Source organism: Cricetulus griseus, chromosome 2, assembly GCF_003668045.3.
Source record: "Cricetulus griseus strain 17A/GY chromosome 2, alternate assembly CriGri-PICRH-1.0, whole genome shotgun sequence".
NCBI classification, from domain to species: Eukaryota; Metazoa; Chordata; class Mammalia; order Rodentia; family Cricetidae; genus Cricetulus; species Cricetulus griseus.
Window position 1 is genome coordinate 221,685,183 of NC_048595.1, and position 144,179 is coordinate 221,829,361.

The 144,179-nt window shown below is 41.7% G+C and overlaps 1 protein-coding gene across 3 annotated transcripts; it reads left to right on the forward strand.

Annotated features, from left to right (window-relative positions):
* Nucleotides 1-435: 435 nt before the first annotated feature.
* Ss18 (SS18 subunit of BAF chromatin remodeling complex) lies at nucleotides 436-62,860 on the forward strand. 3 transcript variants are annotated; one of them, XM_027404360.2, is made up of 11 exons: nucleotides 436-593; nucleotides 3,936-4,012; nucleotides 13,526-13,610; nucleotides 34,406-34,559; nucleotides 38,523-38,744; nucleotides 48,348-48,515; nucleotides 49,150-49,254; nucleotides 52,104-52,196; nucleotides 52,908-53,030; nucleotides 55,975-56,108; nucleotides 61,174-62,860. In XM_027404360.2, exons 1-11 carry the CDS (start codon nucleotides 525-527, stop codon nucleotides 61,198-61,200), a joined length of 1,257 nt encoding a protein of 418 aa, XP_027260161.1. In that variant the 5' UTR covers nucleotides 436-524; the 3' UTR covers nucleotides 61,201-62,860. The 3 variants fall into 3 exon arrangements, with proteins under 3 accessions (XP_027260161.1, XP_027260162.1, XP_027260164.1); XM_027404361.2 differs by lacking the exon at nucleotides 52,104-52,196; XM_027404363.2 differs by lacking the exons at nucleotides 49,150-49,254; nucleotides 52,104-52,196.
* The last annotated feature ends 81,319 nt before the right edge of the window (nucleotides 62,861-144,179 follow it).

Below are 144,179 nucleotides of genomic sequence, written 5' to 3' on the forward strand. Positions count from 1 at the left end.
CGGTGCTGAGCCGGCAGACGCTTCTGGGTCCCAGTTGTCCCTTTTCCCTCTCGGCGGCAGCCCGGGAGACCCAGGACGGCCGCTCTTCCCCAGAGGGTCGCGGGCGCAGTTGGGGACAGTTTGGCGGGCGGGCCCCGCGTTTCCTGTGACAGCGCGGCCGGGCGGCTCCCTCCCGCCGCGGCGGGACCATTTCCTGAGCGTCCGGGCGGAGGCGGTCGGCGCGGCGCTACCATCAGAGCGCGGATGCGGGGGTGCAGCCCGACAGCGTGCGAGGACAGACAGCCGAGCGGGGGGCGACCGGGCGCGGGGCTCCAGCCGTCCTGGCAGCGAGTAACTTTCCAGACGCCTGGCTGGGAGCGGCAGCTCCGCGCACAGCCCGACGGTGTCGGCGATGGTCGCGGGCCCGGAGCGTCCTCCCCCACCGCGCGCGGTGAGGTGGACCTGCCCGGGAGGCGGGCGCCGAGCCCCCAGCTCCGTGGCCCCCGGAGCGCTCCGGACTAGCCGATCGCGGGCTCGGTGGCAACATGTCCGTGGCGTTCGCAGCCCCGAGGCAGCGGGGCAAGGGGGAGATCACGCCCGCCGCCATCCAGAAGGTGAGCTCGGAGAGGCGCCCGAGCGCGGGCCGAGGCGGGGGAGCGGCCCGGCGGTGGTGGGGGCGGGCGCCGGGAAGCCAGCGGAGCCCTTTGGCGCCTGCTCTGCCCGCACAAAAGCGCCGGCAACCGCCGCCCGGTTTCCCCGCGGGCCGGGTGGCCTCGCGCCGCGGGGTGCGTGCGTGCGCTCGGCGGGGCCGGGAGGGGAGCGGCCCGCGAGACTCCCGCGTCGCCCCGCCCCGCCGGGACCCCGCTCGCGGAAGCGGGAGCCCGGAGTGTTGCGCCGCAAACTCCTCGGAGTTGAGGCCCTCCCGGGAGAACTTGGGAACCTTCCGCAGAGGCTCGGGTCAGGCGGGGAAGGACCCAGTGGGCACGGGGATTCGCAGAGCAGCACCCGCGATCCGTCTCCCTCTGCTCCTCGTAGATGCGTCTGAGCGCGCAGGGCAGGCGCTGTGGTTCGGGAGGGCGAACCTGCTCCCCGCCGCCCCGAGTTGGCCGTCTAAGGCCGTCTACACCGACGGGCGGGCCGTTTGCATTGAGTCAGGGTAGAAGCGCTGGGAGCTGCGTCCTTAGAGGAGAGTGCCACCCCAGTCGCCGCCCTGGGACTGCCAACTGGGGACACAAAGGTTCTTTATTATCCCCCGAGCCTGAGTCTAAGAGCAAGGCACTGTTCTCGTTCTCAGCTTGGTAGACTTTGAAAAGTCGCTTGTTAAGTTTAACAGTTTGCCTGGAGTATTTCCATCTTGTTCCCTGCCCCGGAGCAAGGTTTAGGAGAGAAAGTCAACTCGTAGTACCAATCAGGACACCCTTGAAAACTTGTGGGTTAATGGCCACTGGGTTCTGTTTACTGTCAGGGTCTTGGTAGTGTGGCGTTTGACATTTGCCCAACTGTTGCTTTATTTTCTTTGAAGAAACCCTCCTGGCAGTGCCTGGAAACGCAGTTGTTTTCTCTAGTGGTAGCCTGCTGAACAGTCTCCTTACACACGTGCAGGAAGTGTTTCTGTAGAGATTGGCGCTTTCTTTTTGAACTCTAGAAAGTGTCGTTTTCTTTTTTCTCGGTAGAGTTTTTCCTTATGTGTCTTATTAGGTATTTATCGCGAGTGGTCTAGAAGGTGCTAACTTGTTATTTTTCATTCTCAGATGAGAAGTGAAAAAATGGACTAAAACTTTAGTGTGTGTGTGTGTGTGTGTGTGTGTGTGTGTGTGTGTGTGTGTGTGTGATGTGCATCAGATTGTTTGGAACCGGAGTTAACAGCCAGTTTTGAGTCGCATTGTGGGTACTGGGAACCAAACTTCAGCAAGAGTATTTAGTGCTCTTGTCCTCCCTCTGGGCCATCTCTCCAGTTCTCAAAACTGTATTTCAGCTTAAGTTTTGTTTGCAGTGTCAGACATTGGTATTAGATGGGAGACAGACAGATGGTTGGGGTGGTTTAATGTGTCATGCTTTCCTTGGTTTGAGTATTGAACTGATGGCACTCAGGAGGCAGAGGCTGATGGATCTCTGGATTTGAGGCCAGCCAGGTCTACTTAATGAGTTCCAGGACAGCCAGAGAAACCCTGTCTCAAAAAGAAAAAAAAATATTCTTGGTATCTAGTGATCATATTTATGAAGCACACCTTAGAGAAGTGTTTGCCCTTAGTAATGGAAGATTATGATAAATGTGCAGGAAATATCAATTAATAGCAATTGATCTTTGTTTTTAACTGTAAATCACATTGAATGATTGAGATGGTGGTTTTGGTGTTGTCGTCTGATTATTCATGAAATCATGAAAGGTGGGTTCAGGATCAGCAGTACCCTGATCTTAAAGCTCCTACAAACTTAGGTGGCGTGCTAGAGACAGCATGCTGGCACTAAAACAGTCTTCTGTGGGTTTCTTTGTTAGGCACCATTGGTAGAGGTGAATTATTTAACCCTCAGAGCCACGGTTGCTTAGATTATTACCATGATAAGATGATAATTTATGTATCTTATAGGTTTTGTTTTGTTTCGTTTTTTTTTGAGACAGGGTTTCTCTGTGTAACAGAGCTAGTTGTCCTTGAATACCTCTGTAGATCAGGCTGGTCTGGAACTCACAGAGATCGGCCTGCCTCTGCCTCTGCTTCTGCCTCTGCCTCTGCCTTCTGACCACTGGGATTAAAGGCATGTACTACCACTGCCTAGTGTATCTTATGTTTTTTAGACTTTCTGAGATACCTTATTTTATATTATAAACTCAAATTCTATTAAATATAATAAATGTATAGAGAACACTGTTATGTGTTGTTTTGGAGAATCACAAATTATACAGTTAGAAAAGAAGTTACTTCAAGTCCCTAGGCAGCTGTATTGATGTGTGTATTTCAGTCTGGGTAAGGACAGATTTTTTTCCCTTCATCCTACAAAGCATTAGAATGCTCCAGAACCAATTGGGACTCAACTTTCAGCTAGTGGAAATTGTAGTTACAGATAGCATAGGTAATTAAATGTTTTTGTATTCAAAAACAAAAACATGGGCCTGGAGGATGGCTCATTGTGGTTCAAGGAGAGAACCAATGCCACAGAGTTGTCCTCTGATCTCACATGCACCTGGTGGGCACTCAGGGGTGTGTGTGTGTGTGTGTGAGAGAGAGAGAGAGAGAGAGAGAGAGAGAGAGAGAGAGAGAGAGAGAGAGAGAGAGAGAGAGAGAGAGAGAGGAGAGAGAGGAGAGAGAGAGAGAGAGGGAGGGAGAGAGAGAGAGAGAGAGAGAGAGAGAGAGAGAGAGAGAGAGAGAGAGAGAGAATGAACACACACTAATGCTAAAAAAAAAATAAGTGAAAAGGAAAAGGGACAATAAGTTTCCCTTCTGGGTTTCAAGAAGAAGAGTAATTGAAATAGGTATTAAACATAACTGATTAAATGTGATACCATTTCAAATATACAAAGTAAAGGATTTTTTGTGTCTCAAGTTATAATCTGTGTATTAACAGAAGACCCCAGTAGGTTCCATTTCCATGTAGATGTGACATTTCTAGAAAAATCCAAATTACAAAAAATCAGTTGTTGTAGAATTATCTATATGAATCATGTATAGCATATTTTATAAGTGATTTGTACATTTTAACAGTAATGAAAAACTTTAACTAAGTTAATTCAATCTCATGAGTTCTTATTACTATGAATGTTAAAATATTTTGTAGCAGAAGGTAGAAACAAATAGAAAGTAATCCTAAGGGGGTGTTGTTTTCCATGTTCACTTGAATGATTTGCAATCTGTAATGATGGCTTTGAGGTTCTTCTGTATGTTATATTCATACATTTCTTAGTTTTTCATCTTACTGTATGCACAAGATTTACAATAAGCTTTTTCTTGTTTTCATTTCAGATGCTGGATGAAAATAACCATCTTATTCAGTGTATAATGGACTATCAGAACAAGGGAAAAGCATCTGAGTGCTCCCAGTAAGACCCAACAGAAGCTCCTTGTATCTGCGTGTTGTTTTAATTTTCTTTTGAACAACAGTTTTAAATTTTATTTGTAATATTGTCACCTCAGTCAGTTTGAGGAAATTTTCATCTCCCCAAAGAGAAGTGTGTCTATTGGCCATTACTGAGAATTTTTTTGAGACAGGGTTTCTCTGTGTAGCCCAGCTGCCCTGGAACTCACTCTGTAGACTAGGCTGGCCTTGAACTCAGAGATCCACCTGCCTCTACCTCCCGAGTGCTGGGATTAAAGAAGTGCACCACCATCTAATAGTATAGACTGGAACTATTGGGAACCTTTTATGTAAATGGATTCCAACAATGTGTGGTCTGTCTTGACTGACTTCTCTCCTCCTGTACTTTTTGAAATAGGGTCTCATGTAGTCTAGCTGTCACCAAACTCCTGTCTCTGCCTGTCTAGTGCACTTTATGGGGGTGTGCCAAGCACCCGGCTCTGATTGACTTTTTACACTGCATGATGTTTTCAAGGTTGATCGATGCACTTGCATTCCATATAATGCCAGATGATCTTCCATTGTGCTCTGTCATTTGCGTTGTTTCCAGTTCTTCATTCATGAAACTGCATCTGAATATATAGCTTTGTGTTTAAATGATTGTTTTACAAAAGAAAAGCCTTTTGTGGTGGGAGGTAGGTGTCTTTTTCTTTTCTTACCCTATATTTTATAATAATGACTTTAAACTTGTACAGAGCCTCATCTATAGAATAGTAAAATCTTAGCTTGGCGGTCGTGGCATAGACCTTTAATCCGAGCACTCAGGAGGCAGAGGTAGGTGGATCTTTGAGTTTGAGGCCAGCCTAGTCAACAGCAAGTTCCAGGACAGCCAGGACTATACAGAAAAACCCTGTTTCAAAACACAAAGAAAAGAAAAGCAAAATCTTAATGTATGTACTGTATTTAGTTAATTCTGTAGACATTAATTGCGAGGGCAAAACTATGTCCTAGAGAACTGATTGTCACTTACAAGGACCAAACTTTCATTTTAAAGTGATCTCTCTGAGGTAAGTGATAGACCCTAATAGACTCAGATGTGAAAGTGGGCATGGCCAGGGAATCCCAGCGTCTTCAAGGCTAAGGCAGGCAAATTCTAGATTCCTGAATCACATCTCAGGACCCTGTCTTAAAACAACAGAATCCCAAAAGGTATCAAATGAATATCGGATGTGGTAGAATTGTCTATTTTGTCAAGTGTTCAGAGTGGTAGTGTCCAGCAGATACATGGAAATATAAACCACATTTTCTAGTGGATGCCATAAACAAAAAAGAAGTGACATGAGTGTGCTTTATTTACAGTGTTTACAAAACACTGCTCATTGTTTATAAAACACTGATACCTTGATATATACCTTACAGCAAAGCATCGAGAGAGCTGTTTCCATCCTGAGCTGTGTGTCATTTACTGTGTTCAGTGACTGCTGCACTGCAGAACACAGTTTTGAGAATACTTCACTCAGCCATATTTTGGGGCCAATCCTTTCCTTGAGGTCTCATTGGCTTGCTCTTGGGATTTGCTTTTTCGTCTTTGTTGGGCTCGTGTCCTCCACTGACACACTCTACCCCTGAATTATAGGTCTCTCTTTCCCTCCATTTAAATTATTTTAAAAATAAAAACCTTGTGTTAGCCAGGTGGTGGTGGCGCACACCTTGAATCCCAGCACTCGGGAGGCAGAGGCAGGCGGATCTCTGAGTTTGAGGGCAGCCTGGTCTTCAAAGAGAGTTTCAGAACAGGCTCCAAACCTACAGAGAAACCCTGTCTTGAAAAACAAAACAAAACAAAAAAACCCTTGTGTTCAGTATTAGAAAAATTTGGTAGTTATCTCTTAATTCCATGATCTTACATCCTTTTCTTTGTATTTATGTTAGTGTACATATAAATTCTGATAGTCTAGTGTTTATTTATTTATTTATTTATTTTTGTTTTTCAAGACAGGGTTTCTTTGTGGCTTTGGAGGCGGTTCTTGAACGAGCTCTTGTAGACCAGGCTGGTATGGAACTCACAGAGATCTGCCTGCCTCTGCCTCCCGAGTGCTGGGACTAAAGGCGTGCGCTACCACTGCCCGGCTTAGTCTAGTGTTTATAAAGGTGATGGTTTTCCCTTTTTTCTTTCTTGTTGAGCAAGGATCAAGTTTAGGATCTTGTTTCTGTTTGGCAAGTGCTGTCCCCGCTGAGTGGCTGACTGTATCTAGTCCTAGGCTGCAGCTTTTAAATGGATCATTAAGTCACAGACTGTGCTTCATTGACAAACTAACCTGCTAAAAATGTCCTTGCTTATTTCACCCTGTCCTGGTGTCCACCCACCACTGCCATCAGTAGATATTGAGCATCTTTTACAAAATTCTGTATATCTGATTGGTAAAAACTACCAGTTTCAAAGCATTTCCTACTTAATGAAAAAGGCTCAATGATAGTAATAGAAATTACTGCATGTCCTTTACTGGGATTCTTCAGATGGTAACAAATTAGTGCAAAGTGCTCTTTGTTACATAGACATTTGAGAGTGAGTGCAGATACAATTCGCTTACTTTTAGGAAGCCAGTTTTCCCTAAAGTTGGGCGTGCCTTCTTACATTGCTTGAGTATAAATTATTGAAGTGACTGATGCAGTACTGTCACCTCCAGCATTTTCAGGTTTTGCCAGTTGTCCCATTAGTGTGTTCTTTTCAGATCCCGAAGTGGGTCATATTTTGCATTTACTGGGTATGTCTTGTGGTATACTTTATATCTTCAGGTGCTCCTCAGACTCAGTGTTCATGGTGTTTCTGTTGTTGCAGAATGCAGTTATTGTGTGGGATGCTCCTCACTTAGGACCCTTGCATGTTTCTGCATACAGAAGTTGACACGATGCCCTATGGCATTGGTGTCACAATTGTAAAGTGATGTTCTCCTGACTATCCTAGTTGAGCAGCAGCAGCTTGATCAGTGCTGGTGGTAGCTTTGACCTGCTGCCTTAAGCTGGTGCCTGCTGTTTTCTCCCCGAGTTAATCTTTCCTCTTTGTCATGCATAACACTAGGCAGACACCTTGAAGCATACATGTACCTGTTCTCATTTTACTTCAACATACCAGCTTCAGTATCCACTAATGTTTTAGCCTCCAGTGGTTGTTACTATTGTGGTTGTCAAATAATGGCCAGATCCTTCACTCCTAAACTTATTTGGAATTCTGCTGTGAGGAAGTCATCTTCCACCCTTTTCTTCTATTCATTATTTCAGGTCTTTATATTTAAATGGATTTATACATTCCTACTGTATTCTTAACCTCATGTGCTACTCTGATACTTTTCTTTCTTGGGTTATCCTAGATTTGACTACCGGGAGTTTTTCTGTCTAGCTTTGACATCTTTTCCTTCCTTCCTTCCTTCCTTCCTTCCTTCCTTCCTTCCTTCCTTCTCTCCCTCCTTCCCTCCCTCTCCTCTCTTCCTTCTTCCTTTCTTCCCTCTTTCCAACAGGGTTTCTCTCTGTAGCTCTGACTGTCCTGGAACTCACTCTGTAGACCAGGATGGCTTGGAACTCACCAAGATCTGTTATCTCTGTCTCCTGACTGCTGGGATTAAAGGCATGAACCACCCACCACCCAGCCTCTTACTCTAATTTTTGAGCATTCTATTTTCATGTACTTTGAAATATTTTAGTTTTACCTCGTATTTCTTCTTTTACAAGTCTGGAATCATCCATTTCTCTAAGACCAGATTGGCAGTTGTTTTATTTGTTCACATATATAGGCTGAAATGTAGAAACCAAACTTTTGTTATCAGATTGTCTTCTTTCCTAATGACTTTCACATTTTGCATTTTGTATGACCATTTCCATTTATGTATTTTGTTTCTTCAATAGATTTTGTCTGTTTATATTTGAAATTTTATTTTTAAAAAGTAGTGGATCTATTTCTATGGTTTTGCTGTGAATAATCTTCAGTTATGAGATCACCCCCTGAAGCTAGGCATGGAGGCACTACTGGAGTGAGTTTTTCACCTAAGGCTTTTAAGAACATTGTGGAGCTGAAGGATTTTATGGTGTAGGACAGGTTTCGTTTTCATGTATGGCCAGTGTTATGGGTAGCAAGGTGTTCTCAGCTGAAACCAGCTTTTCCAGCCCGAGTCAATAGTTGATACTGTTTTGTTTATATTCGAAGCTTTGTCATGTGTATTTTCATCATGCACGTCTTCCTCTGCACATGGAGATAGACATTGTAGAACTATCTCACCTCTGTTTGATTTAAGATAGAAAGTCACATTTTACACTTTCTTACAACTCCCACCTTTAATCAGAGGGGCTTTGCTATGTCATGTAGGGCTGCCCTGAATTCTATGGTTTGGAATTTTATGTTTTTCAAGTTCATGTATTTCACAATTTCATCCCTATAATAATGTAGGGTGATACTCTCTTGTTATGCTCTCTTACCCCTGTCTACCAAACACTTCTTCCTGGCAAGTCCCCTGCTTTCATGTCTTTGTGTGTGTGTGTGTGTGTGTGTGTGTGTGTGTGTGTGTGTGTGTGTGTGTATAGTGTGTGTATAGTGTGTGTATAGTGTGTGTGGTGTGACATGTGGGGTGTGTGTACGCGTGTGCGTGTGCGCGTGCGCGTGCGTGTGCGTGTGCGTGTGTGTTCCTTCGGTTTCAAACTCAGAGGAGCTTAATCAACAGGTCTGAGCTGCCAGCCCTGCTTTGACCGGTTTACCTTCCTTTTGACTGTTCTTTTGGTATTCATTCTTTCTCAAGTTGTCAGTGCAGTTTGTGAATAAAGAAAAAAATCTCCTGCTCCCAACCCTGACAAATGTTCCTGTTTCCTTATGGTGGAAGTAAAAAGAAAATGTAGAGAAACAGTAGTAAATGTCAACTATCTGGGAATTGATAGTCTGACTTGGATTAAATGTTTCATTTGAATACAACTTCTTAGATTAAAAATAGCTTTCTTCCTTCGTGGGTTAGAGGCTCTTTTGAGGCCACTCTTTCTAGGGTGGTGCTGGGAGAACCTCAGCTGGAAGGTGCTGAGTCCTTGTCCTCAGTGGTGTGTAACATTGGGAAGCTGCCCTTGATCTAGTAAATAACCCACAGGCTGTCCTAAGTAATGCAGTGAATCCCTCAACCCCATTGTGAAAGAAAACATGAACTTGGAACACAGAAGGCCGAGGCAGGAGGATTGTCATGAGTTCAAGGCCACCCTAGACCATATAATGAGACCCTATTTAAAAAAAAAAAAGTAAACCAAGCAAACCCTTACTGTGTTCTAACCATTGACAATTTAAACCTTGTAAAAAACATGAGAGAAAATGCATTTAAAACAAGACAGTGAACCCATCCTTCCCAGACAGAATCTCAGTGGTGGTTGGTTCCTGTATGTGGCTGGCTGTGGCTGTGGTTATCAGAAGACACAAGCTATGTATTCTTTGTGTCTGTGGTCTGAAGCCTGGTGGGCATAGGCTCATGTTCCTTACAACATTTATCACATGTTTGAGACTTAGTGCTTCCTTATATGTGGTGTGCATGTTTTCTAAATTGGTCTAGATTTTGCTTTAATCAGCAGTCTCTTTTTGGTATTTTAGGATGGATAAAACTATTTCAGTGTTTGGTAAATTTTAATGCCAAAAATATTTGTCATCATTGAATAGAATTTTAGTTTAAATTACTGTTTACTAAGGTAACTTTTATTCTATAAACTGTAGCATCATCCAATAAGTTATTTTAAATTAAATCTAAGCTTCTCAGATTATTTATTTATTTATTTTTGAGACAGGGTTTCTCTGTGTAGCCTCGGCTGTAGACCAGACTGACATCAAACTCACAGAGATCCACCTGCCTCTGCCTCCCAAGTGCTGGGATTAAAGGCATGAGCCACTACTGCCTGGTTCATATTAATTTTTAATTAATAAACTTGAGTGGCTATTTTGCCTTATGCAAGGTGATATGTTGTAGCTTTTAGTGGAGTCTTTGGAAGCTGAGCTCTCTTTTAATCGTGACCATAAACATTTGTAAGTATCTGTCAGAACTTGTTAGAACTGGACATTCATCAAACGGAAGATTTTGATGGATCTTGTAACTTTGGCTAGCTTTTACCAGTTACCATTGTAATATATAAGATGGTGACTATGGCTGGGCAGTGGTGGCACACACCTTTGATCCCAACACTCAGGAGGCTCACTCTGTGAGTTTGAGGCTAGCCTGGTCTACAGAACAGAATAAGTTCCAGGACAGACTCCAAAGCTGCAGAGAAACCCTGTTTCCAAAAACCCCAAAACAAAACTAAAAGATGTTGAATGTGTTTGGTAATCTCCCATTAGCTTATATATTCAGCTTTCTTGTGTTAACAAGATTCAGTTAACATTTAAAGATAGGGACACCAATAAAAGGCACTGTTGGCCAGTTTTGTCATCGTGTAAACATCATAGAGCGCATTGCACAGGCTAAGGTGGCATGGTGCTGCTTGGCAGGGTATTGTGGAATCACTGGGTGACCCACTCCACTGTTGACTGAGTGTAGACGAGTGCAGACTTAGAAGGCATGGTATTTATAGACTAGAAAAATGAAAGGTCTCAGGAAAACGTTCTTACTTTCATTCTGTAGTTTGAGCTGAGTTTAGATTCTGTGGGTTTTTTGTTGTTTTATTTTAATTCCATTGTAGATGACTTACTTACAAACTCAGAAGAGATGTAGAAAAAATATAAACAAGTATTTGTAAATCACTTTTTTATAGTTGTTTGGTCTTAGAGTAAGCTTTTTGATGAATATTACTTATTTTTATTACTGCAATTTTACTCCAGAGTTCTTATTACCCTGGTTGATTGGTATCTACCTATAGTCTCAACATGCTGGAGATTGAGGTGAGCAGGTTACTATCCAGACAGAACTCTGTCCCAAAGTAAGAAAAGATTGCTGAGTTAGAGCCTAGTCTGATCCCTGGTAGTCAGCCTGGGGCCAGCCTGGTCTATAAAATTGAGACCCTGTCTCAACAAAAACAAAACAACAAAAAGAACTTGCTTTTCCCCTTCTTATGTTAGGAAAAGGATTTGCAGTCAGAAGGGTGCATTGGAATGGGGTCTCTGGTACTGTGATTGATGTTAGTGTCCTTGGGGTACTACATAGGTCTGTCTTGTTTGGGGGTATTGATACTGAAGTATCATGTTTGCAACTAACTGTTAAATGGTTATGGCAAAAAGTATGCATGCATAGACACTAGACAATGATAGGACAAATGCTATAAAGTACTATTTGGAAATCTGGAAGAGAGCTGTAAAAGGTCCCGTGCTATCCCATCGTCCCCTCCCTCCCCCATTCCTGAGATTTCTGAAAATTTAAAATCATTTCAAATTAATTAAAAGTTAGATTTGATGTGGAGAGCAGGTGGATAAAATATCTTTAAAATTTAGCTGAGCTGTGTTGTGTGTATAGACACTTAAAGCTACAAGGGGCTTTAAAGGTCTACTCTAACTCCTGTTACACAATCAAATTAAGTGTGGGGCACTTAGTGTCCTTCCAAGGCTGGCTAGGGCTAATCGGCATGATAACAATGCTTTGTTATAGTCTTGTGTAGGCAAAGTCTTCAGGTTGGGCATTATTATTTGCTGTGGTATAGTTGGTGTCCCTAGAAAGTCACACTTGATGATCATACCAACATGCTAAAACTCAGGGAAGAAAAAGGAGGGTTTCAAGATGTCTTTGAAATCAGTGTGTGTCCTACTTAAAAGTGGCTGCTTGGGCCTGCTAGCTTGTTCAGTAGGTGAAAAAAGTGCTTGCCATCGCCAAGCCTGGCTTTATTTAGTCTGATTCCCCCTGGACCCACATGGTGGAAGGAGAGAAGCAACTTTGTTTGCAACTCAAGGCCCTCATACTTCTCCCACTACCATGAATAAAAATGAAAACAAATTTTTGAGGGCTGGGCATGGTGGCGTACTCCTTTAATCGCAGCACTCAGAAGGCAGAGGCCAGAATTTAAGCAGATCTCTAAGTTTGAGGCCAACCTGATCTATAGACTACAGAGTGGGTTCCAGGACAGCCAGGGCTACACAGAGGAACCCTGTCTCAAAAAAGAAAAGAAAAAAAGGTTCTTTGGTTATTTTTGTCTAGGGTAAGATAGTGTTATGTTCTATGTAAGACTTGTATAAAATTATGAAACAGTCCCAACTACTGTTTGCTGTCAGTGTTGTTTGAAGAATTTCAAAAACATAATTAATCATCATAATTACTTACTGGTCTTTGTTTATCCAAGGACCCTTGTAAAGTATGTCTCTTGTCAGAATAGGTATATGTGAGGAATGGAACTAAAACGCAGGGTTCTTAGCAAGGAAGCTTGTGATCTGGTAGAATCCAGCCTTTCCGCTGTTAGAAAAGTGACATCGGTGGTTTATAACAAGGTTAGGGAAATATTTCAGTTTGAATCTGAATTAGAATATCTCATTTATTGGAATAAAATTCTTTTGTCATATTCATTTTAAATTTATAGATAGTATCTATAATAAATGATTTTGGCTTTTGAGACCAGGTCTTGCTAAATTCCCAGATTAGCTTGTGTTTCCGTGCCAGCTTCTCAAGTGTTGGGTCACTGGCCTGTGGCACCATGCCTGGTCTCTGGAAAATGAAATCTTAAAACAGTGGTACATTTTGCTGTAGGTTTTAAATTTGTATGTATAGGGCTTGCCCTATTCATGTACTGAGACCAGACAGTGATTAGATTACTGCCAGTTTTTGGTTTTAAATGAGTTAACTTTAAAAATTATCAAGTGACGTTAACTAATTATTAAGCAGTATCACCAAAAGCCATTTTCTAGTTATATTTAACCATATAGCCCAAGTATTGAAATTTTGCTTTATTATTTTAAAATGAATTGTTAATGCTTTTAGTGTGTTATCATTTTGTTCATGTCTGCTCTTGGGAGGCAGAGGCAGGTGGATCTCTGTGCGTTTGAGGCCTGTGTGGTCTCCATAGTGAGTTCAAGGCCAGCCAGGGCTACATAGTGAGACCCTGTCTCAAAACAAGCAACCACAGCAAAAGCAGAAGGAAGGTGGGGTGGGGTGGGGTGGGTGGGGTGGGGTGGGGTGGTAAGCATATTTCCTTGAACTTCTTTATTTTAGTTCCTGTAAAACCTAATATACTGTATGTCTGATGCTGGACATCAGTTATTCTCTTGATTAGCCTTGGGATCATGTAACTCAGAAGTCTCTAAGCCATGATTCCTCAAAGGTAAGGATGGAGTAAGAGCTGCTACCTCACAGTACTGGTTTACGTGTTAAGTGAGGTATGTGTCCATAAACCAAAACTAGATCATCTCTAGCTCATGGTGAGATTACTCTGTGCTCGCCATTACCTTAATGTATTATGTGTCATTTGGAATTATTTTGCAGAGGAAATAGGAAAGGTTGAAGTGCTACTGATATTCAGGTAGCATCTTTCATTAAGCTATAAAAGTAATTATAATGCTGCTTGTATTTAATAGGTAGGAAGATTTTTTTTTCTAACATTGGTACTTGTTTTGTTTTAATAGGTATCAGCAGATGTTGCATACGAACCTGGTATACCTTGCTACGATAGCAGATTCTAATCAGAATATGCAGTCCCTCCTGCCAGCCGTAAGTGCCTGAACCCTCCAGAGTGTGAAGTCGATGACATAGTTTTGAATTTTGTGTCATAAGCCCTGAATACCCTTGAGAACATGAGCCTATTCTATACTCTTTACTGTTTTCACTCATCTTACTTGAATATTTGAATTAATTCACCTAAAACACTCCCTTCCCTGGGAAGTTGTGTCCATTCACCTGTCCACCTACCTACTTAGTTTTTAATTACTAAGTAAATTGCTAATGGATCTGGGGTATTTCACATCATTTCAGTATTAAACACTTGGATATGAATCTTTAGCTATCAGGACTACCATTCTTCACAACAAAGTAAACCAGTTTCTCAACATCTTAGAATGTCCATTCATTTTTCAATTTTTATCACTTTACTCAACAAACCTTTATTTGATTATCTTATGTCCCGACAAAATCCTAACTGTTTATCCTTTAATAACTCCATTTATGTGTTGGGGAAACTGAGCCACATGTTGTGCATATTTTATCATACTCTGAATTCTGTCTCCCACTTTTATAGCATGTCCCTGCATCTCAGTGGCACAAAGTGATTATTAGGTAGGCTCAGAGCTGGGTTTGATGTTATTCTGGGTACTGTGGAGTTCCTCTTGATTGTGTCAGGACGATATGGTACTTTCAGGATCTGAGTTATCAGACAAGTTAGAAATGGAATCTGTTGTTTTCAAGGCGTTTTTTTTTTTTTTTTTTTTTTTTTTTTTTTCACTTCCTTTTCATTTATTTGGGGATTAGTGCTCAGACCAATTTGAATGCTTGGAACATTCCTTACTATAAGATTTTCATGGTTATTGAGCATTTTCAGTAGACAGACCAGAAAAAATGGTTTTAAGAATTTGAGATAAAGGAGCTTGGTGGTGGTGGCCCATGCCTTTAATCCCAGCACTCGGGAGGCAGAGGCAGGTGGATCTCTGTGAGTTTGAGAACAGCCTGGTCTACAAGAGCTAGTTCCAGGATTGGTTCCAAAGCCTCAGAGAAACCCTGTCTGGGAGAAAAAAATAATAATAATAATTTGAGATAAAGATGGTGTTTCTACTCCCATAAATTATTTTAGTTATTTTATTTTGTTGTGACAAGGTCTCACTGTGTAGCCCTGACTGGCCCAAACACAAGGCTGGCCTTAAACTCACTGAGATCCACCCACCTGTGCTGCCTGAAGGCATGCACCAACATGCTCACCCTTAGGAACTGTTTTTTCGTAAGTTAGATTTTTGTCAATATCTCTTCTTCATCTATGAGTTTGTAGTTGATTACTTTATAGTGAATTGTATAAGAACATAAGAGTATCCTGACAGTAAGATCCTTGACCTTAAGCTACATCCTGCTGGGGATATTTAATATGTTTAGTTTTGAATGTGAAGTAGTTTGTATGGATATTTGTATTCATTACACTTGAATTGATTTCTGCCTACAATGGGAGGAATTTGCATGCTTCTGTTTAAGTCAGAACAACTAGTTCTTTGTTTTAGCATCTTTGGAAATGATTTTTTAAAATCTGGTTTGTTTGACCACCTGTATCATTTTTTAAGTGTTGGTGTATGTATGGATCTGTGTTGGAGCTCTGGTGTGTGTGTGTGTGTGTGTGTGTGTGTGTGTGTGTGTGTGTGTGTGTGTGTGTGTGTGTGTGTGTGTGTGTGTGTTAGATAAATTTCATGATCTTGTCATAGCTGATAATACAGCTGTTATTCCTTCTCCCCTCCTCAAGAGTGCCCTGGCTGCAATTAGCCCTTCAGCTGTCCTGTTGGGATTTTCATTATTACCTGGATTTTAAGTCACTTTGGGAAGAATTGACACCTTTCAAAATTGAGTCTTCCAGATCAAGGTGTTTATTCGAATCCCTTTAGTATCTGAGTTAAGTTTCTAGCTTTCTCTCCTGAAGTGCATAGTGCTAGGCACTTCATTCCGGGTGTGCGTGTGGGCACCACAGCATTTGTGACGATCAGAGGACAGCCCTGTTCTTAGTGATGGAGTTGAGGTCCTGAGCTTGTGCTGTTGCCTGAGCACCTCCGTCTGCCTGTCTTTGTTTCTCAGCTTTGTTCTAACTGCATCTGCCATCTGCATGGAAATGCCGTTGATCTTGCATCTTAGCCTCTTGGGCATTGCCTTTAATTGCTGGCGTTTTGCTTTCTGTATTCACAGTTCTGTCATTTGTGAACAGGAATTCTGTTTGTTCCCTGCCAGTCCTGTCACAGAAGTCTGTTTTAAGGCACGGTGTCCTTGTTTGGTTCCTGAACTTAGAGGGAGTGTTTAACTGTTTGAGCATTAAGTATGATGTTTGTTCTAGTATTCTATAGATAGCTTTTATCAAAATAAGTATGTCTGCTTTGGTTTCTGGTGTGTTCCTATCTAGTGAGGTGAGCTTGTGCTTTTCTTTAATCTGTCAGCGTGGTTGAGTACACTGGTAAACTCACCCGTGAATCCTGCTTATAGTTAACTCTCTTGTGTATAACTCACCTGATCATGGCCTTTTCGCCTTTCTTTTTGTTTTGTTTTGTTTTTCAAGACAGGGTTTCTCTGCATAACATCCATAGCTGTCTTGGAACTAGCTCTGTAGATCAGGCTGGCTTCAGATGCACAGTGATTCACCGGCCTCTGCCTCCTGAGTGCTGGGAGTAAAGGTGTGCACCACCATAGCCTGGCCTTTTTTATTTTTTAATTTTTCTTGAGATAGGATATCTCATTATAGCTGAGGTTGGCCTGGAACTTGCTTTATAGCCCAGGCTGGCCTTGGCACTTAGAGTCTTGCATTTGTTTCCAAGGTGCTGGGATTAGATGTAGGTGTGTGTGTGTGTGTGTGTGTGTGTGTGTGTGTGTGTGTGTGTGTGTGTGTGTGCATGCACTTAAAACTTGGTCACTGTCCTTTTAAATCCTTACGCTTTATAAGGATTTTTGCATCTTTATAATTGACCTCTGATTTTATGATTTTTCTTTCTTATAGTGCTTTTGTCTCTACTGATTGTTGCAGACTTCATAAAATGAAATGGAGTTTTCTTGTTTTTCTGATCTGAAACCTTTCACTAAATGTGACTCTTTAAATGATTGGCATGCTTCTGTAGAAAAGTATCTGAATTTAGTTTCCTTTGCATGCAAGTGTTTATATTTCTTTCAAGGAGATAGGGAATTTGTTTTCTTATATTTTGTACATTGTCTATTTCAGTAAAATGTGGCTTTTAGTATTTTAGTAGCATTTCAAATTTATTTCTATAAAGTTGATGAAATAATCTTTCTAATAACAACAGGCTACAGGAGAATCTTGATTTTTTTAGCATAATTTATTTGTATATTCTCTTGTGACTTTTCTGTCATTCTTGACACACATAGTTTACTGAGTTTTAAAATCTTTTTATAAAGAATCAATTTTTGGCTTTGATTTTTCTGTGTTGAAGTGTTTTTCAAGCTTTTTGGATTCAGAATCCCACTGCAGTATCGTCATCATCATCATGGTGTTATCATTGCAGATAGGTTCTCGTGTAGTCTAGGGTGACCTTAGACTCACTGTGCAGTTTAGATGGCTGACAGCTGACTGGGAATTGGACACTCTTCTGACCTTGGATACAGGCATGTGTGCAGTGCACTGTTGTATGTCAAAAATTTTGCTGGGGAGGCACAACACATGCATCTACTACCCCAGATGGGAAGCCCATGACAGACCAAAGTGTGGATACCACCAGAGTCCAGCTTGGTGAACCAGTGAGTTTTATTGGAGTTATGTACAGGGGCAGAAATGACCTGAAGACAGTTGTATCGCCAAAGCCCACCCCAGCGTGGGCGACAGCTCACGAAGCTGGGGACCTGGAACACACTGCACAGCCTGCAGGCTTCCTTTCCATGTTGGTCTGAACCTTTTCCAGGCAGCTGGTCTGGTCTCAGAGTCCTCTTTGCAGCATGTGTTGTCTCCTCTAGTCAGAGAGGGACTCTCAGCTTTTATTGCTTACTCTGGCAGGGAGGGGCCTAGTGAATGTGCTCAGTTTCAGGGACTTCCTGAATCTAGTTCCAGTTGCTTACCTCCCTGCTATTAAACAGCTTCCCTGTGGGATGGCATGTTTCAATCTAGGGTGAATGCACAGCATACACATGCACACACACAGGTGAAACACTCAGACACACAAAATGAATGAATAAGAGAAAAATAGTGTAATACTTCATGAGAAACTGCTGTGGTAAATTTGAACACAGAAATTAATTTTGGTGCTGTAAATCTCTACTGATAAATTATAAATGCTTTACATTAGTTTTTAAAGTTCACATTTTTCCCTATAGTTCAGTTAGTGTAGGAAATTTGCCTATATATTATCATATCTAATTTTTTAAATAAATTTAAATGTTCTTTTAAAAATTTATTTATTATGTATACAACATTCTGCTTCCACGTATATCTGCACACCACAAGAGGGCACCAGATCTCATTATAGATGGTTATGAGCCACCATGTGGTTGCTGGGAATTGAACTCAGGACCTCTGGAAGAGCAGTCGGAGCTCTTAACCTCTGAGCCATCTCTCCAGCCCTATCATATCTAATTATTATAACTAGTAATTCATCTAATGTGTTAATTTGCTATTACATGTTTAAAATAGGAAAAAAGATTTCAGATTAATTTACCTGGATTTTACCACTCCATATTCTTTTTTACTCATGAATTCCATATCTGTATTTCTATTTGGTATATTTCATTATTTCAAAATAATATTTTGTCTAACATCCATCAAAGATCAAAATAAAGTGGTCTGTCCTTCTTTGTGGCCACAAGGGAGCAGGGCTGACCGTGGAGATGAGGGCTCTGGGCCAACCGTGGATATAAGGAGTAGGGATTTTGGGAAGAATAGAAATGAGTGTATCATTAATAGAATCAACAGAGGGTTAAGCCTGTAATAAAAAGGACACTTGAGTGTGATTGAAAACCATCCAGACACCTAGCATGGTGGTGGGAGTCAGAGGCAGCTGGATCTCTGAAAGTTCAAGGCCAGCCTAGTCTACATTGTGAGCTCCAGGACAGCTGGGGTTACATAGAGAGACCTCAAAAAACATATAAACAAATGAAAAATCACTCAGAAGGTAAACAATTGCTTTGGATGTGATACAGGAGGGAGAATGAATTTGAGAAGGTTGTGGTAACAGGACAGTAGCTCCTTATAGGCTGGTACTGTGTTGCACACCTGTAATCCAAGCACTTGGGAGATGCAGACGGGAGAAGCTCTGCTCATGGCCTCGCATGTACCTTCTTGAGCATCTTCCCAGTGCATTCGGTTCTTCAGGGAGTATTAGTTATGTTCCTAAAATGTTCTGCCTAGAAATGGTTTCCAAATAGGAAACTTTTTTTTTCCTGAGTGTGAGACAAGAATCTAGCTTCTGTTATACATGACTATTTGTGTATTCCACAAGCCTTTCAACACAATTTGAAGAACAAACAAACAAAAACCTCATTTGTGACTGTTACAGGACAGACTTCCTGGGGAGATGCAACACATTTGCCTGTTCTCCCCAGTAAAGGAAGCCCATGACAGACCAAAGTACAGACACCACCAAAGTCCAACTTGGTGAACCAATGTGTTTTGTTGGGCTTATTGATAGGAATATGGATGAGGGGTTACTTACAGGAGCAGAAATGACTCCAGACAGCTATGTCACCAAAGCCCACCCCAGCATGGGTGACAGCAGGCTGGAGAGTGTTCTTTCTATGTGACTCAGTTGATGTAAAACTCTTCCAAGCAGCTCAATTGGTCTTTGGTTTTTGTGGTTGTTTGTTTTGTGGGTGGTTATTTTTTTGGCAGTTGGCTGTCTCTGCTCCATTCAGGTTGATTTGGCTGGTCTCTTGGTCCTTCTAGGTTGCTTGTGTTGTCTCAAGAGTCTTTATAGTCTGGCTGTTCTGAGAGCATTCTTCACTGCTCATAAACTCTTGGAGAGGAGGAACGTAGTGAATTTGATCAGTTTTGGAGTTCCTGAAGCTATTTTGAGGCAAAAATATGTTTCTGTCTATACAGGAACATCTACACAGCATGTGTGGTTCACCTCCTCCTAGAACATCCTGTTACTTGACCTTGAAAATACCCTGTCCTAAAGCAAGTTGTCTTTCACTTTCCTTTAAATCTGGCATCTTAACAAGTTTCCCTCCAAGATGACTGTTTTAACCAGGGAACTTGTTACACAACAGTGAGATAGAAAGGAAAGAAACCTCCACAGCCCATTTTCTATTGCCTGGAAGGACAAGCATGATAGACTCCTGCTCTTTTCGCTAACCCCAGCCTGATCTCCATGCCTTCTTTAGATGTCCAGTGGAAACATCTGATGGAAGAGACAGGGAGCAGACCTATAAAGCAGGCATCTTTGAAAGGTGTTTTAGATTCTCTACAAACTAAAGCATCAGTATTTGTCTGCTCTTCTGTTCAAGCGTTTCTGTTTTATTTTGTTTTTTAGCATAAAAAAGAAAACACTGTAGAAAGATTGATTTGACTCCTTCAAAAATGTAAACAAAAAATTTACATGCCTTAAATGCTTATAACTAACTGAAGATGGTTTCCATGCACATTCTATATAGAATACTATATAGAATGCTGTGCATATTGAAGTACATTTCAAACAGTGGATGAGATTACTAGTTCTGTGAGATTAGGAATCACTCCATGAGGGAGTTGTCCTGTGTTTGTGAAGGCAGATCTGTATGCAAGTATTTTTATGTGTTTATGTCACGTTAGTGCCATGTTTTTACCAACAAAAACATGGCATCTGTTAGACTTTATAAAATTCAGAAACCTATGCAATTGAATCTAGATATGTAAAGAGATTAGCTGTATCTTTCTGTGAATATAAGTGTGTGTGTGTGTGTGTGTGTGAGCGAGAGAGAGAGAGAGAGAGAGAGAGAGAGAGAGAGAGAGAGAGGGAGAGGGAGAGGGAGAGGGAGAGGGAGAGGGAGAGAGAGAGAGAGAACCTTCCAAAGTATTGTTGGATTTGTTTGTTTGAGCTTTAATTGGAAATAATGTTTCATTCTTCCCTACAGGGAATGGAATTTCTTTGCCATACACACACACACACACACACACACACACACACACACACACACACACACACACACACACGGAATGGAATTTCTTTGCCATACACACACACACACACACACACACACACACACACACACACACACACACACACAATGAAAAGATCCTAGGGTTAGAAAATGAATAATGTACTTCCTAAAAATTGTATGGGTGTTCACATGTGTAGGCTTGTGTGTGGAGGACAGGGGTTGACTTTGAATGTGATCCTCAGTTGCTCTCTGGTCTTTTTTGTGACAGGATGTCTTATATAACCTAGTGCTCACTGGTCTGGTTAGGTTGGTGGGACAAGCAAGCTCAAGGGATCTTGATGTGTCTACCACCACTCACCTCCCAGTTCTTACATGGGTACTGGCAGTCTGGAGTCAGGTCTTCGTGTTTGTACGATAAGCACTGTACCAAAGTCTTCCCAGCCCTATAACCTGTTAATACGTTTACAAATACACAAAAGCAATTATATAAAGCTGTGTATCGAAGCATTGCTTGTATTACTAAAACCAACAGATAGGAGCAAGTGACAGTTGAGGATGAGCTAAAAACAAACAGATGCCGCTGAGTAGTAGAATTCTACCCCTGAATACATACTTATACAATAATAAATGATAATGTGGAAATAGTGCTGCCTAGTTTTAGAGTTAAACATGCTTATATAGGTCTGTTTTACTTTAAGTTTCAAGAAATGTGTGTACTAAGCTTTTAGATTTCCTTATTTTTAACCATGTTTATAAGTGTATTGCTTTTGTAATTTAAGCAAACTGATACAGATGTAAAAATAACATAGAGTGAATATCAGTGACTTTTGTGACATAATACCTGAGCAAACAGCTTAGGAATTAAAGATTCACTTGGCAGTATGTTTCCAGAGATAGGAGTCTCTGGTCAGCTGGCTCCACTGCTTTTCCAGCAAGATGGAGACATCATGGAGGAAGGATACAGAAGAGAGCCATTTGCCTCTTGGCAACCAGGAAGCAAGAGCAGTAAAAGGGGACTGGGCTAGCATAGACCCTTCAAAGGCATGACCCCTAGTGACCAGCATCTTCCAGCTAGTGTCCACATTCCCGTTTCACTGCTTCCCACAGTCTACTCAAAATTACAGTCTTATCAGTTGATTGGTCAGAAATTTCATGATGTGGTGGTTTCAGGAAATAGCTCCAGAGACACCCAGAAGTGTGTTCTACATTCCTTTGGTCTCCACTCCACCCAGAAGTGTGCTGTGTATTCTCCTGGGCTCCACTCAGGCGGTCAAGTTGGCATTCAGGATTAACTGCCACACATACCATTTTTCATTTCCTTAATGTATGGTACAGGTGTAGCTTTGGTTGAGCATTTAATAGTCTGATATTCACAAGGCCATGAGTTAGACTCTAGCTTTTGCATATGAAGTCATATATATCCTTAAGTACTTGGACCTGGAGAGGTGGCCCCAGTGGGAAAAAGAGCTTGCTGTGCAAGCATGTTGTCTTGGTTACTTTTCTATTGCTGTGATAAAATGCAACTTACAAAAGAATTTGTTGGGGCTTACAGTTGTAGAGGGTTAGAGTCCATGACCATCATGGCAGGGAGATGGGAGCAGACATGGTGCTGGAGTAGTAGCTGAGAGCTTAAAGAAAGCTAGCTGGAAATTGCAGGGCTCAAAGTTCCCATGTCCTGTCCCGTCTCTCCCCACCCCCACCCCCCCCCATAACACAACTTCTCTAATGAAGCCACATCTCCTAGTCCTTCTCAAACAGTTCGACAGCTGGAACAGATATTCAAAATGTATGAGCTTTGGGGCACAGTTTTGTTCAGATCATTACACATGAAGATTTGACTTTGGATCCCAGCACCCCCAGGTAACCCAAGTGCTGTCGGGCAGGGGATGCAGATGGGTGGCAGCCAGTTTACCTCCAGGTGTAAGCCCTTGAGGCACAGCAGTGGCCAGACATCCCTGCTGAGGACCTCCAGCTGTTGGGTTACACCCACAGAACACTTACATGTCCTAACGCAAGCTCTGGACTTGAAATCCCACCAAGCCTACCCTGGAAAACTTCACACTGAAAGGTTCCACCCCATCCCCAAGAAACACCACATAAACCCTGCCTTCTGTTCAGTTTCCTGCTGTTTCTTAGCCTGAGCAGAGTCAGCCACTCTCCTGGTTTTTTTTTCCCTCTCAGTAAATCTCTTGGGTGAGGTTTATTGTGTGGTATGACTGTGGCATTCCTAGGCTCTAGACTACCAGGATACCTTTCCATCTGAGCTGCAGTGCTTACATCAGGTATAGTGATAAAACTGTTTAAATTTTTTTGTGTTCTCAGGGGTCAGTCCCAGAGCTTTACATGTGCTAAGCAAGCATTGTTTTTCCCATAAGCATGTCCTTGGTCCTCAGACCATTGTTTTGTTTTGAAGCATAATCTAGAAAATTTTTCTCCTGGAAAGAGGAATTTTTTTCCCCTTATTTGCTTTCCTTATGTAAAATAAGCATGTTATGCCTAATCCCAACACTTGGGAGCCTTACTTAGGACAGTCACAGGGTCCAAGACAATCTGGCCTACAACAGTAGATTGCTCAGTAATTAGAATGTTGGAGTTGGATATACTTGGGTTGTCGAACTGGGATGAAGTGCAATATTTGTTTTGTTATACAGGAAATACTTGTTCTCATGAATGAGAAAGAGTGAGTTGATTGGGAACCTGGTACTAAAACTGGGGAGAGTCCAGTTAATAGAATAAGTGCCCAGCCCCTGGGAAGTTTGGAGGATGGTCATCCTGCAGATACAGGTGGGAGCATTAACTGGAAGGTCATCCAGTTAGTTCTTGTTAGTATTGAGGTTTTTGGGTGTGTTTGCTTTTTCCCTAGCTTTCTAGTTGGGCAATTAGGATGATTTAGTTCTGGAAATTAATTGATGACATCTATCACCTGCAGAAATTCAGTATTGCTTATGATGGCATCCTGATATTTGTTGTGAGAATGAGTGACTATGAGAGACCTTCCAAATGCATGTGTATATATTATGTACGGTGAATGTATGTACACACACACACACACACACATATATTCACTTTTGAGAGACTAAATTTGGGCCGAAAAGTAAAGCAAGTATGCCAGTGGTGAGGCTGTGGCATCCTGGCTCAGGGCATGACCAAGTTCTTGTTTACGGTCTAGCTTTTACCAGCTTTAGGCAGGTTTTTGTGTAGTTTCTGTGTCATGTTAGTGCCTCCTTGTGGGAGGCACTTATATTACGGATGAGGAAGCTAAAGATTTTGTTTTGTTGTGATATATTTATATTTAAAGAGATATTGAAGGTAATTTGATACACTGATTTATAGTTTTATGGCAAACTATGAAATTTTGAGCTCCTTAATTTATACTATATATTGTTTACAGTATGTCAGGCTGTAGTAATTAGTACTTGTGAAGTGTCAGTGAACAAAAAGCCATAAACCCCCACTGTCTTGGATTCTCTCTTCCATCAGGCAAGGCAAGTGTAGTAAAAGATTGTGTAGAGTGCTGTAAGATGGTGAGCTGTGGAGAGGGAAGACAAAGAGCAGGAACTGTGTTGGGGACACTGAGGGTGATTGCTGGAAGGGATATGCAAGGTGCAAGGAAGCTGCACTCATTGAGGAGTGGTGGGAAACAGACAAGCCCTTGGACAGTATGTAGGTGAGGGAGGAGGCATGTTAACAGAAGATTGCTTTGTGGACTATGCTAAGGACTTGGGTTTCTACTCTAAAAATTAAACCTCTTAAAGGCTTTTGAGAAGTTGTTCTGTTTTAACAGGACCTTGTGCAGACTGGAGAGGATGATTCAGAAGAGGGTGGATTGAAGGAAATCAGGGCAACTGTTCCACCAGAGATGGCAGCAGCTGCCCCAGGATGATGGGCCAGGAAGTAGATGTGATTACATCCCGGGTACAAAGTGGAGGCCAGAGGATGCAGCACGGACAATAAAAACCCAGAGACAGATGCTGAGGTTCAAGCTGAAGATGAGAAAAGCAAAGTAGCCAGCCGATGGCTCTACTTGTTCCTCAGATTGAAAGGGCAATCCTGTCTCCAGTACCTCAGATTGAAAGGGCAATCCTGTCTCCATTTCCTCAGATTGAAAGGGCAGTCCTGTCTCCAGTACCTCAGATTGAAAGGGCAATCCTGTCTCCAGTTCCTCAGATTGAAAGGGCTATCCTGTCTCCAGGAATCCTCCGCTTCCACTGCACTGAGCTGCCTTACATTCCTCTCTGGTGCTGGGATTAAAGAACTCTGTTTTGCTTTTAGACTGACTGGCTCATGTAGCCCAGGGTGGCCTTGAACTCAAAGAGATGTGTCTGCCTCTGTCTCCCTAGTGCTGGGACTAAGGGTGTGGCCAGCACTGCCTGTCCTCTGTGGCTAACTGGTGGCTTAGCTCTGCATTCTGATCTTCTGGCAGGCTTTATTTGTTAGATTACAATTTATCATCACTGCATGAGGATGTGCTGAGACTGTCGTCCCACTGGGCGTGAGACAGAGAGGTTTGCTGGGGTGGCTTCACTGTTTTCAGGGGGGAACTGCTTTCACTGAGATTTGGGATCAGTTGGTTTGAGCTTGGGCGATCATCGAGGAGTCGCATCTGGGGGATTTGCAGACGAGGTGAAGAACAGTCAGGGCTAGGAAGGAGGGTCTGCGGAAGAGGGCTGTGGCCATGCACAGCTCCTGGCTTAGGTCATTTACATTCCCAGCCTTGGGGCAAACAAACTTTCCGTGAAAAGACCCTGATTTCTAGTTTATGATCACTTCTCAAGTGTTTATCAAGTTGATACTGGATAATTGGAGGTGCAAACAATGTAATTTTGGCCCTTGCCCATAGTAGAGTTATAGACAGTGAACAGTGACAGACATGGAAAATTAGAATTGGACTTAGCGATGGAGAAGTATCTGGGATGTTGCCAGTAGACAGTGGAGATCAGTAATTCTCTTGCCAGGAAAGGTAGCAAATGAAGTAATCTTTGACATACAGTAAATTCACACACAGTAAACCCATCCTTTGACGGGCTTAGATGAGCTTCCTTAAGTCCATGTGTTTGTTACTGTCAGAACAAGGCTGCCATTCCCAGATGTTCTAGTGCCCTTTTCTTGGCTAGTTTTTCATTCCTTGAACTTTTTATAATTGATTGTGGGAGTTTTTGAAATAAAAACTGAGCCTCAAACCCAGGGCCTTGTACACAATAGAGTAAGCCTCTATTATCTGCCTCTCGCACATACTTTCCACTTTGAGAATTGAGCTTGGATGAATAGTTCTCTGATGTAAATATTCATTTTCCTTTATCAAGGCTATGATGATATGCCTATGTTTTCTTAAAGGCTATCCAACAGTTGGTTGGGTGCATGTGTTCCTAGGTTCAGTTTCTGGTAGGGACAAGAGGAAAAGTTTATCTGTGATCTATTACATATTGCACTGTTGATTTGGTGCCATTTACCTTGACCAATTAGTTGTTTTTTTTTTTTTTTCTTACTGTACATGTGAGTTCTCAATTCTGTTCTCTTTTCTCCGTCTGTTTATCTGTTCTTGCACCAAACACATTTTTTTATTATTGTACCTTATAGTTAAAGTCTTCATATTTGCTAATAATTGTCCTTAAGATTGCCATTTTCATTCTAAACTTTTTGCATGTACTTGTACATGTTAGAATGAGTTTGCGAATTCATGGGAAAAGTGAGCTGTGGTTTTGATATGTGTTCCATGGCATCTGTAGGTTAATCCATTCTCGTTATGCATTGAATGAAGATGGCACTTTCTCAGTTACTTTCAACAACAGTGTTTCTCTACAGAGATGCTGTACATCTCTTCGTAGGTTAAATGCTGTCAGTTGATAATTTTATTTTTCAGTTTGTTGGAAACACACAGTAACATAGTTGACATACGTATCTACTTATTCTACATGTGTGCACATGTATATGCTCAATCCTAGTCTTTTGTCGTTGTTGCCTTTTTCCAGTTTACTACTTTTTTTAAATATTTATTTATTTATTTTGTATACAGTGTTCTGTCTGCATGTGCCCCTGCAGGCCAGAAGAGGGCATCAGATCTCATTATAGATGGTTGTGAGCTATCATGTGATTGCTGGAAATTGAACTCAGGACGTCTGGAAAAGCAACATCTGAGCCATCTCCCAGTCCCCTCCAGTTTACTTCTGACATTGATTTGCTTGTTGGTTTATCTTACTGAATATCAGTGTTAGTAAATGCTGTCTTAGTCCCAAACTTCAGGGGCACGAGTGCATATTTCATTAATAAGATGATGTTGGTTGTAAACTTTTTGTAAATTAGTTTTTTTGGGGTATGAATGCTTCTTTTTTTTTTGTTTTTTTTTTTAATGGTTGTTTTATATGTAAGCAGGAGGGTTGTGAGCACCATGGTGTGCTGTGGGAATCAGAGATCAACCTTGTGGGATGTTTTCTCCTCCCACCTTGAGGATTGCACTGTGGTCATCAAACTTTTCTTGTGGGGCTCAAGCACCCTGACCCTCTGAGCCACCTGGCCAGGTCCACACTTGTGCTTCATTGCTGAGGACTTTATGTGTAGGTATTAAATTCATCAAATACTTTTCTCTTCATGAGTGTTCTATAGACTTCATTTTGGTAATTTGGTACTTGATGTCATTTCCACAGTTGTACTGACCTGCATTCCCTGAGTGAATTCTATTGCCTATGATGTGTAGCATTGTTGTTCACTGCTCTAGACTTGATTTGCTTGTGTTTTTTTCAGAGGTTTCTAGTGTCTAGAAACATGTCCTATAATTTTTTTTTTCTGAAATACTTTTGACAGGATGTGATGACCTTGTAAAGGATTGGACACTGGTCTTATTTTTATTTCAGAAAGGTTACATATGGATTTTTATTTGGTATTTTTTTATTCCTGAATAATTTACATATGAAACTACAATAAAAGACTACAACAGATTTCTTCAGGAAAGATTTCACAATATGTATCAAGTTTTTTTTAATAGACAATTTTTCAAATTTACCTCCTTCCCTTCCTTTCTTGGTGCTTGGAGTTGAGTTCAAGGTCTTGTGTGTGCTAGTTGCCCCTCATACTTGCAATTATTGGTGTCACTTTCCATAAGCTATATATTTCAAATGCTTTGTTCACTTCATCTGAATTATTAGACGCCGTGTTTAAAGTTGTTCTGAGTGGTCTCTTGCTGTCTCTTATTTAGGTATTGATTGCTGCTTGCATCCTTCTTTGTCCTAAAATTTATATATCTCCTGCCAAGGGTTGTCAGTTATTGGTAATCTCAAAGAACCAGAGTTTGCCTTTCTTTAAACTACAAACTATCATCTTGTACAGGTAATTCTGTACCTCATGCTTCCTTGTCCTTCTCTTTTGACCGAGGATCTTGCTGTGTGCCTCAGGGTGTCCCAGACTTGGTGTTCCCAGCTTTCTCCTAGCCAAAGGGTAGAATTCCATGTTTGCACCCTGTGCTGGCCCACCACAGATTTTGATGTTGCATTTTTTATTATCATTCAACTAAAACTTACTTCTGGTTTCATGTGGCTGCTTCCTTGAATAATATGATTTTATAAGTGATTTGTAGTTAATTCTGCTGGCCTTCTGGTTTCAGCTGTTTTGACTTGCCTTTTTGTTTGTTTTGATTTTGATTTTGGCCTTTTGTAAGTTAATGAGAGAAGTGTGTTGAGAGTCTGACTCTTGCTCTGTGGCTTCTTCTCTTGTTGTTAGTTCTCTTAGGTTGCCTCTTAGATCTTTGAAGCTGTAATAAGAAGTGTACACACACCCCTGCTGGCAGTAGAGTGTATGACTTCATCCTGGAGAGCATCCTCCTTTTCCTGATGAGCCCTGATGACTCATCCTAGGGCCTTGTGCTTACTGCTGAGCTATTCCCAGCCCTCTCTATGCCATCATTAATAGTAATTTATGTTAATTGATATATTTATTGATTTATTCCTCCATACTCTTCCAAACTCGTGCTCTTTAAAACATTTAATTTCTTTTCGTATAATGAGAGTTTGCCTGCATGTCTGTGCACTAGATCTCTATGTGTTGTCCCAGAGACCACAAAATTTGTAGAATCCCCTGGAGCTGGAGTTTACAAGATGGGAGTTTACAGAGTATTGGGAACAGAACTCAGGTCTGCACTGTTCAGCCATATCTTCAGATTCTGCTTATTTTTTAGTGAACCTCTTTCTTATAACATATTATTGCTCACCTTAAGGAATTTTTATTGTATCCTCCAGCTGGAGAGAAGGGTATTGTATCTTAGTAAAGAGCACAGGCTGGTGTGTTACCTTCTGTGTGTTGTCTTAGTGCTTTAAAGGAGTCGGTTATTGGCTTTGGAAAGCTAATCCTTAGCCAGATTCTCCTGCTGTGTTTTCTCTGGGTTCTGTACTTCCAGGTAGATGTTGTATATGCTTTCATTTTTTATTTTTAAGTACTGGGCCTAAACTCAGGCCTTGTGCCTGCTAGACAAGTCCTTTACCTTAGTTCTGATCCCAGCTTGTGTGCATTCTTTCTTTGGTTTGTTTATACTTTCTCTTTTACATCTTTGTATTTCTATAAATTACTTCCCATACATTAAAAAGAAGAAATCTTTTTTAAATTTTTAAAAAAATTTTATTTTTATAATTTGACCAATTTTAAATTAGAAACAAGCTTCTTTTACATGTCAATCCCATTTCCCTCTCCCTCCCCTCCTCCCCCACCTCTCCCACCCTCTATCCTAACCTCTTTCTGCTCCCCAGGGAGAGTGAGGCCTTCCATGGGGGATCTTCAGAGTCTGTCATATCATTTGAAGCAGGGCCTAGACGACCCCCCCCCCATGTGTCTAGGCTGAGAGAGTATCCCTCTATGTGGAGTGGACTCCCAAAGTCCATTCATGTACTAGGGATAAATACTGATCCACTACCAGAGGCCCCATAGATTGTCCAGACCTCCAAACTTACATTCTCGTTCAGGGGGTCTGGAACAGTCCTATGCTGGTTTCCCAGCTATCAGTCTGGAGCCCTTGAGCAACCCCATGTTCAGGTCAGCTGTTTCTGTAGGTTTCTCCAGCCTGGTCTTGACCCCTTTGCTCATCACTCCTCCCTCTCTGCAACTGGATTCCAGAGTTCAGCTCAATGTTTAGCTGTGGTTGTCTGCTTCTGCTTCTATCCACTACTGGATGAAGGCTCTAGAATGGCATATAAGGTAGTCATCAATCTCATTACCAGAGAAGGGCATTTAAGGTAGCCTCTCAACTATTGCTTAGATTGTTAGTTGGGATCAACCCTGTAGATCTCTGGACATTTCCCTAGTTCCAGAATTCTCTTTAAACCTATAATGGCTCCCTCTATGATGGTATGTCTTTTCTTGCCCTCCTTTATTCTTCCCCTGACTAAATCTTCCTGCTCTCTCATGTCCTCCTCTCCCCTCCTCTTCTCCCCTTCTCTTTCTTTTAGTTCCCTTTCCCCTCCCCCATGCTCCCAGTTAGCTCTGGAGATCTTGTCCCTTTCCCCTTCTTGGGGGACCATGTATGTCTCTCTTAGAGTCCTCCTTGTTTACTAGATTCTCTGGCAGTGTGGATTGTAGGCTGGTAATCCTTTGCTCTATGTCCAAAATGAGTGACTACATACCATTTTTGTCTTTTTGTGACTGGGTTACCTCACTCAGGATGGTTTCTTCGAGTTCCATCCATTTGCCTGCGAATTTCAAGATTCCATTGTTTTTTCTTTCTGCTGAGTAGTACTCCATTGTGTAAATGTACCACATTTTCTCCATCGATTCTTCGGTTGAGGGGCATCTAGGCTGCTTCCAGATTCTGGCTATTACAAATTGTGCTGCTGTGAACATCGTTGAACAGATGTTCTTGTTGTATGAATGTGCATCTTTTGGGTATATGCCTAAGAGTAGAATTGGTGGATCTTGTGCCATACTGATTTCCAAAGTGGCTGTACAAGTTGGCACTCCCACCAGCAGTGGAGGAGTGTTCCCCTTTCTCCACATCCTCTCCAGCATAAACTGTCATTGGTGTTTTTGATTTTAGCCCTTCTGACAGGAGTAAGATGGTATCTCAGAGTTGTTTTGATTTGCATTTTCCTGATGGCTAAGGATGTTGAGCACTTTCGTATGTGTCTTTCAGCCATTTTAGATTCCTCCATTGAGAATTCTCTATTTAGTTCAGTACCCCACTTTTTAATCGGATTAGTTGGTGTTTTGGTGACTAGCTTCTTGAGTTCTTTGTATATTTTGGAGATCAGCCCTCGATCAGATGTGGGGTTGGTGAATTTCTTTTCCCATTCTGTAGGCTGCTGTTTTGTCTTGTTGACTCTGTCCTTTGCTTTACAGAAGTTACTCAGTTTCAGGAGGTCCCATTTATTAATTGTTGATCTCAGTGTCTGTGCTACTGATGTTATGTTCAGGAAGTGGTCTCCTGTACCAATTTGTTCGAGGGTACCACCTACCTTCTTTTCTAAGAGGTTCAGTGTGACTGGATTTCTGTTGAAGTCTTTGATCCATTTGGACTTAAGTTTTGTGCATGGCGATAGATATGGCTCTATCTGCAGTCTTCTACATGCCAGCATCCAGTTATGCCAGCACCATTTGTTAAAGATGCTTTCTTTTTTCCATTGTATAATTTTAGCTTCTCTGTCAAAATCAGGTGTTTGTAGGTGTGTGGGTTAATATCAGGATTTTCAATTAGATTCCATTTGGTCTGCTTGTCTATTTTTGTGCCACTACCAAGTTGTTTTCAGGGCTATAGCTCTATAATAGAGCTTTAAGTCAGGGATGATGATGCCTCTGGACGTTCCTTTATTGTACAGAGTTGTTTTGGCTATCTTGGGTCTTGTTTTTCCAAAAAAAGTTGAGAATTGTTCTTTCAATGTCTGTGAAGAATTGTACTGGGATTTTGATAGGAATTGCATTGAATCTGTAGATTGCTTTTGGCAAGATTGCCATTTTTGCTATGTTAATCCTATCCAAGAGCGTGGGAGATCTTTCCTTTTTCTGGTATCTTCTTTAATTTCAAAATAAGAGGAATCTTAAAAAATAAAAAATCCATATCTGATGCCACTAAATCTCAATTCTTCCTTCTATACTTCACTGGGCATTGACTAATCTACTCCCTGTCTGCATTTGCCTGTCCTGGGCATTTGTAAAAACCGGAGTCTTTTGTGTAGCCTCTTTAACTGAGTGCCTTTCGGGTTCATCGTGTTAAGCATGCATCATAACTGCAGTGTTTCTGTGTGACCAAATATCACTCCACTGTTTCCTTTATGCATTCACTGCTGACAGGTAGTACAGTAATTTCACTTGGATTCTTCTGAGGGATGCCTTGGTGAATGTTTTATCTGCAAGTTTTGCCTGAATATGTGTTTTCAACCCTAGAATATGTACAAGAGTTGGAATTGCTAATTCAGTGCTGACTGGAGAGGTGACATTTGCCATGGTGCTTGCACTTTTTTTTTTTTTTTTTTTTTTTTAGCATCCCCACCAGCATATGTGAGAGTTTGTACCCCTCTAGCGCTTGCTGTTTCATCTAGTTTTTACTTTGATATTGTTACTTGTGTTGGATGTTTACTCCTGTGTTTTATATTTGTCCCGTGATTTTTAACACAATGTCAGGTTTGTGGCTGAACAGTTACGGCAGTACACTTCCATGTTATTTTCTTCCAAGGGCGTCATTTGCCTTCAATATTGAAATACCAGAGATAGGGCCAGGCGTTGGTGGCGCACGCCTTTAGTCCCACCACTTGGGAAGCAGAGGCCAGCCTGGTCTACAGATTGATTGCCAGGACAGGTTCCAAAGCTACACAGAGAAACCCCGTCTCGAAAAACAAAAACAAACAAACAAAAAGAAAGAAAGAAAAGAAAAGAAAAAGAAATACAGTTTAGTGAGGCTCAAGCTCCACTTGTGAAGGCCAGTCTTTGGGATTGCCTTTAGTCTAAGAAGCGCCTGTGTCCTCTCTTGTCTTCCAGGAAGGCCCGTCTGACTTGGTTGCCCACACCCGAGCAGTTGTTGACTTGCAGTATCTGCTTCACTCTTGTCACTGCATGTGGTTCTTTTAAACTTTCTTTTTTTCTGCTTGTCAAGCATTCCGAAGAAAAACTATGGCTGTCTCCCGGGGCTCTTCCTGCACACAGTACGCTAGAGGAAAAGGCTGAGGGATTGTGTGGTCTTACATTTGACCCTCTTTCTGAAGGGATAGCCTTCAGTTCCTCCTCTGCCAGCTTCCTTTTGTTTCCCAGAACTTTATGACTTGTTATCAAGAGTGTTTGTTTGTTATGCCCTGTAATAGTAGTAGTGAGCCAGGAAGTGTTATAGATTGAATTACAAAGAGTTAGTCAGATTTGGAGGTGATGTAGATAATTAGAACCAAGCTGTGTGACTTAAAAAAAAAAAAAAAAAAAAAAAAGAAAGAAAGAACTAAATTGTTAAATGTGTAAAGATTGAAGTTAGACAAAGACCTGAAATGAGATTTTTTAAAATTCTTACTAAAGATTAGTGTTCTGGATTTATTAATACAGAAATTAAAAGTTGTGGGTTTTTTTTTTTTCTTTTCCAAATGGTGCTATTAGAAATAACCAATACTGCTGGGAGGTGGTGGTTCATCCTTAATCCCAGCATTCAGCAGAGGCAAGTGGATCTTTGTGAATTAGAGGCCAGCCTGGTCTACAAACAAAAAACAAAAAACAAAGAACCAATATTCATGCAACTGTTAGTCTTTCATTAACAAAGAGTGTTTACAATGTCTTCCAAGTGCTGCTGTGTTCACATCTGGAAAGCTACATAGTAACTTATTAGAGGTGACTAATGTGAGGAGTTGCTGAAGTGGACATCAGCTGAAGGTCAGGAAAGAAGGCAGGAGATGTGTGGAGGGTATCGCCTGTATGTGCGTCTTCCTAATCTGCAGACCGAAAATGAGAGTTTGGGGAAAAACTAACCAACCATTTACCTTTTCCACCAAAGAAGGGGGACAGGTGTTGAAGACCATCTGTGTGTGTGTGTGTGTGTGTGTGTGTGTGTGTGTGTGTGTGTGTGTGTGTCTGTGTCTGTGTGTCTGTGTGTGTCTGTGTGTGTCTGTGTGTGTGTCTGTGTGTGTGTCTGTGTGTGTGTGTGTGCTGTGTGTGTCTGTGTGTGTCTGTGTGTGTTGTGTCTGTGTGTGTGTGTCTGTGTGTGTGTGTGTGTGTGTGTGTGTGTGTGTGTGTGATTCCTTTCATTCTTTCGTGAACTCAGATTTAGTGAGTAGTTTTTTTCAGGTTTTTATTAGGAAGTTTGCCAAAGGCATCCTTTAGAGGCCACTGTCTGTGTGCCCTTCCAGGCCATCAGTAACATTCCCAAACAACCAGGGAGGGACACAGAAATACGCTGAGTTGTTAAGCGCTCTTCCACTGCCGGTACTCACCCTCTAGATGTAAAAGACATCCTTCTTTGAGACTTCTTGCTCCTTTTATGTATTGTGCTGTTGTTACCTCCTTTTCTGGTAAAGTCTACCATTAGTAAACAGACATGTTCATAATGAAAGGACACATTAGAGGTCATCAATAAATGAAAAATCTGATTATAGGTTAGAACACACTTTAACTGTAGTTACTTTCCGAGGCACCTGATGTAATGAGTAATATTAAATGTGATATTAATAAATCCATCATTAAATGCATCAGAAGGCATTGAAATGCATTTGCTGTTTTGTTTTCATCCAGTTTAGTAATATAGACAGCAGCCCTTCCATGTGAATCTTTCATCCACGAGTCTGCTGTTTCTCTTGTTTGACTAAGCTGTCTTCTTTCAGCCGCCCACACAGAATATGCCTATGGGTCCTGGAGGGATGAGTCAGAGCGGACCCCCGCCCCCTCCCCGCTCTCACAACATGCCTTCAGATGGAATGGTGGGTGGGGGCCCTCCTGCCCCACACATGCAGAACCAGATGAACGGCCAGATGCCTGGTAAGTTTTCTCCTCGAAGACATTAACACCAGAGTTGCTTAGCAACTGAAACGACATGGAGGCTCAGGGGATACTAGATTGTTGATGACAAAACTGCTTTGAATGCCCCTGAGTCCAAGCTCTCTGCGAGTTTGTTAGCTACAGAGCTACGTGACCTGTATTCAGTGTTTATCAGGCTGCCCTTGGGCTTTGATGTAGCTGACACACAGCATTCCTCTGACGAACAGAACTGGCTAAATTTAGTCTGTCTGAAACTATGCAGTACAGTTAGCTTTAGGAGCTTTTTGGGGGAAAGGGATTGTACCGGGGCTTCAGAATTAAAACCTGTTCATGAGAAAAGTACCAAGGTGTTTGTTTACTTAAAAACGTATTGATCTCAGAAACAGGAACACTGCAAAAGAATACCTGGGGACAAGGACAGACTTGTCCCTGAAGTACTGGTATATTTAGTATTTCCTTGCAGATATTTCTGAAGCTAACTCTAGGTTTTTATTAGTATATACATTTATAGAGTATCATTAATATGAAAATTGATGTAGAAGCAGTATTAAAAGCTGAAAATATAAATGCCCTTACATATTGAGATTTTCCCTTTATCCATTTTAACTTTAGATTCAGTATAATAGCAACCTTTTTAGGCTATTTGGGTCTTTATCTACTTAACCTTTTGCCAAAAAGAATCCTTAAGCTGTTTTGTTTTTATAACAAATAGTCTATAGCATAAGTTTTGGTAAAGCGTGCTCTACCTTTCATACAAAAACATTTTTACTTTCCGAAGATTAAGATTATTTTCATTAGCCAAAAAGAAAAAAGCGCTGTTCAAGTAACAATAAATTAAAATAATGGAACCATTTTTATTATTAAGCTGGATGATTAACGTGCACAGCATAGTCTCTTTATTTGACTGGTTGTGTTGTTGGTTGCATTGGTGCCCAAGGATGACAGATTTAGTAAAAGAAACAAAGAGGAGAGCATTGGGCAGAAGAGTAGCCTGGTTTAGAAGATTAATGTTCGCTGATAATGCAGGAGGTAAATGGTGTTTCTCTGGTTCTCTTCTGTGTCCTGCTAAGGCTTGCAGCATTGATGGCTCTCACACAGCATGGAGGGAAGAATATAAGCATACTGTTTAGTTTGCAGTTAGGCTGTAGTTGATCGAAAGCTGCTTGCCAAGTCAATGTGTGGCTCTCTAGGACACACAGTTTTAGAACTGTGACACAGTGCTAGTCCAGGTTAGCCAGTTGGGAGTTCCTGTTATTGGTTAGAACTTGTTTGGTTAGAACTTGTACTTTATTCTGCAGATTACACTGAGGCCTAAGACTAAAGGAACAGCCAAGAAGCATCCAATCACTGTTAACCTGACATTTTGGTTTACTTATAAAGCCATATGTAGTATAGACATGTTGTTTTTCATTAAATACTTTTAGATGATTGTTATTGTGTGTGGATGTGTGGAGTCTTGCTGAGGCATTGTCTGCTTTCCACTACTGCACTGTGTACTCAGGCTAGCTTGCCTGTGGACTTTCTTGTCTCTTCATGCCCCTGTAGGAGAGCTGGGCTTTTCAGCTGTGTGCTACCCTGTCTGGCTTTTTTTTAATGTAGATTCCAAGTGTGGAACTAGGTCAAGAGACTTGCACAGCAGTCATTACTTTTACCTGCTAAGGCACACCCATAAATACCTTTTTATAAGCACAGATTATCAACTAATGGCGAGGTTGTTTAGAATACTAAATACCCATTACTGTCTTCAAAACAAGTTTACTGTTTGGTGTAAGAGAGATTGGAAGGCCAATAGCTTATATTGCTTCCATCTGTTTTTAATTTTGTAGTGTAGTTTTGTGTTGGTTGTTTGTTTGTTTCAAGACAAGGTTTCTCTGTGTAGTCTTGGCTATCCTGCAACTTGCTCTGTAGACCAGGCTGGTCTTTAATTCACAGCGATCCACCTGCCTTTGCCTCCCAAGTGCTGGGATTAAAGGCATGTGCCACTATACCTGGCCCCTAGCATAGTATTAATAGTTCATTAATATAATTAAATTTCAGGGCCAGTTACATCATTTGATCTTGGCCAAATAATCTCTCAGTCAGAGGTTTTTTTCTCCTTCAAATTTTAACAATTTGTTAATGACAATCTTTTGCTTTTATTTTTGTTAAGCCTATAAAGTAAAAGTAAGTTCACATGCCTACGGAACCAAAATTTCTGCACCCTTGCTTCTTCAGATGTTTAGTTCTGGGTCTGGAGAGAAAGGAAAGGGGCTCTTGTAATATCTGGTTTCCTTCCCCTTCCCCCTTCCCCCTTCCTCCCTTCCCCCTCCCTTCCCCCTTCCCTCCCCCTCCCTATAAAAACACCCTTTACATAAACTTTCAGTTCAGTGTACAGATAGCTGTCTCATTGCGGTGCCCATGTCACATCTTTTTTTTTTTTTTTTTTTTTTTTATGGTGTATAGATGTTTTGCTGCATTGTTTGTAACACATGTATTGGTGGCACCCGAGGAAGCCAGTAGAGAGCGTAGAATCCCCTGAGTCTATAGTTAGAGACAGTTAGTTATAGGCTGTGGTGGGTGCTGGGAATCATCAAACTGCGGTGCTGTGCAAGAGTAGCCAGTACATTTAACCACTGAGCCATCTCTCCAGCCTCACACCGTTCTTTGTGGATGCGTCTAGTCTGTATGCCATTGCCTGATGAGGGAAATGAAGTTTCTAATGTTTTGGTATGTCTATGCCCATGCATATATTTTTGCATCCATACATATGTGTACTCCAAAACTTTCTATGTGTAAAATTCCCAGTACTTAAATGATTGGATTACAGGTAGATCTTCTGATGGGTGTAAAGTACATTTCAACTTGGGTGTAGTGCTGAATGCCTGTAATCCCAACACTTCAGAGGTAGAGGCAGGAGGTTCAGCAGTTCTAGGTCATTCTTTGCTGCATAGAGAATTTGAGGCCACTCTGTGCTACACAATATTCTTTGTCATAAAACCAGTACATTTTAAAATTTGCTAGTCATTGCAAAGTGCTCTGTATGAAAACAGTACTTACCTTAGATTTGTATTCCTTCAGCAGTGTATGAAAGTGTTTCTTCCTAATATGCTGGGTCAGTGTTTGAGACAGGGCCCGCTGAACCTAGACCTCACTGACTGGGCTAGGCTAGCTGACCAGCAGGCATGGGGGCTACAGGTGGGCCGTCTCTCTCTGTTTTACACGTGTTCTGGGGATCTAAACCCAGGTCCTCATGCCTGCATGGTAAGCACTTTACCAACTGAGCCACGTCCCCAGCCTCTTTTTTAGTGTTTTTGTTATACTCAAACTTATTTTTATATAGCCAAATTTAACCATTTATTATGGCTCTGAGCTTTCAAGCATACTTAAAGCCTTCCCTTTCCAAGGTTCTTTTTAAAGTTCTAGTGTTTGAAATTATCTTTTACGTATTGTTTTCCACTAGTACTTAAATTTTTATACATATGAAATTAGTTTTAGTGGAAGCAATGAGGTACTGATATAACCAGATTTTTTTTTTTTTCAAATGGCTATCCATTTGTCACTGCCATCTTTGCTGAATTCTGTCTCTGTTGTGCATGGATATAATTATTACCATTGTTGTTTATCATTGGCTACATTATGTGTTGGGGAACATTTTCATGCTCTTGTTCTGCATTTACCTGTGGTCTGTTTGCTTGTGTCTGCTAGCACCACACACTTGGTTAGTCCTTGAGTCTGATTGTCCTAGTAAGCTAGTGTTCCTTCCTTCCTCCTCCCAGACATTTCCTGTCTTTCCAAGATCAGTTTCTTCATCTCTAAAATAACATCTCTAAAAATCCGGGAAAATATCACCATGTACCTTGTCGGAGATACCTGTTTAAACTTCACTTATTCCCTGTTGACTAGGCTGTTACTATAGTAATGAAAAAAGACTTGTACTGTGCATCTCTTTAACTCATTTTCCATTCTGACCATTTCTCCTTGAAGGACCTAACCATATGCCAATGCAGGGACCTGGACCCAATCAGCTCAACATGACAAACAGTTCCATGAATATGCCTTCAAGTAGCCATGGCTCCATGGGAGGTTACAACCATTCTGTGCCATCATCCCAGAGCATGCCTGTGCAGAACCAGATGACAATGAGTCAAGGGCAACCAATGGGAAACTATGGTCCCAGACCAAACATGAATATGCAACCGAATCAAGGTAACTATGCTCCTCTCATCACTCCTTCCCTCATGCCCCTCTTCCCAATTCATGATCTCTTTCTTAATTATTACTATTGGTGTGTATGAGTGCACATATATACACACATGCATATACAACATAAGTCATTTTGGCATTGCTTGTATTTATGGATAACCAGTTGGGACCGTATAACCTATTTGGGAGCTTGTATGTGGAGCAGCCTGATTCTTCTCTCTCTCTCTCTCTCTCTCTCTCTCTCTCTCTCTCTCTCTCTCTCTCTCTCTCTCCCCTTCCTCCCTCCCTCCCTCCCTCCCTCCCTCTTCCTCCTCCCTCCCCCTCTTCCTCTCTCCCCATTGGACCTTGTGGGATTTCCTCTGTGTGCATTGGCATGTCTTTTTATTTGTGTTTAGAAATTAAATTGCTCAATTTGCCTTTTCAAGATGGTTTGCCTTTTGTAGATTTTATTTGGAGTTCTGTGTTGCTGGATTGTTTCACAGTGCTGGTCACTGCATAATGCAGCATTTTATTTCACATTAGAACACTGGGGCATAGTTTTCCTTCACAAGCACACTATCTTAAAAGTCACCAGCCTGGTCCTGTTCACTTGCTGGGGGTACCTCTGGTGACTGTCCTGTGTTTGAGGCAGAGACGGTCCTTCTGAAGGTGTGGGTGCCTCTGTGCACATAGCAAGCTGCTTAGCATACTGGGGTGCATGACAAATTATTACCAGTCTCAGTGACATTGTTACCATGTTTCTCTTTTAAATATCCTGTGAATAAGAACTAAAAACCAGTAAGTGGCACTCTGTTCTGCTAATTGCTGTGTTAAAGCATTTGGCACATTTCCACCTTAAAGCTATTTCATACACAAAATGTAGTGAGCCTTGATCTTGATTATAGAAAAAAAAAATCAAGTCACTCAAAATACTCAGATAAAGGAAGAATTGGTTAAAATTATTTGTGATGAAATATTATAATTTCAAAATATAGTCTGGGCTTTTTATAATTCTGATTAGATGTGTTCAAGTTAGTTATCTGGATCTGTTGGATGAAAAGCTGGTCTGGCAAATGAAAGTCTCATTAAGGTTTTATTGTTGTTTCCTCATAAAAACACTTCTTTAGATAGTTTTTATAAAAATAAGCTACCTAGTTTACATTTTTTCTTTTTAGACATAAAAACTTTGCAGATAGTCCTTTTTTAAGAAAGCTTGAAAATTTCTAAAAATGGAAAAGAATTGTTTTTTTACATTTTTTACCTTTTAAAAATTTCTCAGGACCCAAAATCCTGCTCCCACTTCTCAAATTTAATGTGGGTTGCTTTTGCTGTTTTGGTTTTGTTTTGTTAGACAAGTCCCATGGTTTCGTGTGTTTATCTTTGTATCAAGAAACACCAGAAAAATGTTTAAAAGTACTTGCTGTTGTTTTCCACCTTTGGGGGCAGGGGGTATGTGTTGCTTTGTTAAGATTTATGTTGTGTATATAGTACCTTAGGGGGTCAGAAGAGAGTACCCCCCGGAGCTGGAGCTAATGGATGGTTGTGAGCCACCTCTCCAGCCCCTGTCTGGTTGCTTTGAGATTTCACTGTGTACTCCAGGCTGGCCTTAAACTTAGACTCCTCCCTCCTCAGCCTTCTAAATTCTGGGGTTACAGTCATGTGCTACCAGTTTTTAAATTTTTTTTTTTTTTGAGTCATGGAAACTAAATATTGATGAAATTCTGGGGTTCAGCTTATGTTTAGGGACCAGGAATATAATGATATTTTTATGAACTGACTGATTATGTTGTAGTTTTCTCTTTAGATTTTCTTGCTGGGGTTGTACCTGTAGGTGCATACATACTGCACAAGTATTGGACCACCAAGCTGCAGCTCACCTTGTCCCTCCCATCCCCAGTAGCAGTAGTTTCTAAATGAGACCTCTGCAGGACAGAGTCTACAACATGCATTCACTCTTAGCTGTTAAGCTCATGGCTCCCAACTCCCTTTGTAAATTGCTATAAGAATTCTGTTGTCCCCTCCCACATCTCTACTTTGAATGTTAAATGTTAATGGGGAGAAAATGAACTCCCAAATTTTTTAAATATAATTTTACTAGTCCATATTAAAGAAATCTAATGTGTAGATACTCTATTCATCTTTATCTGTTAGAATGCTTAAGAAGTAGAGAAAGAATCTGTCAACCACTGGAGCTGATGTACTTTGGCCTTGTAGGACAGTAAAACAGTGTGGTAGAATTGTGGAATTTCTTTGGACTTTTAATTCTTTAAAAAATATTGAAATTAATTTTGTAAACAAGCATATAAAGTACTGGGCTCCATTATGGAATTGTCGTGTATGTGTTTCGTTACACTTTGTTCTAACTTGTCCACCTGCTGCCTGCCCTCCCTGTGCCCAGCCCCCTGGCTGGATGCCTTGCTTTTCTGTCACATAGGCTGTAGTCTTGTTTCCACTGTAGCATCCCTAGCTCCCTCTAATGTGAGGTCCTCTTTCTAGTAGAACCTCATGAGTAAAAACCGGTTTTAGTTTCTTCATAGTTTATGAAAAAGTTTAAATTGATACAAATGTTAAAGTAACAAAAATATTGAAAAAACGTATTGTTAAAAACATTATTTTAAGTCAGGCGGTGGTGGTACATACCTTTAATCCCAGCACTAAGGAGGCAGAGACAGGTGGATCTCTGAGTTTGAGGCCAGCCTGGTCTGCGAAGCTACACAGAGTCTCAAAAAACCAAAACCAGAACCAACCAACCAACTAAACAACAACAAAAACAAAAACATTTTAAAGATCTGCACAAAGCTGGGTGCCCTGACATCTGCCTCAAGTCCCAAGTTAGCCGTGGAGGCTGAACAGGCTCACTAGTACCTAGCTAGGCATGTGAACCAGCCTGAGCAATGTAGCAAGACTATTAGAAACAAACAAAAAACCCAAGTTGATCCCATTCTATTTACTAATTATATTTTGCTATATTTGTGGTTATTGAAATTAATATTAGCAGCAACTGGCTTTAGAAATTTTAAAAGCAGCTTATATGTGATAGTCTTGTAATTGGTGTCTTAGTTCAGGTTGAGTTTTATACATATAGAAATTGAGAAAAATAAAGTTTTCTTTTTTCCTTCTTTTTTATTTAAATTAGAAACAAGCTTCTTTTACATGTCAATCTCAATTCCCTCTACCTCCCCTCCACTCTGCCCTGTTCATCCCCTATCCCAACCCCTTTCTGCTCCCTAGGGAGGGTGAGGCATTCCCTGGGGGATCTTCAAAGTCTGTCACATCATTTGGAGCAGGGCCTAGACCCTCCCCAGCATGTCTAGGCTGAGAGAGTACCTCTCTATGTGGAGAAGGCTCCCAAAGTTCATTTGTGTACTAGGGGTAAATACTGATCCACTACCAGAGGCCCTATAGATTGCCCAGACCTCCAAAATGACTTCCTCCTTCACGGGGTCTGGAACAGTCCTATGCTGGTTTCCCAGCTATCAGTCTGGGGCCCGGGAGCAACCCCTTGTTCAGGTCAGCTGTTTCTGTGGGGTTCTCCAGCCTGGTCTTGACTCCTTCCTCTCTGCAATTGGATTCCAGGAGTTCAGCTCATTGTTTAGCTGTGGGTGTCTGTGTCTGCTTTCATCAGCTACTGGATGAAGGCTCTAGAATGGCATATAAGGTAGTCCTCAATCTCATTATCAGAGAAGGGCTTTTAAGGTAGCCTCTCGACTATTGCTTAGATTGTTAGTTGGGATCAACCCTGTAGATCTCTGGACATTTCCCTAGTGCCAGAATTCTCTTTAAACCTATAATGGCTCCCTCTATGATGGTATGTCTTTTCTTGTTCTCCTCTATTCTTCCCCTGACTAGATCTTCCTGCTCTCTCATGTCCTCCTCTCCCCTCCTCTTTCTTCTAACTCCCTCTCATTTTTTAAATGAGCAGCTAAACTATAGCTACAGCAGAATAGTCTCCTCCGTGCTCTCTTTGAGCAAACTTTTAAGCTTCTAGCTTAAGAAATGGTCTTATATATAATAGACAGCATAGTGTCTGCTTCTCCTTCTCCTTTCACTCTTGTCCTGTTAAGTTCCCCAGCGATCACTTAGAGCCTCCACTGTGGGAACTGTAGGCACACAGGCAGGACCCACATGGTGAGAGGTGGCAGGAGAACTGAAAGAGCAGAAAGGGCAGGGAACAAACATGGCTGCTCCGTTGCCGACTGGTTCTTAGTACAGAGCACAGTGCTTGAAGTCATGTGGTCTGTCTTTGATTACAGTGAATTGGAACTAAATGCCATGTCATAATCTGGAAAGATGTTTAATAAAGCAACAAATCAGCCAAATTAGAACAGAAAAGCCTTCTGGAAATGGCCCACAGTTACATTTGCTAGAAGCAGTGTATATTTTATTCACAAACATTAATTGTAGCTTTCCTTATTTAATGGAATTTCATTAAGTGTCAGGTGTGAAGAGTTTCACAGATTGTTGTTTTGGGCAGAGTGCCCTTCACAAGTACCGTGTATATAAGTTTGTGGACTTAGTCTTGACCCTGGGCTTTCTTTGATAAAGATTAAAATTCTTTAAGATCAAGTGACATTGGCCGGTGGGATGGTTTGGTGGGTAGGAATGTTTGCTACATATATCCGAGAACCTGAGTGTATTCCTCTACTCTTGGTGGAAGGGGAGAACTGACTTCAAAATAGTCCCCTGGAGAGTTGTAGAGATGGCTCAGCTGTTAAGAGCACTGGCTGCTCTTTCAGAAGACCTGAGTTTAGTTCTTAGTACCCACATGATGGTTCACAGCCATCCATAACTCCAGTTCCAGGGATTCTAGTTCATATATACCTATGTGCAGGCAAAATACAAATAAAATAATCTTTAAAAAATTGTCTTCGCCCCCCCCCATTTCTCTCACTACTAATGATAATGATAAAAGATTAAGTGATTCAGTAAGCATTTACATAATTTATATGAAAACATTTGGTCGAGGTTTTCAATCTTTTTAGATTATAAATGAACATAAAAAACTGACTTTTTTCAGTTGCCTTATTGCAGCCACATCCTCTTAATTTATTTCTCGTCACTAAGACTCCTCATTTCGCCAGGTGTTGTTGGTACACCCCTTTAATCCCAGCACTCAGGAGGCAGAGGCAGGCAGATCTCTGTGAGTTTGAGGCCAGCCTGGTCTCCAGAGTGAGTGCCAGGATAGGCTCTAAAGCTACACAGAGAAACCCTGTCTCGAAAAACCAAAAAACAAAAGACTCCTTGTAGGGGACAGTAAGCCATGCCTGTTAGGGGCTGGCTACAGGAGTGCCTGACCACGCCTGTGAGGTCAGGATGGTGCAGGATAGGCTCTTAAGGAGCGACAAAGCACATGGGACCCCTTTTCTCTGCCTTGCTGCTCCTGGCACGCTCTGGCTTGCGTTTGGCTGGTGTTGGTCTGGATAAAGACATCTTAACCTTACAGACTACTGATCATCTGGATACAGTTATAGGTGGACTTGATTAATAGATTACCCACATGATTAGTCTACATCTCTAGTTATGGCTCCTGCTCCATGACTCCATACTCAAACCTACTATTTAGGAATTGTAGGACTTCTAATTCAGAAATTAAAATGTTTGTAGTATATGGGATTATGGGGCACTGTTTCCAGTACTGGCCTCACTGAAGGGGGTGGGGTGGCACAGATCCCAAGTCATGATTCATTCTCAAAATTTTGAGAATAGAATAGAAAATTAACAAATGAAAGAGTTACTTTAAGTATTCCATGGGAATAGGTTTGGAGTGACTGAATCATGTTATCTTTGTTCTTCCTCACCACCAAGAATATTCTTAAGAATATTGCTGGTACTGGGTTGCTGAGGTAAAGAGTTTGAGGGGTACTATAGCCTTTCAGTTATTTCTGTATGTATGGCTATAGGTACAGTAGCATAGCATACTTAGACTGTTCATAGAAATCTCAGTAGTTTGCATTACATAGTTGTTTGGTTTTTTTCCTCTATACTCTTTGTTCAAGACACTCAGAAACTGTGTTTGGCTTTGGTCACACTGTATCATGTGTGATGTGTATGATGATTGACTGGCTAATTAGCTATGTATCTTTTTACATAACAAATTCAAAAACCAATGTCTTTTTGTGGTATTGTCATCTATCAGCTATTGTTTTTTTGAAATTGTAAAATAATTACACCATTTTCCCATTCCCTCTCCTCCCTCCAAGCCTCACATGTCCCCATCCTTACTTGTAGCCCAGTCTGTAGCTCCAGCTTGTTAGATATCTGGAGATGATCTTTAATTCTTTTTTTTTTAATTAATTTATTTTTTACATTCCAATTTGTTACCCCTCCCTCCTCTCCTCCTGCTTCACCCACTCCCCTCCTCCTCCCATCTGCTCCACAGAGAGGGTAAGGCCTCCCCTAGGAAGTCTACTAAGTCTGTCCCATCATCTAGTTGAGGCAGGACAAAGGCATCTCCCCACCCCCACACCCCTGTGTCTAGGCTGGGCAAGGTATCTCTCCATATAGCATAGGTTCCCCTAAGTCAGTTGTGCATTAATGTTAGATGTTGGACCCACTGCCAGTGACCTCATATATTTTCCCAGTCACACCACAATCACCTATATAAAGGGGATCTAGTTTGGTCTTATGCAGGTTCCCCATTTGGCAGCCCAGAGTCAGTGATCTCTCACTAGCTCAGGTCAGCTGATTCTGTGGGTTTCCCCATTATAGTCTTGACTCCTTTGTTCATATTATCACTCCTCCCCTTACTTTGATTGTACTCCAGGAGCTTGGCTTATTGGTTGGTTAGTTGTGGAATTCTGCATCTGCTTCCATCTGTTTCTGGAAGAGGGTCCTAGCTTCTCTGGGGTTGTGGATTGTAGGCTAGGTATCTTTTGCTTTATGTCTGGTATTCACTTATGAGTGAGTACATACTATATTTGTCTTTCTGGGTCTGAATTAACTTCACTCAGGATGGTTTTTTCTAATTCTGTCCATTTGCCTGCAAATTCTAGGATGTCATTGTTTTTTTTTACCTCTGAGTAAGTAGTACTCCATTGTGTAAATGTGCCACATTTTCTTTATCCATTCTTCTTCAGTTGAGAGGCATCTAGGTTGTTTCCAAGATTTGGCTATTACAAATAATGTTGCTATGAACATAGTTGAGCAAATGTCCTTATGATATGAGTGTGCCTCCTTTGGGTATATGCCCAACAAGGGTATTGCAGGGTCTTGAGATAGGTTGATTTCATAATTTTCTGAGAAATCACCATACTGGTTTCACAGCAGCTGTACAAATTTTCACTCCCACCAGCAATGGAGGAGTGTTCCCCTTTCTCCACATCCTCTCTGGCATAAGTTGTCATTGGTATTTTTGATCTTAGCCATTCTGACAGGTGTAAGATGGAGTCTCTGAGTGGTTTTGATTTGCGTTTACCTAATGGCTAAGGATGGTGAGTATTTCCTTAAGTGTCTTTCCACCATTTGAGATTGTTCTGTTGAGAAATTCCTGTTTAGATATGTACCCCATTTTTATATTGGATTATTTTGGTATTTTGATGTCTAGTTTCTTGAGTTCTTTGTATATTTTGGAGATCAGTCCTCTGTCAGATGTGGGGTTGGTGAATATCTTTTCCCATCCTGCAGGGAGCTGTTTTGTCTTGTTGACAATGTTTTTTGCTTTACAGAAGATTCTCAGTTTCAGGAGGTCCCATTTATTAATTGTTGCTCTCAGTGTCTGTGCTACTGGTGTTATGTTCAGGAAGTGGTCTCCTGTACCAGTTCGTTCAAATGTTTTTCCTTCTTTCTCCTCTATGAGGTTCAGTGTGGATAGATTTATATTGAGGTCTTTGATCCATTTGGACTTGAGTTTGTACATGGGGATAGATATGGATCTATTTGCATTCTTCTACATGTTGACAGCCAGTTATACCAGCACCATTTGTTTTCTTTTTTCCATTTTATATTTTTAGCTTCTTGGTCAAAAATTAGGTGTTCATAGGTATGTGGGTTGATTTCGGGGTCTTTGGTTCAATTCCATTGTTCCACTTATCTGTTTTTGTGCCAATACCAAGCTGTTTTCATTACTATAGCTCTAGAGTAGAGCTTGAAGTCAGGGATGATGTTGCCCCCATATGATCCTTACTGTACAGGATTGTTTTGGCTTTCCTGGATTTTTGTTTTTCCATATGAAGTTGAGTATTGCTTTTTCAAGGTCTGTGAAGAATTTGGCTGGGATTTTGATGGGGATTGCATTGAACCTATAGATTGTTTTCAGTAAGATTGCCATTTTTACTATGTTGGTCCAGCCTATCTGAGAGAATGGAAAATCTTTACATTTTCTGATATCGTCTTTAATTTCTTTCTTTAAAGACTGGAAGTTCTTGTCATACAGGTCTTTCACTTAAAAGTGGCTTACACTGATGGTAGTGGCATGGGATGTGATGGCCCCTGCTGGTTATGGGGATATCTTCACTGTGTGTATTGCAGCAGTGGGAGCTTTTGCTTCCCCTGGCTTCTCACTCAGGAGACAGTGTAGGTCTGTTTTCTGAGCCCGTGCTTTATTGCATTCCCTTTCCTGATAGTTTTTAGGGAGGGGAAACAAGGGGCAGGACGAGAGGGTTTTAGTTATTTAATAAGAAGCACTGCAGTCCTGGAGGCTGGAGAGATGGCTGTTCTTGGAAAGGACTCTGGTTTAGTTCTCAATATGCACATGGCAGCCAACAACTGTCTGTAACTCCAGTTCTAGGGAATCCAATGTCCTCTTTGGCTTCTGTGGGCAGGCATAGCATTCATACATACAAAATTAAAAAAAAAAAAAAAGAAGCATTGTAGTCCATTGGTTTCAAGTTTATAAAGCTTGTAAAAGATTTGAGAAGGGGAAAGGTTGTTTTGAAATTTTGTCCTCAAATTGAAGTTTATAAATTCAAATGATCTGTTTGTGAAATACTTTTATAGGTTTCTACCAACCACTATTGAATAAACGTCTGTTAAAAAGAATGAAAAGGTAGGGTCAGAGAGATGTCTCAGTGGTTAATGCTTGCTGCTCTCACAGGGCACCTGATTTCAGTTCCCAGCATTCATACTGGGCAGCTCACAACCACCTGTAACTCCTGCTCTAGGGGATCTGATGCCTTCTTCTAGCCTCATTGGGCTCCTGTATGCATGTGATGTGCATAAATCATGAAAGCTTACATACATACATACAAACAAATAAATCTTTATCCACCCCCCTGCAAAAAAGAATGACATGGAAGTCTACAAGTTTGGTTTCTTTTGTTGGTTTGAATACTGATTTGATATGGAACGTTTGTGGAATTTATTTTTCATATCTTTTCTAATAGTGTAGTAAGATATTTTTGTCTAGAGAGTAGTATAGCTAATAAGGTATAGAAAATGCATATGTTCAAGATTTATCTCCATTTTGACTTTTAAAAAAGGACTTCACTTGGACCTGAGACTTGGTTGTTTTCCTTACTGTCACATGAATTTGGGCATGTAAGCTTTATGCAAAGACTCATTTATACTTGAAGTCAGTTTTCCTTGTTTGATTGCACATTTTGTGTATTATATTGTAAGATATTCTTGCATCTATCTTAGGATGTTGAAGTGTAGCAGAATACTGTGTGTTAATGTATTACGTGTCCTCAGGTCCCATGATGCATCAGCAACCTCCTTCTCAGCAATACAACATGCCACCTGGAGGTGGGCAGCACTACCAAGGACAGCAACCCCCCATGGGCATGATGGGGCAAGTTAACCAAGGCAATCACATGATGGGCCAGAGACAGATGCCTCCGTATAGACCGCCACAGCAGGGTGAGAGGCCATTTGGAATGTTGCTTGCTTAATGTAAATAACAGTCATTGAAAGGCTTTACATTTTAATGAACTTTTTATCTAGGTAAATCCAGAGCTATTTTGGATTCCTCCCCCACATTCCCTAAGGCATCAGGATTTAGGGTACAGAAAGTCATGAGACATAGGAGCTTCCCGGCATACAGCTTCCTTTTGTCTGTTATTTTCTAGGAAAATACCACATCATAAAGTTTTCTGTCAAAATTTATTCATTTACAACAGAAAATGCCCTTTTTTAAAAGCTGCTAAATTTATGACGAAGAACAAAGTCAGTTTTACTTCCAAGTGTTCTACTACTAAAGTAAAAAGAAAAGAGTTTCCTACCAGCTTCAGCCCCTTCTGAAGAGGTTGTTTGTCTGGGTTGATATTGTTTGGTATTATTTGTATGGTCTTATATTAACTTTATAGATGTGACTTGTGGACCTGCTGTGTGTATATGTAAGTGTGTGTGGAAATAATTGAAAGTGTCAGAAGGGCCAGAGTATTGCAGGGGAGTCTACAGCTGAGAAGTAGTCTCTCATAGCATGAGATTAGAAAACGCCTGTGATGACATAGAGAACAAATGATTTACATCTTGACTGGTTGTGGTTTTTCAGGCCCACCACAGCAGTTCTCAGGCCAGGAAGACTATTATGGGGACCAATACAGTCATGGTGGACAAGGTCCTCCAGAAGGCATGAACCAGCAGTATTACCCTGATGGTAATCTCTCCTAATGCTAACCTTCCCGTCTTCTATCCCTGCCCAGTATTGATGTAGACAGCATTTCACAGCTTTTTAATGAAAAGTGAAGAAACTACCACTTGTTTCTTCTTTTAGAGGCATTTGGGTATTCTGCAGTACCAACAGTAAGCACATTTGTTTGTAATTAATTCAAGGTATATTTATATAGTTGCTGTTAGTACCACCAAGAGTTGCATTCTGTCACTATAATCTTTTCTCATGTAAAAGAAAGATCCTTTAATATGCAGGATTGTTCATTTGAACCCAAAACAAATGTTACTGATTTTTTTTCTTTTTTGTAATACCTTAATAGAGATTTAACTCACATGCTATAAAGTTTTACCCTTTGGCTTAAAGAATATGGGTTTCTAGAACTATAGAGAATATAATTCCTGAGTATTTTTCATTTTATTTAATGTCCATTCTTGTGAATGAACTGTGGCTTATGTGCTTGCCTTGAGAAAAGATGTGTCCATAACACAGCAGTAGGCAGGCACACTGACTAGTACTGAATAAACACTGCATTTGGAGTTTTAGTTTAGGGGCTTCCCCCAGCCCCCTTTAGAAGGGAAGGTGAATCGTGAGACGTTGACTCTACTGAGGAAGTGCTACACGTTAAGAAAGTACTTACAGTTATGATCCAGGTACACAAGCAGATTTTTACTGTGCATTTTAAAAATCTATTTTTGTTTGAAAATGTTGTATTTTAATGTTAAAAAGATTTTCTAAACATACAGAACTGGTAAAATGATAGATGGGTATGTTACATAATCATGTTTCTTATAATGAAATAGTTTGCCAAAATATTGGTCTATATAGTAAATTCCATTGTTATTTGTAATGTAAATTATATGGCAAAGAAACTTCAGACTAAAATATTAGGACCCCCTCATCTAGAACCTAATGCAAGCCAGCAGGAAGATGGAATTTGGTTTGTTGCAAAGGCATTTTAATCTGCTGCTTTTCATCAGTTTTGAAGCATGAAGGTGTATCTGCATTAGACACTGACTGTCACCACAGAGGTCCTGATGCAGCAGAGAGAACAGGCAGGCCCCTGTTGAACTACACACAATAGACATTTTTAATAATGATGGTGTAGCTAGGTAATTCTGGTTAGAACAATGTATTTTTTATTTCAGATTTTCTTACCATGAAATACTCAGAATGTTGCTTTTTTTTCTTTCCTCATTTCTATGTAGATATATTAAGTTTTTTTAATTAGAAACTTTAATAAGATAATAGTATGTTTACAGAAAAATTTAAAAGGTGACATCTACCTGGTAAATATAACTAACCTGAGAATAAATGAAGTTTTAAAATCAACTTTAAAGTACATCCTAAGCAATTATATTGAACTTGGTATTTTTTGGTTTTTGAATATTTCCTCAAATGTGAAATTTGTATTATTTTAAACCTTTCTACTCAATGCAGACACACTACTTTTAAAAATAGTAAAACTTAAAGTTGTTATAATTACTTGTGCTAGTATGTTTTTAATTTAAATAGTATCATGTTTTCACAGGTGTGTATAAGTATGTCTTGACATGTACATTTATATCAACAATTATATTTTCTCAGGCAAAATTGAGTATCTGTTTTCATGTCCAGATAAAATCTTGTCCATAAATACTTGGATGAGTAACTGGCTGAGTTTTCCTGGAAAGAGCCAGGCAGTGAATGTTGTGGTCTTTGTGAGCCATAAGGTCTTGCTCTCAGATTTCGAACCCTCAGCAGCACGAGTGCGCTGTACAGTGATTAAGGGAATGGTCATGCCTGGATCACAGTGGGCTGTAGATCTCTGACAGGCCACTGGTCCTAGTAAGCTAGCTGGTCACATCTGGCCAACCAGTGGCTTGGGGCTTTCAAACACTAACACAATGAGTGTGTAACCTTTATTTGTAACTGTAGTCCTTCCTCCTAATTAGGCCCTCCTGGAACATTAGTACCATGTTTTAGCAACCGAAACATTAGTTCCTATGGTTTTAAAAAGTAAATCTTAAAAGACTGAGAAAGTAGTCTAGTCTACTGGTGAAAGTTACTGTGTCATAAAACTTAAGGTATTCTCTAACTCAGAAAATACAAATTTTATAGACTTTTATTTTCAGGATACTCTAGAACTATTTCTTAAGTTATGTAAAATGACAGCATTAAGAAGTGCATTTTTTTACATGGGCTGCACAGGCAGGGGGATCCCTGTGAATTTGAGGCCAGCCTGGTTTTACCTAGAGTTTGAAGAACCCAGGGTGAGAGACCCTATCTTATTTTTTTTTTTCTTGTATCTGAAAATACTGTGAAAAACCCTTGTACTTGACGCAATAAAATGTTAGAGTGTTAAAAACTCACTTCAGCTTCTTTCAGGGGAAAACCTGAAGGACCTCCTCTAGACTTTGTGTTGTTTTTTTCAGCACACTCTGTGGAAATGGTGACCAGAAGAACAGGGGGTTGATAAAATGATAATTGCATCCTTTGTTCATTCTTATTTAACTTGATTTACCCACATGTGAGAGCCCTAAATGTTCTCATTTTCTTTTAAAAATAGAATATAAGCGTTTTTTGCCCTCAGTGAGGATTATCAAAGTTAAGAGAATGAGTGTAACATTTCTAAATCTACTGCTCTTTGCTTTGAAAAAGTTTGCACGTTATCTCACTGTGAAAGTACTCACGTTGGTAAATACTTGCTAATGCAATTAAAATAATTTTTATGTATTTCCATTTCTTTTTCTTTCTTTTTTTTTTTCTTTTCTTCAGTTTTATCTTAAAGTTTAATTGTAGGGTTTTCACTCAGTGGCCATTAACGTTTCTTCCTGTCTCTTGTCGAATTGATGTAGGTCATAATGATTACGGTTATCAGCAACCGTCGTATCCTGAACAAGGCTACGATAGGCCTTATGAGGATTCCTCACAACATTACTACGAAGGAGGTATCTATATACCTTCACACACGTACACATGCACACCCCTTCTGCAGGAATGCAGTTCTTGCATAGGACAGTGTCTTCCCATGCAAAGCTCTTGTAGAGTACTAGTTGCTGGCTGTCTAGAAAGTTACAGGGCCCCCAAAACAACCTTACAAATATTTAGAATGTAACCATGATGTGTCATTTCTAACAGCAGTAAAAAGACTAAAACATTTAAAAATGCTTTTTTGCTCCTTGGAAATTTCCTCTTTGAACATAAATCCATCGATCCCCATCCCCCACCCTCACCCCTCGTGTGTGTTTGTACATATGTATTATTTACATCTCAGCATAGTACCTTTAGGAAACAGCTTGCTGATCTTGTGTAGCTAGTGTGTGCTCTTGTAGCTGTCTTTAATTTTGTCTTTTTTATTTTATTTAGCATAGTCATGATCTTAGGACTGTGATGCTCCAGTAACTATAATGCTCGTATGGCAGAGGCGCTGAAAGAGCTGCAGTTCAACCTTGCACAATTGGCTTTAACTGCAGTTTGTTTGGCCGAAATCCTTCTGTTTGGTTTGAGTTTTTTCTTTGTTTTGTTAACTTTTTAAAAATCAATATGGCATTTCAGTTTGTTCTTGTATTGTTGGCTGTGCATCTTAGAGGGAAAAAACCAAGCCATCAATTAGGCAGCCATCTCAGTGCTTGTTCTCCTCTTCTCCCTTTCTTCTGTAGGAAACTCACAGTACAGCCAACAGCAAGATGCTTATCAAGGACCACCTCCACAGCAAGGGTACCCACCCCAGCAGCAGCAGTACCCAGGGCAGCAGGGCTACCCAGGGCAGCAGCAGGGCTATGGTGAGAGCTACTTTGTTCTGCTTTCCTACCAAGAAGAAGTCATGGTTGTTTGTTTTGTTTTGTTTTGTTTTGTTTTTTAATATACAAGTGATATTTAGCCTCCATTTTATTTTAATTTTAAGCATTCATTTAGTGTGTGTGTGTGTGTGTGTGTGTGTGTGTGTGTGTGTGTGTGTGTGTGTGTGTGTGTGTGTGTGTGTGTGTGTGTACATGGAACACAGAGCATGTGTAGAAATAGGGATACCCTATAAGAGTCACTTCTTTTCACCATGTGTGTCCTGGAAAGTGGACTCAGGTTTTTAGGTCTGGTGGCAAGTGCCCTTACCCACTACATAATCTCTCTCTCCAGTCCTTAAAATTCTATAAGCATTGTTTTAGTTCCGCTAATATTACATGTTTGAATGTTTCTTTTAAAGGCATGGGGAAATAACTAAGTTGGTAACGTATTTACCACACAAGCATGAGGACTTAAGTCAGATTCCCAGCACCCACCTCAGAGTACCCATCCTTCATGACGGCACTGGAGAGGCAAGGACAGGGGGGCCCTTGGGCAGCATTGCTAACCAGCCAGACTTAGGAATCGGCCAGTGCGAGTCTACCTCAGAGTAGAAAGCAGAGGTTAGCATGAGCATGCACATGCATGTGAACACACTCCGTAAACGCAGACACAAACATACAGGTGTTTCCCCTTAGGTAAATTAATGATCCATTTAGAAAGCACACAGACTAAAGACAATTTAATGGTAAGGTGACATGAATTTGCGGATCTGTTGGACATATATGAATAGGAAGTAGCTTTGTATGAGCTTAGATAAATGATAGTGACTGTTAGTGAAAAATTACCTTTTTAGTGCAAAGGCAAGGTTTACTCAGATCCATAAAGACATGTCATTTCACAGGGGAGGGCCTAGGCCCTATCCCAAAGGATATGACAGACTCTGAAGACCCCCCCCCATGGACGGTCTCACCCTCCCTGGGGAGCAGAAAGGGTATGGGATAGGTAGGGTGTTAGTGGGAGGCAGGGGAGGAGGAAAGGGAGAGGGAACTGGGATTGACATGTAAAACAATCTTGTTTCTAATTTAAATAAAAAATTCGGGAGGGAGACATGTCATTTTAGTGAAAGCACGGCACACATCTTAAGGAGTGTACTTACTGAATTTGTGCATCATACAGAGTTTAGGGGAAAATACAGCTGTGTTTCCTATAAACTATTTGTAGCTCTGTCTGCTTGCTCTGCCTGATGTGCTTGTGGCCTTGTGTTTAATCTCTTAATACTTTCAACACCAAAAGTCTATTAGAACATCTGACTTTAAGTCATTTTACTTGGTAATCTACCTGTCTGTCTGTGTCTTAAATTTAGGCTCCTTCAACCATTTTGCCTATAGCGAACGAGGTGTGTGCATGCCTCAGCAGCTGCTCATCAGTGCTGATAGAGCCTCTTTTTGAGTAACTAATTACTTTAGACTTTTGATGTTCTCTGTTTTTTGGCCCCATCTTTGCTTATGGTGAGAAGTAGGAACCCTAGCTGAGGCCAAGATTCCTTTGTCCCCTCAACATGTGCATTAACACTCTCGGTGGCATCATGCCTTTTCTCAAGGAAGAGAAGTCTCATCATAGATATATGAGAAGTAGTTCATGGTTTTCTTCTCTTCCCAAAGACCTTTTTTGCCCTTTCTAAATGGCGTTTCCTTTTCATGATGTTTGTATTTCAAATACATTTTATTGCAGTTGCATGAGAACAAGTTTGATGTCACTAAATGAGCTAAATATACTGACTTGTGAAAAATATTTTCACTGGGAGAAGACAGAACATTTTTCATTAAATGTTGTTTTGTTGAATACCAGGAGCCCTAACAGAGACCTTCCCATTGTGCTCCTTTATAGGCCTCCCTTGTCAAACTTTCTTCTCATTTAGAGTTATAATTACTGAAATTCCAATAATCGGATAATCTGGTAGAATTTATTTGAGGTTGGAAATTGATTATTCTCTCCTGAGATTCTCTGCAGTCGTTGTTTTCATGGAAGGTTTTAAGTGGCTGTGGGAGAAGACACTGAAGTGTCCAAGCTGTCAGCTTCCGCTTGAGAAAACATTGTTCCCAGTAGTCACAAGTTGAGTTTCCAAAATAGAAGCGCCTGCTGAGCAGGTGGGATCAGTCTTATGCTGCTTCTGGTTGGTCGTTGCTTAACAGTGATTGATTCTTAGAGTGTAATTTTCTCCTAAGATTTATTTAGTTGTATTACATAGTGTTTTGCCTGAGTGTATGAATGTGCACCATGTGTGTGTCTGGTGTTTCAGGAGGTTAGAAAAGGGTAGGGGATCCCTTGGAACTGGAGATGGTTGTGAGCTGTCATGTGGGTACTAGAAAACAAACCCAGGTACTCAGCAAAAGCAGACAGTGCCCGGAACTTCTGAGTCCTATCTCCAGCCCTCAGTGTAACTTATTTTTTCACATACAGCCTGTGGCTTTTTGTTTTAAAATACTAGGGAGATAAGTTAGTTGATGGTGGTGTAATCCTACCATTCTGATAATTTCAAATATAAATTTAGTCACACAGTTAGAAATATCATTGATTTTCCCCAACATTATTCAGAAATTATGTCATTATTTGGACCTGCTTCTTGGTTATACTAACTCACGGATGGATGCAGAAATTACTTTACTGTTATCATGGAGTTGCCCTGGTGTATTGAGTTGGTCTTACCAATTCCTGATGTGTACATTTAGCACTCGAATTTCATTGAGGCAGCATTCCAGTGTTTTCTCTTTTACTACAACCATTAACATTTATTTCACAGCACACTCTGAAAAAGTCAGGGTGCTAAACTATCCTGTTTAGTTTAGACACAAGAATATAGTTACATCTCATTTGTAATGCTTGCCGAAATTGTGGAGACTCATTATAACTTTACCTGAGCATTTGTTGGTATGAACTGTCTTACAGGTCCCTCCCAGGGCGGTCCAGGCCCTCAGTATCCTAATTATCCTCAGGGTCAAGGTCAGCAGTATGGGGGCTACAGAGCCACACAGCCGGGACCACCCCAGCCACCACAGCAGAGGCCTTACGGGTATGACCAGGTAAGTTAGGTATCAGCTGTGAAGTCACCACACTGTTCTTCATCTCCAGGCACTTTGTTGTTGATTTGTTTGACTGATTTTTGAGGCAAGATTTCACTGTGTTGTCCAAACTGGTTTTGAACTCATGATCTACCACTCCCAGCCTCCAGGAACTGGAATTTCAGGCATGGACCACCACACATTGCCCCCTTCTCTTGTTTGCTAGCCACTATCTCATTCAAAATAGTAAAAATACCTTGAAGTATTTTAGAATGCCAGGACAGTTCAATAATAGCTACTGTTACTTATAAAACAACTTGAAATAAGACCCCAGCTCACTGTCCTTGGGCACACAGTCCATCAGTTATTTCTCTGCAGTCCCTCACCTTTGTTGAGAGTCATGGGGCCCATGCGTTTCTCAGCTCCCCAGGGCAGCTCACCTGGCATGCTCCTCCCTTTGCTATCAGAGCTCTTTGCATTTGAACTTCACCGCTTAGTCTATCACCAAGTGCTTTTTCTCTACGCTTAGATTTCAGATGTTGAAATGAATCTTATCCTAAGATTCCCTGGAACTAGTAGTATTCACCTAAGTTGTTCACTTTTTAATTAAACTCCTCAGACTTGTAGTATGTAATGTAGGCACTTATGAGTGCCCGTTCTCACTTGTTAGGGTAATGTTTCCGGTTTGTGAGGTCACTTTTCAGTGAGGACATTGATATAATCACAACTTGTGAGGTACTAAAATGGGGACTTTTGAACATGGAACTGTGTATAGTTTTAAATGAGGAACTGAGGCCAGTGTAGGGTTCTCATTTGAGGAACAGCCCAGATACTACATTAACTAGCATTAGAGCCACAAGCCGTGTTTCCTTCCTACCCTGTGCCATGCTTGCCTGCAGCCCCCTGTACTTCACTTCCTTCAGTAAAGACAAGAGTACAAGAGACTGACAGGGCAGGGCTGGGGTAGAGGGCATACATTAAGGTTTATTTTTTGGCTTATATTGTGTATACAGGTGTTTTGCCCACATGTATGTCTATGCACCATGTGTGTACAGTGCCTGTGAAGATCAGAAAGAATGTACTAGGTCCCCTGGAACTGGAGAGCTGCCATGTTGAGGCTGGGAATTGAACCTAGGTCCTCTGGAAGAACAGCCAGTGCTACTTAACTGCTGAGCCAAAGTATGGATAGTAAAATTATTCTTGAATGTTTAAATTGACTTAAGATCTGCTGAGGGTACTAGGGAAATGACTCAGCTATTAAAGCACTTGTTGTTATGGCAGAGGACCCATGTTTAGTTTCCAGCATCATGTCAGTGGCTCACAGTCACCTGTGATTCCAGTTCCAGGGGATTCCAACTCTGCCACATGGGTACTGTATACATGTGCATAGACCCATACACAGATACACACAAATAATTGAAGACAATTTTTTAAAAATTAAAAATCTGATAAGAGAGTTTGATTTATTCCAAACTCTAACATTTTAAAAGGTTAGACTTGAGTCATATGCCTGTGGTTCTTGCACACATGCTGGGCAGGTAAGATGGGATGCTGAGGGCTTGTAGAGCAGCTGTCTCTAGCTTCCTTCTTTTAGCATTTGGCACTTGCTCCTTTCTCACACTTACAGGTCTTTAGTGTCTGTATCACTCTCCTACTTCTCTTGCCTGTGCAGCTCTTCCCTCTTATTGCTAGATGAGAACGCTTAGGTATGTAGTAAGTCAAAGTCCTACACAAAATACACCTGTTGGTCTGAGACTTGCCAGATGAGAAAGCATTAGGTAAGTCACTGAGTAATCCTGTAGAAAATACCTGCTGATCTGTTGGGTTTTTAAATTTGTGTGTGGTGTGTATTCATGTGTCCATATACTGAGGCAGGGTCGCTTACCAGAACCCAGCACACACCAGTTCCTCTGTCTAGCTAGCCAGCTTGCTGTAGGATCCTTTGTCTGTGCTCTGGCTCTGGGTTTACAGGCAGGCTGCCTTGCCTGTCTAGCCTGTGATCTGTTTGTTTTTGAGGGTGGATGAAGGAATGAAAACCAAAGCAAATTCCTCAGCCCAGTAGTGATATAATTGTTATGGCAGTTTATATAGTTCAGGCAGATACATTTACAGCAGGGAAATCGGGAGCGAATGCTTCTTCATGGAGCATTTGTGTTCTCCGTCTCTGTAACCAGTTCCTTGGGTTGACAACCTTGAGTCACCCTGAGCTTATACACCGCTCTTTTGGTAGTTGAACTTTGAGCCAAGCAACAAACCTCAAAACCCTTTCCTTAAAAGTATATCAGTAGCTGGCTGTTTTTCAAACCTTCTCTATCTCAAGTCAGCAATCCCCTGTCACCCATTTGTTTGATTCTATCCTGCCGTTGTCCACATCGGACCTGGAGTGATCATGTAATAACAGCAGCCAAGCCTTCCCTCAAGGGTGGCTTTAGTCTCATGGAGGTTTAGGGTTACTCCTGTGTTGGCCCAGGAAGGGTGACTTCTTTCTAGTCTCCTCCATACAGTTCAGCAGTGTGTGTTCACAACATGAGTTGCCTCCTCCTTACTCTTCTTTGATCACATTGGCCTCTTGCTCTTTCTGATAGACATTAGGCTACCCAAGAACCATTTTGTTTGCAGCTCCCTCTATCTGAAACTCCCCTCTACCTGCAGTCCCTCCCAACTTGGTTTGTCAGATGGCTACCGTAGTGAATGCCCAACACTGGATTACTTGGTCTTCCTTTCTATATTTTGAAATAGCCAGGGGTAATGCTTGACACCTGTAATCTGAGTACTGGGGAGATTGAGACACAGTGGATCATGAGTTCAAGATCATCCTTGGGTACATAGTAAGTTGGAGGCCTGCTCTATATCAGACTGAATCAAAAAACACAAAATAGCTTTCTTGAGGCCTGATTTACATACCTTATATTTAACAAACCACACACTAAAATTGTAGTTTAATAAATTTTACCTATATATGCCTATGAAATCATCATCTAAACAAAAATAATGAAGTTTTCAATATGCCCCAAAGTTTCTGTGCTACTTTTTAAACCTCCTGCTGTACCCGTCCCCTCCTAGATGTCCACTGATAGACTTCCTATCACTACAGAAGAGAAGGGAACCTTATATGTTATCTGACTTCTTTACTTTTTTGTTTTTGTTTTTTTTTGTTGTTGTTGTTGTTGTTTTGAGACAGGGTTTCTCTGTGTAGCTTTGGAGCCTATCCTGGCACTCGCTCTGGAGACCAGGCTGACCTCAAACTCACAGAGATCCGTCTGCCTCTGCCTCCCGAGTGCTGGAATTAAAGGCGTGCGCCACCAACGCCCGGAGACTTCTTTACCTTTTTACATAGTTTAAATTTATTTAACTGCAATAATGTGTGGAGGTCAGAGGACTACTTGTAGTAGTCGGTTCTTCTGTTTGTGGGTCCTGGAAATAGAACTCAGGTCATCACACTTGGCAGCAGATGCCACTTCCTAAGCCACCTTGAAAGCCCACTTGGACTTCTCTTATTGGCAATAACTTTTGATGTTTGCTCTTACTGTGATTATAAGCAATTCTTATAACAAACTAGTATTCTGTGATAAGGCTGTCTACAGTTTCAGTTAACGTACCTGACAAGCCAGGTCTAAGTATATGGACACAGACATTTACTTTTTTCATCTACATCCCTGAATGTGTAAGTTACATGGTAGATGAGTGAGCACCCGTCTGTTGCCTCCTTCAGGACTTGCAGCCTGGAACTAGACAGTTACCAGGTGTCAATCCCTCCTAATTGACAGCAGCTCAGTGTGACAGAATAGCCCACTCGATGGCTTTCCAGAGCTTACACTAAGGGCAATGGAGAGCATTGGGAACGTGCACTGTTGACAAAGCCAAGCGCTTTCCCAGTCCAGATAGGTTTGCCTCCTGGCCTGTACCCACCACTCACACAAAACACAAGAAGCGTTTGTACTCAGGCCCACTGTACAGACAACACAGGACAGCAATCTCAGATAGGTAAAACAAATTAGACGAGCCTCTGGAAACTGTTAGTGAATGTAGTGGAAATAAATGAATAAGGTCTTCTCCTAGAGAGAAAAGAAACAAAAACCTTGTTATACATTTACTGGTGTGCACACACTCACGTGGGCATACTGTCACTGTGGCACACCTGTAGCGATCAGACCATTGTGGGAGTTACTCTCTCCTTCCAACTCTGGATCCTGAACTCGGTCTCAGGCCTCATGGCAAGACTGCCGAGCCTTCTCACCAGGCTCCTTCCCAGCCATTGTATACATAAACTTTCATCTTTAGTATCCAACGTCACACGTGCACAGGGGAATATTTCTAACCAGTATCGAGACTTGGTGTGTTACATAATCAGTTAATAAGGTAACTTACTTATTTTCAGACAAGGTTCATCATATTCTTGGTCTCAGACTTCTAGACTGAAGCAGCCCTCTCTGGCCTCCATAGTGGCCTGGACTGCAGACATAAACCACGTCACCCTGCTCATTGTGAAAACCCTTTCTCATGTCCTGTCTTGTTAGGGTCATAATAGTACAGCCCTGGAGGAAAAGGAAATTGTGATCTCCAGCTGTAGCTCATATTTTCTCGGTTCATGGATGAGGGCATTGCATCTCTGAGTATTTTAGGCAAAGACAAAGGCAGCAGCAGAGTTGGAACTTGAGTTCAGTGTTGGGCTTAGGTTCTTTAACATTGAGCACTGAACTACAGGAGACTGGCAGTTACCCTTTTAGGATGTTTTACTGTTTAAGTATGAATGTGCCTGTGTTTCGCACAGAACCCAGAACTCCTGCCCCACCCCTGTCTCCATACCTGTTCCCATCCCCACAATCCTAGGGTTACAGGTGTGTGCCGCCAGGTCCGGCTTTGAAGCCTAATCCTGTCTGTAATTTAGGCTGCAAGGTTCATTTGCAGTTGAACATAATATCAGGAAAATTAGAGTGATAATGCCTAATAAATAAAAGTTTGAACTTACCGGATGTATATTTGCTTTCCTGATATGTTAACATTATGAATTACATTTGTAATTTTCTGTCGTAAACTAACTTAGGTAAAGCTCTTATCTAATTCTGTTTTTAAATTTATCTTTTAGGGTCAATATGGAAATTACCAGCAGTGAAAATATCCTTACATTCCAATAGCCAGTATCTGTTAGCAGCCATATTGTCACAACTTGTGCCCTGTGGACACCTCCCTGCGAAGATGCCTTCCATTCCGCCTAGTTTGGGGAAAACCTTTGCATCAGTGGCTGCGTTATCAGCAAGCAGCCATTGAGGGTTAGTTTGTAAAGGTTTTAGTAGCTACCAAATACACCTGATTTCACATTTCTACTCTAGATGGCAACATTGGACAGAAAATGCATTGACATAGAGTCATTTGCAGCGATTTCGGAACTGTGTTCCAAATGGACTGTCATAGACTGAAAGGTGTCAACAGCTTTGTATGTTTACGGAGGTTGAAGGGGGTTCATACTTTTTCCACAGATTATTTTGTAAGGGGAAGGGGGGAATGTACACTTTTTACAGCAGCAATATTTTGTATATTATGTTTATTTCATGTGATGAATATGCAAGGCGGTACACTACGCACTAGGCAGAATCAGAAATGCTGTTGATGTGGAGTGTGGTAGATGCTTGGCCATTGTGGTATTCTGTGAAGACACAGGTGAGGGAAAAGACAGACACATACCGCATATACTTAGTTCTTAGAGGAATCCACATCTCTTCTCCACCAGGTTAGCAAGGGCACTGTGATACAGTTTTTGAGTACAAAGACATTTTTTAAAAAGCCTTCCAGTTTTGTGCATTAACCCTTTTTGTAAAGATGATTTCTAATACTGGTTTCAAATGCAAGGCAATAATTATGTTGCATCTGTGAACATTGGCAGGTTCGTGTAAATGAAGTGTGAAGCTTCTCAAAACAGCAATAACTGAAGGAAAAAACGTTGGTTTTTACCTTGTTTGAGTATCAGGGAGTTTAGTGAGTACCATCAACACATTCTACCCAGACCAAAGAGGACTGACTCAGTGTTGATCTGATGATACTTTTTTTTTTTTTTTTTTTTTAAACATTAGTATAATTGGTTCATGGAGCACAGTAAGAGTAGTCCCAGAGACTTAACACGCTTGTATTTGAACTTCTTAATTGGATATGAGTAAAGGGGACCTTCATGTTCCTCCCTTCATCTTAGTTGCTGTGACAGGAAAATGTTTCTGATGGGGCATTTCTCATCTCTGTGGACAGCGTTTTACGGTTCCTTGTTTTTAAGCATGACATACACAATCATTATTTGAGTGGATTATTTTAGGTCAATTCAGGTATTGCACTGAGCAGGAAAGCGTGCACTGAGAGACTTCCTAACACATCTGTTCAAGCAGACTTTGAAACATCTAGCCCAGAGGTAAGCTGCTGTGTCCTCACAGTTGTCTGTATCCAGGGAATAGGGCAGTGTTTGTAATTGAATTAGTTTTTGCCCCTTCTAGCTGGAGACAGAACAGAAGGGTGCCATAAATTCGAAGAAGCAGAGCACACCTTTTTTAGCATACTGTAATCAAAGGAGGGGTTTCACTTTGTCTGTGTGAGTGAGAGCATGTGTTTTAAGGTCAGAATAACTTGGTCAATAGAAAATAGGCATCAAGTGTGAGCAGATAAGGCATGGGAAGCCTTATTTTGATTGAAAAGCTTATAGGTTCTGTGCCAGGTCCTCCACCACTGTGTACTTTGTTGCTATTTAAAACTGTATCAACTCTAACGAAAGAATAAATTATTTGTGATTTTAATTTTCTCATTTGTTTCTTTAAATTAGATCTCTTTGACTCTGCTGTTTTGTCTGGAGACCATACTCTGGGTTTTTATGTAAGTTAGTCCAGTACAAATAGACTATATTTGTATTCTAGGTCTTGATCAAAATTCTCTTGCCATGCCCAAGTTAATTAGAATTAACTGTTCAGTAATCAGTGTGTTGTGTAGGCTGTTTGTTGCAGAATTCTTTCTCTGAAAATGAAGTCCATGAGGCTATAATCAAGATGACTGAATTAGATAAATGAGTTGAGGAGACGAAATTGTGCTGATCCCAACCTGGTGGAGATACGTTATCTCATTTGAAATGAGCTCAACTGACATTAAGAAATAATTTGTCTTGCCATCCCATCTTCTGTTGTCTTATTCTCCTTTAATGGAAACTAAAATTGCAATTTTAATAAGCAGAATTTCCTCTAGGACTTTCCTCCTGGAGACTGGTGCATTTGCAAGGTTTAATTGTCTTATAACGGTCCTATTTCGTAAAAGTTTTTAATTGGTGGTGACAAAGATTTCCTTACTCCTTTGGTACCTAGTAAGAACAATAACTTTATCAGTAGCTTTTCTACCAAAGTTGACATTTCATATAGAAAAAAGGTAAAACTTTGATTTTATTAAATGAATCCCAATGAATAAATATTATAACATCACACAAAATCTTAACAAGTGTAGCACGGTTGTTGATAAGGCTTTTCAAAATAATCAAGTGTGCTAGTCCATGTGTGCAGTTGTTAGCACTATTCTGTAGCTTATTTTGCTGGCAACTGTTGGGACTTTAATGAACTTGCAAGGCAAAGGGCAAAGTCGGGTCATGTGCTCCTGTGTGTGGTGACCCAGTTCATCCACTTGGCACTCAGGGCTGATCGGCTGTTGTCTGTACACCTTCTCACAAGCAGAGGCCAGCACTGTTGTGTAGCTCATAAATATGCCAAAAAGGACCTCAGTGACTCCTCATTTCAGAGAATGCCTTGGGCTTGGAGGAATCTTCTCTTCTGAAATTCTTCATTTTCAATAATAATGTTCTTGGACACCATCTTGGACTCTGTACTTTCAGACTGATGCCTTTTCTTCCACATTAAATAAAAGTTTAACCAGTTCCAGGAAGTGGTGGCACACGGCTTTAATCCCAGCACTCGGGAGGCAGAGACAGGTGAATTTTGTGAGTTCAAGGCCAGTCTGGTCTACAGAACAGGACAGGCTCCAAAGCTACAGAGAAACCCTGTCTCGAAAAAACAAAACAACGACAAAAAAAGATTAACAAGCAAATCAAATAACAGTGGGTGTTTTATATAACTTTATCCCATAAAAGATAACTTTTAAAGATCTGCTAGGCTCTTCTTGCTTGATTCTTGACATACAATGAATGGACAGGTACATCAATATGTAGTCTCATTTTCTTTCCAACAAGAGAAGAATCATGCTTTCCTGTTCTGTGATGCATTTTTTCTCTCTTTTCTTTCTAAATTTATGGTGTTCTTTTCTTTTTGCTATTATAGAGATAATTTTCATAAAATACCCAGCAGAGTTCTTTATATGTGTTTATGTATACTTCATTTCTTATGTGCTAGCTTTATGTATATATTGGTCTTTTGTCTCTTTGGTGTCTTATACATCTTTTTATCGCCACTTTAAAAACTTTTAATTATAATGCTAAAAGTTTTCTGTGCCCCCCATAGTGTCTTGAAATCTTCTTAACTTGCAAATTTATTAAGTATTCCTATTTCCTTTCATTTTAAAATTTTACTTGCTATCATTTAGCGTGTTAGCTTTTTGCCCATACAAATAGCCAACTGTTCAATCATGTATTAAATAAGTCATTTTCTTACAGTGGTTTGAGATGCCATTTTACTGCTTATGTTAAAAATTTAATTATATGTAAGGTATATTAAATATTCCATTTTAAAGACAAAATAGATCCACTTAAGTAGAACTGCTTGATTACCACGGAGATAAAGTTCTTTTTCTCTGTGTTGTTTCATTGGATGAAAGTTATTTGCAAACTTCAAACAGTGACTGGCTTCCTAATAATAAGAATCATTAGATATTTAATATGGACCCTCTAGAACATGTTAAAATTTATCACTTGTTGAAATTTAGATGTGCTGTTTTTTGTTTGTTTGTTTTGGTACCTGATAATTATCTCTGTAGCTGCCTCACGGTGCCTTTATTGAATTACTAAGGAAAAAATTAAGGACTCAATAGAAAATCCTTTTTTATTGTTTGTTAGTCCAAGTCTCAGATAGAAAATCTTGTTTTAATGTTTATTCTATCATCTGAAAAGCAGATGATGGAATGTACTTTTCCTCAGTAGAGTCCAGCAAGCAGAGTGAAGGGGGGAATTTTTTATGCATTTGTGTATTTGAGGCCAGCCTAGTCTATAAGGCGAGTTCCAGGACAGGCTCCACAGCTACAGAGAGAAACCCTGTCTCGAAAAACAAAAACAAAACAAAAGAATGACATGTTAACATGTATAGTTTGCTTTGTAGTCATTAAGTTCATGTCTGGATCAACGAAGTGGGCAGAGCCCTTAGTGTCTTCTGAGACCATCTTGTGCTCTCTGTCATTTGAGTGCGTAGGATCTTCACTTCATAGATTCACTCAATTTAAAAATACTGATAAAAGATACATGGCGGTGGCACAACGTGAGGCCATTGCCTTTCAGTGGCTGTGCATGATGAAGCAGAGGCCACATGGAAGTGAAGGATTCGAATGAGGCACAGCTCAGTAACTGAGGCATACCAGTTGCTAAGACCTCAAAGAACATCAGGAGGAGAGTGGCAAGAACAAACAGAGCTGGGCAGCAGAACTTAAATGCCATCACCTATGAGACATTGAAATACATATCAAAAACGCTATGTAGGAACCAGAGTCCCAAGATTGTTCAAGAATTCCTCACAGCAATGAAAAGCCACAAGCTGACCAAAGCCGAGAAGCTTCCGCTGCAGAACCACAGGCCAATGACCACTGTTGAGACCGAGCTGATGGTAGAAGAGTGTGAAGAGCAGCTCATGGGGGAGCAGGTTGAAGCCCTTCTGCATACTGTCACTAGCATTCTGCCTGCAGGCCCCGAGGATGAGCAGAGCAAAAGTGCTAGCGGTGACGCGGTGATGAAGACCCAGCATAGATGTGCACAGATGGCCAGGTTGTTGGCAAAGTTCAGAGCCCCGGCAAACATTTCCTGGATGTTCAGAAGATTATTTATTTGGTTTTACTCCCTCTCTCAATATGCCTAATTTCAGGATTGGTTGGGAAAATCACAAAAATAAGATAAAATGAAAAAAAAAATACTGATAAAAGCCAGGTAGTGGTGGCACACACCTTTAATCCCAGCACTCAGGAGGCAGAGGCAGGCAGATCTCTTGAGTTTGAGGCCAGCCTGATCTATACAGATCAAGTTCCAGGACAGCCAAGTCTACACAGAGAAACCCTGTCTGGAAACCCCCACACACACACACACACCCCACGTACTTAATAACCAGTTATACTAATTTTGATAACTTTGTGTAACTTGGTCAACAGTCTGTTTTTGTTTGAGGGAGATTTGTGTGAGACTTTCAAAGCTGGGAAAATAAATTTTCATTTTATTTTGGCTTCTATTATACTCTTACTCTCTTCCAAGTCTTTCTTACTTTGTGACTTTTTGCTTCCCCTATTGATGTGCCCGTTTTAATTGTACAGCACATGCCAGTTTTTCTTAGGTTAAAAGAAAATGTAAACCAATTACTCACATTTAATTTTATAGCAAAGTGAGATGCTTAAGGTCTAAAAAGTTGTAAAGTTGAGGCAGGAGGATCCCAAGTTTGAAGCAAGCCTTGTCTACAAAGCCTCGGGGGAAGGGGGGGGGGGATGAACTTAATAGTGGAAAAATACTTTGAAATAGTATTGTTTTTCATACACTATTTTATACACATGATTAAGTTTTACAACTTTTTAAGGCAGTGGACTCAAATATTGTTTGTAGCTATCACATAGTTTACCTTCTTTCCTATCCCTGGGCTATCCTGGGGAACTGTGTTATTTAAGAGCCTGAAGTGTGGTGGCATTCCTTGCAGTCCTAATATCTCTCCACTCACACACATTCCATTTCCTGTTCACTAATTTGTCTTTCTTTCCCTCGCAAGATCTTGCTTCACAGCAAGCTTTTCGTACTTCAAGCTCTCCACATTATCCTCAGTCCGCGTTCCCACGTAAACACAGCCATTTTGAAAACATGAACTGATATTAATTACCCCCTTGGCACCAAGAAGTCAGGATTTCCTGATGCGGCACACTAATGTAGGATGCATTAGTGCCAACGCTGACTCCGAGGGGTAATACTCTCTAAATAAACACTCCATGCTTTTCTTTATTCAAGACTCTCAGGCTCTTCTCAGAGTCATTCATCCTCTTGACAAACACTACCCCTCAAGAAGCTTCTGGAGTTTCAAGAAGAGATAACCAAGTTTTCATAGAAAGCAATGACATCCAGGCACCCAATCAGAAGCGCTTAACTCTTTGTTTCCATGAAGTGAGCTCTCCCTCAATGTGCCGGTGATTAAATGGCTTCGAACTGAATCCTGCTGTCATTAGATGGTTCCAGTTTATGTTCAATTATCAGCATCACCAAAAATGTGTTTTTCACCTTTGACTTAATTTCTAGACATAGAGCAAGAAGCCTGTAGTCATGTTTAGGCTTGTTTGGGATATGTTTATGATTTATGTGAATATTGTATGGGGCGGGATGTTGATTGAAGACACTTACTCGCATTGGTGTGTGCCTAACACAACGGTGAGACTGCTCTTGTTTCTTGCTGCTACTTATGGGGGAATTAAGAGAGTCAGGTACATCCAGGCTCAAGTAAAGCTTCCATCAAAAGAGGAATCGAAACATAAGCAGCGAGAAAGTTATGCCCAAGACCTGGGTTATGAAGCTGGTAGTGGTACTTGGGAAACTGTTCCCTATAGATGGATAGAGACCAAAATCCCGACTTGGCATCTGATGCTGGGGCCAGCTCTGCTACACTTAGGCTGGGGCTGCCCTGTGGCTGTCCAGCTTTAAAAAAAGGAGCTGGTTGGAATATCTGGGGCCTTGATTTGAGGAGTTGGAGCACAGTGATGGTAGACATGGAGATGTAGGGTGGAATCAAGCTGTCTGGAGTTTGCGTGGTGCTGCAAGATGTTTTTGAGTTGTGTGATAGTGCAGAGTAGTAGCCTTCGCTGTTATCACTTCTGCTGTTCATTGAGGAAGTGTTAATATTTGTATTACTGGTATGGGGTGGGGGTAATTCCTATGAGTTATTAGGAAAACGAGTTCTCAAAGATTTGATTCTGCACTTGGCTTCAGCATGAATGGAACAACTGGAAGTACAGAAGGAAACATGGAGAAGTGGGAAATAGAAGTAAAACCCTGTTACACAAATGGATCATCTTCAAATTGTGTCGGACTCAGAACACACATTCACACTGTGTGAAAGCAGTGCACATGAAGATTTCAAACATAGTCCACACAAGTCTTCAAATAGATGGGGAGTTACAAGTCAGAACAAATAAGTTACATAGGAACTCCATTTGGAAATCTTGTAAGTAAAAAATACAGTCATTGCAAAAATGACCAATTGGTGTAAATTATAGATCAGACGTGGAGAGAAAATTTGGGTGTTAGATGATAGTGTGAGAAATTGTCCTATTCCACAGCACCAGGAAACATTCTTTTAAAAAAATATGAAGAAACAATCCAGACTAGGAAAGCTGAGTGCAGAGTGTTGATAAAAAATAGTAATAATAATAAAAAAAAACCTCCAGAGGGGGTTGGTAAGAAAAGCAAGACACAAAGAAAAGCTGGCAGTTTCCTACACACAAGACTAAGTACTATAGTTCAGTCAAATCAAATAACAATGAATTTGATTCACATGCAGATATCATGTTGGTGTTTGAGAGGGAAAATCTTTACCTGAAAGAAAGTATATTACTCTTTAAATAAAACTTGGAAGACAACTATCAGCAAACAAAAGAGGAAAGCTCATCAGTTCAGCTCTTAGGATTCTGCAATGAGGACAAAGACCTCTTGGGCTTAGCAGTGACCACATACCTCATCCATACATGGAAGATTAACTTAAGTTCAATTGAAAATTACCCAGAGGGAGGGTGTAGAATTTTAGAACTAGAGATTATATGAAATTGGTAAATTATAATTTTTTGTAGGATACTAATTTAGGTTTGAAGAAATGGTAAAGTACAATAGATTGATCACCCTAATGGTTTCAAGTTTTCATTCCTCTGAGGCCACACCCCTCGGAGATGGGCCTTTACAGCCCGATTGATGGAGGGGAATAGAGCTGAGTTTTCTGCCCTCTGCAGCCACATTTGGGTGTAACCTGCTGTGGCAAGTGGGATGCTGTCATATGCCAACTGAAGCTTGTGGAAGTTCTATTTCCACTTGTCACTCTGCCTTTGCCATGGCAATCTGCCCAGGCTAGTGTAGGAGAGGAGGGGAATAGATAGATGGGTTGAAGCCAGTGAACACAACTGGACACAGCCAGAAGCAGTCAACTCGAAACCAAAAGCTGCCATCATTCAGCCAACTGTACCAAACATTCACAGGCCAGCCTTCCCAGCCTTGCTGGATTCTGCAGGCTCCTATGCAATGTGTGTTGTAGAAGCCGCTGACTGGGAGTACGTGTCTTTATTTTGCCCCAGTGTTGTAGAGATAAATAGCATTCAAATGGTACAGTGACAAGATGCTACTCTGATTAGTGAACTGTATGCCGGGGATTTTGTGAGGAGAACAATCACTGAAAATCTTTAGATTTTCTTCGACTTTTCCAGGTAAGATCGTGAGTAATGTTAGAAGTTGAAATGTGAATGTAAGAGTCATCATTAAAAGGCCAGAAGAGAAGAAAAGAAATAAAGAAAATGTACTCATCCAATGGAAGCCTTGAATGATGGGAAATGGTAGAAGGAGCTTTGAAAATACAGGCTGATTATAGTTCACTGGGTGGAGTGCTTATCCCTGGGTTCGGTTCCCAGCATTGTAAACTGTCATGATAGTGCATACCTTGTCATCACAGCACTTGGGAGGTAGAGGCAGGAAGATTAGAAGTTCAAGGCCAGCCTGGGATCATGAGACCTAGTCTAAAAAATTAAGTAAAAATACAAACAAAAGCATTAGGATTCTATCTGTATACTTCAGTAGCGACAACAGCTTTAGCCAGGTTGAACTCATTCCTTGCAAGTATTTAGAGCAGGGAGACCCAGTCTGCTTTGTATGAGAAATTCCTAAAATAATACAGCAAAAATGCAGAGAGTGAAGAGGGAACCCAAAAAAATGACACATTTAAGATACAGCTGTGGGCCACATAAAGCATGAGCATAGCAAAAGTGGAGCCACAGTGGAAGGTGAACCCACTCAGGTGAAACGTGACAGCATGGGACAGTTCTAATAGAATATGTCAGCTTGGCCTGGCACTCTGCTGTAATTGCAGCTGCTCTAGAAGCTGAGGCAGGGGAATCACAAGTTCAAGATCTGATCAGCTGAGTGAGACCCTATCTCAAAATTTTAGAAAAGCTCTCTCTCTCTCTCTCTCTCTCTCTCTCTCTCTCTGTGTGTGTGTGTGTGTGTGTGTGTGTGTGTGTGTGTGTGTGTGTGTGTGTGTATGCGCGTGTATTTGTGTGCGCATGTATGCTCAGGTGATGGGGATGTCCTTCTGTATGGTGTGAATATACGTTTCTCTTATTGGTTGATAAATAAAGCTGTTGCTGCTAATGGACAGGCAGGATGTAGCCAGGCTGGAGGTATAGGCGGGGCTACCAGGCTAGGAGAATTCTAGAAGAGTCCCCAGAGAGACACCATGTAGCTGCTGAGGAAGAAGGGCTCAGGCATCACCAGTAAGCCAAGACCAAGTGGAAATACATAAATTAATAGAAATGGGTTAATAATTAAGAGAGAGAGCAAGTCAATAAGAATCCCTAGTCATCGGCCAAACAGTTTATAATTAATACAAGCTTCAGTGTGTAACTAAATGGCTGCAGGACCCGGTGGAACACAAAGGTCCGTCCACACTCAGGTGTACCGGTTGTGAACTACTAGCTGATCATGTGTGAGTCCCCAGGTTCAGACCCTGGAATTGAGGGACGGAAAAAAGAAAAGATGGTGGAATTTTTAAATATTTAGGAACTACATGTAAAATGTAGAAAAAGTTTATTTTTCTCAATCTAATATAACCATAGTGCTAGTTCAACATGTAAATTTATGAGACTTTTTAAAGCCTTTGTATGGTTACGTCTAAAATCCCATTAGTATTTTCTTCTTACAGTGTCTTTAGCCGAATCTCAGGTGCTCAGTAGCCACATCTGGCCAGTAGATGTGGCATATGGGAGACTGATGATGCTGAAAATCTAATAGGTCAAGCAGAGAGCTGCACTCGCCAGTGCACAGCCTTCTTAAGTATGTATAATAGAGTTTTTTAAACTGACCTCTTGCTGACTTAAAAGCTGCCTGATCACAATTCAAAGGCTCAGTAGGATATAAGCCACTTCTCTGATAATAATACATATGCCAGGAATTTTAAAAATGCATTATTCAGCAGCTCCTGCTTAAAGAAAAATCAAGAATTTAGAAAATTTGGAAATGAGCTACAATGAAAGTTCTTGCTCAAAACCTATATTTTTAGGCAATGATAATGTACTGCACACTTAAAATTTTAAGAGGGAAGGGTTGGGGAGTTGGTTCCGTGGATAAACTGTTGTGCAAATGTGAGAATTGGAGTTTGGGTCTAAAAAGCCAGGTGAGCAGGGCATGTTGGTCAGTGAGACTAGTCAAATACACAGACTCTGGGTTCAGTGAGAAACACAGCTTCAGCAAGTGAAGAGGACAATACCCAGTGTCAAACCCTGGCCTCTGCAAGCATTCATACACATGCACCCACACATGTGAACACACAGGTACACAGCATGCGTGTGTGTGTGTGTGGGGGGGAGTAAGATGATAGTGATGTCCTTAAAAATGAACTGGTAACTTTAAACACCTTTATTTAAAACAGAAAAAAGGCTGAAGAGATGGCTCTGGTAAGGAGCACCTGGATTTGGTTCCCAGCATCCACACAGTGCTCACGTAACTCCAGTTCCAGGGAATCCAAGGTGTTCATGTGCTGTACACACATACATTCAGGCAACACACACATATAAAAACAAAAGGGGCTGAAATTCAATTTGTGATGTACATGGAGGAAGTGAAAGTTAAATTCAGATAGAATATTTGGAGGCATTTTTGAGGAGATAGTAAAGACAAGAATAATGCAATTTAATAAGTAGAAGATCATGATCTGGTAACTTGGCTCAGAAGATAAAGGTGGTTACAGCCCTGCCTGGCAACTAGAGTTCAATTACTGGAACCCATATGGTAGAAGGTAAAAACAGATTCTGGCTGGTTCTCTCACCTCCAGTCATGCCATGGCATGTGTGCCGACATAGTGTGCTTACACAGAGAAATGAACAAAACCTGAGTTTGATCCCCAGGACCCACATTGCGGAAGAAAACAAGTGCACAAAAGTTGTCCTCTGACCTCCAGAGAACATGTATGCTATGGCATGTACATCCACATAACATAAACACACTCATATACACATAAATAATATATTTATTACAAAAAAATCTCATGATGGTATATACACTCAGGAGGTGAAGGCAGGAAGACTGAGATGTGAGGGCTAGCTTGGTCTACAGAAAGAGAATCACAAAAAGAACTAAAAGCTGCTTTTGGGTTTTAAACTAAAGACAAAAAACGCTGCAGCACAAAGGCCTTAGTCTGCTTAGAGTCCTATTAAAAATACCAGAAACGGGGTGACTTAGAAACAATAGAAATTTACTCCCGATGTTGTGGAAGCCACAAGTCCCAGGTAATGCATAGGTAGATTAGGTATCTGTTATATAAAAGGTGTCTTTTTATGTGTTACCACATGATGGAAGGGGGGTAATGGAGCTCTCTGAGCTTCATTTTAGAAGACCACAATTTATTGCACAAATGACCTAGCCATTGCTCACAGGCCCTGCTTTCTAGTGGGTCACCTAGGACTCAACATATGTGTTGGGGCAGGGCACTGACTTTTAGAGATTACCCTGTTCAGTGCCACCTGAACACATGCCTTCTAACCTGGAATACATCTCAAAAGCCCTCAGTCATTCCAGCATTAGTTCAAACCCTGAGTGTCAGCTGAGTACCATCTAAAAGGGATGTGGGTGGGACTCAGGTTCCAGTTCATTAGGATGTCAGTGGATCCCCAACTGTGAGCCTGTAGATCAAACAAGTCAGCTTCCTCCAAAATAACAATGATGGCACAGGCAGAGAGAACAGATTCTCCCATCATGAAGGTAAAAACAAAGGGGATAAAAGGAGGCCAACAGTCCCAAGCAGCTTCAAAATACTACAGGGTAAAACCACATGAAGTCTACATCCTCCAAATAATCTTTGGCTTGCAGTCAGGTCTTTTAGATATTCTGGAGCTGTGGCTGGGGCCCTGGACTTCCTGGTGGCCGTCCTGCCTGCTGGGTTTCCTGGATGCAGCCCCATCTCTCGCTATAGCTGGCTGTAGTTTGGTACTGTGTCTCCCTAGCACTGAAACCCAAGTGTCAAGATGCTCCCCCAGTCTGTGTACCACTCTATGCTAGAGCTAAATCATTAGAATCCTACTTGTTGAAAAACCTGTGCTAATATGCTATCACCTATAGCGCCAAGTGTATGATTATGTAATGGCCTTACCATAGCCACTTTTTTCTGCCTTCCCTGTCACATACTTTCACAGCGTGGCTGTGTGACTGTCCCATTTGCCATCCCTTTATAGAATCCTCCCCACACATTGTTAGATTCCAAATGGCTTTCTTTACTGAGTAATACTCACTCAACCATGTTCAATTGAGCTACCTGTTAAACTGGTTCCCTTTTTAAATGTTTTATGGCTTTTAAGAATTTCCAAGTTCCTGTAGTAGACAATCAAGCTGATAGGCTTCTGTCTGGCATGTGTGATTGTTAGTAAGAATTTCTCCTCTTCTATGCAGAATAAACAGGAGTTCATTGTTTAGTATGTGAGGGATTTTATCGTCCTCTATGCTAGTGCCTCAATGAGATTGTCACGGTGTGGGAAAGTGAACAAAAATTCAGGCTGAGAAAGATGTTATATCAATTCACAGTTGAAACTAAAAATTAGAAGTTATCTTCAGGGCATGGGAAGGTGACTCATCGGGAAAATGCTTGCTGTGCAAGCATAAAGATCTGAGTTCAGATCCCCAGCACTCACATGAAGGAAGGCCAGGCACAATGGTACACATCTGTACACACATGAAGGCCAGGCACTATGGCACACACCTGCACCCACATGAAGGAAGGCCAGGCGCAATGGCACACACCTGCACCCACATGAAGGAAGGCCAGGCGCAATGGCACACACCTGCACCCACATGAAGGAAGGCCAGGTGCAATGGCACATACCTGCACCCACATGAAGGCCAGGTACATTGGCATACACCTGCACCCACATGAAGGAAGGCCAGGCGCAATGGCACACACCTGCAATCCCAGTGCTGGAGAAACAGGGATAGGTGGATTCCTGGAGGCAGCTGGCAAGCTAATCTTACCAAATCAGTGAGCTTCAGGTTTGGTGAGAGAACTGGACTCAAAAATAGGGTGGATCTTGTTCCCAAGGCTCAGGGAACACAGTGGAAGTAGAGTCAAAGAGATTGTAAGAGGCAGAGTCAAAGAGATTGTAAGAGGCAGAGGTCAGGGTGGGCCACTGAAACCTTTTTTTCCAGACATGACAGGATGGCTGCACTCAAGAACTCCCAGCAGCCATGGCTTCCTGCACTAGAACAAGCCAGTCAGCATTCCAGCATGGAGGGAGGGAGGACTGATGCTTGCCCCCCCAACACACACACTCCTTGCTGAGGAACCATTGAGTCAGTTTTCTTTATGGTTGTCACCCCTTTTAGCCCTTTTAGGTTGACCATGCTCCAGTGGGTAGCCCCATACTCATGAGTATGTGGGAAGAATGACTTGGACTCCGTGGATAATACAGGTTAAAAAAAAAAAAAAAAGGTTGTAAAGGACACAAAGCCAAACCCAGGAGAAGGTCTTGGAGGAGTTAGGGGGAAGAGTTGGAGTCGATATGATCAAAACTGTATGGGTGCTGGAGAGATATTTCTTTGTTTAAGAGCACTTGCTAGTTTTTCAAAGGACCTGGGTTCAGTCCCTAGCACTCACATGGCAGCTCACATGCATCTGTAACATCCATTCCAGGGAACCGGATGCCCTCTTCTTCCCCCACATACATGCAAGCAACACACAAAATAAAAACAAATACCTGGGTGGTGGTGGTGGCCAACACCTTTAATCCCAATGCTCAGGAGGCAGAGGCAGGTGAATCTGTATGAGTTCCAGGCCAGCCTGGTCTACAGAGTGAGTTCCAGGACAGCCAGGGCTACACAGAGAAACCCTGTCTCGAAAAGCAATAAATAAATACGATCTTAAATAATGAATTATATGTATTATGAAATTCTCAAAAAATAGTAAAGATGTATTTTTAAAAAATAAAATGGAGAATGGTAGAGAAAAATACCAGGTATCAACCTCTGGCCTCTACATGCATGTGTGTACACACATACACACACACATACACACCACTTGCTATCTTCAGGAAGACCTTAAGATAGATGCATTGAAGCTACATGTGCTATTATTCTTCTGATCTGAGACTGGTTTTGCTCATATTTGACTGTCATTTCTGAAATCCGGAGGAGTCTTCCCTTATAACATAAGATATTGATGTGTCTTAGTTCTGTACTAAGCAGTGCTTTAGACTACATGAATTATGGTCAATGTCTTAAAAAAATACCCTATTGTCCAGGTGTTGTGTCACTAAGCAGTGCTTTAGACTACATGAATTATGGTCAATGTCATAAAAAAGTACCCTATTGTCCAGGTGTGATGTCACATGCCTTTAGTTCCAGCACTCTGGAGGCAGTGCTCTGTGAGTTCGAAGCTAGCCAGTTCTACATAGCAAGACTCTTAAAAAAAAAAATCTGCTTTCATTTTTGTCTTAGAAAACTGTTTTTTAGAATCTATACCAACCCAAATTAAAAAAATAAAAACTTTAATTGAAAACTTATATGTAAAAAGCATGTTCTATTATTTATTGTGTTACTCAGACCTTTGGTAGCTGTAAGAAGCTGCCTGTCAGGGTCTCTCAGTAGTTTGGAACTTACCAAGCAGGCTAAGCTGGGCTGTGAGCCCACCTGTCTTTGCTTCCCTACTTAGGATTACAAGAGTGTGCCACCACACATGGCTCTTTGTAAGTTAATTTAATGCAGCAAGTAGGCAGGCAGCTGTGTCTGAGTCTAGTTTGTCTTTGGCTGTTGTCTCCCTCACTGTGAACATGCAAGCATGTACCTCCAGCCTTGCTGAGGAGGTAACTGAAATCTTTAGAAGGACTCGTTTAATCGGTGTACACCACAAAATCCTTTGGGCGTGCTTCCTGCTAGAGGCGGCCCAGTGACTGCTCAGACACTGTCTTCTGCTCTGAGCCTATATGTCACATCATGAGGGATGTTTCTGGTTTTCTGGAATGAGACAGACACCTATGTAGTATTTCTCAGCATTCCAAAAAACCTCAGGCGATATGTTCCTAGGAGTTTTTGGTGACATCCTGGGCTTGTATAAAGAAGACCATGAGATTGTCATACACAGCCTCCTGGATTTTCCAAACTTCTCACCACCACATCACTTTGACTTTCCCTCCCTTTTTGCTCTTGAGATAGGTGTTAATGTAAGAATCCCAGCCAGCCGTGTACTCATGAACTCCTTATACATAAGACTTGATTTCCTTGGGGCTGGGGAGATGGCTCAGTAGTGAGTCCTGACAGCTCTTCCAAGGGATCTAGGTTCTGTTCCCAGGACCTATGTGGTGGCTCACAACCGTCTAACTAACTATAGTCCCAGGAGATCCAGTGCCTTCTTCTGCCCTCCATGGGCACCAGGCACACTTATGGTACACAGACATACTTGCAGGCAAAACACTTACACATGAATGAATACACTTGATTTCCAAGCCGTCCAGTGTGTTAGTTATGCACAGCTGTGACCAAGATACCTAGGAGACAACTTGAAGGAGGATAGGTTTACTCTGCCCACAGTTTCAGAGGGCTTGGTCCATGAGTGCTTAGCCCTATCTCAGGCAGAGCAGCATGGTAGCAGCAGGAAATGAGGTTCCTCTCCTCATGTAGTAGGCAATGTAGCTTTTTTCCACCAGGAATAACACGAGCGTCCCATCCCCACTTGAAAGAGAGATTTTCCTGTCCTAGTAGCCACTGATTGAGTAGAACAATGCAGGGGTAGCTTGTTCTATGGCAATGATAATGCAGCTGTTGGCCCTCACTGATGGAAGGAGGGGAAGGAGGGTCACATTACCCTGAACTATGACTGTAGTTATTTATCCCCCATCCCTTCTTTCCCAGCTGCAAGTGACCTTGGCAGATGCTGGAGTATGTAAGAAATAGTAAGATGGAAGGAGTCTCAGCTTCCCCCAGGTTGTCATCTAGGCTAGCGTGGGACTTTGCAGCTGTTTTAGGGTCACTACACTCCTGTAAGAAACTTCTTGTTCATAATCTATAAGAATTCCCAATATGCTCACTGGTTGCCAAGCTGCAGTTTGATAGACTTGTTATTTGTGTATTTGTGGCACATCTGTGTGGAAGAGACGTTCATTTACATCTTCCTAGGAAGAATTATTATGGTAGACACGAAGCAGAGGATGATGAAGGGATGGGAACCAGGTATAACCTTCAAAGGCATTGCCCACAGTGACTTGGTTCCCCTAAAAACAGCACCACCCCCTGGGGGACCAAGTGTTGATCATGCAGAATACAGTTCATTCTCAAACCGTAACATAAGAATACTCATCCAGTATGGTGCATGAATGAACAAATGACCTCCTGAAGGAATGGGTAATTTGTTTGATGTCCTTATTGTCATCACCTCTTGTTAATGTTGACACTGCTTGCCTCCCCTCCCCTAAGTTCCCTTCTTACCAGCCTCTCTGAGCACCTTTTCTCCTGATACTGTCTCGACCTGCAAGTTTTCATATTATTGCTCTCTTTTTTGTTTTTTATTTTTTTAAAGATTTTATTTATTTATTATGTATACAACATTCTGCTTCCATGTATATCTGCACACCAGAAGAGGGCACCAGATCTCATTACGGATGGTTGTGAGCCACCATGTGGTTGCTGGGAATTGAACTCAGGAACTCTGGAAGAGCAGCTGGTGCTCTTAACCTCTGAGCCATCTCTCCAGCTCTATTGCTTTCTTTTTAAACTGTCCACTCTTATATCTTGGTGTCTTTCAAGGGTTTACCCTCAGCTACTTTCTATTACCATCATTCTCATTATATTCTTCCTGCAGGAACCTGTACCATATACCCCATTTGCTCCCACCCCAGAGCTCCTCATTTCACTTCAAACCAATAGGATAGTGAACCAGCTCATGAAAACCAGTCTTCATTTTCAAGACTCTTGTGAACTAAATCTAGACATTGCTAAAATGGTATGAACTTAGGATTTTTTTAAGTTAATACATACTTAAAATGTATCACTTTCTTTTGCTACATTCCTGTCTATGTTGTTGAGATGATGTGTGCTTGTCATATCTGAATAGTAGAAAGTCAATATAAGAGTTTGCAACTCCAATCTCAACCAAGTGATGCTGTTACTGAAAGCTTAAAAACTAACTGCCACAGTGGGAATATTTATACCATGGGAATTGGGAAATGCTACGAACCAGCGTTCAATTTAGATATTTATTGCCTCAACTTTAGAAAGTGATGTATAAAGTGTTGACAATGCAAATTAAGCTGAACAGTGTATTATACTGTGGTTAATATGAAAAATTAAGGAAGTATTCTAATATTTTAAAAATATACCTGCATGAGTCAGTCAAAAACAACAGTGAAATGTTTGTATCTTCAGTGAACAGGGGACATTCTGGTTATATCTTCATTATTTTACTCTCATTTATTAATATCAGCCAACATTGATGTCCTACCTGAGCTTGAGGCAGGAACTATCTCTTAGGAGACAGCAAGGAAGACAGGCCCATGGTGATAAACAACAAGCTGTCAGTAAGGCTAGGAACACCAGGGATAAGAAACAAAGAGCTACAGTTGCGTATGAGATAGCCAAGTGGACCTGATGGGAGACAGATACAAATGCTAAGAAGTTAGCTTGGCCAGTGTGGGGATCAGCTGGACAGCATCCATGAGACCCTTTAGGGAGCACATGCTAGACACTATTGCCCCGTCACACACCCCTGCTTCTTCTTTTTTTTTTTTTTTAATTATTTATTATGTATAGTGTTCTGTCTGCAGGTGTCCCTGCAGACCAGAAGAGGGCACCAGATCTCATTACGGATGGTTGTGAGCCATCATGTGGTTGCTGGGAATTGAACTCAGAACCTCTGGAAGAGCAGCTGGTGCTCTTAACCTCTGAGCCATCTCTCTAGCCCCCCACACCCCTGCTTCTAATGCAGCTAATATAATGGGATAAATTGTAAGGAGGGCTTCTAAAAGCTTCCACTCCTTTCAGGAAAGCGATCCCAGACCATGGTACAGGTAAGGGGATAACCAGGAACATTGCAGGTGCTTCTTGGAAGCTGTGGGAACTAAGAGAGTTTAATATAATTAGCACTGCTTGAAACACATCAAAATTTCAGGTAGCAACAGGAGACAGTGACTAGTCCTAGTTAGGTGGACAGCATGTGGATAGAGCATGAACATCTCCCTGGCTGGACTAGGGAGCATGCATAGTGCATATAGTCCTTGTAGTGTCTATGTCTGAATAGTCCAGAGACTTAATCAGTCTCATAGCATGACCTCAGCCTCTGTTCTGTTTCTTCCATGGCCCTATGAAAATTCTGGACAAAGAATATCCATATCTTTTTTTTTTTTTTTTTTTTACCTTTACTGGTGTAAGACAATGTATTTGATACCACTGCCCCTGGTTGATCTTTAGCAATGATGACAGTCCAACACCTTAGCCCTGTGTTCACACACAACTAGCCTAAGAACAGTCAAAAATCCCTTTATCAGACTCATTCATTGGCTGGAACCACATGCAGAGGTGGGTCTCCCAGCTGACTTCAAATCCAGTCAAACTGACAATGATGCCCACTCATCACAAATGGCTCATGTAATCAGGAGAAGGAATTGATAACAGTTCTAGATGAATGGCCTTTCTCTTCCAAAGAAGAATCTAAATTAACTACAGAATCTAGGGAGGAACTGAGTGGTGGTTACTGAGTGTGACCAGGGCAAGAAGGCTTGGGTCAGCCTCTTTGTAAGTAAAGAATGGGAAGGAGGCCTTCTAGAGCAGTGCTTAGTGTATAGTTGCTATGATGCAGGAATGGCAGAACTTTGTATTCTTAGTCAAATATCCTTCAGCAATCAGTGTGGTAGAGAAATGAAGTTGATTGGCTTGACCCATTCCTGAGGTTTGGTCAGTTACATAGTGTCAGCAGAAAAGGGTAAGATATGACGACGTGATGGGACAGTGACGAAGCGTCACAAGGAGCACAACAAAACACAGGACAAGACTTGTACTTAGTGCAATGGTGTAAGTGCAAAGCAACGGGAACTTCAGGGAAGAGAGCCAAGCCTTTTCTCAGGGTAGAGAAGGGATGTTTCTAGGACTTCGTGTAGAGGCTCTATTTGGACTGCCTCGAAGAACCAGACATGGGAAAAGAGGGTCTCACTGGGAAATACAGAAGAGAGTGGAGAAAATGCATGAACATAAACCCTACCACAAGACACTGAAGTGAGTAAAATCGGACTGAATAGTCAGAATTACCTCTCACCCCCACTCAATGCTGAACTTCTATTGGCCTAGAAGGGTGGCTATGGATTGCAGTGGCAGTCTGGCCTGAGAAGGGACAGCTGTGTCCATCTTGGGATGCAGGAAGGCAAAAGCATTTGCTGCATTCCAGCCAACCTCGAGACTGTCCTCATATCTATGGAATACATACCAATTAACCAGGAAGTAACTGGGTTTATTGGCACTGCCTTTGAAGTCTCAGCCAGCCAAGGAGCCAAGAATTGTTACTGGTGATATTTGAACTGAAGTCCACACACTATTCATAACCAAACAAGCCACAACTAAACAATGTCTGGATCTGGCATTTGCCCCCAAACTATTTTGGCAAGCTCTGCAGAGTCCCTCAAACTTCCTTTGGTTTTACAATAATACATTTTACTTGATCGAATGTTTGGTTTCTGTATACATAGGATTTGGATAAAGAGTAAAATGTTTAAAATGATATGACAGAGAAAGCAGAAACAACAGGAAGGGTAAATTTTAGTTGGAAAAATATGATTAAAGTTATAAATATTTACAAAGTACATGCTGCATGTGTGAAGATAGCATAAGGAAGGATACTCTTTATGATCCTTAAAAAATGTAACGTATACATATTAGTTCATGTTTTCAGTTAGTGAGTCAGAATGTATAATATTTTTAAACAGCAGTTAACTAACTGGTATATTTATAGAGTGCCATCTAAAAATTTACATAAATATAATGGTTAGTGTTAATTGCCAACTTGACAGGATCTAGGATCCTGGGAGCCGGGCCTTTGAACATGCCTGTAGGGGGTTATTTTGATTCCATTGATTAATGTTGGGAGACCCACACATTCTTGGTGGCATTGTTCCCTGGATGAGATCTGGGACTGTGTAAGAAGAGATGCACTAAACACAGTGTGTATCCACCACTCTCTGCTTCTCGATTATGGATGTTCTGGAGCCTGTTGTTGAAGCTCCTGCTGCTTTGGTTCCATGGTAGACCCTTTAGTCTGTGAGCCAGAAAAAGACCTGACCCCACAAGGTGCTTTTGTCAAAGCACTTTCTTACAGCAACAGAAGAAAAACAAACACATTTGCTTCTTGTGGACTGGAGTTGGTAAAGGGCCTGAGTTAAATCTTCCCAAAACACCTATATAACAAGCTGGGCATGACGGTGTGTGCTTGCAATCCCAGGGCTGGGGAAGATGAGACAGGTGATCTAGTCTAACCTACTTGAAGTCCAGTCCAGATAGAGACCTTATCACTGGGGGAAAAGTGGTGCTTATGGAGTGACACACAAAGTTATCCAGCATAAAGGATTGCTTGTTTATCAAACCAGAGTCACCACCAGCCAGTCCCTGAAATTATTCTAGCAACTGGGGCCTGCCATTTTTCTTCATGACCATCTATCTTGCTTCTCATTCTTTTATCTCTTTCTGTGTCTATCACTGTCCATCATCATCTTGACTCTGTTCCCTGAAGTTTCTGTCCCCAGTTACTCTCCAGGACTCTTTCATCCCCATCTCACCAGCACTGTTGCTACCATGGCCACTGCTTTATTTCTTCTGCAGTCTCCTCTCTGTTAGCAGCTCAGATTGCTCCACCCCAGTAGAGATGGCTAGCATAAAAATAAAATAAAAAACTACTGGGAGAATGATGGGGAATGTCCTTCTGCATATGCTTATCTTATTGATTGTTGAATAAAGTACTGTTGGCCAATGAAGAAGCAAGTTAGGTGGGACTAGGAGTCAAGGAGGATTCTGGGAAATGTAGTAAAGAAGTGTTGTGATTCAGGCAGGAAGTGATATAGCAGGCAGACTCATATATAAGTAGGTACAAGAAGGAAATCGTCCTCTTGCTCTTCCTCTTCCTCCTGCTCTATGCTCTGGAGCTGCCATGAGATCCCGGGAAGAGGATGCCAGCAGTAGGCTTCCTCCATAAGAGAAGTCTTATAAAATATACAGATATATGATAATTAAGACTGAGCTAGCATATAAGAAATCCTAGTCAATTGGCCAGCAGCACTGTAAACTAATATAAGACTGTGTGTTATTCTGGGCACCCACATGGTGGTGGGACTGGGGAGGATGGAGTAAAGACTTATTGTTACAGGAGAACCCTTTTCCTAGGCTGTTATGTTGCATGAATTCTAATCAGTATTAATAATAAAAAACCTGGAGTCAGATATTGGGGGGATGGGAGGGAAGCTGAATCCTCAGACCAAAGGGGCGATCCTGTCTCTAGGAATTCTCAGACTGACTGCATCCTCTGACTGACTGCCTAGACTGTGTCTGTCTCTGTGAATCCTCAGACCGAATCTCTCCTGTCTCCTCCCACTTTATATTCCTCTCTCTGCCCAGCCATGTCACTCCTGTCTCCATCTCCCTAGTGCTGTGACTAAAGGCACGGGAACCCAAGTACTGGGATCACCGTTGTGTGAGCTCTGTTTCTCTTTTAGACAGATTCAACCTCATGTAGCCCAGGTAGCCTTGAACTCACAGAGATCTGCCTGCCTCTGTCTCCCTAGTGCTGGGATTAAAGGTGTGTACCACCACTGCCTGGTCTCTATGCTAACTAGTATGGGTAGCTCTGCACTCTGATCCTCAGGCAAGCTTCATTTATTAGACTGTAAACAAAATATCCCCATGCTGTTACAATACCAGGAGGCAGCGCAGGCGGGTGTTTCTTAGCTGGCTTAAAAGTGGACCAAGCAGTTTGAGTATATAGTCAGGAGGAAGTGGCCAATCACAACAAAGCTTCTCATTGAACCAGTCATAAATTCCATATAAAATCAACAACAGGCCTCCTATTGCACCGAACAGAAGTTTTCTGTGAGAAACTGGGGAGTAGCCCTGATCATCAGGAGTTCTCTGAGGCTTCTAATGACTGGATCCAGGGAAAACTGCACAAAGCACTCGTGGCTGGAGCAGAGTTGTTGGAGTGGGAGCTGCATGTGCAGCTCTGTCAGTGTTCCCGCTGCTGTCGTGGAATAGCCTCAGGTCATTCAGGAACTGTTAGGTGCAAGTGGACTGCTGTAACAACAGGGTGACTAGTCACCCAAACAGGAGCTGCTTGAGGCAGCTCCAAATAGTGTCTGGTAGCTATCAGTTAAAAAGTCAAACCAGAGATGTCCAAGTGGCTGTGGATAAGAGCAATGCTATTTGCTTTACGTTTTTTAAAGATTTAGTTTATTTTGTGTATACGAGTGTTTTACCTACATGTATGTATATATACTCTGCATGTGCCTGGTGCCGATGGAGTTCATTCAGAAGGTGCTGGATCTCCACCTTTGGGTGCTGGAGATCTGGTCCTCTGTGAGAACAAGCGCTCTTAGTCATTGGGCCATCTAAGAATATACACTACTCTTGTGGAATTAGATTGCCATCACCCACAGCAGGTGGCTGACACCCATGTGCTCTGGGCTTTCTGGCTCCCTCATCTGACCTCCATGGGTATCTCCATTCGCATCCACAATATCCCAACCCCCTGCCCCCATACATACTTGAAACTCAAATCTTTTTTTTTTTTTTTAAAGTTAAATTATAGGTCTGATGAGATGGTTCTGCAGATGAAGGCGCTTTATGCTGGGCCTCGTGACCTGGTTCTACCATAATGGAAGGAAAAAGCTAGCTCCTCCAAGTTGTCCTGACTTCCACATGAACACACCCACAGAAACACATGCTTATTCACATGTGTAATAAATTAAAAATAAAACAAAAGTCACATCAGCTTGGCTCCTTACAGCTTCCCATTGTTGAAAGGAGGATAAACACAAAGGCAGGCTTACAGTAGGATCACCATTAACAGTCTCAACCATCTTTAAGAGAATGCCTGACCCTATGCAGAGCAGCCTTAGAAGAGTCACTGTGTCTCCACTTCTACTTTTTAACACACAATCAGTTAGAAATTTGAGTCTGCATCTCAAAGACATCTTGCTCTCACTCTGTAGCCCACCCCTGCCCCCCGCCTTTCTGGTCTGTACCATCGAAATAAAAATGTGTTTGGTTCTTGGTTCCATTCCTCATCTTTTCCTACACCCTTCACAGAATCTTGCTGGTACAAATGGAGCATCTTTCCTGGATCACACTCATGGTCTTGGCCACACTTTCTGCTCCGACTGCTGTAATTAATGGAAGTCTGGTTAGGCCAGTGGTCTAAAGGAGGACACAGACACACAGATCAGGTAAAGTGTCAACTCATTCATAGGATGATGAAGACAAGAGCTTCTCATTGTGTGGCACTGATTTGTGGTTGATTGTACAGCATTATTTTGGCAATAGCTAATTAATACACATTTCCCCCCTTGGGATTCTTAGTGACTTTACAAATTTTCACTGATCTTTAAGTTCAGCACATCTGCTTCTAGTATATTATCACTCAATGCTGTGGTCTTTATTTCATGTAAGGATTTCTTTAGTCAAATCACAATCCCAGAAAAAAATTACAACTTTGTTCTCCCATATGCTAATAAAAATCAGAAAGCATTTGTTTTCCTCAAATTTATATTTAATTATAAAAAACTTTGTCCATTTACATTTTATAGTAAGGTTTTGATAATAAGAGGTATATAGCAGAGTTCTTAAAAAGTTTTCTTTTGGGGGGTTTGGGGAGGTGACTCCGTGCATGAGTGCTTCTTGTGCTGGCATGAGGACCTGAATATGGATCTCTAGCTTACATGACAAAGAAAAAAGAAAAGGAAGCAGCCCAGCCAGCCATGGTCAAGGGGTGCCTACAACTCTAGCACTGTTGGGGTTAGGGGCAGAGACAGGTGAATCATGGGAGCTTCTTGGCCAGCCAGCCTAGCCAAAGTGTTGAGCTTCAGATTGCTTATTTCTTGTCCCAAGGGCATAAGGTAGTGAGCAACGGAGAAACATGCCTGAGGTCCTGCTCTGGACTCTTTGGGAGTCCACATGTATATGTGTGCACCCCCATCCCCACACTCCCCAACACAGCCCCCCCCCACGTTTTCCTTTTGCATTCAGTTTTGGGGATTCTCTTTTTGTCACATAGACCATTACAGTTCAGAGACCTCTCTCCTTGGCCTTTATTCTTCTTTGGAATTATTTTTAAGCCTTCATACCCAAACTGGGTCATCACCCTTACCTAATTTAAAAATCTCCCAGATCCAATGTTCTCCAAAATTCAGTAAGATTTTCCTTCCTGCCAGATAATGCCAGGAGCCACATACGATATTCTCAGGGCTGCTTCTGCTTGAGTCTGGTTTTATGCACACTATTGTAATAATTTATTAACTTGATAAAATCTGCTGACTCCTCATGGAGAATACTTGTTTGTATTTTAACATTTCCTTCAGCTTTCTCCCATAGCCTTTATTATTGAGCATTTACATGAGAATAGAGCCTTTGTCTTAGAAGTTCATTTCTGCCTGTTGTTTGTTGTGTCCCCGAAGCCACAGTCCTGTTCCTGACATAGTTGTGCTTTTCATATTGAAAGCACTCAGTGAACCCTGAGTGATTAATCTTCCCATAGTGTTTACGTTATCTAGGTGACTTGAATTGGCCTCATTTTGCAAGCAGGGCAACCTAGAGAGGTAACACTTGAGGATGTACAATCTCGATGCTGGATATAGTTAATTCTGCTGACTGTTTTTAAAAGGTATCATTTATTATCATTGCTGTGGGTGGTGGTAGTGTGTGTGTGCCCTGGCACATCTGTGGAGGTCATTTCAGGAGTCAGTTCTCTCCTTCTACCATGAGTGGGTTCCAGGCATTGAACTCAGGTCATCCGTCTGCACAGAGATCCCTTTTTATCTGTGGAGCCATCCCTCTAGTCCCTATTGACTTATTATAATGTGTACTACAATATGCTTTCTTCTCAAAGGGAAGATATTAATGAGAAATAAGGAATACATTGCCAGTGAGGAAACGCCACAAAGTCACTGCTTATCTGTCTCTGAGGGAAGGTGGTGCTGGGTAGATACCCCGTAGGTCATGTGTCTATGACATAAGAACACAGTTGCAGGGGCTGAGGGGTAGTTTGGACTTGGAGTACTCTTTTACATTTATTATCCCTGGACCCCAACTTTGGGGACACTGGCAAACAGACTGCATGACTAATGGACATCCCTGTATCTCCACATTAGTCATTAAACTAGCCTGAGTTATTCCGGTTCTTTTCGCACTGCGTTCAAAGGTTTCAGTCTTCCCTTGCTGATGGGTGATCAGAAGCAGCAATGATGGCAACCAAACCTATCTTTAAAACCTATATAGCAGTTTAATATTCACTGTGATTTTTGCACAGAAGATACACTTAAGGAGCAACAGGATTTGAGTCTCGTGGGTTCTTGTCCTTAGGGTGTCTCCAAGGCCTTCGAGTCCTCCCACCCTGCTTAATAGATTCCTGTTAAAAACCCTTCAAGGCCCTTTGCAGTGGCAGAAACTTCTATCTCTTTACCTATCTTTTTTTTTTGAATCCATATTCTATTTTATTTGAAGCTCTCTTGTGTAAGTTATCAGACTACCGTCTTATCCTCATGCTAGATTATAAACTTCTTGGGGCAAAGACTGTAATTAATTCATCTTTACGGTCTCTGAGGGCCTAAGAGCCTTCTATTATTTCCATTTAAATAGTGTTCAACTGAATGTTAAAGTGACTAATGGAATGTAATACCTAAACTATGTATGAGTGTATATATGAATGTATATCTCTTTCCCTCAACCAGGTTAGACCTGCATGAGGATGCTAGTCTCAGGCTAAATTCCATGAGGACAACCAAATGTCAGCAGAATTGTAATGGTGGAATTTCTAGGAGGACCCTGTCCATGTCTAAACCAGGGTCACACTTTCAGTGAATCTAATGATGTTTGTGTTACTACATGATAGACTCCAAACCTTTGAGCTTTGGTTTACAAAGGAATCTGTTTTACTAAGAAACCAGGGGGCCTGTGAATGGACGCTCTGCCTTTGGGTCTCGTATAGGGGTAAAAGTACAGTGAGACATAAATGGGGAGAGTGATTCTCCTAGGTGTCAAAGATTAATTGCATTGCTGTTCATCAGCCTTTAGGAATCTGGAAATAATATTCCTGCTGGCTATTTGTGTTAGAACAGATGTAAAATGAATCAGTCCAGTGAATGGTACTAGGTCTATATTGGAAAAAAAAAAGATTTGATGATAGTCTCCCCAATGGGAATCATAAAAAAAGCCCTCCAAATCACGTGCTCAGTAGGTCCAAATATTATGATTGGGTTTCATGGAACAGTTACATGGAACCCATGGGAACAACATCACTTCCTTTGTGCACCTCCCCTTTTTTGAAAGGCAAATTCCTGCTCATAGTGTCAATCCTTCCTGGAAGGTTGGTAGAAACGAGCGTGACCCCAACTGCTAGGTCTCCAGGAGATATTTGAGTCCTGGATTCCTCCATTCCTAGCGAGATCCGGCAGCAATGGTGGCCCTATTAAATTGCAGACAATAAATCCAATGTGCACCCTGTCAGCCTGGTGTTAAAAACAATGCATTCCCCAATTCTCTGCTGCTTCCCCATCTTTTGCCATTAATGCAGTGATGCAGATAACTTACTGTAGTGGCACTGTATTTCCACATTGATTTCAAATCCTTTTCCAACATTGTGTTACAAGTGAAAGTTACTAATTAAACTTTTACATGAGAATGACATCTACAATTTATTAAAATTGGTTAAAGAAATTAGAAGGTTTATACCTTTAAAAAATGTAAATTCAGTGACACTCCATTATAGAAAACTGATTTTCTCTTTGCCAGCAGGTCTCAATAGCTTCTTGGTTACTGGTGGAGCCCAGTGTCCATTTCTTCTTCTTAGGTCCTGTGTGTACAGCCACAGAGAGCACAAGAATGGGATAAAATGGAAGATATAGAGATAGAGATAGAGAGAGTAAGAGAGAGAGAGCGAGAGAGAGAGAGAGAGAGAGAGAGAGAGAGAGAGAGAGCATCAAGTTGGGTGGGTAGGGAGGTGGGGAGGATCTGGGAGGAGTAGGGGAGGGGAAACAATCAAAATATATTGTATGAAAATTTTAAATAAAAAATTAGAAAACTAAAAACAAACAGAAATCCCAGTGTAAACAATATTTGACTTTTGGGGGGAACCTCAACCTGTATCCTAGCATCAATATTTCCAGGCCATCCTACTCTATGGCCATTATGTGATTATGATTAATTATTATTGTTATTTTACATATGAGAAGTGTGAATGTTGGTACTAATGTGCATAATAGCATGTATATGAAAGTCAGAGGATAGCTTTCCAGAGTTGTTTTGACTACTATGGGCTCCAGGAATTGAATTCAAGTCTGAGCCATCTTGCTAGCCCTATTTTTTTACTTAATATATTCTCTGGCACATGAACAGGATCTAGAGCCATCCTTGTTTATGCTGCTAGACTTCCAGGCATCCTATTTTTCTGCCTTGTTTCTAGTTCAATCCCCACATTCTCAGAATTTACATTTGGAATCACATCCATGCTATTTAGAGTTTTTCTTATCCTTTATTTTACTTTTTTAAAGCTATGCCCTCTGGCCTTGGCACCAACCTTTGGTGACCTATGTCCATGATGGTGTAGCCTAATTCTTGCTTAATTCTACACAATGTACCAGAGGCAGGTTTCCTTATCTGTATATAAAACTGACTCACATGGTTTTGTGAAATTAGAGCATTTTGTTGGTTCAATTTTACTCATCAAATTTATGGAGGGCTACACAGCACTGGGTTGCATGGACAAATTACAGTTTCCTGGTAAAGACAGGGGATGGGGGCTTGTAGGAAAGTTCACAGGAAGTTAGGACATACAAGATTCTTGTGTGTGATATTGCTTCCTCGGTGTCACGGTGTCACAGTGCAAACATAAAGGCTTCTGTAGGTAAGGAATACTTCAACTGAGTTTCGGAACAGTTTGGAGTTACACAGGTGAGGAGACAAGATCAAAAAGACCCAGAAAGGTGTTTGATAGCACCCATCCCAAAGCGAGTTAGCCTAGCTAGCAAAGGGTTTTATCTCTGTGAGCATTAGGTTTTTGTTTGTTTGATTTTTGATTTTTAAAGACAAAGTTTCTCAGTAGCTATGGAGCCAGTCCTGGAATTTGCTCTGTAGACCAGGTTATAGATAAGGCTGGCCTTGAACTCACAGAGATCCTTGTGCCTCTGTCTTCCCAGTGCTAGGATTAAGGGCGTGTGCCACCACTGCCTGGATCCATGAGCATTAGTTACCAGAACTGTAAAAATAAACTGGCCAGGTGATAGAGCTGTTTTTCTCTCCTGGGGTCATCCACAGAACCAATGCCGCTAAGCACAATGCTCTGAAATGCAACGGCTCCACTGAAGGGAATTTGTCACTGTGGCCACTCGGTTGTGGCTCTCTCTCATCAAGTGTGCTTGGCTAGGGCAGGGTGGGGATGATGGCAGTTTGAATAAGACTAGAGAGGGAGAGGAAAGGGGGAGGGGGATGGAATGGGAGGTGAAGAGAAGAGGAGGGAGAGGGACCCAGATACCCTGAAGATGATAGGATAGCAGCTGTAAATCTGGGTACAATTTAGAATCTCAATTTCCCTTCAATGCCTATGTATAAATTTGCAATTATGCTTCACTAAGTACCGATGAGTTCATTTTGCCTCTGCTTAGAACCAGTTGATGAGAGAAATGCTACAAACCATCCTTTTGTATTTGCTAAATCTGGACCTAATTCCATTTTTCAAGAAATCATGTTTGCAGAAATAAGGCCACATGGAAATGAACAAATAATGAAAAATTGAATATAACAAACCCCCGAAGTCCTAGAGAATTAAAACTCTGCCAGAATTATTTATAAAATGTGCAGCAGTATCCAAAAAGTATTTACAATTTGCTCCATGGCTTGTAAAATCTGGTGCAGTCCAAACATACTTGGTGGTTCCATGAGACTCCAAACATGTTTCTGAAATCCCTCGCCCATCTCCCGTGAAGAGCAAAGAGCCCCATATGGTGGGATCAGACTCTGACATGCAAAATTCTTCCTACCTTCTGGGCTACTCAGTATAGAGTCATCGTGCATGCACCAGGCTATTCTCCACAGACTGTGAGCACACACGGCATCCAGTTTCCTGTGCCCCACAGAAGCTGCTGTATGGGGAGGCGGATGGGGGTCCAAGGGGTGGAACTTCACAGATCAGAGTATGGGAACAAAAGCAAATGGAGTGAATACATAAGACCTTTGGAAGACTAAAGTGGCCAGACAGGAGACTAAAGTTTGTGGAGGCGCTTGCTGCCCTGCTTTCCTGGGGTCTTGAGTTTGGTCCCCAGCACTCACTTCAACATGCTCACAGTTACCTGTAACTCCATTTCTATGAGATCCAACACCCTCTTCTAGTTTCTGAGGGTACCACACACAGGTATCATCTACTCACAGACCACACATACCCACACATTAAAAAAGTGAATGAAAAATAAATGACAAGCAAAGGGGAATCTCAACACTAAACAAGCAAGTGATTTATTTATGCTGGAGTGATGGAGACCCAGATGCAGCTTTCAAAGTTCCCAGTACATAGAGATGCTGGAAGCATCCCTGCAGAGGGGTTCGGGCGTCCCCTTCCACTTCACTGAGCCACATGTCCCTTGCTGTTGTGACCCATTCAGATGGTGGGAAAACAGTGCCATCCATCTGCACCTCTTTGAAACAAGAACCTATATTCCGGTGTCCCTTTTAAATGGTGCGTATAAGAGCCAACTCTTGCTGCTCGCACACGGTCTCACAAGGCTGTTAATCACAAGTACTGATAGCTACTGTTCAGCATTGGATGAATACCAATTAGAGAGATGGGGCAACCTGAGGAATGGAGAGGAGAGAGCAGCAGGGGACTGGCTTTGTTGTTTTGGGGAGGGGTTGCCAAAAAAATATTACCTGGGGCGGCTGTTCTTCTCGCCAACCCTGAGGGGTGGCTGGTGAGACTGGCAGACTAATTTACAAAGTATGAAGTGCAGGCCATATCGGAAGCACATATTATTATTGATAAGCTTCGTTTTCCTAGAGGGCGATGGTCAAATCTGACTTGCTTTGAGTTTCAGAACCATGCAGCATTTGTCTACACTTTATAATTCTGTTTGCTTAGTCTCTCACGGTATTTCCCGTCTAAAGGGGGTTGTGGGGAGCTGCAGGCAAGCTTACAAGGAAAGGCTCTGAAAACAAACAAACAAACAAAAGAGCTTTGCCACATGCAAAAGAGAATTTACCAGGGAACATTTAGGAGAATAGACTGAAGAGAAATCCTAGATAAAGGCCTCCTGACACCAGACAGGTTCTAAGCTGAAGCAAATTGGTAGCCTAAACACAGGCCTTTCAGCAATATGCAGGTGTGTGTGTGTGTGTGTGTGTGTGTGTGTGTGTGTGTGTGTGTGTGTACGCGCGCGCGCGTGCGCATGTGCTCACGTATTTGCTTGTGAACATACAAGTGCACATGTATGTGCATGTACACGTGTTTGAAGGCTAGAGGTTAATGTTGGGTGCCTTCTTCAGTTGTTTTTCATCTTATTGTTTCGAGACAAGGTCTCTCACTGAATGTGGAACAAACCAATTGGCCAGACAGGCTGGCCCTTGAGATCCAGGGATATGCCTGCTGCTCCTGGTCTGGCTTTGGGCTATGGATGTGCACCACAGTGCCGATTTTCCTGTGAGTTCTGAGGACAGCCTCAGGACCGCATGCTTGCGTGGCAAGTTCCTTACCAACTGAGCCTTCATGGAGCTCCAACATGCAATTTTCTGTGCTCAGTCAATGCCATCCCAAACCAGTGCTCAGCACAGAGACTTGCTTTCTTGGCCCTAGATGCCTCTCAGTGTCTTTGGTGGCATCTTGAGGACAGTGATTCTCAGTAGGATCATCAAGTTTTAGGACTGGCTACCAGAGCAGACACAAACTTGTTGAGAGGCAGATATAGACAGGAATAGGAAAGGAAAATGCACATTTCCCCCCCACTTCATTTCAAACCATCTTCCACAGCCCCCCCCCCCATGCTGCAAGCTCAGCATGGAGCTGTTCAGAAAATTTGATTAAATCCCACAGGGCCGAGCATGCTGAGTTTCAAGAGGCCAGGAAACCGTTCATGCCTTTGGAAGTTGTACGAAAAATGGTCTGTGTGGAGGGAAGACAAAAATTAAGCTGAGTTGACTGAGAAACATATTAAACTAAAATGATGTTTGATTTGCCATCAAGAGCTCCACTCTTCCACATGCATAGGAGAGGGCCTCTGTGGGGAGATGAAAGCTGTGTCCCAGGCCTCTCCTGAATGGATAGTGTTTCCTGGGCTGCTGTTCACTATTCAGGGGAGAGCGAGCCACAGGGAACTTTCAACTGGGTGAGAAGATCTTTTGATAGATTTTGTGGAAAAAGAAAAAAAAGTTATAGGAAATACTTGAGTGTTTTTGTTCCAGCATGTAGTAGGCACTAGATGCTTTTTTTTTTTCAATCCAGGGATGTTTGTTCTACATAATTGAATGATAAGCAACTTGAAAGTAGTGATTCTGGCCAGATGTTTCTAGATGATTACCTCATGACAAGAAACTCCTGACTCTGAGTGAAAGTAGAGTTACGAGCCAGAGCTAGTGGATTATTCCCTGAGATGGAGCCTTCTGGGCCACTATTTGATCAAGTGACTCATGATCCAGAGACTGTGGAAGTCACAGCTACACGGAAACTATCAGGTGGAAATAAAAGCCAACCCTATGTAAAGCAAAAGCTTGTACTGAGTGTAATGGAGGTGATGACTAACTTGCAAATCTGTTCAGTGAAGGGAAACAGCAGCTGTTTTATATCTATCTAAACAGTTGACCTTGTGCTCAAAGCCCGCTGTTACCTTTCTATTCACATGTAGTCATCATAGCTGTCAATGACACATGTGCTGAAGACCTTGTGTAGCTAAGCCTATGTTTTTATGTCCTTTGTCTTAAAAATTATTGGAGAGTACATGTCTCACACGCTTATATACTTTTGAAACTTTTAACTACATTCTTTTTATTTAAAAATTTTTATTTTATGTGTATATGTTTTGCCAGCATGTACATATGTGTACCATGTGCATCCCTGACACGTGAGAAGGTAAGAAGAGAGTGTCAGGTCCCCTGGGACTGGAGTTACAGATGATTATGAGCTGCCATGTGGATTCTGGGAATCAATAAATGGTCTTAACTTTGGAGATAACTCTCCATCCCCTAATTTATTTATTGTCTTTCTGTGTGTGCACATACATCTATATATGGTAGGTGTGTGGAGGTCAGAGGACAACCTGCTAGAGTTGGTTCTCTTCTTCTACTGTGTGGATCCTAGGGATCTAAATCTATCAAGCTTGCCTGCAAGCACTTTTACTGCCAGCTCTATGTCTTAATATATTGAAATCCTTTGTAATCTTCTGACAGAATTGAAGAATGTGAAACATATTTCCATCACCTTAGTAGAGAAGAATGAAAAAGTGGAGGCACAGAGGCTGAAAAGTGTGTGGGATTCTTCTAGGGAAGACACAGTCCTGATGAGCCACATTTATAAGATGGCCATGTTTATAAATTTACAACATTTTATAAATGTTGCTTTACAAGAATTTCCCTTGTGTAAAGACCATCACTTCAAAATGGATTAAACTCAGGCCAATGAAGGGGAAAAATAGGATAGTATGTGTAGATGAAAAACTGAATGAAAATAGGAATTTTCATAAACTTGGGCTGTCAGATGACAGCAAAACAAAAGGATGGGAGACAAATGTCAGGCGTGTAGAGGAAAGCCATCCAACAAACAAGAGGGCCAGTCTGAGCAGTAAGCTTAAAGTGTACAGCATCACTATCTTGTCAACACTGCTCCAATAAGCTCCGTAAGGCCACTCTTGGAGAGGAGTGTGGAGACATACAATCCTAGTCCAGAGGGTGTTTGTGTAGAATTCTGGAAAGCTGACAAAACAGTATGTGATTTTTGGGAGATCAGACATTGTGTAGTAGAAGGTGGGTCACAGGTAGGATTGGAGAGGGGACATAGTACAGACGCTGTTCAATGATTCAGGGCATTTCAAACTTTTACCAACTTATGTTGGTAAATATCTGTAATAACAGATTTAGAGCAAAATCCAGGTTATGGGATTCATCATAGGCTAGGCTGGACCCCCTTGTCCAAATATGTCAATCAAAGAGACAACGGTGAAGAGGAGAGAAGGGAGACTTAGTCGAGGTCACCACAATGGGAAACCCACCTGGAAGGGCTCAGTGACCCCAAGTACATCTTCATCCCACTTCATGTGTAGTCAAAGAAGGAGCAGGGCAGGGTGCAACAGTATAATGAAGATACTGGTCCAAATGTCCGAGTGATCTTTATCTGGTTCTGATTTTACAAGATGGTTCAAAGAAGTCCTTATTGCTTGGGGAGCAGTCTGGTTCCCAGAAGATGATGGCTCCTGCTCAAGAGTGCAACCTGCTTAACATGGATGACTGCTGTCATCTAGGGTGTGGACTGTCCTGTATTCCAGTCTCATGGCTTTAGTCCCTTCCCTTCCCTTCCCTTCCCTTCCCTTCCCTTCCCTTCCCTTCCCTTCCCTTCCCTTCCCTTCCCTTCCTTCCCTTCCCTTCCTTCCCTTCCCTTCCCTTCCCTTCCCTTCCCCTTCCCTCCCCTTCCCTCCCTTCCCTTCCCTCCCCTCCCCTCCCTTCCCTTCCCTTCCTTTCTCTCTCCTCTTCTCCCCCTCTCCCCTCCCCTTTCCCCCTCCACTCTCCTCCTATTTTTTCTCCCTTCCCTCCCCTCTCCTCCCTTCCCCTCTCCTCCCCCTTTTTCTCCTTTCTTCCCCCCTTCCTCTTCTTTTTCTTCTTCTCCTCCTCCTTTTTCTTTTGATTTTTCAAAGTTTCTCTGTATAGCCCTGACTGTCCTGGAACTCTATCTGCAGATCATGCTGGCCTTGAACTCAGAGATATGCCTGCCTCTGCCTCCTGAGTACTTGGGTCACCACAATCAACTTGTAAAGATATTTTTCAATCAATCCTGTTTTCACAGAATGCAAAATGACTGCAGATTTAGAGAAAATGACTGGACATTTGCTTTTTGGAGGCCTGGAACTGGCTATAAAGGCTAAGATCCTTAAAGGAGGCAGACAAAGAATGAAGGCAGACATGCAGGCTCTTCCTGCTTTCATTCACTTTGTGGGCCCAAATGAGGAGTCAGTGCTGTGAGCAAACACTTGTTAAGTGTGGTAGGGAGGAAAGGGTCTGGGTTAGAGTTGTAGGCCTGAAAAAGGAGATGATCCCATTTTTTAGTCTATCGTAGAGGTTTTTTATGCTACACACTCTGAACAAATGACAGGTAGCAAGAGAAAAGCATGTGACTTGAGACCCTTTAGATTTAAGATCGAAGACCCAGGGTAAACTATCCATTTTTATGTTTTGTTTCTATCAGGCATGAACAGCCATATAGAAATACGATTGGACAAAAAGTGTTTGATCTAATAACAAAGGCAAGGGTGGAGCCAGCAATGTCCATCTGTTCAGATTCTTCTCAGCCCTTCAGTTGTAACATTTCCTTTTTCCTGGGAATGGGGCAAGACATTTCTGGAATAAGGACCTTAATTCTTTATGGCTACTGCCACACAGAAGAGCGCAGCAAGGTAAGAGCAGTATTTCAAGGTTGTCACCGGGCTTTGGGGACAGGTGTTCTTTCTGGTTTCAATGCTGTGCCTTGAGGAAGAGGAGTCCCAGATTCTTTGGCTTGCTTCAATGGAGAGAAAGACTGAGAGGTATGTGGAATATTCCTTTACACTGTGATTATGTGTCTCTGGGATTGGTTTAATAAAGAAGCTGACTGGTCAATAGCTGAATAGGATAAAGTTAGGCAGGAGAAGCAAACTGAGAATGATGGAAAGAAGATGGGTGGGGTTGGAGAAGATGCCAGGCAGACACAGAGGAAGAGGAACATGTACGAAATGAGCCATGAGCCATGTGGTAGAGCTAAGATAAGAAATACAGGTTAATTTAAGTTGTAAGAGCTACTTTGTAATAAGCCTGAGCTATTGACTGAGAATTTATAATTAATATTAAGACTCTGTGTTGCTTATTTGGAAGCTGGTGGGTGGGAAAGGAAAGTCTGCCTACAGAGGCAGGCAGAGAGAGGCCAGAGACTTTTCTTCTAAGGATGACTTGGCTAAATCGTTTTTTTTCCTACCACCAACAAAACTTAAATATGTGCAAGAATTCTTTCAGGGTCTCCTGAAAATGTGCATTGTGAATCAGTAAATTTGGGTGGGTTCTAAGGTCAGCATTTCCAACAAAATCCAGGGTAATGCCCCTGAGATTGTTTCAAAGGCTGAATTTAAAGAAGTTCTTAAATGAGCCTATATTGGTTGTATTTGATAGTAGATCTCACTGTGACCTTTTCATAATGTACATAGTATATTTCCATCTGATTCATCTGCTCATCCCATTACTCTCTCACTGACTTGTTCTACTTTCTGTCTTTTGTTGTGTGTTATCTTCTGAATTCAATTAGAGTCAGGGGTAAGTGGTGTTCACAGAAGTGTGGCAACAGTATCAGTGGCTATATCACTGAGGAAAGCATAAGAAGTGAATTTCAAATAGTGACTACCAGGCAGCCATTATGTTTTAATATGGACCATTTAAATGGTCCTTGAAGAGATGGCTCTGCATGGCCACATGCTGAAGATTGTGTTTTTGTTAGTATTCTTAGTTAATGGGTTGTGCCACGTTAAATTGCCTCTGGGTAACAACTAGGACCTCACTGCTTTATTCCAGTGACTGACAGTTGGTGTTCTAGGTTGCTGTAATTTGATCACTATACAAGGGAACTGCAAGGAATGACATTACCTTTATCCAATTTTAATTGCAACAAGATGTACTAGGATGTTCCTTCCATTCTTTCTCTTTTTTTTCCTTCTTCTTTTAAGCTGCTACTGAGTCAATGGAACCCAGCCAAAGCCCTGGCAGCCGTCCAGACCTGCACATTTCTCTTGCCCATTACAGCTGAAACAGTACTAGCAAAGCAGAAATAGCTCTATTTATACAAACATTTCCCCCTACAATTTAAGATTACAACTGGCATGCCAAATCGATATTAGGGACGTGTTTAATACACTTATGTATTTGGGGGTGGGGAATAGAAATAACACCTTTTATTTTCAGGATCAATTTGAAGGGGGGTGACTTCATGCTTGGAATAGAGATCTCAGCCCATAATCTTGGGTTCCTGAGCACACAGCACCAGTTTAGCTTCTAATTTACTCTCGGGTGACTTCGTGGTATTGCTTAATTATAGCAGTTGCAAATTCCATCCTCCCAAATACATCTTAGGCAGCCAAACATCTGCAGGGTTCTGCGAGAGGGAGGACGCCAAAATGAAATGCTCATTTTTGTATTATTTTGCTTTTATTAGTTTTTAATACATATATGTAATAAACAAGACAAGCAAGACAACACTTAAATATGCACCAATGGTAATCAAATGTAAGATATTACGTTGTGAAAATGCCCATTCCATGAAAGGAATATGATCCCTTAGAGACTGGAGGCTTCGGCGGGGTGTATGTTAAAATAACAGCAACTTTTCAGTGATCGAGTAGAAGGAAGAAGAGTTCTCAAAAAAGTGTAGATCAGAGCTGGAAGAAGTCCTGAAAAGTACCTGGACGCCAACAGAAATGCCCATGTCCTGGAAAGTGGAGGGCTAACTATTGACAGACTGAAACACCTCAATTCCCAATGCTAGGACTTCCAGTATGACAGAGTACTGTCAGGGAACTCAAAGTTCAAAGCTGTGTTAGCCCTGATTTATCTCAAGCTGGCGACTGACAGATCATTGCAAAATGATGGTTATTTTTCAATAAAAGATGTTTTCTGGAAAAATCTAAAATGCTATTTTTTTCAGAAATTAATTTTATCCATTATATGACAAACTAAAAGATGCAAGGCTGGACGTGGTAGAGAATGCCTTTAATACCAGCACTTAGGAAGCAGAGGTAGGCATATTACTGTGAATTTGAAGCTAGCCTGGTCTATGTAATAACTCCCAGGCCAGCCAGGGTGATGTAGTCTAAAAAGAAAGTGATACAGTTTTTCATGTTTAAATGTGTGAAAACTCTTTGGGGGCTGTTTTTTCTTTGTTACAAAAAGATATTTCCTGTCACTAAAGGAGATACACTTATCCCCAGGACCCATATGAAAAAGCCAGGGTGATGGTACATGCCTGTACTCCCAGAACTGGGGAGGCAGAGACTAAGTTCCAAGTTAGTGAGAGAACCTGCCTCAAAAATCAAGGTGGATGGCACCTGAAGAATGATATCCGAGGTTGAAAACTGACTTTCACATGCAAACATGCCCAGGTGTACCACTCTCTCTCTCTCTCTCTCTCTCTCTCTCTCTCTCTCTCTCTCTCTCTCTCAAAGACAGGGAGGACTAGTCTTAATTCTGATCCTTTAAAAACATAATGAACACAATTGCAAACTTCACAGACTCATTCTTCATGTGCAGTAGTATTTGTGTAAACTCAAAAAGAGAAGGGGAGAAGAAGAAAAAAACGATACAAAATATATAAAAAAATGGCTAATTAAAAAAATTGCTTCTCATACACTCAGCAGGGATCCGGTAAGAATTAAGCTGAGCCTAATGGAGCCCTCAGCCCCCATATAAAGCCACCGAGGGAGGAAGGCTGGATATTGCCTTCTAGAAGGCAAACAGCTTAAGAAGCTCAGTGAATGTCTTAGTGAAGCCTACTGAGCAAATGCTCCTGTCCCCAGCTGGTATGAAGATCATCTCCAATCGGGTGATATTGCTGTCACTATGGAGCTAGGTGTGACCCTTGCGAGTGCTTACAGCCTCCTCATCTCAATGAGATGCTAACTGGAAGCTGAGGGACACTGGTAAGGGCCTTTTATTAGACCAGTCAGAGTCCAGGGTCTTGTGGATGCCCACGAGAGTGCTAGGCATATATACGGTTTATTAAGAAGACTCATCCATTCCCCTGGCTGAACCTGTGTGTGTGTGTGTGTGTGTGTGTGTGTGTGTGTGTGTGTGTGTGTGTGTGTGTGTGTGTGTGTGTGTGTGTGTGTGTGTGCTCGCCTATGTTCGCTAAAGCCTGGCAGTTTGCAAGCGATCCTGTCTTAGGTTATCTTGCCTCACCAGTGGGTGACTCAAGGCTACAGTCAGGCTTTTCCTGGAGAGTTCCCAGTCTCCTGTGGGAGGAGCTCACAAGAGCTGGTCTGAGTATGATATGCTGGCAAAACCTCATGGGCTCTACATTTGTGCCTCACATTTTCTGCACAATGCTCCTAACCACTCTAAGTGCCTGCAGCATCACAGTGCCCAAGAGCTCGTTAGGAACTTTGGGGACTGGGCTCCCACGTGTAAGCGACTGCTCTGGAATAGCTTTCACATAAGAGCTGGAGATGAGCCCAATGCACCCTCAAGTTTAAAGAAGTCATCTTGAAGGTTTGAGCTGCTTAATTAATTGGTCTATCTAAGGTCATTCACATAGGGAGGAAGATTCTGGGCAGCAGAAAATTTTGTATGGAAAGAACAAAGCTTGTGATAGATTCTATACAATGACTCAGGGAAGCCTTTGGGGTGAAGATTATATATATATATATATATATATATATATATATATATATATATTTAAATTCACATACAAAGCAAATGTTTCATTAAGGGATTTCATATACATGTTCTTTTGTCTGGTCCCTTTCCTTTCCCTTTCTCCTATGCCCTCTGCCCCCACTTTCCCTCTTCCCACTTACAGGTCTCCTTCCTTAAAATCCTTTTCAGTCTTGGTTGTAGAGCATCTGCAGCACAAGCACAGAACCAGCAGCATTCCTATAAATGCTGACACACAGTGCTTCTGTGACAGGGAGGGGTGAGGAGAGGGGGAGAGGAGGAGGGGGAGGGAGGGAAGGAAAAGGGGAGGGAGAGGGGGAAGGGAGGAAGAGGGCAGATGGGAGGGAAGGAGGAGGGGGAGGAGGAGGGAGAAGGGGGAGGGAGGAGGGGAGGGGAGGGGGAGAGATGAGAGGCTATGGGCCCTCTGCATCCTGTTCTGACCTCCATCTAAGCCTTAGATCCTAAGGAGATGGCAAACTGATTTAAATGACATTGAGTGACACAAAGACTGATCTTCTGTTTGTTCCAGTTAAGTTTTGTTTAAAAAGCAATCACTAAGGGCAGGGTGGTGGTATACTCTTTTAATCCCAGGCAGGCAGATCTCCATGAGTTTCAGGCCAGTATGGTCTATAGAGCTAGAAAAAGCAAAACCCAAAACCAGCCAATTGCTAATCCATTAATAGATTTCTTTTAAGTCTAGAATTGCAAAATCAAATAATAATGTTTAATTCTTCCTCTTTCTTTCTTTCTTTCTTTCTTTTCTTTCTTTCTTTCTTTCACTCTTTTATGTAGACCTGGTTTCTTGGAATTCACTATGAAAACCAGGCTGGCTTCCAACTCACAGAGCTGCCCCTGACTCTGCCTCCTGAGCCTAGTACTAGGATTAAAGCTGTATCCCATCATACCCATTCCCTTGTCAGGTTCTTAAATTTGGAAGATGGTGTGAGTTTAACAAGTGCCTGCATTGTTACAGAACATGGGGTTGAAGGTCTCATACTTAGGCTATGGTGACATTAAACCTTCCAAATCAATGGTGGCTGGGTCACTTTTGGCATGTAAGGGGAAGAAAATAAAACTTTCTTTTCTTTAAAAACAAGTGGCTTGGCTCTTAAGGCTCCTGTAACTCCAAGGCTGCAAGCTTCCCTGTGTGTTGTTTTCATGATAAAATCCGTTCTAGTAAGGATTTTAAACTTTAGTGTCTTTTCTCCAAAACCAAATATCACTAAAGGCCACATGGATTACATGGAGTGAAAACTTACTCATATATTTTATTTTAAACTGTTTTCTGAAGTGTAATTTGGAGGTGGAAGACTGCTTGACCTGAAATGCTTCAATGTGTAAATTCTCTTACATAGTCATAGTGCAACCATCAAAATCAGAAGAGTAACCTCATGAGCTCCTATTATCTACTGCACCATATTCAAATTTTGCTAATTTCCCCAATAATGTCTTTACAAACAAGAGAGAATTGTAGGTGGTGCATTGTGGTCAACTGCCAAGTTGATGTATTCTCTTAACCCTTGCACTTCTTCCAGTCTGCCTTTGCCACAGCCATGGTAGTCTTCAGAGAGTATGAATTAGACTTCTTCCAGTCTGCCTTTGCTACAGCCGTGACAGTCTTCAGAGAGTATGAATTAGTTGTTTTGTAAAATGCTCCTCAGTTTGGGTTCACTCATGTGTTTTTTAAAATAAAATATTCACTGGGAGGGAGTTAGAAAATTCTTTTTGCTTTAAAAACTCATCATTTCAAATTTTATTGTTATGTTGCACTCAAATACAAGAAACACTTGCTCAAATACAGAATACACTTGTATTCCAAACCGTTCGTTCACATGTGTGCATTCTTCAGAACCTGTACATTTCATCTTAAGGTAAAAATAATAAATGGCCATAGTTGTAGGGGAAGCTGTAGCCACGCCTTCTTAGGGGCTGGCTACAGGAGTACCTGAGGGCTTGTGAGGGTGTGGTCAGAGTGAGTAGGGGGACTGCGTTTTGGTTTTGGTTTCTCTTTGCTTCTTGTTGTACAGACTACCACCGGCTGGCTGGTTCGCTCTGTAAGTAAGGCTTTTCCCTATTAAATACCCTTATATTTCTACCTGAAAAAAAATTTAACTAAGCTTTGGTGTTTCTGTGTTGTATCAAGAAGCCAATTGATGTAATACAAAATAAAAGAAGAATTTGGGGACTGTCTTTGTCTTTTCTTGGATCTTTCTCTCAAGGTGTACACCCTTTCATAATTGTTATGCTCTCATGGTTGCATTCCTCAGCATGTGTACATACACAAGCAAACATTTCTCTGCTAACTGTTCATGTTTGAGTCCCACACAGCCAATGAAGACCTGCCTGACAGCAATCCCTAGACACCCTGGAAATAAAATGGGCCACAGCTCCTCGACTGCACTGGATCCAACTTGCTCCATTTCAGCTGACACTCCGGCCAGAGGTTCGGGTACTGACTTCAATCAAGTTGAGGATTTCAAGCGAGATCTTCAATCAAGTGAATCCCATCTAACATGGACTGGATACTAACATTTTCTTTCTACAGGACCCCACATGACTATCATCGTCCCATTTCAGCAGGAAGTAACTTGGAAAATGCTACGCCCCCTTTCCCCATTGTTGTCACTTAGGATAGTGTATATACCTTGTTAGGAATAGCTTCCTATTGTTTATGGTTCGGTTTGGAAGGAGGTGTTCAGGCTTGGACACCTCTTTCAGATGACTTTAGGGTTTAGTTAAAATAGATAGTTATCTTCTTATATTTTACCTTTATACTGTTAAGTTTTAATCCTCTTTTAGACTAAAAGGGGAATTGTAGGGGAAGCTGTAGCCACGCCTTCTTAGGGGCTGGCTACAGGAGTACCTGAGGGCTTGTGAGGGTGTGGTCAGAGTGAGTAGGGGGACTGCGTTTCGGTTTCGGTTTCTCTTTGCTTCTTGCTGTACAGACTACCACCGGCTGGCTGGTTCGCTCTGTAAGTAAGGCTTTTCCCTATTAAATACCCTTATATTTCTACCTGACTCCGTATTGGTAATTACCTACTATACATAGTCATGATTTGAAAAATTTGTATCTTATTTTAAGGGGAAAGATCCATGTTCTGGATTATAGTAGGAATTGCTAATAGAACTTTTTTTCCTGTTTAGGCAATTTCTCCTACTTTGTTTTAAGCCATAGAATGGAGTAGAAAGTTGCTATAGAAGGGGTAAAGAGAGGTTTATTAGGCAACTAAACTAATTTACTGGAGAAGTGCACAGAACTGTCTGTCAGCCTGAAACTTTTCTGAGAGATGACAGGACAAAGGATTCCTTGCCTTTTATTCCACAATATAACTTCTTTTCCTCAGCCAGGTCCTCCATATTTGGACAAATCTATAGCACTCAGGCCTTGTAGAGATCCATAGCTTTGAACATCCTATATATTTGGTCTTCAAGAAACACAGGAGGGCATGAAGCTTTATGTCTTCTCTCGGCTCTACTGCAGGGTTACGCTAAACTAGGTGTTTCTGAACCACAGATTAGACGTTTATTTCAGGCCTAAGGTCTGCTTGGCACACTGCTATTATGGTAGCATGTAAGCATGGAGCTTTTTATTCTACTAGATGGAAATTTGCACACCTAGGACAAATAACACCTTGTCAGCCTCTCCCCTCCCTCTTTCCCTCTCTCCCTCCCTCCCCTTTTCTCTTTCTTCCTGCATAGGGAATGGCATGATAAATAGCACACACACACACACACACACACACACACACACACACACACACACACACACGTGTCACATGCCTTTTGTGCCTATTCAGGCCTTGTGTCTTGTGTTTCTACCACCACTGATTCCTTCTCCCAGAAAGCTTTGCATTGTAACAGCAAACAGCAGAAGAAGGGTTAAATAACTGGCTTGAAAAAAAGCTATTGTTGCCCTTTGTACATTACAGAAGTGTGCCTGGTCACTTTTAGTCTTCCTCTGATTAAAAAAAGCAGCCATGGTACATTGGCATGCCTCCCTTTGAATGTATGATCCTTCACAAGCATAGTGAGTAATATTAGAATTATTTTAATGTGAAAAAATGCCCCTGTTTTCTTGTTAGTGGCGGTTACCTGCCTTTCAGAGCTAGCTGCCTAAGGTTATTGTGTTGTGATGTTTTGGGTGGCCATAGCTGTCACCTGTTTTTGATAACAGACATCTAGTTCACCCCTTATTACCTCTCAACACCTAAAGCCGTCCAGAATGCTCTTGCTGAATCAACTTTTTTGGCTCTCAACTTTCTTTTCAGTGCTCTCACCTCTGTGAACGAGCCGCAGGCCTGGGGATTCAGCTTTGTCGCCCGGGCGGGCGCACACTTCAAAGGCGTTTCAGCGTTCGCACTTCAAAATTAAAATATACATTTTCTTTCCAGCGACTGAGCATTGGAGCAGAGTCACATGGGATACGGAAGTGGTAGAGTAGAACAGAAAAACTCCAACACAGAAACAAGCACTTCCCAGGGAATTAACTTTCTCAAACATGTGTTTCCCAGAGCTCCGGAAACACTAATTCTGTGTTGTTGGGATTGTTTCTTTGTTCTACTCTGCCACTTCCTCATCCCACGTGATTCCATTTCACACTCCAGTCACCAAGTAAGAAAATTATATTTTAGGCTAGATTTTTAACTTTAAGCACAGTTTTGAAGAGCCCCAGTATTAAAAATGCTGACTCCGAGGGTCTTTGCTGAATGGCGTGATCCGAGGGACTCCTCTCCACAGGGACAGCTGTGTCATCTGGAGACAGGCAGCGTCTCCTCCTCAAGCCATAGATCATTTAACTACAGTCCTGTGGGGACCAATGGAATCTTGGCACTTGAGCTGCCTGGTATGTGACATGGAAGGGTCCATATTTCAGAATAATCACCCAATTACAGCTTGTTACAATGGGAGTGATGTGTCCCTCCGCGGGGCTGATGGATGGCCCATTGAAAACCTATGCCATGGAGGGTTTTCTGTTCCTGCTGTCCCCCCTAGAGGAGGTATTGTTTGTTGTCTGTTTTGAAGGGCACTCTCTAGTGTCTGGGTGATCACAGAATAAGGACTTACGAGGAGATGGGTAGAAAGAGCAGTGTACCTTATGTGAGTCCCTCCGACCTAGAACACAGCCAGTGTGTCACACACGAGTGACATGGGGGGTGCAGACCATGGGCTCTGTCTATTTTCACCTCAGTTGTGCCCAGGAGGCCCACTTCCTCTTCTGTCTCCCTTCCAGCGAGAAGGAATCTTTTTCTTATTTCTAGGAAAACAAAGAACACATTTGCCTGTTTCCCTCCCTGGATTTAAGGGTGTCGAGCCACTCCTCTAATAGTTAAATAAGTGTACAAATGTTCTTTTTTTAACTGGTTCCTAGTGAGAGAGTTTTAGGTTCTTCTGTAAGCTAAGGGGAAATAGGTTTTGGAGAAGAAACAGAATAATTCATTGGCTCTGGGTGAGCAGGGGCAACAGAAACACATACAACCTCACTTAAAATCTAGGTCGTCCTTATCATGACCCATTGCCAGTACGGGTTTTGAACTGAGAAAGAGTAATAGCTTGTTTTTAAAAAGATTTGATTTTTTTAAATTTTATTTTAAATTATGTCTCGGTGTGGGTTTGTGCATGTGAGTGCAGTACCAGCAGAAGCCAGAAGAGGGCATTTGACCTCCCTGATGGGGTGCCAGGTGGTTGTAAGCCTGGGAACTGAATTTGGGTCCTCTGCAGGAGTAGTACAGGATCTGAGGAACCATCCCCCAAGCCGTGGCATCTCTTAATCTAAGTCAGCACGGAAGTAGGTGGGCTTTTCAAGGCCATCTGGCTGCCAGACACTTGCTTTACACCATGTTGCAGTTGTAAACCATGCTTAAACTCTGTTCAAGAAACTGTGAATGCCCTAGAAATGGGCAAGCCCTTGGCTAGGGTTTCGGATCATGAGGAGCAATCAGATCCCACCTTGGGGACTTTAGAGCTGTGCACAAAACCTAAGTGCACACCGGGATCCTGGAAACAGTGAGATCTGCACAAAATTGAGAAGTTACATAGATCTTGGGTGATGGGTGTTTATGAAGAGAGGGATTGGGCATATTTTTCCAGAAGTAATGGTGCCTGATTTCTGATGAATGTACAAGAGAGATGCAGATTCACCTAAGTGGAAGAAATACAGGCAAATGGGTGGGAGACACACCATCAGCCCCAGTCTGTCACTTAGCCTTGTGGGAATATGATGGGTACATTAGGGAAGTCTATTCAGTGCCACCCATGACTTTGAGGCAAGTTGGGTAGGGGTGTTCGGAGATCAGGAGGAGGTGGCACTGAAGGAAGATGGTTTTCTCCACGGCCTTCTGTGGTGATGTTAATGGACTCCTTGTCTTACCTTGCTCAAGTCGGCTCTAAGTGTTGACTGAGGTTTGATCTTGAAGGCTGTCTTTCAGAGTTGTAGAACACATAGGTATGCGTTGCTTCGAAGTGACAGCTTGGCTGGTCTGGAAAGAGAGTGCAGGACAGCATATTTCCAGCAAGTTCAAAAACAGGTCATTTGTTTCTTCTAGAAATTGGTGTCTGTCACCCTACTAGGTAGTCCCATGTGGACTGCAGCTTGGCTCTGTGCTTTGGTATTTTCTGAGCATTGATTTAAGGTGTATATCACATTTATCTGCTCTTGAGTATTGTCTTCTCAGAGTGATTAGTGTCCCATAGAGATCATACATCTATGTCCCATCATAGAGATCATACAATGGCATCTCCTAAGAATGTAATAAATGAACATGTTAACCAGGGTGGATTGGAAGCTTCCTAAGATAACAGAAAGTACAGATGGAAATGCTGATTGATTCTGTAGTTGTAAGTAACTTACGTTATGTCTCTTGATTTCTCACGCTTTATTGTATTGATGTCTTTTATTAGACAATATTTATAACTGACTTTTGGAAATAGAAAATTTGAGGCTGGAGACCACTTGCTGCTCTTACAGAGGACCTGGATTTAGTTCTCAGCACCCTCATGGTGTCTTAGTATTGTCTGTAATTACAGTTACTCTAGGGAGTCCAACATTTTCTTCTGGCTTACAGGAACAGCTCATATATGGTGCACATACATAGATGTACATACAATACTCATGTGTGTAAAATAAAAACAAATCTTTTTAAAAAATAGAAAACCACACACAAATAAATGTTAAAATTTAGAAACGAGGCAATGGTATAGAAAACAATCATAGGCAATGAAACCATAACATTTTATTAACTAGTAGCGTGTTATTCTGCAGTGAAATTCGTGTGTGGAGACCTTTTTGCCTTGAGCATTAGTTAGGGTTCTGGTTGTAGCTGCTATTCACTCGTCTGGGTTGTGTAATTGACAGGAATGGTCTCATTCCTACTGGAATGCTTGTGCGGGGAGTTCCCCTGTTAAATCCCCATAGATGGACCTTCTCATCTCTAGACTATCACCCTAAGCACAAGTTTAGCACTTGTGTATATGTATGTGGGTAACCATAGCTGTCATTAGTTATGTATTTCTCAGAACACAGAAATTTAAAGCTGGAAGGAATGTAATCACCCAAATCCAATCTGGCTGAAGCGATTGGTGGGCATTTTGAAACCACAAAGAGATTATAACATAAGTTGGCATGATGTAGGTTATAGCATGGGCTCAGTGGGACTGTCTTTGAAATGTGTGGGCATGGTCTGAGGGATGCTGTGTGGGCTTGCATTGTGTGGGTGGGGTCTGAGGGATGCTGTGTGGGCTTGCATTGTTCTTGAAATGGCAAACAGAAACTTGGTATTGGGACTTCCTTTTGGAAAATAAAATTCCATGTAGTTACTTATTTCTGTTTTGTATTTATATATGCCTGTCTTCTCTGCTGGAAAGGTTGGTCCCCCAGGGCAATGCCCTAGTCACATTTCTACACTTAGAAGACCACAGTCTGTTGACTGAGAGAAGGAAGGAAGGTAGGAAGGAAGGAAGGAAGGAAGGAAGGAAAGAAGGAAGGAAGGAAGGAAGGAAGGAAGGAAGGAAGGAAGGAAGGAAAAACCTCTTTGCTAAGGATGTGCATTAGCTGGAAGGCTCCACTGCTGTTTCTTCATTAATGTCTTGTAGGGTGCACTGTTCACAGAGAACACAAGGATGGTGACTGCATGATGGATACAGCCATGACAGTGGGCAAAATGGCACCTTGTAAGGTTGGAAGAACCCAAGTGTGCCATACGGAAAGAATCAGAGACTTGGTGAGGAGTTTGGCACCAAGGAAGGTGCCGAAGTTCTACACCTGCACCTGGAGGGCCTGGATGCTAGGAGGGAGAGAGATTCAGGGGAAAAAAAATCAAACAATGCAGGCAACTATGCAACAATCTGGAGCCAAGTTTCCTTCCTTGTCTGTGTGATCCAACATGACTGCAGAGAGAGCTCCAGCTCTCATTGCTCAGTCAGCTGCCAGGAAGGAGGAAGAAAAAGGGGGGGGCAATGTGAACGTTTCCTCTTCCTTCCTTTCATTCAAGATTTGTTTTATTTTTTATTATGTGTGTGTCTCTGTGTGTGTATGTGTGTGTATTTGTGAGTCTCTCTCTCTCTCTCTCTCTCTCTCTCTCTCTCTCTCTCTCTGTGTGTGTGTGTGTGTGTGTGTGTGAGAGAGAGAGAGTGTGTGGTTGTGTGTATATCTGTTTGCATATGTGAGTGCACATTCTCATGAGAACAGAAGAGGGCATTAGATCCCCTGGAGCTGGAGTTACAAGTGGTTGTGAGCTGCCCTCTGTGGGCGCTGGGAACTGAACCTGGGTTCTCTGCAAGAGCAGCCAGTGCTCACAACAGCTGAGCATTCTGCCGACCTCATGATTCCTGTGCTTGTGCTTACCTCTTGTTGACCACAGCTCTGTCACGTTACTCTGCTGCAAGGTTTTCGGAAATACAGTGTTTTAGTTAGGTATATGTGCTAAATGGAAGCTGGAAACTTTTTCTGTTTTGTTTTTTTTTCCCAATGGAGGAGAAGCTGGATATTGTGGTTTCACTATCAGTCTTTGTCTCATAAAGCAACACATAAAACAGTTTCTGATCTCTGATCTCTGGTGCTGTTTCTCAGCTGAAGATTTGAGCTCATCTGTAGAGGCAGAATGGGAGAATGAGGAATGCCCCAGGCTCAGGGACCAATGTCAGGCTCGGCACTCAAACATTTATCTTGGATGTTATCAAATTTCTCTAATCCACTTATAAAATTTTACAATGGTTTGTTGGATAGAATGATCTCTGAACTGTTTCCTTTGTATGTGTGCTTGCGATTGTGTGTGGATGTGAGTGCATGCATGCTTTGTGTGGCCAGAAGACAACATACAGTGTTGCTCTTCATCTTATTTGAGACAAGACTTCTTGTGTATGCCAAGCTAGTTGACCCACAAACTCACTGGGATGCTCCTATCTCTGCCTAAGATCTTGCTATAGGAACACTGGGTTTAGTCACTGGTTCTCAAACTTCCCAGTCCTGTGACCCTTTAATACAGTTCCTCATGTTGTGGCAACCCCAACCATAAAATTATTTTCATTGCTACATCATAACTGTAATTTTGCTTCTGTTATGAATTGCAATGTAAATATTTTTGGAGACAGAGATTTCCCTAAGGGGTCACGACCCACGGGTTGAGAGCTGCTGGTTTAGATGCTCACAATGAAGCAGAACTTTAAGTGGATTCACTGGATCCTCACACTTTCACAGTTCTTTACCCACAGTGCCACAGCTTTAGTCCAGATCCTCAAATATCTATCAGGTAGAATATCTTATGATAAGAAAAAACCAATTATGGTAATAACTAAAGCTGAACAAGTCACAGGACTCTGTGTAGGTCTGTCATGGATGGACAGGTGTCTTTGAGATCCATCTTAAGGCTCTATGATTATGCTAGTTTCAAACCACCTCTTGCCCTCAGTTTGGCGCTTTGGTCAAGTGAAGACTGAAGTGGCTGTCTGCTCAGTAGCATCTTTTCTGCCCTTTGCTGCTCAACAGGACTCTGATTTGATTTGAGTGTCAGTCAGCAGTCTCATGGCCACTTTTCCTCAAAGCTGGCTGCTTTGATCCCTTCCTGCTTGGCACATATGTATCACTTTCTCTCAGGGAAAGGGAGTCTCTAGAATCTGGGAAGGACTGGTTTGTTTCTTGGAATATGGAGGAGAAATAGAGCATTGTAAAGTGGACTTCGTATATGATATGATCACCATTCCAATTCCCAAATGGCCTATCTTATTGCATTGCACTCCTCAATGCCTATGAAACTGATGTAAACTAACTGTAGTGGGTTGAGTCAGAAAGACCCCCACGGGCTAACATTTAAATGCCCAGTCCCCAGTTAGTGCAATTGCTTGGGAAGTATCAGGAGGTGTGGCCTTGATGGAGTAGGGGTGGCTTCGTTGGAAGAGGGATGCTGCTCGGGCTTTCAAAATCCCACACGAGGCTCAGTTTCTCTCTTGGCTAGCAACTTGTAGGTCAGATATGAGCTCTCAGCTACTGCTCCAGCACTATGCCTGCCTATTTGCTGCCATGTTCCTCACCACGATGGTCATGGACTAACTCTCTGAAATTACAAGCAAGCCCTCCATTAAATGATTTCTCCTATAAGTTGTCTTGATCATGGAGTCTCTTCACAGCAATAGAACAGTAGCTAAGACATTAACCCAGTACAGCTCTAGGTGTAAACGCACATAACTATGCAAGGTATGGAGCTGAAGAGATGGCTCAGTGGTTAAGAGTATCTGGGTTAGCTCCCCAGAACCTACATGTAGCTCATGGCTACCTGTAACTCCAGTTCCAGGGATCTGATGACTTCTGGCCTTCAAGGACAACACACACACACACACACACACACACACACACACACACACACACACACACACGGTTTACATACATACATATACATATTTGATCATGATTATGAACAGTGATGTTTTTGGGTCTATGTGTCTTCATTACTGAGTAGATGACTATTATGCAACTGAGGAGGAGTTTGCCAGAGGAAAAGACTGGAAAAGAGTTAAGTTGAAAAGTAGCTGATGAGGAGAGAGAGAGAGGAATCTTCTACCCAGTCAAGGATCTTAGTTCCATTAACTGTTGTCCCTTTATACTCTTAAGTCTCTAATCTTTAGTCTTTCCTCTTTACTATTCCTGACAACACCACTCACTCACTTTTCAGTCCTAAATCTTTTTTTTTTTTTTAAGATTTTATTTATTTATTATGTATACAACATTCTGCTTCCATGTACGCCAGAAGAGGGCACCAGATCTCATAACGGATGGTTGTGAGCCACCATGTGGTTGCTGGGAATTGAACTCAGAACCTCTGGAAGAGCAGTCAGTGCTCTTAACCTCTGAACTATCTCTCCAGCCCAGTCCTAAATCTTAAAAACACTTTATTCTCAATATTCCTGATGTCAACTCCCAAGACCTCTTGCCTTCACATCAATAGATCCTGATACTCTACATTCCTCTCCTAAACTCTCTAAGACCTCTCATACACAAGAGGGTCTGATATAGGATGTCCTTCTGTATGCTGTGAATATGTGTTGATAAATAAAGCTGATTTGGCCAATGGCCAAGCAGAATACAGTCAGGTGGGAAATCCAAACAGAGATATGGAAAGAAAGAAGGTGGGGTCAGGGAGATGCCAGGTAGCCACTGGGGAAGTGAGATGTGAGGTAACTAGCCATGAGGCTCATGGTAAAATATAGTATAATAGAAATGGGTTAGTTTAATTGTGAGAGCTAATCAGTAATATGCCTGAGCCATTGGCCAAATAATTATATTTAATAATAAACCTCAGAATGATTATTTAATAAGTGGCTGTGGGGACCAGAGGGCAGGAGAGAAACATGTCCAAGGGAACTAGGCAGAACAAGAAACCTCCAGCTACTGTAGCTACTTCTGTCTACATATTTTATACAGATGGCAGCTCCTTTTTGTCAGACAGCCACATCAGATTGACCCCTCCATTATCAGTAAAGACAATGATTGTGCTGACATGACAGCCCCTCAAACTGCCTTTTCTTCCTTTAGGACTCATCCCATTTCCCATAACCCAGACAACGAAATCCCTAACCCTCCTTCAATACAGGACACTCTCCTAACCCCATTTCCTCACCCTCTGGTTCCTGCTCCCTCAAGACAACCTCTTCTCCATAAATCTTAACTCTCTTCTCACACTCCTACTTTTCTTCTGCCTAAATGATTGCCAAACATACACTGCCAACTGCCTCTAAATTGACTAACTCTCCAGACATCCTTAGATGACAAGCACTCTGACTAAGTCCATACTCCTAACTAAAAGACACAACTAAACCCAAGCCATCACCTCTCCATCCCCCACACACTTTCATGGCCAAATCCTCACTTGGGCCAAGGTCATCCAACAAACTCTCTCTCTCCCCAAAACTTCACTGATATCTTCTTCAGTGCCTCCTGCTACTTTCTTTGCCCCTCTCTTCGATGCCCTCTGGTAGCCGCAGTCCCTCTTGCAGTCAGTACCCAACCCCACACTGACCACTTGTCCTCTTGACCATCCAAGTCCCCCTTTGGGAACCAAAACCAAATTCTCTCAACTTTTCCACACCATATCCCAAAAACCTATTACAGACTGTCCCTCCCACTGTTTGCCAACACCCCCGCCCCGATGGCCATGTTCCTAAAATATTTCAATTTCAGAACCCATTTGAACACCTGTGAAAGACTATTGTGATAAAACGGAATCCTCTCAAATTGTGTTCTCCCCAACACAAGACCCTGCTTTCAGATGACGGTTGTTCTGGATTAACCTGATAGAGCCCATCTAAACTGTTCTGACTCCTCTTAAGAACTCTCTAGCACAATCCAGGTAAGTTTTCCTGCATCTTCCCTTCCCCTGGTCCTGGGGAGTCCTCTTCCCAATTACTCAGAGTTTCAAATGCATATTCAAGACAAGACAATCTTTTTTTTTTTTTTTTTTTTTTTTTTTTGGTTTTTCGAGACAGGGTTTCCCTGTGGCTTTGGAGGCTGTCCTGGAACTAACTCTTGTAGACCAGGCTGGTCTCAAACTCACAGAGATTCTTTGCCTCTGCCTCCTGAGTTCTGGGACTAAAGGCGTGCGCCACCACTGCCAGGCTAAGACAAGACAATCTTTTCTAAATTCTTTAGCATTGTCTCTAGTCTACCTGTCCCGCCAGATTCCAAACCAGCTACAGAGAGAATGACACCTACTTACCCAATACCCAACAAACCCAGTAATAAAGCAAAACAGGGGGGAATGAAGAGACTCTAGCCAGCCCAGGCGTGGCAAACATGGCTCTTGCAGGCCTTGTCCTTCTCCCCCATTCTCTCTGCCTTGCTAAAAATAGATTACATTCCTAAAGCTAGACACCAAAGTCTATTCTTTTATTTGGCTACTTCTTTCTCCCGAGGCTGACCACCAAGGTCCAGCTGTCTAAGTACTGAAGTCCAGCAACCAAAAGCCCTCTTTTGCTCACCCAATTAACATGGCCAATTAAAATTAAACATCTCATCCTAACACAGGGTTTTCCCTTTATAAACTGCCATTTGCTTATGGCCACATCTGTTCTTTGTCCCTGGAACAAATATTCCTTCCTCCTCTCCCTCTTCCTCTATCTCCTGTCTTTGTCTCTTATTCCCTGCATTTTGTCCCTCTGGGGCAAATAAATATCCTTTGTGCTGAGAACTTGGTCTTGGGGTATCTCTAGGTTCCCTACACAGACACCCGCTGACCAGCTACCTCCAGGAATCTGTTTCTGCCCTGTCCCAGCATGAGGGTTACAAATGCCTATCTCATGTGTCTGTCTTTTTTATGTATGTGCTGGAGACCAAATACAGTCCCTCATGCTTGTAGGGCTCTTGCCAACCTGCAGTTTCTTTCTGATGCCTGAATATTGACAAAATTGGCTATCCATGGGTTTCTAAGAAATGCCCCTTGTCATTAAGCAATGGATGGCTATTAAAGCTAGTTGCTGACCCTTGTCTTTGAAGCTCCAAGCTTCCCTACAAGAAGTTTGAACCACACTGCTAAAGGCAAGGGTTACATGGAAGGGCTGGTAGTATGAGGATAACAGGAAGTTAACCGACATCAGTTCCCATCTCTTAGAAAAAGATTTTTAAATTGCCCAAATGTTGTTCCATTGTTGCTGTTGGAGGAAGGCAATATACAGACACACCTCTAACTGAATCAGTAACTAGTAAACAACCTAGCCTCTGGCTAGAAAACAAATGAGGGTCTATGTATAATATGTCTAAATATCTGCAGGGTGGAAGTAAAAATAAGGATGAACAGAAATGGACAACTAAGAAGCTTATTTCTTCTGGCTGCAAGCAAGAAATTTCACATTCCATTTTATTACAGAATTGACTTAGAAGACTTGGGATTGTAAGGCCTTTCACAACTCTTTGAAATGTATTCCAATCTGTGTTTAGTTAGTTTTCCTTTGTTGTTGGTTTTTGTTTTTCAAGACAGAGTCTGATTCTGATATACAACTGGCTGGTTTTTGAAAATCACTATGAAACCAAGGATGACCTTAAACTCACCCCCCCCTGCCCCCATCTGTCTGTCTCTCTCTTTCTTCTTAAACATTTATTTTTTACATGTGAGTGTTTTGCCTGCATGTATGTATGTGCAATGCATGTGTGCAGTGCCCACAGAAAACAAAAGAGGGGAGCCGAAGCTCTGGAACTGGAGTTATACATGGCTATGACCACACTGTGGGTTCTGAGAACTGAACCCAGTCTTCTACAAAAGGACCTTTTAACCACTGAGTTATCTCTCCATCCCCAGCCTTAAACTCCCGACCTCCCTGCCTCCACATCCTGAGTGCTGGAGTTGCAGCAGCACATCTCCACCTTACCCTCATGATGACCCTAGAGGATCTCCCTCAAAGATTTCCTGGAATGGAACAGTGAGATGGCCCAGTGGCTAAAAGCTCTCACTGCCAAGCTATCAACTTGAATTCAGTCTCTGGCACCCATATGTTGTAAGTAGAGAATTTACTCTGACCCACCTCTCTCTGACCTCTACATAGGCACCCCAACACACACACACACACACACACACACACACACACACACACACACACACACACACACACACACACACACCACATCAATCAAAAAAAATCAACTTGCATGCTGCACCCCCTTTATTTTTCTGATTCTAGGTGTAGTTAGATTGTTTTGCTGGCAGTTTAGCTGTGGTTTCAAACTTTCTTTCTGTCATAAAGATAGAAGTTTATTAGTCCTTTGTATAAAAACAGTTAAACAGCTACCTCAATTACCAGGTGAATTTAGAATGAACTCTGTAAAATAGATTATACTGTCAAATCTTTATATTATTTTGTATTTACTTCTTTGCGTGTGTGTGTGTGTGTGTGTGTGTGTGTGTGTGTGTGTGTGTGTGTGTGTGTGCTGGGTTCTTGCATGCCATGGTGTGTATGTAAAGACCAGGGGACATCTCATAGGAGTCAGTTTTCTCTTTCTTGGGGGTCTTGGGGATTGAGCTTAGGTCACTGGGTGTGCTGGTTGGTTTTGTTTGTTTTGTTTTGTTTTGTTTTGTTTATGACTTGACACAAGCCTAGATTTCTGGGGAGAGGGAATCTCCAATGAGAAATTGCCTCTATCACTTTAGCTTGTAGGCAAGTCTCTGTGGGCATTTTCTTGCTTGATGAGTGATGTGGAAAGATCCAGATCATTATGGGCGGGGCTATCTATGGGCAGACATTCTTGCACTACATAAGAATACAAGCTGAGCAAGCATGGGAAGCAAACCAGTAAGCAGTGTTCCTGCGTCCAGGTTGTGCCTTGAATTCCTGCCTTGACTTCCCTTCATGATGGACTGTAGACTGTAAGCAGAAATAAACCCTTTCCTCTCCAAAGTGATTTTGATCCTGGTGTTTGTCACAGCAATAGAAACCTAACTAAGACATCAGGCTTGGCAGCAAGCACCCTTACCTGCTGAGCCAGTTCTCTGGCCCCTGATGCTACTAAATCTTATTTGAGGACTAATTATTATTTTTCTTGAGAAATGAATGCAAAAAGATATGTTTGCTTGGCTTTGTTTAGGGTCAGATTTCTATTGCTGGAGCTTCTGAGTGGGTTGTCTGCAATGTGTCTCCTGTATTGACTTGACACTTATGTAGTAATAAAACCCTAGCCCCTACCCTTGTATCTAGTGCTCCTAAACTGGAGACAGTTTTGATTTAATTTATATTTCCCCAACATATCTTTTGCTTTGACAAACACCATTTCTAATGAATTGGAAGATGAGGCTTAAGTAAACGATTATAAATTTTTCAGGGTTCTCTGTCAGAATGCCACGGCTATGAGAGCTAGCTCTGGCTCACCACAGCCACCCCATTGCAAGGGGCTGTGCGCATGTGTGTATAAAAACCAAGCTAGTAATCCTCCTGTGCCCACATCTTCCCCTCCTCATCAGCACTGCAGATGCCTTTGAGGGATGTGATAGAGTGGAGATGGTGCAGGCTGCCCTCGAGAACAGTCTTGGGAGTGATCTGTGCATAGGTTTCAGTCTCCCAGAAGGGCCATTCTAGGTATTGGAAAGGTTGCCTGTTTTTATAGGCAAGGTTCTGGGTATACTTATGACCTTGGCCTTGGGATATCAAAGCCTTGCAGAAAGCATGGCAAATGAGGGTCAGAGTGAAGCTACATCAGGGTGTCAAGTCTTAGCCAGGCCTAGAGACAAGATACTGGTCCACTTACCCAGGTCTCAGGGTGTGTAGTGGGAAGAGTCAGGCCTTATGCATCACTCCAATTAGCATCAATAGTTCAGTGTGTATCTTTCCTCCATAATGAACTTTATGTGTCATCTTGGCTGGTTCATAGTGTCCAAGGATGTATTTAAACATTATTCTGGAGTTTTCTGTGAAGGTGTTTTGGAGTGGAGTTGAGATTTATATTGGTGAATTTTGAGTAAAGCTGATTACTCTCTATAATACAGAGAGCCTCTTATAATTAAAGTCATATCCTATTATAAAAAACCCGAGGCCCAAAATCAAAAACACCAATGACAGTTTATGCTGGAGAGGATGTGGAGAAAGAGGAACACTCCTCCACTGCTGGTGGGAGTGCCAACTTGTACAGCCACTTTGGAAATCAGTATGGCGACTCCTCAAGAAAATGGGAATGAGTCTACCACAAGATCCAGCAATTCCACTCTTAGGCATATACCCAAAAGAAGCACATTCATACAACAAGGACATCTGTTCAACCATGTTCATAGCAGCACTATTTGTAATAGCCAGAAACTGGAAGGAGCCTAGATGCCCCTCAACTGAAGAATGGATAGAGAAAATGTGGTACATTTACACAATGGAGTACTACTCAGTGAAAAAAAAATGGAATCTTGAAATTTGCAGAAAAATGGATGAAACTAGGAGAAACCATTCTGAGCGAGGTAACCTAATCACAAAAGACAAACATGGTATGTACTCACTCATATGTGGATTTTAGACATAGAGCAAAGGATTACCAGCCTACAATCCACACTGCCAGAGAAACTAGTAAACAAGGAGGACCCTAAGAGAGACATACATGATCCCCTGAAGAAGGGGAAAGGGACAAGATCTCCTGAGCAAATTGGGAGCATGGGAAGAGGGGGGAGGGAGCTAGGAGAATGAGAAGGAGAGAAGAGGAGGGGTGGGGAGGACATGAGGGAACAGGAAGGTTGAGTCAGGGGAAGAATAGAAGCTAACAAGAATGGAGATATCATAATAGAGGGAGATGTTTTAGTTTACAGAGAAATCAGACACTAGGGAAATGTCTGGAGATCTACAAAGATGTCATCAGGTAACAATCTAAGCAACAGAGGAGAGGCTACCTTAAATGCCCTCCCCGGATAATGAGATTGATGACTGACTTATATGCTACCCGATAGCCCTCATTCAGCAGCTGGTGGAAGAAGCCGACACCCACAACTAATCACTGAACTGAACTGGAATCCAGATGCAGAGACGGACGAGTGAAGAGCACAGGGGTCCAGACCAGGCTGGTGAAACCCACAGAAACAGCTGACCTGAACATCGGGGAACTCTTGCTCCCCAGACCTATAGCTGGAATACCAGCATGGGACTGATCCAGACCCCAGGAACACGGGTTTCAGTGAGGAAACCTCGGAAATCTACGGGACCTCCTGTAGTAGTTCAGTACTTATCCCTAGCATAGGTGTGGACTTTGGGAGCCCATTCCACAAAGAGGAATACTCCCTGAGCCAGGACACACGGGGGTGGGTCTAGGCCCTATCCCAAAGGATACGATAGACTCTGAAGACACCCCATGGAAGGCCTCACCATCCAGGAGGAGCAGAAAGGATATGTGATAGGTAGGGTTTTAGTTGGGGGGGTGCTGGTAGGGGAGGAGGGGAGGGAGAAGGGAACTGGGATTGTCATATAAAACAATCTTGTTCCTAATTCAAATACAAAAATCTGAAAAAAACTGAGTCCCCCTCCTCCCTCCCAGTTCAATAAATGGAGCCTGGACTGGAACTGCAGCTCTTTCCAAGGCTACTGATGCTCCTCTCCAGTAGAGTTCAGGATTTATAATCGCACAGTCTTTCATAATTGCACAAACCATTCCTCTGAGCTACCCCTCATCTCCTTCCTCTCTTCCCACTCCCCTCTTTTCCTCACTCTCTCCATCATTCCTTTTAGGTTTCTAATATACGTGGGGAATGCTATGCACATATAACCCTGCAGCTATGCACCCTGGTGTTTGTTTCTCTGGAGAGCTCTGATGCACCTTAGCGTCCCTTTCTTCTGAGCATCTTCAAACACATGCGCTCAAACACAAACACTTCAGATTCTAGTGCCCTGAGACTTGCTTCATTCGCTTGACATCTTCTTTCCATGACAGTATCTGCACTTTAACTGCAAGAACGCAATAAAGCGTTCAACACTGCTCCTGGCGGTGTCAGCGCTTGATAAATGTTAATGCATCATTACCTGAGCATGCAAGGGGATCGTCGTATAGAACTGCCTATTATCTTCTGGCCCTGCACACTGTATTCAGAGGGGGGTGCTTCTCCCCTGCTTCTGGATGCAAGCCCCATGAGTCCTGCAACTCTTCAGAGTGTCCTTAAACAGTGACAAGAAGTCACTTTCAGCTGTAACACAGTGTTGTGGTTTGAATCTGAAATGCCCTCCATGGGCTCATATTTTGGATGCTTGGCTCCCAGCTGATGGTGTTGTTTGGGGGAGTTTTGGAAACTTTGCGAGTGGGAGCCTAGGTGACAGAAGTGGATCACAAGAGGCCAAGGAGGTGGCTCAGTGGGTAAAGTGCTTGCAGTGCAAGTATGGGGGGCCCCAGCTGGGATCCCCAGAAACATACACGAGTGCCATACAGTGGTGGCCCACCTGTAATTGTAGCCTCAGAAGATGAAGCCAGCAAACCCCTAGAGCAAACTGGCCGGGTGAGAACTGACTCAGTAAATAAGGCAGATGAGCAATAGGAGATGATTCTCACCATCAGCTACACACACACACACACACACACACACACACACACACACACACACACACACACACACACACACACACACACACACACACACACACACACACACACACACACACACACACACAACACACACACACACACACACACACACACACACACACACACACACACACACACACACACACACACACACACACACACACACAACACACACACACACAAACACACACACACACACACACAAACACACACACACACACACACACACACACAACACACACACACACACACACACACAAACACACACACACAAACACACACACACAAACACACACACACAAACACACACACACAAACACACACACACACACACACAAACATACACACACAAACACACAAACACACACACACAAACACACAAACACACACACACAAACACACACACACAGACAAACACACACACACAAACACACACACACACACAAACACACACACAAACACACACACACAAGCACACAAACACACACACACAAACACACACACAAACACACACACACACAAACACACACACACAAACACACACACACAAACACACACACACACAAACACACACACACAAACACACAACACACACACACACACACACACACACACACACACACACACACACACACACACACACACACACACACACACGGTCATGAGAAATGGAAAAAAAAGGGAGAATGAAGTGGATCATAAAGCATGGGTTCTGGGGTTTATCATATCCCCCTCCTGTCTCCATCTGCTTCTTGACTGTTGTGATACTCACATCTGTCCTCTGCTACAGGCACCTGCTGCCACGGTGTTCTACTCAAGTGCATACAGCCAAGAAATCATGGACTGAGCCCCATGAGTCAACATAAATCTCTGCTTCCTTAAGTTGTTTCTGTCAGGGACATGGTCACAGTGATGACAAAAGTAAGATTACATAGACTGTAATTCAGGAATCAGAAATATCTGGAACTGTGTAAAAAATGAACCTTTAGATTTGATTTCTAACTAAACTTTGCATCCTTCCCTCACTCAGCAAGGGTCTGCTGTGCTCAGGAAGTTTACCTTTGGGTTGTGTTCAAGTTCTCCACACCCCATATTCTTTGTCCGCCTTCCCCCTTTCCTCTTTTCTGGCATTATCTATGATTTCTGATGCTTTCAGGCCTGCAGCAGGGAAGAGGGTAACAGCAGACAACAGGAATGCTTTTCATAACTGAGTGGTTTTGTACTTTCTGAATCTGGCCAGTTTTAACAAGGGCTCTTTCTTTCACGGATGTTTGCAAGGACTCTTTGGGATGTCTTCCAAGCACCAGTGTCTTCCCACCTGTACTTCACTTGACAAGAATGATGAACACACTTCCAGCTGGCAACTTTCCTCATCAGGCAGCCACTGGGAGCATCCTTCTCTCACCTGGGTCCTGACCCCTTCCCAGGTGGCTCTATTGGACAAGTCCCAAGAAGACAGGCTGGTTGTCTCTTTCTTGTGGCCCACATCTGGCCCACTCAGGGCTTCTTGTCTCCAAAAACTCGGGGAGTTCCGGCCACCCTCCATGCAACCACCTCCTTTTAGCTCATCCATCAGTAGCCAGACAGCCGTCACCTCCTTTTAGATGTCTGGGTGGAATCAGGAGTAGTTCACTGATTTGCTATGGTCTATGATATGCAAGGGTCTCCTTGCTCTCCATAGCCACTGAGATCGGTGAAGCCTTAATTTTCTGAGTGTCTCATAGGAACATCTCTTTTCTTAATTTGAAATTTACACGAGTACCCAAAACTCTTCACCTTGCTGGTACTTCCACATAAGCACTTCTCAACCAAGAGTCAGCTGTCAAATCTGTTTAACTTGCCATGCATGCATTGACCCGCTCTGAATCTTCAAATCGGACAAAATGCTTAGAGTTTGGTAACTTTTCTGTACTACTATCATTGAAAACTAGATTGGTCCTGACGTCTTTTGTGTGCCATATTCCGTGCATGTTTGGTATATTATTTATATTATTTGTCATCTTATTATTTTAGCTACTACTTTTATCATTGTTGTTGTTTTTTCTTTTTCTTATCCTTCCTTCTTTCTGCCTTCTTATCTTCCTTCCTCCTTTGCTCTCTGCCTTCTTCCCTGTTTTTCTTTTTTGGATACAGGGTCTCACTATATATCACTGTCTGGCCTGGAGCTCCCTGTGTAGATCAGGCTGGCCTCAAACTTATATAAATCTCCCTGCCCCTTGAGCCCTGGGATTAAAGGCATTGACTGCCATGAGCCAGCTTTTCTTTAAAAAGAAGATTTATTTTTATTTTTTGGGTGTTTTGCCTGCATGTATGGATGCATGATTGTGTACTCCATATGTGCAGTACCTAGGGTGTCAGATGCCCTGGAACTAGAGTTACAGTTATTGAACTGTCATGGAGGTGTTCAGACCCCACTCGGGGCCCCTGAAAGAGCAAGAGCCCTTAACTGCTGAGTCATCTCTGTAGCCCCATTATTGTTTTTGTTTCTACCATTTAAGGCTTAATTCACACTGCTTCACAGCAAGAATGTTATACTTTACTTACATCTTCCACTGTTAGTCACTGAGGCTGCTTCTAACTTTATTAAAAAGCAAAACACAAAGCTTTGTTTGAAGATGCTTATCTTCGAGCATATCTTTGGACTTTCTGTAGAGCAGATTCGTAGGACTAATACTTCTAAATGAAAGGATAATTACAAATGAAAAATTGGAATTGCTGCCTAATTACTATTTCTAGAACAATGTTTCCTTAATTTCTTGATGAACAAATGTTTGCATTTTTACCAGTATCATAAAGATTCATTCCTTCTTGTTTGCATCCACATTTTCCCTGGCTAGAAGGGGAGTTCCAGTCTTTACTAGCCATTACTGAGTCCTTTCCAGGGAACTCTTTCCCACTGGCTAACTGGTCTTCTTTCCCACTTATTTCTAAGTGCTTCTACTATATTGTGGACATTTAGGAAGATCACAGTTTTCACTCTGTGTTCCACAGAGCTTCTCTTCAATCATGGAAAGTATGCCTACCTTCTTTCCTGGAACAGAGCAGCGTGACAGCTAGGTATCAGATTCTTTCTTTCACACCATTTAGCCCTCCCTCACCTTGCTCAGAGCTTAGAAAGCATTTATGAGGTTGTTTTTGGAGAATTTAAAGAAAGGTGCTATTGCTAAACATAGTGTTTAAACAATATCTAAGTATCACTACTACTGTTATGATCTTAAATTCTATGAATTTAAAAAGTGCTATGTCCATTCTGGAATAGAGAATAGATTGAAGAAACTTGGGATCTAGGCATCAATCCTTGGACATGGGAAGGACCCAGACATTCCAACCACAGTGTATCTATTGATCTTTGATCTATTCTCATTCTGGAGTCTCCCTGTACAGAGCACAATCCTCCTCCAGCAGAATGACTCAGGGCTCCAAAGAAAACTGTGTCTTCACATGTGAGCCCATGCATACATGGCACATCCTTTCCTCCAGTTCTTCCCATCATAGTCCTGCACACCCTTAAAGGCACAGCCCTAACACATGTGTTCAAATAGAGCATTTCCTGACCAAGCTTTTCTTCCAAACTCCCATAGGGGCCAGAGAGACAGCTCCAAGTCTTGCTGACAACCCGAGTTCCAATCACAGAACTCACAGCAGAAGAGAACTGACTCCCAAAGTTATCCTCTGACTTCACGTGGGCACTGTTGTACATTCATGCCTGCACACACACACACACACACACACACACACACACACACACACACACACACACACGCCTTTAGAACACTGACCATAGTCCTTTGCAAACATTTCTCCTTTACTGGATCAGAAACTAACTTCATGTTAGGGCTGTTCTCATTGTTTTCTGTTGTTGCTTTAACAGAAAGAAAACAGTCACTTTGAGAGGTGGCTATTCTCTGTGTAGAAAAGACATTTCAGATAGCAAGCCAGCTACGTGAGGACACAGAGAGAAGGTACCGTCTTTGAGGGATGTGGCGGCAACTTGATCTTGGACTTGCAAGCCTCCATGACTGTGTGAAGGATAAATGGTGTTTATAAGCAGCTTTGTTTATGGTATTTTTATTACCGTGTCCCAGGCAGAGAAGGCAGAGCATCTCATTTTTTTAAAGATTTTATTTATTTAATATGTATACAACATTCTGCTTCCATCTATATCTGCACACCAGAAGAGGGCACCAGATCTCATAACGGATGGTTGTGAGCCACCATGTGGTTGCTGGGAATTGAACTCAGGACCTCTGGAAGAGCAGTGAGTGCTCTTAACCTCTGAGCCATCTCTCCAGCCCGAGCATCCCATTTTTAAAACACTCTGCTTATCACTTTCAGAGTGCGACTGGGTGCCTTTCTGTTCTAGCCACACTATGAGGTGCTCACATAGCTGTACAGGAGACAGATGTCATTCCCAACATGTTAGGCTTGCGACGACAGTGAGTAAACAAATCATTGTAGTAGTATGCTGAGCTGGATAGTTTTATGTCAACTTGACACATGATAAAATCATCTGAAAGGAGGGAACCTCAATTAAGAAAATGTCTGCATAACATGGGGGTATAGGCAAGCCTGCAGAGCATTTCTTAGTGATTGATGGGGAGGACCCAGCCCATTGTGGGTGGTGCCATCCCTGGGCTGGTGGTCATGGGTTCCATAAGACAGCAGGGTGAGCAAGCCATGGGGGAGAAACCAGTAAGCAGCACTCCTTCATGGCTTCGGCATCAGCTCCTGCCCCCAGGTTCCTGCTCTGCTTGAATTCCTGTCTTGACTTCCTTTGATGATGAACTGTGATATGGAGGTATAAGCCACATAAACCCTTGCCTCCCTAAGCTTCTTTGGTTATGGTGTTTCATCACATCAATGGTAACCATAACTAGGACATAAGCATCAGGGGTTGTAAAATCCGCCACATGTTATTTGAAGGGCATGATGGTGAAGTGTTCACCTACAACCTGAAATTAATTACGAGAGAGGTGAAGGCAAATAGCTGAGGACTTGGGGGGGTGGGGACAGTATATATAGCAATATATAATTTAAATATAATTTAGTTTTGGAATATAATATTAATGACTAAGTTTACAAATGAGCAAATTTAAAGAGGCTTTTCTTACTAGAATATACATTAAGTTCCACACACATACACACACACACACACACACACACACACACACACACATATATGTTTATTTATTTATAGTTGGCTGCACATCATTCCATTACTTTCCTCTCCTCCTTTCTTTGTTTATTTCTTCTTTACTTGAGTAACTTACAAGTAAAAATTATATTCCTTTTTAATTAAAATATTTAAAATACTGTTATATGTACATTTACTGCACATGGTGCTAGTTTACATGAGGACATTTTGTATGAGCATATGTTGTACTTGGAGTTTATCTCCCCATGCTCCTTTGCTTGCACTCTCCTCCTCCCCTTCCATCCTCCCTTGTTCTTCTATATAGCTTTGCTTCTAGTTTTAGGTTGTATGTACTTTACTGATTTTTATGGCTCTATGTAAAATAGGAACCACAAAGGAGAGAAACCATTTAATATGTAACTGGCTTAATTTGTTTAACATTATTATCTCCAGTTATATCCATTAAAATAATATTTCTAAGATGTGATATATCTATCTAAACTGGCAAACACTGCTACGTGACAATAGAAAGGGGATGTGAGTGAGAAGTGACATTTTGGACACAGTTCTAGTAACACAAAGAACCACTGCAATACTGGATCAGGAATTTTCTATCATTGAGACTTCAAGTAGAAGTTCACATGCTGGAGGATTTTTGGAGGTCTTTGTAGGGCTTGCTCCAAAATGAATAGAGCCCACAATAATCAGATGTGTTCACATAGTTATGATCTAAGTAGAAACTCTGAGGTTAGTGTTAGAATTTTGTTGGAAAAATCATTTTCTGCATGACGTTTGACTATCTCCCAGATATCCTTCTACACTTGGCTTCTTTTAATGACCAAACATTTCTTCTCCATTTATATCTGTGTATCACATGTGTGCCAGGTGCCTTAGAAGGTCAGAAGAGGGTGCTGGATTCCCCGGAACTGGAGTTACAGTTGGTTGTGAGTGGCTGTGTAGGTGCTGGGAATTGAACCCAAGTCCTCTGGAAGAGTAGCCAGTGCTCTTAACTGTGGAGATACTCTCCAGCCCCAGTACATGTCCTTTAACAAACTGATTTCTTGCCCAAGAGTGTCCTTACCCTTGTTGTTTACTGGTCTCTTGGAATGTATTCTGATCTTTTCTGTTGATTTGCTTTAAAGTTTCCTTGATGCTTTTGAAAGTCAAAATGAAGAAAAAGCCTGGAGAGATGTTCCAGCCGTTTAGAGCATATATTGTTCTTGCAGAGGACCCAAGTTCAGTTTCTAGTTATAGTCTCCTCCAACTCCTAGGGATGGGACACCTTGCTCTGGCCTTGATGATATCTACACACACATATACACACATATGCCCACACATACACACATACTACACACACATACACACAATACTATACTACATACACACACTTACATACTACACACACATATACTTACATACTACACACACATACACACATACTATACACACATATACACATACTTACTACACACACATACACACATACTACACGCATATATACACATGTACACACACACTTACATACTACACACATACCACACCCACACATACACACATATACACTCATACCACACACACATACTTTAAGCAATAAAAATAAGTGCATTTTGAAAAGTAACGAGTAAATGAATTGCTTTCTTAGCATTCACTGTCCTTCACTACAAAAAACAGTAGCCGAGAGTTTATTCTTCCTAGCCTGGGTATTTTCTGTGGTGTCTGGTGCTCCTGACCCCTTGTTTTCCAAACTTATTTGATACCCTGTTTGGTTGTTTTCACGATTGTTCCCTTTTTAGAGACCTCTCTTCCTCTTCGCTCCTGTCCTGTGTATTCTTGAGACATCACCCTTCTGTTGGAAATGAGTCCCATGTTTTTGCATACAGACCTGGTGGGCTTTAATCCAGAAGCTGTCTGTTTAGCATCTGTAACTGTCTGCTTCTCCTGAACCAACACCCAAGCTTTTTCAGTGGTGCCAGCACTGTCAAGCGGCTCAGAGCTCTGTGCTATATTGGGCTCCTATTTCCTTCTGACTTTTGGGTCTAGTAAGTCACCCAACCTTTCTTATTTTTCTTTGCATTTCTGCTCTTCTCTTTGTCTTCTAATAGAAGCAAAACACCCAGTTTGTTCAGGGCAGCTGGGATCTGTGCCCAACATTCCATTGTATTGCACCCTTGGCTCCTCAGAGCAGTCTCCTGGTTGGCAGCATTCTTAGTCACCCTGCCCATGAGAAGTGCTGGTGCAGATATTGAATATCCATGCAATTCCTGGTTTTTCTCAGTATTGGGGGTTGAACCCAGGGCCTCACACTCAATACCACTGAGCTTCCGGTCCAGCCCTTGGCAGACCTCCAGACTTGGCCCTTATCTCTAGCTCTTTCTGTGTGCCACTGGAATTTTTTAAAATTTACCTATCTCTTTAAAATCTTTGCCAATTTATCATTGTCTGTTAAATAAAGTAAATGCCCTTTGTTCTTTAAGGCTGTCTTATGGGTTCTATTGCTGTGAAGAGACACCATGACCATGGCAACTCTTATAAGGAAGACATTTATTTGAGGTGGGAGCTTACATTTTCATTATCATGGCAGATGGGACATGGAGGCACGCAGACAGACATGGTGCTGAAGAAGTAGCTGAGAGTCCTACATAATGCCGACAACAGGAAGTAGTCTGAGACACTGGGTGTGGATTGAGCACATATGAGACTTCAAAGCCTACCCCCACAGTGACACACTTCCTTCAACAAGGCCACACCTACTCCAACAAAGCCACACATTTTAATAGTGCCACTTTTCATGTGGGCCATTTTCTTTCAAACTACCACAAAGGCCTTCCATAGTTTCATCTTAAGCTGCATTTCAGCTTTCTCTCTCGCTTCTCTCAGAATGAAGAGTGCAAGGCATCAAAGCAGGAGTTGAATCTGGATCAGAGTTTCAACCTGGCTGCAGGTGTGGCCAAGATACATGTTTCAGGAACTGTTTGAGCCAGGAATCTAGGGAGGAGACAGGCCCAGTACTCGCTCTTTTAATAATAGTGAGACAGTAAGTTTAGGACTTCAGAAATGCCACTCAGCCTGAGTAAAGTCCAATGTATAGGTTCTTTTTAATAATTAAATTTGTTAATTTATTTTACATCCCAATGGCAGTTTCACCTCTCTCCTTTCCTCCCATTATACCCCCATCACCCCTGAATCCATTCCTCTGTTTCTGTTCAGAAAGGGGCAGGGCTCCAATGGTGTCAATAAAACATGGCATACCAAGTTGAGGTAAGACTAAGCTCTTCCCCTCATTAAGGCTGGTTAAGGCAACCCAGCATGAGGAATAGGTTCCTGGAAGCCAGCCAAGCCTTAGGACAGGCCCTGCTTTCACCACTAGGAATCCCATAAGTAGATCAAGCTACACGACTGTCATGCACATCTAGAGAGCCTCGGTTGGTTCCATGCAGGCTCCCTAGCTATTGGTCCAGACTCAGTGAGCTCCTATCAGCCCAGGTTAATTGTTTCTGTGGGTTTCCTTGTGATGACCTTGACCCTCTGGCTCATACAATCCTTCCTCTCTCTCTTCAACAGGATTTCCCTGAGCTTGGCACAGTACTTGGCTGTGGATCTCTCTATCTGTTTTCATCAGTCACTGGGTGAAGACTCTCTGATGACAATTGGGCTAGTTACCAATCTGATGAGAGGACCAGGCCAGTTCAGGCTATCTGTCCACTGTTGTTAGGAGTCTTAGCTGGGTCATCCTTGTAGATTCTGGAGACTTTCTCTTGCACTAGACTTCTACGTGATCCCCAAATGTCCCCAATCAAGACATTTCTTTCATTAATATCCTCCTCCAATTCCCAACTCATCTCTCATCTTCTCATCTCCATTGCCCCCAGTCAATCCAGAAGATCTCTTCTATTTCCCCTCCTGAGGGAAATACATGTGTCCCAGACACCCTTTGGGTCCTCCTTGTTACCTAGCCTCTCTGGGGCTGTGGATTGTAGCATGGCTATCCTTTACTTTACATCTAATATCCACTTATGAGTGAGTGCATACATGTTTGTCTTTCCGGGTCTCGGTTACCTCACTCAGGATGAATTTTTAGTACCATTATTTGCAGATGATATAATAGTATACATAAGCAATCCTAAAAATTTTGCCAGGGAACTCCTACACCTGATAAACACTTTCAGTGAAATGGGTGGATTAAAGATTAACTCAAAAAATCAGTAGCCCTCCTATAAATGATAAATGAGCTGAGAAAGAAAACAGGGAAACAACACCCTTCACCATAGCCACAATAATATACTTGGGGTAACACTAACCAAACAAGTGAAAGACCTATGTGACAAGAAGTTCTAGTATTTGAAGAAAGAAGCTGGAGAAGATATCAGAAGATGGAAATGTCTTCCAAGCTCATAGATCAGGATTAACATAGTAAAAATGTCCATCTTACCAAAAGCGATCTACAGATTCAATGTAATCCCCATCAAAATTCCAATACAATCCTTTACAGACCTTGAAAGAACAATACTCAACTTCATATAGAAAAACAAAAACCCCAGGATAGCTAAAACAATCCTGTACAATAACGGAACTTCCAGAGGTATCACCATCCCTGATTTTAAGCTCTACTACAGAGCTTTAGTAAAAACAGACAGGTGGATCGATGGTATTGGATCAAAGAACCTGACATAAATCCACACATCTATGGACACCTGATTTTGACAAAAAAAGCCAAAATTATTCAATGTAACAAAAAAAGCATCTTAAAGAAATGGTGCTTGCATGACTGGATGTCATGTAGAAGGATTTAAATAGATTGATATCTATTACCCTGCACAAAACTCAACAGAAGACAGACACTTAAAAATTATTCAACATCCTTAGCCATCAAGGAAATGCAAATCAAAATGACTCTGAAATTCAATCTTACACCAGTCAAAATGGCTAAGATAAAAAAGACAGGTGACAACTTATGTTGGAGATGATGTAGAATAAAGGGAACACTCTTTTACTGCTGGTGGGAGTGCAAACTTGTACAGCCATTTTGGAAATCAATATGGTAGTGTCTCAGAAAATTGGGACTCAATCTACCTCAAGACCCAGCAATACCACTCTTGGGAATATACACAAAAGATGCTTAATATTTCCATAAGGACACTTGCTCAGCTATGTTCATAGTAGTGTTATTTATAATAGGCAGAACCAGAAAACAACTTAGATACCCCTCAACTGAAGAATAAAGACAATATGGGACATTTGCACAATGGTGTATTATTCTGCTGCTGAAAACACTGACATCAGGAAATTTGAAGGCAAATGGATGGAACTAGAAAAAAATCATCCAATACATATATTTTAGCCTCCTGACCTTGTGTGTTTGTGTGGTCTGGGAGTTAAACCTAGAACCTTCTGTATAGTAGGCAAGTACTCAGCCACTGAGCTCCACCCCAGCTGTCACTCAATACAATGTAAAGAATGCATTTGATGCTTCTGTTACAGGTGGACTGCTTTCCTCCATAACATCCTGTACCCCTGAGATAATGTAGTCCCTCATTTAGAAGAATGCCTCCACAAAGCTTGTCTGCTATACATTTTCATGAGTGCATCAAAATACATATTCCCAAGAGCCAGCATGTTTTAGTCTACTCAGGCAGATGAGGGCTGGAGATGAAATCTAATCTCAACTTTATTTTCTCATTTAAGATGAGCTTTTTGGGCTGTGGGTTAAGCACTTGCTGCTCATGCAGGAGGACCTGGGTTTGAATCCATAGGACCTACGTAAAGGCAGATGCAAGAGATCATGTGTATAATCCTATGTTCCTACAGTAAGGAAAGAAGCAGACTCAGAATTTCCCAAAGCTCACAGACAAGCTAGTGTGTTGTATGAAGCACCACCTACAAAATAATCTTGTTTCAAACAATGTAGAAGGCAAGGAAACACCCAAGATTGTCCTTTGGCCTCTATGCATATCATGGTATATGCATGCCTACAATTTCACATATGAATGAGCGTGCACACACATATGTGTGAATATATATATATATATATATATATATATATATATATATATATATAAACACATACAAAACAAACACACACACCAAGATAAAACAATGTTAGCTTTTATATTTTGGAATAAAAATGTGTGGCAAGAAAAGTATAATATCAATACAAGGAGTAAGTAGCTTTGCTTTTGCTTGAGAATTTTGTGTGATTTCCTTTGCAACTATGTATTGGTTTGTTTCCTGTTTTGATTTGGAATTTTGTACACAGGAAGAATGGTTAATAATATTTGAGTTTTAAATTAATAGTTTACAAAAATTATATCTGTGAAATCTATTTAATTAAGATTTTAATATGAACTTACAAATTTATTAAAGCAAGAACCAGTAAGTTCATGTTTTTCTTAGAGGAGATATTTAATTAACTCAAATGGAAAGACTGGGAGTCCTTAAACAACCAGTCCCATTTATAAATTTAATTTAATTCCTTATGCATTTGAAGCACATCAATGCATTTAGTGTAGTTTATTTTATTGTATTGTATTTTATAGAACTTTGGATGCCCAACGAAGCAATTGTTGAGTCTTATTAAGTCTAAGCATTAACTTTATCAGCATAAAACACGGTCATCATGAAAAAGGATTTTAAGGTATTTCAGTGTCAATGGTTAAAAGTTCTCATTACAAAGTTTAAGAACTTGTTAGGATCTTTAAAATGTAAATTTCTCTTAACATTCACAAATACCTAGTATTACATACTTGACTGCTTTTCCAGTATAAAAATGTGTTCTCACATTTAACACAGTTGTTAGTATGATGAATCTGATTTGTTTAGTTAAATTTATATTTTTATTCTGTTCTTTCAAACAAACATTTATTAGAAAATCTCTTATAATGATGGACTGAGTCCATTGGTAGGAGCTGGGATATGGAGCTTGAGGACACTGTGATTCTCTGGTGCCTTTCTCTGTTTCTTCTTTTTAGAGAGACAGGGTCTTGCTATGTTGCCTTGGTGTGTCCTGAATCCCTGGGCTCAAGTGATCCTCTTGTCTTAGGGCCCATATGCTAACATGCCAGTCTTCTAAAGGTCACATACTATGTGAGTTTTAAAAATTCTTTTCATGTTAGAAATTGAACCCAGGGCCTAGAGCACTGGTCTACTGCTGGACTCCACCCCAACCCTTTTGGATGAGTCTACATCATCTCTAAGGTTTCCTCAGTCTTTCATCATCTACCACAAAGATAGAAACCCAAACCCTCACTTTGGTCCTGCCCAGTTGTTTAGAGTGTGTCCTTCTGGCTTCTCACACTACTGCTCACTTTGTTTACTTTTTGGTGGTACCCAAGGTTGAGCTCAGGGACTGGAGGGTGCCAGACAAGTGCATTGTTGGGGTTCAATGTCTCCAGCCCTCTCTACACTTTGCCTTTGAGACTAAGCTGCTAAGATGACCTTGAACTCACTGTATATCCCAGGTAGGACTTGGTCTTGTGATTTTCCTGCATTAACTTACCAAGAAGCTGTTAGTATAGGCCTGCACTTGGCTGTTTACTTCATTTGATTACTTCTTGGCTTAAATCAGTGTCTTTTCAATTCAGCATTGGCAGCATTGTCTGGCTGGCAAAAATGTGCCATGAACCACACATGCAAACTGGATTACTAACATAAAAGTAGGAAGGAAACTAACTGGGACAAGAAGGGCGGTCAATGGGAGTGGGAGGAGGCTACAGGAAGGTAATGGAGTGTATATGATCACAATACAGTTTATATATATATATATATATATATATATATATATATATGTAACACAATTATATATATATATATATATATATATATATATATATATTATAATTGTTAAGACAAACACAACATTAATTAAATACCATGGGAAGCTCACAAGCTATTATCCCTATGGGATCCTTCTCCTAATACTATGGGATTGGCCTTTTGCCATGTGTGTGCCTATACTCTTAGGTCCATCATTCATTCAGCAATGGGAGTGGTATCAGTTGTAGACAATTTGAATTTTCTTTATCATTTCAATGACATTTCATAAAATTGGAGTTGGAGTAAATCCTACCTGAAATATTACCAAACACTGCAATTCTTGCCAAACTTAGTGTTATCAGCTGAAACTTGGGTAAGCTGAAGGCTTGGTCAAGGAATAAAACTAGAGGCTTAAATAAAGAACAGTTTGAAAATTTCCAGAGATTGAAAAAGAAGAAGTGAACATTATAATTAAAAAAGTAATTTTACTGCTCTAATTTTCTTTAATGTGGTGTATCCCGAATATTACTATTTCAGCACCTCTCCATGTGGTTATGTTCTAAATCATCTTTGTAGGGGCAGTGCTGGGGTGCGTGGCCACAAAGCCTGTTTCAGGGTAAGTGCACTGGAGACTACACACTGTGGCCTGGATCTACAAGTACCTGAAGGAAAAATGATTGTCTTAGTGTCTCCAGCACCTTGCTCATGACTTAATAAATTCTGAGTGCTTGAAGATGTGAATGAGTGAGGGAGAGACAGGATGGCTTCCCTCCTCTAAACAGGGGCTCACTGGGCCTCACAGAAAAGGTACTCAGAGGACAGGAAAATGCCCACATTACCAGCAAAATGGGGACACCAAAGACTTGTCTCTTTCCCGGGACTGGAATTCTGGGCCTTAAGCAGATCCTGGCAAGCAGGTCTCCTTTGCCTCATTGACTTCTCAAGTGCTACATTCAGACTCCTGGAAGAAGCTGTAAAGACTAAGAGGGCAGTTCAGATAATAGTTACATAATGGCTGATCTACTTTTAGGGTTACTGAGTGTTGAGAAAGCAAGCTGTTTGCCATAATTTATATGGATGCATGTTATAACTAAAGAACACTGTCCTGTTTTTAAAAATTAATTTCTTTTTAGTGAGCACACAAAATAATGGGCTTCATTATTTTATTTTAACATATGTAAACATTTGAATACATTATATATTGCATACACAATCCCCCTCCCCCATTATGCTATGTGACTTTTTTTTTTGTCACTGGGGCAGAAATAAATACCCGATAGAAAAGATTTATTGTGGTCCATGGTGTCGGAGTATGTATTGATGTCACAGTATGTACTCCATCATGGACAGGAAGGCATGATGGAATTCATGATGGTGGGAGTGTATAGCAAAGGCTTGTTCATGTGGGAGCAGACTGGAAGCAGAGTACGACCATCATGACCAGGAGTGGACACAGACTTCAAAGACCCACCCCTAATGACATACTTTCACCAGCCATGCCTTCCCTTCTTAAGACTCCAAAGTCTTCAAATTAGCACGAGTTGGTAACTGAGCTTTCCAAACATTAGACAGTTTCAGTTCCAAACTGTAATGTTCCATCCTTGGCCCCCAAAGACTTGTGACCACCTGATACTGCAAAATGTATTGACTCCCACTTCCAAAGTTCCTGCAGTCTTAACAGCTACAACATTGATTCCAAAGTTCAAAGTCTTTCAAATTTCATTAGTATGATCCCCTATAAAATCACAGCAAAGTTGCTTTTAATATTCACTGGCAGGCTCACCGTTTCCATTTCTAAAGGGAGAACCACGAAGATAGCAAGGAAAGATGGGACCAAACGGATTTTGGCAGACATTAGATCCCCTATTTCACGTGCAGTATCTGGGGCATAGTGGTGTCATGAGTTCTGTGAGAGCTCTGTTTCTATGGACCTGCCATTTACAGTACAGGGGCAGCTTCACTTGGTGCTTGTGTCTCCATTACAAGTTGGGCTTGCCCACAAAGCCCTTTAAGGGGATCTCTGTGGGGAATCTGACCCATTGCTTGGCCCTGTAAGCTTTTCTCTAGTACCTTGATGTAAGCTCTCACAACTGCATAAGCCTTACACTCTATATCTGAAAATCAAATACCATGTAGGTGTTTTGGTACCAGCTTGAGGTAGAGTCAAAACATCTCAGATGATGGCTCTAACAGTCTCTAGGTGTTTGGACCGCTAAAGCAAGCAAAACATTTTTCTAGGTAATACTGTGGTAGAAAACCCATGGTTCTTGCTATTAAGATATTCTAAGTCAAAGTTGTCAATGGATTTACAATTTTGTACTCTGTGGCCTTTGATGGAAGCATGTGATAGCACCCTGAAGATACCCGGCACGGGGAATGTTAGTTTTTTTTTTTCTTTAATGATACTATTCTCTTGAGTATTTATAGCAGCTGCAGCAGATGCCATGGTTTGAGTGAGATGTTCCCCATAATCATGGGCATTTGGATATTTGGTCTTTGGTAGGTAGCACTATCTGGGGAGGCTTAGGAGGTATGGCCTTGTTGGAAGAGGTGTCACTGACAGCTGGCTTTGAGTGTTTAGTGCTTTGTGCTTGTGGTTTAAGATGTGAGCCCTGAGCTTCTTGCTAAAGCTGCTAGTGCTTACCCTTTCTGCCACACTTCCCAGCTGTGATAGTCTCCAACCCTTTGAGACCATAAGCCCAGATATACGCCGTCCTCAATACGCCGGCCTTGGTCATGGCGTTTCACTGGAGCTATAGAAAGGTAACTAATACAGTAGCCTTGATTGTGTTTGGATCTGAATCTTTAAATCCAAACTCATTCTAACATGACCCGTATTCCTATCTTTCTTTTGGGCTTTAGCCCATTGATGTCATTGTAATCTTGGCTAAAAGCATCCAGAAGCAACCTCTACACCCTGACTGCTGTCTTGCCTTCATTTTTCCTCTTCCAGAATAATTAGTTCATTACTTTTGAATTTAACTTTCCAAAGATTTTCAGGACACAGGCGAAATGTAGTCAGTTTATTTGCCAAAATGTGACAGCAATGGGCCACTGTTTAGCTGCCAGTAGAATCCTTGTTCCCATTAGAAAGCTCACAAGCACATTTCCCTGCATTTGTATCTATATTTTGTCTTTCTTAATTCACACCAGAGCTATCCATTTTAAGCTTGCTTACAGCACTTTAGGTCCTCTGTAACTTGCTCTGCGAACCCTTCTAGCTACTTCCTATAAAACCATTTAAAAAGATCTACCCTCCACATGGTCAGGTTTGGTCATAGCAAACCTCACCTCTTTATTATATTATTATTATATTATATAAATAAATATAACATATTATATATAATATATACAATACATAAAAATATACTTAAAATATATTCTTTGACAATTGTTCGCTCAGACACATAACACATTTTGATCATAATCCCTCCTCAATGTCCTTTCTTGTCCCCTTCTCACTTTTGCTGAACCCCTTCTCCTTTCCAACAAGTCCCCCTCTATGTGTGTGCTCTCTCTCTCTCTCTCTCTCTCTCTCTCTGTGTGTGTGTGTGTGTGTGTGTGTGTGTGTGTGTGTGTGACTCATTGGATTTATTTTTTTCCTCCATTTTTTAATTTAAATTAGAAACAAGATTGTTTTACATGTCAATCCCAGTTCTCTCTCCCTCCCCTCCTCCCCTGTCTCCCCCCACTAACACCCTACCTATCCGATACCCTTTCTGCTCCCCAGGGAGGGTAAGGCCTTCCATAGGTGTCTTCAGAGTCTGTCATATCCTTTGGGATAGGGCCTAGGCCCTCCCCCATGTGTCTAGGCTCAGGGAGTGTCTGTCTATGTGGAATGGGCTCCCAAGGTCCATTTCTGTGCTAGGGATAAGTACTGATCTACTACAAGAGGCCCCATAGATTTCTGAGAACTCCTCACTGACACCATGGGGTCTGGATCAGTCCCATGCTAGTTTCTCAGCTATCAGTCTGACTCATTGGATTTAGTCAAGGTTGCTGGCAAGAGTATGAGTTGGGGTTATTTACAGCAGCATGGCCAACTTGCCAGTGACTACACCACTGAAGAAAATGATTCTACCTCTCCTAGTAACCGCTAACACCCAATAGTTTCTCAGGAAAGGATGGGACCTCATAAATCTTCCCCAGCTCATGATGGAATGTTGATAGGATCCATCTTGTGCAATGACATCACTTCCTGGTACCAATTCCTGTACTATTCTCATTGCTGTAGCAGAATACCCCACAGAAACAAGACAGGGAGGAGGAGTTTATCTTGGATCATGGTGTCAGGGCATGCAGTCCATCATGGGAGGAAAGGCACTGTAGAGCTTGTGGCAGCAGGAGAGTGGAGTGAAGGTTGTCTACGTTGTATTTGCTAGAAAGCAGAGGGTGGGTAGAATCATCAAAGGTTTGCCTCTGGTCACATGGTTCCACCATCCAGATCCCAGCTGTTAAAGACTCGACAGCTTTCAAGATACCTCTACCCTCTACAAGCTAGGATTGAACTTCATAGGTGTGTGCGTGTGTGTTGGGGGGAGGGTGTCAAATAATATCCCCTCTGCTGTATCCTCCCTCCCCTCCCACTTGCCCTCGGCTAAATTACTTCCTCACCACATGTATAATATACATAGTTTACACACTGCATAAAGGAAAGAGGCAACAGTTGTCTGGGATTACTCCCTCTTTGCCCATTCTTGTTGTCTCCCCTTGTATCACTTCCTTCCCACACATAAGTCCTCGTCTACTTTTATGTCATGTGTGTCTGTCTATTCAAAACCCATGATGTTTTCTTTTAGAGTCAAGAAAGGTCAGGATTCTTGCCCTTGAGCCCAGGAGATTCATTTTTGGATACTAGCATAAATAATGTAGGAAAAGCCAAAGTGAGTTCACTTTCTAAACTACTAAGTAGCTACAGAGTAACATATCCTTAAATAGTAATCATGTTATTTGACTCATGATTGTGTGGGTAAGAAGGCGGTTCTCTCTGGAGCTAGTCCTGCTTTTTGGACTGGAGTGACCTAAGATGGCTTCACTCATGTGTTATAGGCCTTCAGGAGGGATGGGAACAGGGAATGCATGCATTTTATGCAATAAGGCAGTCAGTGCTTGTTTATATGGAGACAGTACCCAGGACAACAAGGGACCAAGTCTGGGTTTGTAAGTGCTTGGATCTCATTTGCCAAGCAAATTATGTAGTTGAGCTTAGGTTCAGAATGGGACGGCACTAGATATTTTTTTTTTTTTTTTTTCCGAGACAGGGTTTCTCTGTGGCTTTGGAGGCTGTACTGGAACTAGCTCTTGTAGACCAGGCTGGTCTTGAACTCACAGACATCCTCCTGCTTCTGCCTCCCGAGTGCTGAGACTAAAGGTGTCTCCACTACCGCCTGGCTCACGGCACTAGTTATCACATAGCAAGAGGGCAAGTGCACAGGAAGGGGGAAACTGCTGGGCATTTTTCCAATGCCACAAGACAGCGAGCTAAGGTGTTCATTGTAGTGTTTTTTCTATACTATAGTAAAACATAGATGTCACGTAAGCGTCCAGCAAAACCAACAGAAATTACAACCCTCTGAAATTATCTGAAAATGTTTATGTACTAAAATCAAAAATACCGTCTGATGTGGGGCTGGAGAGATGGCTCAGTGTTCAAGAGGACATCCTGCTCTTCCAGAGGACCTGGTTTAGATTCCTAGCACCCACATGGTGGCTCACAAATGTCTACAACTCCAGTTTCAGGGAACCCAATGTCCTTTTCTAGTTTCCTTGAGCACAGGCCATACATATGATGCACAGTCATACATGCAAGCGAAATACTCACATACATGTTGTAAAACTTTTACAAATGTTTTTGAAATGCTGTTATATGACAAAAAGACCCATAGCAGACTCTCTGACAGCAACTCTGAACAACTTGTGTTGGAAAAGATCATACAGCAATTTTACTGACTATAATGAAGGATGAGAGAGATACATTCATATTTTCTTCATGACTCAGAACATCTGCAATAGTATACTATGTGTGTTTTTGTTGTATTTATTTAAAGTTTTATTCAAACAACTTTCATCTATACTTAAAAATTCCAAATTGTTCAAATTTATTAGTATATCATACTAATCCCAACTCCAAATTTTATAATTTCTTTCTTTCTTTTTAAAGATTTATTTATTACATATACAGTGTTCCCTGCATGTCTGCCTACATGTCAGAAGAGGGCACCAGATCTCATTACCGATGGTTATGAGCCACCATATGGTTGCTGTGAATTGAACTCAGGACCTCTGGAAGGGCAGCCAGCGCTCTTAACCACTGAGCCATCTCTCCAGCCTATAATTTCTTTTTTAAAAAGAAAATTTCAGTGTGTGCGTAAGCATGTGTCAGAACCATAGTGCTCATGTTGAGGTCTGAGGACAACACACAGGAGTTGGTTCTCTTCTTCCATATGGGTCCCAGGAATTGTAGTCAGGCCATCAGGCTGGGTGCTAAGCGCCTTACCCATCTAGCATTTCCCAGGCCTTCAGTTCATTTTTACAAAACAACAATATAAGTCTGCACGAGCAAAACGTAATTTAAGGATGTTCGGGGACCATTTTCATCTTCAGAATTAAGGATTATTTTAATTTTACATCATTGCCTCTTCTCTTTTACTTTCCTTTTTAGCTTTATCATTTTAGGGTTCCCTATTTTTAATTTTCATACAGAGATTTCTTTAACTGATCATTATAATTAAGCATAAAGCCACAAATTACAAAGTCATATTTTGCTGGATCCCAGAGTTCTAAATTATTCATTTCACTCACTGTTTTTAGATTAGTTTATCCAAAAATTACCAGTTTATTGCTGTAGTTTTTTAAAATTTTGTACAAACAAAAAGGCAGAAGAGAAGGGCATTATACCATAGATCTTAGCTGCTGCCTTTCAAGTTTGTGCTTTCTAATACATATGTTCCCACCCAGATATACCTCTCCTCAGGGGAGTGCTCAACGTTACTTCCTATAAACCTCGATGTTTCAGCACACTCCAGGAAGCCCTCCTTTTGCTTCTTAGACTGTAACTTCTTAACTAAAGCCACGTATTGATATGCTACTTTTTTCAGTGAAGAAGTAGATCAATAAGTTAAAGACGAGTTCAAGTGTCAGCTCTCCCTAAATGTTCTGGGATTCATTTAGTACCCCCTGACGAGGAGGCTGGGTGGCACCTGCACACAGTCACCCTTGGCTTTACTGACAGACATCTTTTGTTACCTCTCGTCCTAATTAGTGGCTTTCAAACTGTGCTAGACAAGAAAGATTGTGCATGCATTTAAACTTTACTGTACTAGCATTAGGTCAACAGTGCTCTGGTGAGTGGCCCCACACCCGGGCATATATGAGCAGCACTACTGACTGGAAGGGTTATGAAAAATAAAAGAGGATATTGCAGTTGCAGGAGGTAAGGGGGGGGTGGGTTTAGGAGCAGTTAGGGGAGGAGTGTGTGTAGGATATGGCCTGAATACAGTTAAAATTTATTGTATGAACTTCTCAAAGAATCAATAAAATACTACATTTATAAAAATCACTTTGAGTACCTCCTCCATTTTCTATTCCCTTTCCAGGCTCAGCTCCTGTTTGGGGATAATTCCTTAGCAAGATGGTTGGGATAGTTTGCATAAACATGCCCACTGCTTGACATAGCTCTCTCCTTGACATAGCTTGGCATCTACTCCATTTCCATAAGCTCCTTTCTCATTTAGGTAACTATGTGGGTGGGCTGTATCAGTGCTACACTGGATTCCACCCATCTTATCTCCTGAAATAGGTACAGTCTATTTACAATTGTTCTGTCCTCTCCTGCCATCCCCACTCCTCAGAGGCTCAGGGCCTGAGCTGTTTATTCTTTGAACGCTCCTGTTGGTGAACCCGTTGTGGAGAACTGACCCCTCAGTGGAGAGATTTTCTTTCAAAGCTCCATTGCATTTGGTAGAACTGTTTCTAGGATCTCTGTGCCGGATCCTCTGAAACTGTCACTATTTTTACTTAAGCACACACTTGCCTCTGATCTCAAATACTGGATGGGAATTAAAAGGAATAGACAAGCTGCCCGAAATGGGGATCTGGGTGATCAGCAACAGGTTTAATATCTTGATGGCTGGCTGTGCCTGACAGGTGTTCCAAAGCCGGATGGGAATGCGTTTAACTCTAATCAAGCTGTTCATTTACGGTTCTACTCCCCAGAGATGGAAAATCAAAATGACAGGAAACTGATAGTGAAGACGGGAATTGACATCTTGATGCATTGCTGGTGGGAATGGGAACCCAGGAAATCTTTCAGAAAAGCAATTTTACTTTAGGTAGAAGTCTTAACAATTGCCTGCTCTTAGTGACTCAGCGAGCTGCTTTGCAGGCTATGCTTCCAGAGGTTGGATGCATAGCTTAACAGCTAAGAGAACTGTCTGCATTTGCAGAGGGCCCAGGATTGGTTCTTGGCACCAGCATGGCAGCTCACAAGCATCTGTAACTCCAGATCCAGGGAATCCAATACTCTCTTCTGGACTCAGTGGGAACCAGGTACACACACACCACACACATACATATACATAGGCAAAACACTCATACATGGAGAATAACACAAAAGCTTTCACTCAGAGAACAAATTCTCTTTTAAAGCAAATGCAGGGTTCTTCAGCATAATTTGGTGGAAGAAAACAAACATTGAAAAGTACTTAATTATCCAACATAAGAGGATGATTAAATAACTCGGTATATCTACTACATGGCATCTTTTGAAAATTATACTTGGAAGAATATTTAATAATATAGAAAAATGTTTATGACATTTTAAATAAAAATACATGTACATAATAATAATATGTTCAGCACAATGCTGCTTTGGAGTAGACGAATCCAAATGTATTTGCATCTCAAAACCAAGTTGGAAATACACGAACTAAAATGAACATTCATCTGTGCTTATGAATGACTTAACTTCTTCTCTGTGCTTTTCTTTATTTTCTAGACTTCCTATAATAAGTGTATTTTATTTCAATTACAGAGAAATATTATTTTAGAAAATGATGGGACCCAAGAGTGGTCTTGTCACTTACCCACTGTATATGGTATGGATATCCACACTTACCCCAAGGATTCCTATTAACAGAGACATTAGCACTCACAAAGCAGCTCACATGGGCTTCCAGAATGTGATGCATGTATTTGTGTGTGGGATCAGTGGGCTGAAAACCCAGTGATCTTCATGTAAAAAGGTATAAGCAGAATTAACAGCCCATATAATTTTCTCTTTGCACAGATACACTTCATTCTTATTTGAAGCAGCATTTGGGGCTTGGTAAATAAAGCAAGTAGTATCTGCTACATGGAACTGTAGGATTCCCTGGTTGTTGTGATTTAGGCTACTCAAACCCAACCCACCCAGCCTCTTGCTAAGAAGAGCTGACATGCCCCTGGTGTTTATGGTCAATGGGTGACAGAGGTTGCCTGCAGGGACATGAGCTGGGAAAAATTTGGAGACGTCACTATCCCTCAAATGTTTGTAAATTGACAGTGAGTCAGAGAAATGGACACATACTTTTCTGCTTTTTTTCTTTTCTTTTTTTTAATTGGAAATAATTTTTTTCACATAATATATTCTGATCATGGTTTCCCTTCCCCTTAATTCCAAGTTGAGGGGACACTCGCTCTGTTTCATATGTAAGGTTAAAAAATCATTTTAAAAGCGAGCAGGGAGTTCTTTCTAGTTTAGTTCTGCAGCAAGGGACCATCAACCCAGATAAGAGGGCAAGGCTGCATTTCCTGCTAGCAGCTTTGCTCCCTGAGGAAAGACCAGATGACTTTCCTAAGAGGTCAAACAGGGTAAAACTCTCTCCCCTATCCCCAGCTTAGCCTTTATTTCACTTGGTGAACCTATTATCATTGAACGCTGGGCTGCGCATGCCACTTGCCTGGCTGCTTTGTGAGCCGTAGCATCGGGGCCACTCCTGTTCCTAAACACCTATTTTCAAATCTGGTTCATTTGCAGAAATTGGGATTTACCTCCTGATAGGCAAAAGCAGGGAGCCCTGCTTAATTTAAAGAGCCTATAGGCGTCTCCTTAGCTGAGTATTTGACAAGACAACCTTGTTCAGTGGTCCATGCAGGAGATGCCCTTTGGGACGTGGGATATAATTTGGAGAATTTTCTAGGGATAGGATCTCTCTTCAAATTGTGCAGCAGAGGTCCAACAGAACTCTTACTTCATCTCAGATGCGTACATTTGTCTCAGAAATATGTAACTCATTCTTAGAGGAATGTACTTAGGATTATTTGCATGATGTGCTAATTTTCATTTGCTCATTCTAACTAATACTCAATTAATAGAAATATCATCACGAATTATACCAATTTGGCCAAATGTAGGTGCATGGAGGCAGCTCACACCCTTCAAACTCATGTTGGGCAATCATTCCTCCTCTTTTCAGCAGCTCCTGTGAATACAGTCTTTGAAAGAAAGGCTTGGTTTCCATTTAAGAACTCATTTTGTTACCAGGAACATGTTTAGCTATCCAGCAGTAGAGACAATCGGTGTATGCAGACACGTCTTGGATGGTCTGTCTCAGCTCATCCTCTGTGCTGAAAACAAGTGTGTTCCTTGATGCACAGATAAGGAAAACTGAATCCCAATGAAGCAGGGTTGGAAGAGGGTTTAATGGGGGATGTTTTGGACAGCAGGACTCTGCCTAGAGGGAGTGGTGGTGCAATAAAAAGGCTTGTGGAATGGGGAGTTCTTTTGCCAGGTGACAGTTGGTATTATTTTGCTCTTGACCTTCTTCCTTCTACTATGAGAGGACATGGTAAAAAAGCTTATGTCAGGGCCTGGTACCTTGATGTTGGGCTTGTAGCCTTCTGAGCTATGAAAAAATAGTTTTCATTTTTAAGAACTTCTGTTAGAGCAGCATAAAATTGACTAAGATAGATGAGGAAAGCCTGTCTCCACTGCTGGGAATGAGTGTTTCACTTAATACATTCCTGGATGTAATGGTTACTATGCTCATTGTCTTGACAAAAAGCAAAGAGACAAACCCTCAAACCCAAAACTGACAAAAGCAACTTAAGGGAGGAAGGTCTTACTTTGGTTCACTGCTTGAGGGGCTCAAGTCCATCACGGTGGGGAAGGCGTGGTGGAAAGAATGTGACTGAGGTGGCTGCTCACACCGTGTCAACATTCAGGAAGCAGGTGGGTGGATGCTAGAGCTCTGTTGGCTTCCTGCTTTAGTACCTTTTTTTTTTTTTAAATAAACTGTGGGATCACAGCCAATGAAATGGTGCCACCAGCATGAGGGAGGGCACTTAAAACTGGAGACAGCCTCGAACACGTGCCCAGAAATTCTTTCTTTTAGATGACTCTGAATCCAGTCAAGTAGACGGTGAGGTGCCACCACCAGGCTGGAGCCTCCAGCTCCCCTGGGCCCTCTACAATGCATTAATGCAGTCTTTAACTCTGCGATGCATATTTCA

Bases quoted from the DNA above. Each gene is read 5' to 3' on its own strand.
- Ss18 (XM_027404360.2), top strand. From the start codon at position 525: ATGTCCGTGGCGTTCGCAGCCCCGAGGCAGCGGGGCAAGGGGGAGATC. The intron at 48,516-49,149 runs GTGAGAGGCCAT...GTGGTTTTTCAG, and splicing joins GTATAGACCGCCACAGCAGG to GCCCACCACAGCAGTTCTCA. The intron at 53,031-55,974 runs GTGAGAGCTACT...ACTGTCTTACAG, and splicing joins AGGGCAGCAGCAGGGCTATG to GTCCCTCCCAGGGCGGTCCA.